At 35.9% G+C, this 119763-nt stretch overlaps 2 protein-coding genes across 5 annotated transcripts; one reads left to right on the top strand and one right to left on the bottom strand.

Moving 5' to 3' along the window:
* Positions 1-4832: 4832 nt before the first annotated feature.
* LOC119541989 (PARP1 binding protein) lies at positions 4833-88365 on the top strand. Of its 4 annotated transcripts, XM_037846432.1 has the most exons (10): positions 4833-4985; positions 17214-17447; positions 41148-41255; positions 52726-52896; positions 54004-54158; positions 71160-71343; positions 75745-75923; positions 77915-77996; positions 87348-87483; positions 87991-88365. In XM_037846432.1, exons 1-10 carry the CDS (start codon positions 4833-4835, stop codon positions 88326-88328), a joined length of 1740 nt encoding a protein of 579 aa, XP_037702360.1. In that variant the 3' UTR covers positions 88329-88365. The 4 variants fall into 4 exon arrangements, 2 of the variants coding, with proteins under 2 accessions (XP_037702360.1, XP_037702359.1); XR_005218393.1 differs by lacking the exons at positions 71160-71343; positions 75745-75923; positions 77915-77996; positions 87348-87483; positions 87991-88365 and having other exon boundaries at positions 41148-41268; positions 54004-54080; XR_005218394.1 differs by lacking the exons at positions 71160-71343; positions 75745-75923; positions 77915-77996; positions 87348-87483; positions 87991-88365 and having other exon boundaries at positions 41148-41268; positions 52827-52896; positions 54004-54025.
* A 226-nt stretch (positions 88366-88591) lies between these two features.
* PMCH (pro-melanin concentrating hormone) lies at positions 88592-89877 on the bottom strand. The gene is made up of 3 exons (XM_037846433.1): positions 89582-89877; positions 89027-89225; positions 88592-88743 (listed from the first exon to the last, which is right to left on the bottom strand). The coding sequence occupies exons 1-3, from the start codon at positions 89846-89848 to the stop codon at positions 88694-88696; spliced, it is 516 nt and encodes a 171-aa protein (XP_037702361.1). The 5' UTR covers positions 89849-89877; the 3' UTR covers positions 88592-88693.
* Between the last annotated feature and the right edge of the window lie 29886 nt (positions 89878-119763).

Genomic DNA, 119763 nt, shown 5'->3' with positions numbered 1-119763 from the left:
ATCTTCAAATTGCATCACTGGTTATGTCTATAATTTAAACTTTCATTTTGTAAATGGGGTATGCTCTTTTTCTTGATCATGCAAACCCAAGGTACCTAGTAAACATCTGGGATTCTGTTTATACCACACAAAAATAGAAGAAAAGGTTAACAGAAGGAGCCAGTAAATGGGATAAGAACAGTACAATACCCAAAAGAGATTATGGACATGTGAATATGTTGGAACTGGGAAAGAAAGAAGTAAAAAAAATCTGTTAGCAGGCATGTCTGTAAATTCAGAGAAATGAATTGGCTGTCTAATAGGCTTGGGTATATAAAACATTGGAACTACATCAAATTATTTTGAAAGACTTTTGCCTGCATCTGAGGCGCTTATGCAATATAATGATTTAAGAGCACAGTTTATGGAATTAAGCATCTTGGGTTTAGGTCTGCTTCAGCTATTTGCTAGCCAGTTACATAGCCAGTCGTCAGATGTACAATGAGGATAATCATAGTACCTGCACAATGCACCCACTTACCTCTTGTGAGAATTGCATGAGGGAATAAATATTAAACTTTTTTTTTGAGAATGCTGTTTTTTTTTTTTTTTTCCCATTAAATTCAGTTTTATTGAAATACATTCACACACCATACAATCATCCATGATATACAATCCACTGTCCACAGTATGATAACATAGTTATGCGTTCATCACCACAGTCTGTCTCTGAACATTTTCCTTACATCAGAAAGAACCAGAACAAGAATAAAAAATAAAAGTGAAAAAAACACCCAAATCATCCCCCCATCCCACCCCATTTGTCCTTTAGTTTTTATCCCCATTCCTCCACTCATCCATACACTAGATAAAGGGGGTGTGATCCACAAGGTCTTCACAATCACACTGTCACCCCTTGTAATCTACATTATTATATAATTGTCTTCAGGAGTCCAGACTGCTGGGTTGGAGTTTGGTAGTTTCAGGTATTTACTTCTAGCTATTCCAGTACATTAAAGCCTAAGAGGTGTTATCTATATAGTGCATAAGAATGTCCACCAGAGTGACCTCTCGACTCCGTTTGGAATCTCTCAGCCACTGAAACTATTTCGTCTCATTTTGCATCCCCCTTTTGGTCAAGAAGATACTCTCAGTCCCACGATGCCGGGTCCACATTCATCTCCGGGAGTCATACTCTGCGTTGCCAGGGAGATTTACAACCCTGGGAGTCGGGTCCCACGTAGGGGGGAGGGCAGCGAGTTCACCTGTCGAGATGGCTCAGTTAGAGAGAGAGAGTGCCACATCTGAGCAACAAAGAGGTACTCAGGGGGAGACTCTTAGGCACCATTACATACAACTTTAGACTTTCCTTTGTGGTAATGAGCTTCATAAGGGCAAGTCCCATGATCCAGGGCTCAGCACATCAAACCGCCAGTCCCAATGTTTATGACAACATACGCTAGGGGATCAGCATCTCAAAGTTTAGAGATAGGCCTTACAATTCAGGGATAGAGTTAACTGCTGTAAGAGCTTACAATCTAGGGACTATTACAATTATTGTGTCCACGTTAGGCTATGTTCTAAGATTCAATTCTGAGTTTACACATTGTAGTTAGTCCATATTAGTTAGGCATCATCCCTCTCACCATGTTTTCTCCAACACTTTTACTCCTATATATATATTTTCCTACAATTTTATAGAGTTATATTCACATACCATACATTTATCCACAGTGTACAATCAGTTGTTCATGGTATCATCATAAAGTTGTACATTTATCACCACAATCAGCATTTGAACATACTGATTACTACAAGAAAAATTGTTTTTTTTTTTTTTTTAGCAATAAGAAAAAATGATAAAAAGAAAAATAACATGTCATACAATACAATATACTACTAAGGACAGCAAATAACACCACTACCAAGAATCCCATATTACTCCCCTATATCCCCTTCTCATATACATTTAGCATTGGCGTATTGCCTTTGTTACATTTAATGGAGGTACATTACAATGTTACTGTTGACCATAGACTCCAGTTTGCTTTGATTATGTTTTTTCCTGAATACCATCCCTTTTTCAAATTTCTACATGGTTGACATTCATTTGCTTTCCCACATGAAAAAACATTTTTATATTTGTAAATTTAGTAACAGTCATTGGCCACTCCAGTTTTTGCCACATTATACAGTCCCAGTCTTTATCATCTATCTTTACCTCTGGTGTCATACATTCTCCTATCCCACCTCTTTCAGCTTTACTCACAGACATCTTTGTTCAGTGTACTTACAATACTGTGCTACCATCACACAGTATTATGCTATCTATTTCTGGATCTATGCAATCAATCCTAAACATTCTGTAGTCCTTCAGCATCAAATGGCTGATCTCTGCCCTCTTTCTATCTCCTGGTCGCCTGTGTTATCAGCTTTTAACTCCCAAAGTTTGTTCATTAATGTCTGTTCATATTAGTGAGACCATACAGAATCTGTCCTTTTGTTTCTGGCTAACTTCACTCAACATAATGTCCTCAAGGTTCATCCACATTATTACATGATCCATGTCTTTGTTCTGTCTTACAGCTGCATAATATTCCATCATGTGTATATACCACAGTTTGTTTATCCACTCGTCCTTTGATGGACATTTGGGCTGTTTCCATCTCTTGGCAATTGTGAATAATGCTGCAATAAACAATGGTTTACAAATGTCTGTTTGTGTCTTAAGTTTCAGTTCCTCTGAGTATATACCCAGCAATGGAATAGCTGGGTCATATGGCAAATCTATATTTAGCTTCCTGAGGAACCTCCATACTGTCTTCCAGAGTGGTTGCACCATTCTACATTCCCACCAACAATGAATAAGTGTGCCTCTTTCTCCACATCCTCTCCAGCACTTGTCATTTTCTGTTTTTTGGATAATGGCCATTCTGGTAGGTGTGAGATGATATCTCATTGTGGTTTTGATTTGCATTTCCTTAATAGCCAGTGAAGTTGAGGATTTTTTCATATGCTTTTGAGCCATTTGTATTTCCTCTTCAGAAAAATGTCTGTTCATGTCTTTTGCCCATTTTTTAATTGGATTGTTTGTCATTCTGTTATTGAGATGCAGGATTCCTTTATATATTTGGGATATTAAACCCTTATCTGATATGTGGTTTCCAAATATCATCTCCCATTGTGTAGGTTGCCTTTTGACTTTTCTGACAAAGTCCTTTGATGTACAAAAGTGTTTAATTTTGAGGAGATCCCATTTGTCTATTTGTTCTTTGGTTGCTCGTGCCTTGGGTGTGAGGTCTAAGAAACCACCTCCTTTCACAAGATGTTTAAGATATTGCCCTACATTTTCTTCTAAGAGTTTTATGGTCTTGGTGCTAATGTTTAGGTCTTTGATCCACTTTGAGTTAATTTTGGTATAAGGTGTGAGATGGACATCCTCTTTCATTCTTTTGGAAATGGATATCCAGTTCTCCAAACACCATTTATTGAACAGGCTGCTCTTTCCCAGTTGCTTCGGCTTCACTGCCTTATCAAAGATCAGTTGTCCATAGATGTGAGGGTCTACTTCTGAACACTCAATTCGATTCCATTGATCAGTATATCTGTCCTTATGCCAGTACCATGCTGTTTTGAGCACTGTAGCTTTGTAATATGCTTCAAAGTCAGGTAGTGTGAGACCTCCCACTTCACTCCTCTTTCTCAAGACATTTTTGGCTATTCGGGGCATCTTACCCTTCCAAATAAATTTAGTTATTGGTTTTTCTATTTCTGTAAAGTAAGTTGTTGGGATTTGAATTGGTATTGCATTGAATCTGTAAATCAGTTTAGGTAAAATTGCCATCTTAACTATATTTAGTCTTCCAATCCATGAACATGGTATGTTCTTCCATTTTTTCAGGTCTTGTTCAATTTCTTTTAGCAGTTTCTTATAGTTTTCTATGCAAAGGTCTTTTGTGTCCTCGGTTAAGTTTATTCCTAAATACTTGATTCTTTTGGTTGCTATTGTAAATGGGATTTTTTTCTTGATTTCCTCCTCTTGTTGCACATTACTTGTGTATAGGAACACTACAGATGTTTGCGTGTTGATCTTGTAGCCTGCTACTTTGCTGTATTCATTGACTAGTTCTAGTAGCTTTGCTGTATATTTTTCTGGATTTCCTACATATAGAATCATGTCATCTGCAAATAGTGAAAGTTTTACTTCTTCCTCTCCAATTTGGATGCAATATTAAACTTTTGAAAAGTTTCTGGCACCAAGTAACTTTTTGGTGATCTATTGCTGTGTAAAAAACTACCCCAAAACATAGTGGCTTAAAACAAGAACCATTTCATTTGCTCATGATTCTGTAGATCAGCACTTTGGACTGGGTTCAGCTAGGTAGTTCTTCTGCTTGTCTTGTCTGGGATCACTCATGTGGCAAGTTCATCTGGCAGGTTGACTGGAGCTAGATAGTCTAAGGTAGCATCACGTACATGTCTTTGAGTTGGTGTTGGTTGTCAGCTGGAGCTCCTCAGTTCTCTTCTACATGACCTCTCCATCAGACTAGTTTTCAATAGCTATATCTATGTATCATTATAAATTGGCAGAATTTGCATATCTGTTTTCTATGAATATTCAGACAAGGTTGGATTTTGTGATTTCAAATGATTTGGCTTAAGAAAATTAAATGAGAGGAAAATATGATTGGGCAGGAATTACATTATTCTGTTTTCTTAAATTTAAAAGCCATCTATGTAAATATGAAATGACCTCTCTATTTTTCTCTAACTCTGCTTCTTTACACATGTTAGATATTAATTTAAATTAAAACAAGGCACTTTAATTTTGTACTCTGTCCTACTTTAAGAGGATGGCTGTGCTTCATCAGAAGTCTGTCTTGGAAATGATTAAAGAGTTTAGAAGGAACTGGCACACTCTTTGTAACTCTGAGAGAACTACTGTATGTGGGGCAGACTCCATGCTCTTGACATTGCAACTTTCCATGGCAGAGAACAACAAACAGGTTAGTAAATTATGTTTTTGTTAATTTAATTTTTAATTAAGTTTTGGTTACTACCCATTTTAATAAGCTTAATTACAATAATTTCTTTGTAAATATGTCCTATGATAATATTAATTCACTATTTTCACAAATGCCTCTGCATATGTGTATGACTACAAAATCTTAACATTGTATTTGAGTCAATTTGTTTCAAAATTAAGGCCTTTGTAAGTACAATTTAACATGGAGCATGCACATCTGATGTAATGAAAAGTCTTAAGATAAACATGCAACTATTATGGTTATTATGGTTAAAAATTATTTTATAACTTCCTTTCTTCACTACAAGCAATTCTAGAAGGCACACATAAATGTTTATTTAAATTAACCACAAAGTATTTTATGATTTGTTTCATACTCTGTGGTATACATTAGTTGTTCCCAAGCTAGGTTGTTAATAAGAATCACTTGAGGCACTTTAAAAATACTGACTCCGTGCTCCATTCTTGGATTCTGATTCTTTTGGTCTGCACTGAGACCCTGGAAACTATCTTTTTTTTAATTTCCCCAAAATGATTTTTATGAAGGTAAAGGCATAGGGGTGTTCAGGTAAGAGAGAGATGAATGTAGGTTGGAGAGATAAGGAAAGGCTTCTTGGGTTTTAGATAATATACCTAAAGAAAGGGAACTTTGGATAGAAAAGGAAAAGTCGATTCAGAAAAGGTTCCAGGAGGATCAAAATGTTGATGGTTTGAAGATAGTAAAGAGACCAGTTTGACTAGAGAAAAGGATTTTTGAAGGGTAGAATTGGTTTCACTGGGCTTTGGGGGCTAGATTTGGAAATGACATTTTGATGAGTTATTTTAATCCTATATGTCAGTAGTTCCCAGACTTTGAGATTTTGTAGACTAGTAAAATTTCCAAAAAACGTTAGACATTGAGAGTTGACCATTTCAAATTTTGGCAAATGAGGCTATTGAGGAAAAAAAGATTTTCTATCCATTATAATCATCAGTTTGAAAAAAGGAATATTTTAACACCTAAATTAGGAAATACATAATCTTAAAAAAAATTATCCTACACATGAATAGTTGGCTGTTTTATATATTTAAAATAACATATTAAAATAAATTTTGAACATAGAAAAAAATTGATGAAATTTTATTTTATCTTATATGTAGTCAGTCATTCTTTCAGTAAGTATTTATTGAGTTTTTACTATGTGCTTGACATTATTCTCAGCATCAGAAATAAGCACTGAAGAAAATCTCTGCCATTACGGAGTTGATCTTCTAAAGGGGGCAGACAGATAACGCTCTAAGAAATAAGATATTTAGTGTTTTGGAATCTTAATAAGTACTACAGAGAAAAAACAGAGATGGAACTAAGGAGCGTATAGAAGTTGGGGTGGAGGGGGTTGCTGCAGTTTGAAGTAAGGTGATAAGGGAAGGCCTCAGCTAGAAGGTGCCATTTGAGCAAAGACTTAAAGAGGGGAAGGAACTAGCCATGGGGATTTTTTGTGGGAAGAGACTACTATGCAACAGGAACCACAGAAGCAAAGGCCCAGAGGTGAGAATATGCCTACATGTTCAAGAATCAGCAGAGGTCTATGCCAATTCATATAAATGTTAGTTTCCTCCCTTCTACGGATTTTTTTTTTTTTTTTGAGCTTCTATTATGTGCCAGGCATTGTGTTAAGTATTGGGATTAAAAGAATGAGGAAAGCTTATTGCCTAGTAAGTGAAATAGACATTACTTAGAGAATCATACAAATGTAAATTTATAGCTGTGAGAAGAAAAGATATAGGATGCTATGAGACCAGGGACTTGACTTGGTCAGAGAGATCAGGCTGAGTCCTAAAGTAAAGGGAGAGATTAACTAGGCAAAGCAGGGGGTGGAGGTGTGGGGATGGGGGGAATTGAGAGAGGCGGAACAGCATATGCAGAAGTCCTGGGGCAGGAGAATGCAGATAAGAGTTTGAGAAAATGCATATTCAGTTTTGTAGAAACAACATGTAAATGATATGCCCTCTGAATGCATCTCATTGAGAGGAACATGATATCATTTTTCCCCATAATCAGTGATACCAACCTTAATCAGTTGATTAAGGTTTATTGATTAAAGTCTGCCAAATTTCCTCACTATAAAAGTAACTTGATTCCCTTTGTAATTAAGTAATCTGTAGGGAGGTACTTTGAGACTGTGTAAATATTGTTTCCATATTAGGCATGATTCTTTGTATTGTGGCTGTAGCACTGAATGAAATACATGAAAATTCCTGCTCTTTCACAACTTTGTACCCACCACAATCTGCACACTTCTTGACAATCCTTCTGCCCCATTCTTCCAATACAAACAATTGACTTAGTTTCTAGGGCTGTCATAACAAAATACCACAAATTGGGTAACTTAAAATAACAGAAATATAGTGTCTCAAGTTCTGGAGGCCAGAAGTCCAAATCAAGATGTCGACAGGGCCACGCTTCCCCTAAAGTCTTTAGGGAAGAATCTGTTCCATGCCTCTAACCTGGCTTCTGGCAATGGCTTACTGGCAACCCATGGTATTCTCTGCCTCAGTTGACACATTGTGTTTTCCTTTCTCTGTCTATGTCCTTTGATAGGGACACTAGTCATACTGGATTAAGGGCCTACCCTACTCCAGTATGACCTCATTTTAACTTGCCTAATTCCATGTATGAGAACTCTATGTCCAAATAAGGTAACAGTGTGAGGTACTAGGGATTTGGATTTTAACATATCATTTTGGGGGATACAATCTGTTACAGTTATGTTATAATTTTGATTAGTGTTCAATGTTAATGCTATATGATCACTTAAATGCTATTGGCAGCATTTCTTGTATGACTGTTTTTTCCCCAAGTTAATTGTTTTATTTTTTTGTTTGCTTATATTTCTATATATTTTCGCTAATTGTATGCACAATCACTCCCAGTTATATAAATCTCTCTTCAGTATATTCAAGTGCAGTTAGATATTCTGTTTTTAATCTCTTTGAAGAAATCTTTTATGGACTCTTCTGACCTGCTTCAGTCTGGATTGAATGCTCTCTAGGTTGCTCTCATCTCTAGGCTTGCCCCCATCTCTCTTCATCATCATCATTCTGGGGATCCCCTATAATTCTTTCCTATGTTGTATTCTTTGTTACTTGGTCCCATGTTTTTCTCTTTCTTGATTTGTTCTCTTGGTTTGGGGGCTTCCTGAGAAAGAATGCAAGGGTAGTATTGTAGTTTGCCAGAGCTGCTATGACAGACATTACACAGAGTTGGCTTAAACAACAGGAATTTATTGTCTCAAGGTCTTTGGATGCTAGAAGTCCAAAATCAAGTTCTCAACAGGCCGTGCTTTCTCCTGGAGTCTCCAGCATTCTGATGTTGGCTCGTCACAATCCTTGGGGTTCCTTGGCTTGCATCTCTGCCTCGTTCCCTAGCTTCTGCTGATTTCTGGCTTCTACTTTTCATGCTCTGTTGTCTGTGTCTCAGCCTAGACTTCCTCTCCTTATAAGGACTCCAGCTATAGGGATTTAAGACATAACCTGATTCAATTTGGCCTCATCTAAATAGGATCTTTGGGGCTCTTAGTCACAAATGAGTCCACACCTTAACAAATAATAACATTTTCAAAAGTCATATATACCAATGAATTTACACCACAGGGCTGGGAGTTAGAACTTGAACATATCTTTTGTGGGACATGATTCAATTCCCTACAGCTGGCAAGTGTAGAGACCTTAATATTTGAAATGATCTGTATTCAATTATCATTCTTATATGATGGTGTTCCGGTCTGCTATTGTTGCCTGTTCTAGTTTGCTAATGCTGCCAGAATGCAAAACACCAAAAATGGATTGGCTTTTATAAAAGGGGGTTTATTTGGTTACAAAGTTACAGTCTTAAGGCTATAAAGCATCCAAGGTAATGCATCGACAATTGGTACCTTCACTGGAGGATGGCCAATGACGTTCAGAAAACCTCTGTTAGCTGGGAAGGCATATGGCTGGCATCTGCTCCAACTTCTTGTTTCAAAATGGCTTTCTCCCAGTATGTTCCTCTCTAGGCCACAGCTCCTCTTAGTTGCTCTTGGGGTGTTTATCCTCTCTTAGTTTCTCTGGAGAAAGAGTCTGCTTTCAACAGCCATCTTCAAACTGTCTCTCATCTGCAGCTTTTCTCTCAGCATTCTTTAAAGTGTCCCTCTTGGCTGTAGCAAGCCCTGGGCCTGTGTGGCTCTTTTTGAAGTACTCCAGTAAATCAATCAAGACCCACACTTAATGGGTGGGGCCACACCTCCATGGAAACTGTCCAATCAGAGTTATCACCTACAGTTGGATGGGTCAAATCTCCATGGAAACACTCAAATCAAAGAATTACAATCTAATCAACACTGATACATCTGCCCACACAATTACATCAAAGATAATGGCATTTTGGGGGACATAAGACATTCAAACCAGCACATTGCCTTTTGCAAAACACCAGAGGTGGATTGGCTTTTATAAAGGGGGTTTATTTGGTTACACAGTTACAATCTTAAGGCCATAAAGTGTCCAAGGTAAGACATCAGCAATAGGGTACCTTCACTGGAGAGAGGCCATTGGCATCTGGAATACCTCTATTAGCTGGGAAGGCACATGATGGTGTCTTTTTGCTCCCAGGTTGTGCTTCAAAATGGCGTTCTCCAAAATGTCTCTGTGTCAGCTTCTTGGGCAAACTCTGGGCTAGTACCTCCAAAGTGTCAGCAAAACTTTCAACAGCAGTCTTCAAAATGTCTCTGTATGTTGCAGCACAAGCTCCTTCTGTCTGAGCTCTTATATAGGGCTCTAGTAAACTAATCAAGGCCTACGCTGAATGGGTGGGGCCATACCTCCATGGAAATTATCTAATCAGAGTCATCACCTACAGTTAGGTGGGTCACAACTCCATGGAAGCAACCTAATCCAAACATTCCAACTTAATACTAATACGTCTGCCCCCACAAGATTGCATCAAAGAACATGGCTTTTTCTGGGGGACATAATATATACAAACCTGTACAGATGGCTTGGTTGGATTGTTTCTTGACTAATAAATTTTCCTCAGAATTTTGTCATTTTTGATCCTTTGTATGATTCTTTGTATGAAAAAATTGTTTTTTTCTTCTTGGATGTTTGTAGATTGTCTCCAGTTTTGTTGAGCACTCTGTGGAGCTCTTCAGTCAAGAAACTCTTTCTGTTCTTGGAAATTTTCTTGATTGATTTATTTTGTTTTAAATTTTCTTTTTTATAACTCTTTTTATTTCCCAGTGTAGCCTTTTTCTCATTTTTATTTTAGAATAATCAATTTTATTTTTAGAGAAGTTTTAGGTTTACAGAAAAATTGCACGGAAAGTACAGAGTTCTTATATACTTCCCATACACAGTTTCCCTTATTATTAACATCTTGCATTATTGTGATACATGTTATAATTGATAAGCCAATATGGATGCAATAAGCTATTGTAGCTTATTTATTCATAGCAGTAATTTATTTTATTTCCTTTTCTCTTGTTGTAATTCCTTTTAACGATTAAACTTCCTTTTATTGAAACTCTTAATTTTCTTGTTTTTTTTCTTTCATGTTTCCCAATCTTTTATCTTTTTTTCTACTTTCTACCTTTTTATTCTACTTCTTTCTTTATCTTCCAACCAATATTCAATAAGATATTCAATATTTAATAGTTTATTGAGGTTTTTACTATCTCATCTTTATTATTTCCAAGAGCTCTTTCTGTTTTTTCTCTCTGTTATTGGTGCATGGTCTTTTTTCCCTCATTTTTAAAAATTAGAGGAGTTGTAGGTTTACAAAAAAATCATGTAGAAAGTACAGAGTTTCCGTATTAATCCCCTGCCATCCTGTTATTAACATTTTGCATTAGGGTGGTACCTTTGTTACAACTGATAAAACAATATTATAATTATACTATTAACTATAGTCTATATTTTACATTATGGTTCACTCTTTGTGTTACACAGTCCTATGGGTTTTTTTTAGTTTTTATTTTTATTCTGGTAACATACATACAACCTAAAATTTCCCATTTTATCCACCTTCAAATATACAATTCAGTCGTGTTAATTATATTCACAATGTTGTGCCATTTCTCTTGCCTTTAAAAGAGTACTATTCTTGCTTTAAGATGGTAATATTTCCTCCCTCTTTTTGGAGAATATGAATATACTTTTTTTGTGTTTTTTTCCTCCTTGCAAAATCTGTTTGCTCCAAATTTCTTGTTTCTATTAATTTGGGAGGGAGGTTCTTTCTTCCTTTTAAAGATTTCCCTCATGATGATCCTTGTCCATCCACTTACATTTAAATGGAGAAGCAAAATGCTTATTGGAAACACTGTGTGTGGGAATGGGGCTTGTCAGCCTGATCTGGCTGGGCTACATGATTGGGGAACCTCTGATGTCTCTATTTTTAGGATATCCATTTTGGATAGATAAGTTCTACAGAGAAGAGTCTTTCTTCCTCTTGCTGGAATGGTGTTGGGTGCCTGATGGGAGTGTCTTAATTCATGATATAAACCATCATTAATTCTGTGGTTTTCATTAGAGTGCTCCTGTCCTCACTGAACTCTTCGGTGTAGAGACTCTCTTTTTTGCCCTCTCTAGGGAATAAACTTCCAATTTTCTATCAGTGTAGGTGACTGCTCTCCCCTGCCCCGGCAGAAATTAATCATTAGGCAAAAGTCTAATTGAAGATTTACCCAAAGAGGTTAAGCACAATACCAAAGCTGCTTAAAAAAATGCTTCACTGGTATCCTCCCCATCACCTTCTGCTGGGCAGATTTTTATTTCTAATGTGTATATTATGGGTGTTGGCCTTTAGGGGACAGGTGGTTGGGGAGAATCTCTGATCCAGCTTCCCACCTTTCTTGGGCTTAGCTTTGTCTCTTAAACCCTGTGCTCAGGAATCATAAAAGACAGTTTCCTGAGTACCAAGGAGTGGTAGATGCCCTCAGTTAAACACAGGTACCACCATGTCCTGAGCCCTCTGTATTGGCACTTTCTCCTTGGTTTTGACCTCTTGTAGTCTCTCTTTTCTGATGGACAGTGCAGTCATGCTCAAAGAAAGTTTTCATGTTTTCTCCTATGGTTTTAGCTATTCTGTGCCAGGAAGGATTTCTCTGCATATCTAGTCTGCCAAATTGCCCTGTTAGTGTGTCTATTTTTAAATTATAACAGATGGTATACATATCTTTTTCTGCATCTTGTTTTTCTCACCCAACATTGTTTTTAAGACCTCATAAAGTACTCGTAGACAGAAAAATTGTTCTAATTTATTCATTTTCATTTTAACACTTGTACATATTCCATTGGACCACTAATGCATTTTATTCATTGATGGACCTTTAGGTTGTTTGAAGATTTTTGCTCTCACAGACAGTTCTGCATTGAAATGTCTGTGCATTGAGGAAGAGGGTCTCTAGAGCCTGTATCTAGCTGATCATATAATAGATATATCTTTAGTTTGACTTGATACTTCCCTACTGCTCTTCAAAGTAACTGTTAGAATTTACATTTATGTCAAAAGTATATAAAAGTACAATTTTCTTTCTCTCTTTTTTCATATTAGATATCAAACCTTAATAGAAGAAAAGAAAAATGGTATTTCATTTTAATTTGTATTTTTTGATAACTAGAGTATTTCTGTACTTTTTAAATTATTTGACCATTTAGCTATCTTCTTTTAAAACCATCTGTTTTCAACCTTTGCTTATTTTACTATTGAGCTGTTTTTGTCTCTTATTCTTTGAAAGACTTCTATTTATATTTTAGATACTAACTCTTTGTTAACACTCTTTATTGATATCTTCTTCCATTGTGCTCTATTTTAACCCCTTTCCCTAGATAAGCTCTGCTCTTATATTGTTTCAGACTTCTTTACTGAGGCTCAGTCTGCTATGATCAAGTACTCAGTGGACATCTTTGCTCTGAGTTTTGAAAATAGAGCACTTCCTTTGCTTCCTCAACCTGCCTTCCTATTCATATTCTCAGTCTCGTTTGTACCATTGTTCACTCAGTCACCAAAGTATGTAGTCTTGAGACTAGATACTTGAGGGTCATCCTTGAGTCTCTTTTCTTTGCTCTCCCCATTGCAATTCATCACCAAATCCTGGCACTTTTCCTTCCTGATTAGTTTTAATCTGTCCTTTTGTAGTAGACTGAAGAAATAGTACCAAGTAATAGGTTCCAAGTATATTGTATAAATAGAAGAGGGTAGTCAAGGGCTTAACCTTGGGAACCATCCACAGGAAAATAAGGAGAGAGAAAAATTTCAGAAAGGTTTTTCAGATATGTAGCTTAATAGTGTGATAATTTCTTCACCTTTTGTTTAACAAATTTTTTTTTGGTGAGGATAAAAGTTGTAGGAAATAAGAGCTTGGTGCCTGATGTCTGCCATAAGTTGAGGCATTTATTAAGAATCAGTATTGTATAGTGATTAAGGGCAGAGGTTCTAGAATAGAGCAGACCATGTTCAAATCAATTCCTATTATTTATGTATTTATTTGAAATAAGTAAATAAATTTTATCCAAAAAACTAAAGTGAAATATACCCTGAGAAAAATATAGTTCTTATTGTAAAAATTTTGACATGTTGAAATATTCAATCCAAGTCATCTTTTCACCAGGTCTTATTTATGTAGCAGTCACTCAGAGTCTCATTTGCAGAAGTCTTTCTACTTGCTAATTCACTTAATTCACTGTGAAAGTTCAGATTCTGGGTGGGAAGGAAGAGGAGGGGTGAGTTGCAACTGAGCTTTTCACAGTTTGCATACGTGTGTGTATGTGCGCACATGTGACGGATATGGTGGGAGGCGGTTCAGTTTTACTTCCTCTCCCTGTGTACAGAGTTAACTCAGACATCCTTAACTGTGCTTAGACTTCCAAGTCACTCAGCAAAATGAGTGGCTACACATGTACCTGCAGGCACCGTCACAAAAAGCAGATAGTAATGAAAGGGTGGGATTGGTTATATTTATCTTTCACCTATTGTTTTCATCCTGTGTTTGAAGCTCTGTTTAGGTTTTTGATTCTCAGATGTTTGAGAACATGAGTCCTAAAATATGGTACTTACAACTGAATTTCATTACAATAAAATTTTTGAATACCTGAAAGTCATTTCTCTAATGGCATAATTGTTTTAACTGCTTAAGTGGGGGAAAAGAACTGGTTTATTAATAATTCTTGGGTATTAGGTATTTGTTTTCTGATGGGGAAAATTATTTAGTTTGTAACCTGTAACAACTCAGGCAATTTTTACTGCTAAAGATTAAACTTATTTTAGGTTCACTAAGGACTATGTCAACCGTTTTCCTTGTGTCTTCATTAGGTGGTAAATAATATTTTGGCCTTTTCTTTCTTCAGAATTGACTTTGTAGTTTAAATCTGTCTGGCAATTATGTCATATAGGATATTTTTCTCTTCAATGAAACAGATGAATGTATTAGTTTTATAACTTCATGGAAAGCAATCACAGTACCTGTGGTTGACTGTGACTGTTAGATTTCAAAATGACCTAAAAATGTCCTAACAAATAAGAGACAGTTTTAAAAATTGTATTACATTTCTTCACCCCCACTCTTCCAACAAACAATCATTTATTTTACTTTGAATAGGGAAAGAGAAAAGAAATTGATATTTATTACCTACCATTTTTCAGGTGCTATATAATCTGTACAGTCTCATTTAAAAATCAAGGAAACTAATTCAGAGGGATTTCATTATCTTACCCAAGGTCACATAGCCAGTTGATGCTCTTAAATGCACCTGCTATCTTTCCTTTAACCTAAACAACCAAAAAGTACAATTAATTAAAGATGTAAAGTATATTTAAAATTTTGTATTATTATTTAAAAACTTTGGTATAATATACAAAAATGTGTAATGCCTGCTTTTGACTTTTTATTCTTATTAAATACAATCCTTCTTATGTCCATCAGAGAATTATAGCATTGAACATTTTGACCTTCCTTCAAATATTAGCCAGATGGCATGTTTTCCTAGAAAACATTTTTTTATTTGACCACAGACTCTCTCAATCAGTTGTTACTTTTTTGAATAATAGAAAATGCTGTCATGGTGGGCACCTGATCATGAAAGCTGATATCTGGAGTGTATTTTTATTTGGATTTAAAATGTTTTTACAATCCCAGTATAAACATTGTTAATCTAGTCAAAACCTTTTCTCACAAGATCTAGAGCTTGCATAGTTTAACTAGTTATAATCAAACAGTGTGAGAATAAATTGTACATTTACATTAGGCAAAATCGTAATTTATGTTTAACATGAAGGATGTTATGCTAAAAATAGTTCCAGGGATTTTTGAGATAAAACAATTTAGTTCTGAAACTGTAAACAACTGGGCTTATTTAATTTAAATGCTGTTTGGAAATTTTATGGTGTGGAACCTTTGTGCGATTGAGAAATAAAGTATATAATTTTTGATGCAACACTGGGAAATTACAAATGTCTTACATTTGGGTTATGGTTGCAAGGTTTGAGTGTTACAGATTTTTTTCATTATTCATTGAACTAGTTCCATGAAACAGAATTAATTTTCATAATTGTGATGTAACGGGTCCATACCCTAAGGACAATGAGGATAATTTTCTTAGTTGCCTCCATATGGATGAGTCTTAAAGAGTTAAGTATTTTAAGGCAGTTAGGACACCTTGTTTTAAATTTGGATTATAAGTAGAACATGAAGCTGATTATTATGAAAGACATAAAGATGTAGATTTAAGAGAGCTATATAGATGAAAATATATTATTTGGCTGTCTTTGATTTCTTTCTTTTATTGTTTATTGGATAAACATGGATATTATACTTTAGTTCCAGTGAATTATAGTATAGTTCTACTTAAATATCCACCCATCTTTAAATGTAATTGATGGAAAGATCTTGTTGTCTGTAGAAACTACTAACATATTATATGAACTGAACTGTGGAAGAGAACAACATATTACATTTCACAAAACCACACATGGATACTTTAAAATATTTGTTACTTATGCGGCATTGGAAAGGAGTAGTTAGAATTTTTTACTGAATTAAGACTTGTATTTTTTCGAAGGTACAATTATTAATTTTGGGGATATTAATGTGGGAGCAGAATGCAGTCAATAGAAAAGCCTTCTATTGAAGAACAGACTTTAAAGAAAACTTTATAGATAAAATAATGGCAAACATGTTGGTAATATTAGTGAATATCTAAGCAACTTTATGTCACTGCAGCCAGATTGTCATCTCTTTTTATTTCTCCTGGGAAAAATAACAAGCCAGTCAAAAAAGAAAACAATTTTGCCTGATTATTAACATATAGAAAGAAACCTGACTATGACTTTTAGCATGTATTTTGTTACAGTTTAGTGTGTCCATGAGTTGGCAAGAATCAAAATTATTCTCTGGCCCAACGTTTTGCACTGATATTTTACTTTCCATAGAACAGTAATGATATGAAACGCAATTTTAAAAATTTTAACCCGTCTGACCATGTTTTAAAACTAACACTTGGAATAGTGTGACATATAATTCACTATGGCGTTGACAGTTTTAAATAAGAGATTAAAAACATATTATATAAATCAAATGTAATTAACAGTGATGATAGGTGGGTACTATTGTGGTAGAGAGGGAAAGTTTAGAAGGAAACTGTTAGAAGGAAAGCCAGAAGATGAAACATATGACTGTATAACATAAAACCATCTTGAGGGTGAAAATGTTCTAGAATTGATTGTGATGATAACGCACAACTCTGAATTTACTAGAAGACATTGTTCACTTTAGGTGTATGGTATGTAAATTTATCTCAATATAATGCTTAAAAAATATATATATATATATATACACACACACACATATATATAAGCTAAAAGAACAGAATCAAATGTTACCCCGGTCAATAGTGCCTACATACTGCCTTGGATAGAAAAAATTTAGTGAACTTCAGTAAATAGATAATGACTATATATTTGCCAGTTATGTCATAATGCAAACTTGACTTCATGTTTTATAAATCATCAAAACCCTTTTCCTTTATATCTGATTTCTATAATTATTCCTTAGCTTAACTTGGATCTTTTCTTTAAAATCTTTAAAGACTTTGTAGACTTTACAACAACAAAATTCAAATTGTACTTTCTATCTCAATTATGAGTTAAATACTGTAGTACCCAACTTTTACTTTTTCTTTTTATCATCATCTCTTTCAGCACAATGGAGAATTTACAGTTTTTCTCAGTGATGTGTTATTGACTTGGAAGTACTTTCTACATGAGAAATTGAACTTACCACTGGAAAATATGGAAGTGATTGACCATTATGAGGAAATCAGGAAGACCTATGATGATTTTTTGAAGAATAGTAATATGGTAGATCTGATTGATGTTTATCAAAAATATGGGGTTTTGACTTCTAGTTGTGAAAAGGATGACAATATATCCCCTGTAAGTATTTTTTTTTAAGATTTCTATTATACTAAATTTATTTTTATTGTAAACTACTGTATTGCCACTTATGGTAAATTGATAATGCCTTTGCTCCTACTAATAGTGGAAAATTTAGCTACCTGATTCCTAGTCATTACTTGAAAGAAATATTTTGGTGGCAAATTTTGTTGCACTTGTGTTATCATTATTTGGTTGAAATACAAGAATAGCTTATATTGCTAGATAAAATTTTTTAATCGTATTTTTTATTGTGGAACATAGCATATATACATAGAAGTGATAACTTTCCAAGTGCAGTTTTTTTTTTAATTAAATTCAGTTTTATTGAAATACATTCACACACCATACAATCATCCATGGTATACAATCCATTGTCCACAGTATGATAATGTAGTTGTGCGTTCATCACCACAATCTATCTCTGAACATTTTCCTTACATCAGAAAGAACCAGAACAAGAATAAAAAATAAAAGTGAAAAAAGAGCACCCAAATCATCCCCCCCATCCCACCCCATTTGTCCTTTAGTTTTTATCCCCATTCTTCCACTCATCCATACTCCAAGTGCAATTTAACAGGTATTTAGAGAGCAAATTTCAAAGAATGTTATGGGTTGCAGTTCCATAGTTTCAGTTACTTACTTATTGTGAATTATAACATACATGTAAAAAGGTAATAAATTTCAAAGTATGATTTAACATGTCATTATATAGGAAATTTCCCCAAACTGTTATGAGTTACAGAACCATAAGCTAGATAAAATTTTAACAAAGAAATGATTTGCAAATATCTGATTTCCTTTTGAACTATGTCAAGGATTGCTTTTCTATTTTACTTCCTTGTTTAATATACAGATATCTGTTCATTTGGCATTCATCGTATAAATCATTGCTGCAATTCTATCATTGAAAAATATTAATATTTTACTGTGATAGAGCTATTGTGTGTTTAATGGGTATAGTAGTGTACAAAATAATTGAGATAATAGACTTTATTAGACTATTCCTGTTTTACACAAACCTATGTTGCCTTATTTTTTTATGGGGTGCCAATTTAAAAACGAAATGAAGCTATATCCCCTGCAGTTTGTCTTTATTTACATTAGTAGAAGTAAACTGTTTAGAATATATTTGGATATATCTAGACTTTTTTTTAAAGTGTTGAAAGTATTTTCCTTTATCGTAACATTTAATGAGTGCCATAAAGTAGTAATTAAGTAATGGTAATAACTAAATAACTGTAGCTGGCATTAGGTGAAAATGTTTACTGTACCTTTTTTCTTTTAATTTTTTAAACAGATTTATTCACATACCATACAATCCATCCAAAGTGTACAATTAGTGACTCACAGTGTAATCACAGAGTTGTGCATTCAATTTTAGAACATTTTCATTGCTCCGAAAAAAATCCAAACAGACCCCATAACCCTTATACCCCCCTCATAGACACTAAGCACTGATGTCTTTATGTGAGGGAGAATAAATTGAACGTCAACATGGCAAGGTTTTGAAAATGGTTTGCTACAATTTATGAAATAATTTAAAAATATTAAAATATGACTGTTAACAATAGTCCATAGTTTGCATTAGGTTTATTTTTCCCATATACCACCCAATTATTAACACCTTGTGATAGTGACATACATTTGTTCTGATTCATGGAAGAGCATTTGTACTATTGACCATATTTATCGTCCACAACAGAGGTCACTGTGTTATACAGTCCCACATTTCATCATCTAGCTTTCCTTCTAGTGATGTACACGACCCTAAACTTCCGTCTTCAACCACAATTACATGTGCAAATTAGTGCTATTAATTGCACTCACAATAATATCATTTTCCTCACATTTACAATCCACCTTATTAAACATTCTTTACAAATTAAGTATCAGCTCCCCATTCTCTACCCTCATTATATATTCTGGTAACCTAAGCTCTGGGTATTAATTCCATGAGTTTGCTCATTACAATTAGTTAATATTAGTGAGATCATACAATATTTGTCCTTTTGTGTTTGGCTTATTTTGCTCAACACAGTGTCCTTAAAGTTCATCCATATTATCTGCATGCATCAGGACTTCATTTCTTCTTACAGCTGAATAATGTTCCATTGTACGTATACGCCACATTTTGTTTATCCATTCATTGGTTGATGGACATTGGGTTGTTTCCATCTTTTGACAATTGTAAATAATGCTACTATGAACATTGGTGTGCAGTGGCTGTACATGTTCCTGCTTTTAGTTCTTCTGAGTGTATACCCAGTAGTGGGATTAACAGATCATTAGGCAGTTCTATACTTAGCTTCCTGACAAACTGTCTTCAACAGCAGCTATACCATTCTACATTTCCACCAAAAGTGACTAAGTGTACCTCTTTTTCCACATCCTCTCCAACACTTGTAGTTTTCTGTTTAACTATAAACTCTAGTTTGGTTCATTGTATTTTCCCATATATCATCCATTTTCAAAACCTTGCCATGTTGATGTTCATTTATTCTCCCTCATGTAAAAACTTTCCTGTATTTCTACATTTAATCATCATCATTGCCCACTCTAGGTTTTGCTAAGTTATACAGTCTGTTTTTAATCCTCTATCTTTTCTTCTGGTATCATACATGCCTCTAGCCTTTCTTTTTCAACAGTATTCACACTCAGCTTGTTCATTATTCTTATAAAATTGTGCTACTATCAGATAATATTGTGCTATCCATTTCTGGATCTTCACAATCAATCCTATTGAACATTCTGTACTCCTTCAGCATCAAATGCCTAATCCCTACCTTCTTTCTACCTCCTGATAATCTGTATTCTTAACTTGAATTCTCAGAGTTTGCTCATTATAGTTAGTTCATATTAGTGAGACCATATAGTATTTGTCCTTTTGTTTCTGGCTGATTTTGCTCAACATAATGTTGACAGTTTTGCCAGATACAGAATTCTTGGCTGGTAACATTTTTCTCTTTCAGTATCTTAAATATATCATACTACTGCCTTTTTACCTCCATGGTTTCTGCTGAGAAATCCACATATAATTTTATAGAGCTTCTCTTGTATGTGATGGATCAGTTTTCTCTTGCTGCTTTCAGAATTCTCTCTTTGTCTTTTACATCTGACAATCTGATTAGTAAATGTCTTGGAGTAGGTCTATTACGATCTATTCTGTTTGGGGTACGCTATGCTTCTTGGACCTGTAATTTTATGCCTTTCCTAAGAGTTGGGAAATTTTCAGTGATTATTTTCTCCATCATTCTTTTTTGCCCCTTTTCACTTCTCCTTCTGGGACACCCATAACATGTATATTTGTGAGCTTCATGTTGTCATTCAACTTCCTGATAACCTGTTCATATTTTTCCATTCTTTTTCCTATCTGTTCTTCTGTGTGTAGGATTTCAGATATTGTGTCCTCTAGTTCACTAATCCTTTCTTCTGCCTCTTCCAATCTGCTGTTGTATGTTTCCATTGTGGTTTTCATCTCTTGCATTCCCATAAGTTCTGCCTTTTGTTTTTTCAAGCTGTCGTGTCCTTCTGTATGGCCACTTAGTGTCTTCTTTATATCCGTCACTTTTTTTTTGCCATATTTTCCTTCAACTCGTTGATCTGATTGAGAAGATTTGTTTGAACATCTTTAATTAGTTGCTTCCACTTCTGTTCTCAGTTAGAATGTTAGTTCATTCCTTTTACTGAGCCATATTTTTGTGCTTCCTGGTATGACTTGTGATTTTTTGCTGCTGTTTTGGCATCTGATTCCCTTGATTTGTTCACTCTGGGGGTTTTCTCTCTTTTAGCTAGGATTTCTTGTTGGCTGGCTTTGTTTTCTATGTTCTTTGGCATTCAGTTCAACTTATTTTAGACCTCAAGCATAGTTTCTGCTTAACTGGTCAGAATTTTTCAGCCCTTGTTTTTCTGGTTCTTGCCCTGCCTATATGAAGTTTTTTTGTTTTTTGTGTTTTTTTGTTTGTTTGTTTTGTTTGCATAAGGCATCCTCGGATAAGATCAATCCTGTTCTAGTTTGCTAATGCTGCCAGGATGCAAAACACCAGAAATGAATTGGCTTTTATAAAGGGGATTTATTTGGTTGCACAGTTACAGTCTTAAGATCTTAAAGTGTCCAAGGTAACACATCAGCAATTGGGTACCTTCACTGGAGGATGACCAGTGGTGTCTGGAAAACCTCTGTTAGCTGGGAAGGCACCTGGCTGGCATCTGCTCCAAAGTTCTGGTTTCAAAATGGCTTTCTCCCGGGATGTTCCTCTTTAGGCTGCAGTTCTTCAAAAATGTCATTCTCAGTTGCTCTTGGGGCATTTGTCCTCTCTTAGCTTCTCCGGAGCAAGAGTCTGCTCTCAATGGCCATCTTCAAACTGTCTCTCATCTGCAGCTACTTTCTCAGCTTCTGTGCATTTTTCAAAGTGTCCCTCTTGGCTGTAGCTCCTCTTCAAAATGTCACTCACAGCTGCACTGAGCTCCTTCGTTTTGCCAGCTCATTTATATGGCTCCAGTGATTTAATTATGCCCACTCTGAATGGGTGGGGTAACACCTCCATGGAAATTATCCAATCAGAGTCATCACCCACAGTTGGGTGGGACACATTTCCATGCAAACAACCTAATCCAAATGTTCCAACTTAATCCCCACTAGTATGTCTGCCCCACAGGATTGCATCAAAGAATATGGCTTCTTCTGGGGCCCTGCCCCCCTCCTTTCTTGGGAAGATACACCCTTCAGGGAATTATCTCCTTCACCTGACTAGTTACTTTGTCTCTTCAATATTCTTTAACTCTGCCATTGCCTCAGGCCATGCTGACAACTGAATAAGCCTACCCCTTTCTTTATGCTAAAAAGTAAGAAAAATTTCTTTTCAGAGCTGGTCCCCAGACCAGCTGGTTCACCAATCAAGAGCGGGAGTTGGTACCCAGCTCTATATGCTCCTTTTCTTGGGGCGCAGCCCTTTTCTAGTATTCTGCACTCAGCCAACTTCAAATGCCTCATGTTTTCTTTTCTTTTCTTTTTTTTTTCCTTCAGCCCTGCCTCCTCTCTGCTGGGGAGAGACCTCCAGTTTCCTTTTGTGCTTTCTCCGGGTTTATCTGTGTTCAGAGCTTATATTCAGCAGTCCAAATTTGTTAATTAATTCCACAGTTGTAGCTTGGTTGAGCTACCTTCCCTTGCTCCTAGTAGAGACTGCTGCTTTATCCCACAGGAAAGTGTCTCCAACCCAACCTGCAATGCTATGGGGGAGGGGCACCAGCCTTGAAACCTGGGAGACTTTACTTACAGTTCTGTGCTGTGATTTTGGCCCTTCCACCCATTACAGACTGTTGTATGATGTATGTCTGGTTACAGAAGTCCCCCAAGCAGTTGTTCCAGACAGTTCATGGCTATTTACTAGCTGTCTTAGAGGATGAATGAAATTCCACACCTCCCTATGCTGTCGTCCCATCTCCTTGGCTGTTGGAATTTTGATTGGGATTGAGTTGAATCTGTAAATCATTTTGGATAGAATTGACATCTTAATGATATTTAGTTTTCCAATCCATGAACACGGAGTGCCATTCCATTTATGTATATCTTATTTGATTTTTTTCAGCAATGTTTTATAGTTGTCTAACAAAGCTTTTGAAGGGGTTGGGTCATCTCAGCCCTAAGACCAAAGAACACACCAAGCAGAATTAGACATGGGTTTAATTAGGACTTACAGACAGGAGATGGTTCCATGGCAGTGGCCAACCAGGAAAAAATGCATTTAGCCTTCTGCAAAGAGCACAGGGTGCCAGGGGGTGGTTTATAAGGATTAGGACAAAGACATAACATAAGGTGTGGGAACAGAGTTTTGGTGGCATCTGATTACACAAGGGTGTGGAGAGTTGTTATCAACAGTGACCAGGGAATTGGAGTTTTAATGCCTTGTATATGATACCATTTGTTCAATCTTTCCTACCATGGGAGTTCTGATGGCCTTTAAAGTAGGCGGCTACGTGAAATAACTTACTTTCACTATGGAGGGATGGGTCCTGGGGCCTTGGTCCCTACAATAGTGTTCTGCATATAAGTCCTAGACATCCTTGGTTAAATTTATTCCTAGATATTTTAGCTGCTATTTTAAGGAATTTTTTTCTTGATTTCCTCCTCAAATTGCTCATTACTAGTGTATAGAAACACTACTGATTTTTGGGTGTTGATCTTGTATCCCACTACTGATTTTTGCATGTTGATCTTGTATCCTGCCACTTGGCTGAATTCATTTATTAGCTCTTTTCACTTCATTGTGGATTTGGGGCACTTTCTAAATATAGGATCATGTTGTCAGCAAGCAGTGAAAGTTTTACTTCTTCCTTTTCAATTCTTTTTCTTGCCTAATTGCTCTAGCTAGAACTTCTAGCACAATTTTAAATAACAACGGTGATAGTGGGCATCCTTGCCTTGTTCCCAATCTTAGAGGGAAAGCTTTCAGTCTTTCCCCATTGAGTATGATGTTAGCTATGGATTTTTCTTAAACTCCCTTTATCATGTTGAGGAAATTTCCTTCTATTCCTGTCTTTTGATGTGTTTTTATCAAGAAAGGATGTTGGATTTTCTCAGATGACTTTTCTGTGTCAACCGAGATGATCATGTGGTTCTCCCCTTCAATTTGTTAATATGGTTTGTTACATTAATTGATTTTCTTGTGTCAGACCACCCTTGCATACCAGGGATAAAACGCATTTGGTCATCATGTATAATTCTTTTAATGAGCTGTTGGATTTGATTTAAGTATTTTGTTTAGGCTTTTTGCATGTATATTCATTAGAGAAATTGGTCTATAATTTTCTTTTCTTTTCTTTCTTTCTTTTCTTGTTTTTTTTTTTTTTTTTTTTTTTTTTTGGTAGAATCTTTATCTGGCTTTGGTATTAGGGTGATGTTGGCTTCATAGAATGAGTTAGGTAGTGTTCTCTTTTCTTCAATTTCTTGAAAGAGTTTGAGCAATATGGATATTAATTCTTCTTTGAATGATTGGTAGAATTCACCTGTGAAACCATCTCATCCTGGACTTTTCTTTGTTGGGAGGATTTTCATGATGTATTCAGTCTCTTGTGATTGATGTGTTGAGGTCTTCTATTTCTTCTAGTGTCAATGTACTGTTCTTGTGTGTTTCTAGGAAATTGTCCATTTCATCTAATTGTCTAATTGTTGGCATTCAGTTGTTTATAGTATCTTTTTATGATGTTTTTTTATTTCGGTGGGGTCAGTAGTAATGTTCCTTGTCATTTCTGATTTTATTTATTTACATCTTCTCTCTCCCACTCCCTCTCCCTATCTCTGTCCCTTTCCCTCTCCCTCCTTCTCCCTCTCTCTCTGTCCCTCTCCCTCTCTCCCTCTCCCTCTCTCCCTCCCTCTTTCCCTCTCTCCCTCTTTTTTTGTCAGTCTAGCTTATGGTTTGTCAATTTTATTGATCTTAAAGAATCAACTTTTGATTTAGTTGATTTTATTGTTTTTTTTGTTGTTGCTGTTCTCAATTTCATTTATTGCTGTTCTAACATTTCTTATTTCTTTTCTTCTGCTTGCTTGGTATTAGTTTGCTGTACTTTTTCTCATTCCAGTAAGTGTGCAATTAGGTCTTTGTTTTTAGTGCCTTTTTTTTTTTAATGTAGGCACCTGGTGCTACAAGTTTTCCTTTCAGCACTACCATCCTTTCATCCCATAGATTTTGATATGTTATATTCTCATTTTTATTCATCTTGAAATGTTTACTAGTTTCTCTTACAATTTCTTCTTTGACCCACTGATTGTTTAAGTGTGTTAACTTCCATAAATTTGTGAATTTTCCTGTTCTCTTTTATTGATTTCCAGCTTCATTCCATTATGATCAGAGAAAGTGCTTTGTATAATTTCAATTGTTTTAAATTTTTTGAGCCCTGTTTTGTGACCCGTCATGTGGTCTATCCTGGAGAATGAAACATGAGCACTTGAGAAGAATGTGTATCCTGTTGTTTTGGGATGCAGTGTTCTGTATATGTGTGTTAGATCTAGTTCCTGTGTCATATTATTCAAATTCTCCATTTCTTTATTGATCCTCTCTCTAGGTGTTCTATCCATAGATCAGAGTGGTGTGTTGAAGTCTCCTCCTGTTATTGTAGAGACTTCTATTTCTTCCTTCAGTGTTGCCAGTGTTTGCCTCATATATATATATATATATATATATATATATATATATATTTTTTTTTTATAAATACATTTGTTCATTTATTTATTGCTGTTGAAAGGGAAATTTTCAAGGCTTGTTTACAATGGCACCCAACACTTTCAGGTATAAGGTCATATAAGAATAATTATTAATTATGTATTAAATTTCTTTGCCTCTTTGTTTCCTGGTTCCATCAAGTGATTTCTGTAAGAATCCACAAGTTGTTTTAATTGAGGTCATTTCTGGATGCTTCCCCATTGCATTTTTTTTTTAATTCAGTTTTATTGATATATATTCACAAACCATACAGTCATCCATGGTATACAATCAACTGTTCACAGTATGATCATATAGTTATGCGTTCATCACCACAATCTATTTCTGAACATTTTCCTTACATCAGAAAGAATCAGAATAAGAATAAAAAATAAAAGTGAAAAGAGAATACCCAAACCATCCCCCCCATCCCACCCTATTTGTCATTTAGTTTTTACTCCCATTTTTCTACTGATTTTTTTTCAATTTTTTAACTTTTGTTTATCAAAAAATTAAAAACAAACAGGCAAACAACAACCAAAAAAACCCCCACAACATTTCAAACAAAGCAATGGATTAAGGAAAACAAATAACCTAAAATAACTACTTTGCTTCCAATATGTTCCTACCATACCCCAAGAAAATTAATAAACCCTGTCCAAACAGAGGAGTAAGAAAAACAAATAATCTAAAATAACTACATTGCTTCCAACATGTTCCTACCATACCCCAAGAAAATTAAAAACCCCTAAGAAAACAAAGGAATAAGAGAAAAAAAAAAACCTAAAATAACTATTGCTTCCAACATGATCTTCCTATATCCAAGAAAGTTTACAAACCATAATCATTCCTGAGCATTCCCATAACATTGAGATGATTACCCTCCATAGTTTATCTGTTCTTATTAGATTATCATTCCCCCTCCACTAATTGGTATCTCTAGGTCCCCTACATTCTACAGTATAAAACATTGTACATTTTTCACAGAATTCACATTAGTGGTAACATACAATATCTCTCTTTTTGTGCCTGGCTTATTTTGCTCAGCATTATGTCTTTTTTTTTTTTTTTTTTAAACTTCATTTTATTGAGATATATTCATATACCACGCAGTCATACAAAACAAATCGTACTTTCGATTGTTCACAGTACCATTACATAGTTGTACATTCATCACCCAAATCAATCCCTGACACCTTCATTAGCACACACACAAGAATAACAAGAATAATTATTAGAGTGAAAAAGAGCAATTGAAGTAAAAAAGAACACTGGGTACCTTTGTCTGTTTCTTTCCTTCCCCTATTTTTCTACTCATCCATCCATAAACTAGACAAAGTGGAGTGTGGTCCTTATGGCTTTCCCAATCCCATTGTCACCCCTCATAAGCTACATTTTTATACAACTGTCTTCGAGATTCATGGGTTCTGGGTTGTAGTTTGATAGTTTCAGGTATCCACCACCACCTACCCCAATTCTTTAGAACCTAAGAAGGGTTGTCTAAAGTGTGCGTAAGAGTGCCCACCAGAGTGACCTCTCGGCTCCTTTTGGATTCTCTCTGCCACTGAAGCTTATTTCATTTCCTTTCACATCCCCCTTTTGGTCAAGAAGATGTTATCCGTCCCACGATGCCAGGTCTGCATTCCTCCCCGGGAGTCGTATTCCACGTTGCCAAGGAGATTCACTCCCCTGGGTGTCTGATCCCACGTAGGGGGGAGGGCAGTGATTTCACCTTTCAAGTTGGCTTAGCTAGAGAGACAGGGCCACATCTGAGCAACAAAGAGGCATTCGGGAGGAGGCTCTTAGGCACAACCATAGGGAGGCATAGCCTCTCCTTTGCAGCAACCGTCTTCCCAAGGGTAAAACCTGTGGTAGAGGGCTCAACCCATCAAACCACCAGTCCCCTATGCCTGTGGTCATGTTAGCAACCATGGAGGTGGGGTAGGCGAATACCCTGCATTCTCCACAGGCTCCTCAAGGGGGCACTGCATCTTTTTTTTTTTCCTTGTTTTTTTTTTTTTTTTAACTTTCCCTTCTTTTTTAAATCAACTGTATGAAAAAAAAGTTAAAAAGAAAACAAACATACAATAAAAGAACATTTTAAAGAGACCATAACAAGGGAGTAAGAAAAAGACAACTAACCTAAGATAACTGCTTAACTTCCAACATGTTCCTACTTTACCCCAAGAAAGTTACCTAATATAGCAACATTTCTGTGAACTTGCTCCCACTATATCCATCAGAAACCAACAGACCACAGTCATTCCTGGGCATCCCCAGAACATCAAACAGCCCATCTGTTCTTCTTGGATTATTGTTCCCCCTTCCTTAATTGCTCTCTATTGGTAGTTCCCATACATTCTACATTATAAGCCATTTGTTTTATATTTTTCAAAGTTCACATTAGTGGTAGCATATAATATTTCTCTTTTTGTGCCTGGCTTATTTCACTTAGCATTATGTCTTCAAGGTTCATCCATGTTGTCATATGTTTCACGAGATCGTTCCTTCTTACTGCCGCGTAGTATTCCATCGTGTGTATATACCACATTTTATTTATCCACTCATCTGTTGAAGGACATTTGGGTTGTTTCCATCTTTTGGCAATTGTGAATAATGCTGCTATGAATATTGGCGTGCAGATATCTGTTCGTGTCACTGCTTTCCGATCTTCCGGGTATATACCGAGAAGTGCAATCGCTGGGTCGAATGGTAACTCTATATCTAGTTTTCTAAGGAGCTGCCAGACTGACTTCCAGAGTGGCTGAACCATTATACAGTCCCACCAACAGTGAATAAGAGTTCCAATTTCTCCACATCCCCTCCAGCATTTGTAGTTTCCTGTTTGTTTAATGGCAGCTATTCTAACCGGTGTTAGATGGTATCTCATTGTGGTCTTAATTTGCATCTCTCCAATAGCTAGTGAAGCTGAACATTTTTTCATGTGTTTCTTGGCCATTTGTATTTCCTCTTCAGAGAACTGTCTTTTCATATCTTTGGCCCATTTTATAATTGGGCTGTCTGTACTATTGTCATTGAGTTGTAGGATTTCTTTATATATGCAAGATATCAGTCTTTTGTCAGATACATGGTTTCCAAAAATTTTTTCCCATTGAGTTGGCTGCCTCTTTACCTTTTTGAGAAATTCCTTTGAGGTGCAGAAACTTCTAAGCTTGAGGAGTTCCCATTTATCTATTTTCTCTTTTGTTGCTTGTGCTTTGGGTGTAAAGTCTAGGAAGTGGCCGCCTAATACAAGGTCTTGAAGATGTTTTCCTACATTATCTTCTAGGAGTTTTATGGTACTTTCTTTTATATTGAGATCTTTGGTCCATTTTAAGTTAATTTTTGTGTAGGGGGTGAGGTAGGGGTCCTCTTTCATTCTTTTGGATATGGATATCCAACTCTCCCAGCCCCATTTATTGAAAAGACCATGATGACTCAGTTCAGTGACTTTGGGGGCCTTATCAAAGATCAGTGGGCCATAGATCTGAGGGTCTATCTCTGAATTCTCAATTCGATTCCATTGATCTATATGTCTATCTTTGTGCCAGTACCATGCTGTTTTGGCAACTGTGGCTTTATAATAAGCTTCAAAGTCAGGGAGTGTAAGTCCTCCCACTTCGTTTTTCTTTTTTAGAGTGTCTTTAGCAATTCGAGGCATCTTCCCTTTCCAAATAAATTTGATCACTAGCTTTTCCAAGTCTGCAAAGTAGGTTGTTGGAATTTTGATTGGGATTGCATTGAATCTGTAGATGAGTTTGGGTAGAATTGACATCTTCATGACATTTAGTCTTCCTATCCATGAACATGGAAAATTTTTCCATCTTTTAAGGTCCCCTTCTATTTCTTTTAGTAGAGTTATGTAGTTTTCTTTGTATAGGTCTTTTACATCTTTGGTTAAGTTTTTTCCTAGGTACTTCATTTTTTTAGTTGCTATTGAAAATGGTATCTTTTTCTTGAGTGTCTCTTCAGTTTGTTCATTTCTAGCATATAGAAACATTACTGACTTATGTGCATTAACCTTGTATCCCGCTACTTTGCTAAATTTGTTTATTAGCTCTAGTAGCTGTATCGTCGATTTCTCAGGGTTTTCTAGATATAAGATCATATCATCTGCAAACAATGACAGTTTTACTTCTTCTTTTCCAATTTGGATGCCTTTTATTTCTTTGTCTTGCCGGATTGCCCTGGCTAGCACTTCCAGCACAATGTTGAATAACAGTGGTGACAGCGGGCATCCTTGTCTTGTTCCTGATCTTAGAGGGAAGGCTTTCAGTCTCTCTCCATTGAGTACTATGCTGGCTGTGGGTTTTTCATATATGCTCTTTATCATGTTGAGGAAGTTTCCTTCAATTCCTACCTTTTGAAGTGTTTTTATCAAAAAGGGATGTTGGATTTTGTCAAATGCTTTTTCAGCATCTATTGAGATGATCATTTGATTTTTCCCTTTTGACTTGTTAATGTGTTGTAATACATTGATTGATTTTCTTATGTTGAACCATCCTTGCATGCCTGGAATAAACCCCACTTGGTCATGGTGTATGATTTTTTTAATGTGTCTTTGGATTCGATTTGCAAGTATTTTGTTGAGGATTTTTGCATCTATATTCATTAGGGAGATTGGCTGGTAGTTTTCCTTTTTTGTGACATCTTTGCCTGGTTTTGGTATTAGATTGATGTTATCTTCATAAAATGAGTTAGGTAGTGTTCCATTTTCTTCAATGTTTTGAAAGAGTTTGAGTAAGATTGGTGTCAGTTCTTTCTGGAAAGTTTGGTAGAATTCCCCTGTGAAGCCATCTGGCCCTGGGCATTTATTTTTGGGAAGATTTTCGATGACTGATTGGATCTCTTTGCTTGTGATGGGTTGGTTGAGGTCTTCTATTTCTTCTCTGGTCAGTCTAGGTTGTTCATATGTTTCCAGGAAATTGTCCATTTCCTCTACATTATCCAGTTTGTTGCCATACAGTTGTTCATAGTATCCTCTTATAATTTTTTTAATTTTTCAGGATCTGCAGTTATGTCACCTTTTTCATTCATTATTTTTTTTATATGGGTCTTCTCTCTTTTTGATTTTGTCAGTCTAGCTAGGGGCTTGTCAATCTTGTTGATCTTCTCAAAGAACCAACTTTTGGTGATATTTATCCTCTCTATTGTTTTTTTGTTCTCTATGTCATTTATTTCTGCTTTAATCCTTGTTATTTCTTTTCTTTTACTTGGTTTAGGATTGGTTTGCTGTTCATTTTCTAGCTTCTTCAGTTGATCCATTAGTTCTTTGATTTTGGCTCTTTCTTCCTTTTTAATATATGCGTTTAGTGCTATAAATTTCCCCCTTAGCACTGCTTTTGCTGCATCCCATAGGTTTTGGTATGTTGTGTTCTCATTTTCATTCGTCTCTATATATTTAGCAATTTCTCTTGCTATTTCTTCTTTAACCCACTGATTGTTTAGCGGTGTGTTGTTTAACCTCCAGGTATTTGTGAATTTTCTAAGTCTCTGATGGTTATTGACTTCTAATTGTATTCCATTGTGGTCAGAGAATGTGCTTTGAATAATTTCAATCTTTTTAAATTTATTGAGGCTTGTTTTATGTCCCAGCATATGATCTATTCTGGAGAAAGTTCCATGAGCACTGGAAAAGTATGTGTATCCTGGTGATTTGGGATGTAATGTCCTGTATATGTCTGTTAAATCTAATTCATTTATCAGATTGTGTAGGTTTTCAATTTCCTTATTGGTCTTCTGTCTGGTTGATCTATCTATAGGAGAGAGTGATGTGTTGAAGTCTCCCACAATTATTGTGGAAACATCAATTGCTTCCTTTAGTTTTGCCAATGTTTCTCTCATGTATTTTGTGGCACCTTGGTTGGGTGCATAGACATTTACGATTGTTATTTCTTCTTGCTGAATTGCCCCTTTTATTAGTACGTAGTGGCCTTCTTCGTCTCTCAAAACATCCCTGCATTTGAAGTCTATTTTATCTGAGATTAATATTGCTACACCTGCTTTCTTTTGGCTGTAGCTTGCATGAAATATTTTTTTCCATCCTTTCACTTTCAGTTTCTTTGTGTCCCTGTGTCTAAGATGAGTCTCTTGTATGCAACATATTGATGGTTCATTTTTTTTGATCCATTCTGCGAATCTATATCTTTTAATTGGGGAGTTTAATCCATTTACATTCAACGTTATAACCGTGAAGGCATTTCTTGAATCAGCCATCTTATCCTTTGGTTTATGTTTGTCATATTTTTCCCCTCTGTCTATTAATATCCTTTATTGTACCCATACCGAATCTCTTTAGTACTGAACCTTTCTCCAAGTCTCTCTGTCCTTTCTTTGTTTCTCTGTCTGTAGGGCTCCCTTGAGTATCTCCAGTAGGGCAGGTCTCTTGTTAGCAAATTCTCTCAGCATTTGTTTGTCTGTGAAAAATTTAAGCTCTCCCTCAAATTTGAAGTAGAGCTTTGCTGGATAAAGTATTCTTGGCTGGAAATTTTTCTCACTCAGAATTTTAAATATATCGTGCCACTGCCTTCTTGCCTCCATGGTGGCTGCTGAGTAGTCACTACTTAGTCTTATGCTGTTTCCTTTGTATGTGGTGAATTGCTTTTCTCTTGCTGCTTTCAGAACTTGCTCCTTCTCTTCTGTGTTTGATAGTGTGATCAGTATATGTCTCGGAGTGGGTTTATTTGGATTTATTCTATTTGGAGTTCGCTGAGCATTCATGATTTGTGTATTTACGTTGTTTAGAAGATTTGGGAAGTTTTCCCCAGCAATTTCTTTGAATACTCTTCCTAGTCCTTTACCCTTTTCTTCCCCTTCTGGAACACCAATGAGTCTTATATTTGGACGTTTCATATTATCTATCATATCCCTGAGGTCCATTTCGATTTTTTCAATTTTTTTCCCCATTGTTTCTTTTATGCTTTCATTTTCCATTCTGTCATCTTCGAGGTCATTGATTCGTTGTTCAGCTTCTTCTAGTCTTGTACTCTGAGTGTCCAGAATCTTTTTAATTTGGTGAACAGTTTCTTTAATTTCCATAAGATCATCCATTTTTTTATTTAGTCTTGCAATGTCTTCTTTATGCTCTTCTAGGGTCTTCTTGATTTCCTTTATCTCCCGTACTATGGTCTCATTGTTCATCTTTAGTTCTTTGAGTAGCTGCTCTAGGTGCTGTGTCTCTTCTGATCTTTTGATTTGGGTGCTTGGGTTTGGGTTATCCATATCGTCTGTTTTTTTCATATGCTTTATAATTTTCTGTTGTTTTTGGCCTCGTGGCATTTGCTGAACTTGATAGGGTTCTTTTAGGATTTGTAGACCTATTGAAGTCCTTATCTCTAATTTATCAGATCTACAGCTTCGTGGAGTACACTTTCTCTAACTAACCAGCAGGTGGCGTCCACGAGCCACCTGTTCTCCACAAGCCAGTTCTCCCCTGCTTAGCCTTTTTGGTGAGTGGGGGAGTGAGTCTTGTGGGGTCCAATTGGTGTACCAAGCTTGCGTGTGTAGTTGGTGTTGCCTGCCCTGTATATGGGTTGTGTTTCTGGGCAGTCAGGGAGGGGGGGGTGGCTCTAACAATCAAATCTCCCTGGTGATCCTAGAGTTTTAAAGCTGCTGCAATAGTCTAATCCTTCAGTTCAGTCCTGCCACAGTTTGTCTCTGCCACTGACCCACAAGTCCTTGGTATTGGCGTATGGCTCCTGAGACTTGCAAGTGGGCCCCTCTTCCAGGCCGTGCACCCCGGGTCCTCTGTTGAGGGATGACTGTGCTATGTCACAGGTGAGTGCCGTCCCCCCAGGGCGGTTCTGGGCTGCTGGGCTGTGTAGGGAGGCTCCCAGTCTGCTGAAATGATGGCTGAATGGGGCTTTGTTAATTCACACTGCTCTACCTTCCCAACTCTGGGACAATCAGCTGAGGTTGTAGGGAAGGCTAATGTCCACGCCCAGTTTTGTGGTGTGTGCCTGTTATTTGAAGCACTTCCGTCACACTGGGTTGTCTGGGGCAGTTCTGGGCTATGGGGCTGGCGATGGGCAGGAGTGTTTCCTGTCCACCAGGATGATGGCTGTGAGCAGACACCCCCCTTTTCTTGGGAAGTTGTGGTGTTTAGTGAATTTTCTCAGCCACTGGATTATTGCGTTTTGTCTCAGAGCTCTCCTAGTTCTGCTCTTGACTTGACCTGCCCAAATAGCAAGTCTTTGAAGCTTTCTGTATTGGGCTTCTTAGAGTAATTGTTTTAGAAAAAGAAAAAGGATTAAGAAAAAAAAAAAGGGCCCTCCTCAGAGATCTAATGGGTTATTGAAATGCTAAGAGACAAAGCAACCAGGGCCATTAAGGAAAGGTCCACAGGGCAGAGAGATCAGCTTTTCTTCAGGATTTGCATATGCGCCTCAGGGCCCTTCCCCTTTCTATGTTCACCAGAACTCCAAAAATCCTCCGCTTTTATTTTGGAGTTTTTCGTGTTGTTTTTTTTCTATGCCTGTCTCCTCTCTGCTGGGCTGGCTGCTCTCAGATTCTCTGGTGTCTGGTCTCAGGCTATCTGTGTTTGGAGTTTGAGTCAGTAGAATGAGTTTCCGATAAGGGCTGCCGCTGCAGTTCTCCCTTCTCCTTCCCGGAGCTGACAGCCCCTCCTCCCCCGGGACTGAGCCTGGCAGGGAGGGGCGCGGGTCCCCTGGCCACAAAAACTTACAGATTTCGCTGATCTCAGCAGTTCCACGTTTTCATGAGTGTTGTATGAAGTATGCTCAAAGCAGATTGCTCTGTGGTGTCCAGTCCACGCAGTTCCTGGCTTTCTACCTACTTTCCTGGAGGAGTAACTAAAACATACAGCTCACCAGTCTGCCATCTTGCCCTGCCTCCCTCATATATTTTTTGGCATCTTGGTTAGGTACATAAATCTTTTTGATTGTTATTTTTTCTTGGTGAATTGTCCCATTTTTAAATATATAATGTCCTTCAATATCTCTTTTAACAGTTTTTCATTTAAAATATTTTGTCCAATATTATTATGGCTACCCCAGCTTTTTTCTAGTTACTGTTTGCTTGGAATATCTTTTCCCAACCTTTCACTTTCAGCCTATTTGTTTCTTTGTATCTAAGGTGTGTTTCTTGTAGAACAGCATATACATGGATCATATTTTTTTTTTTAATCCATTTGCCAGTTTCTGTCTTTTGATTAGGGAGTTTAATCCGTTAACATTCAATGTTATTACTTTAAAGGCACTACTTACTTCAACCATTTTATCCTTTGGTTTTCATATGTTATACCTTATTTTTGTCTCTCTTTTTACCCTTTCTGTTACCCTTACTGATTGTTTTCACTTCTACACTCTCCTCCAAGCCTCATTTTCCTTTCTTTTCCTTACAGCATGCAAACTTCTTTTAATATTTCTTGAAGGGTAGTTCCCTTGTTAACGAACTCTCTCAGTTTCTGTTTATGTGTGAATATTCTAAATTCTCTTTCATTTTAGAAGGACTGCTTTGATGGATAAAGATTTCTTCCTTTTTTTTTTGTATTTTTGTGTTTCAGTACCTTAAAATTTATCATACCATTACATTCATGCCGCCATGGTTTCCAATGAGAAATTGGCACTTCATCTTATTTAGTGTCCCTTGTATGTGACGGATCACTTTTTTCTTGCTGCTTTCATAATTCTTTTTCTTTTTAGCATTTATTCTGATTAGTATGTATCTTGGAGTATGTCTATTTGGGTTTATTGTTTGGAGTACATTGTGCCTCTTGGACATGGATATTTATGTCATCTCAAGAGTTGGGGGATTTCCAACCATTATTTCCTCAAATATTCTTTCTGCCCCTTTTCCCTTCTCTTCTCCTGCTGGGACACCCATCACATATGTGTTTGTGCAATTCAAGCTGTCACTCAGGTCTCTGAAACCATGCTCATTTTTTTTTCCATTCTTTTCTCTATCTGTTCTTTTGTTTGTTCTGTTTTGGGTGTCCTGTCTTGGTTGCTGATCCTGTATTCAGCCTTTTAAAATCTTCTGTTGTATCTCTCTAGTGTGTTTGTAATTTCATCTATTTTGCCTTTCATTCCCATAAGATCTGTTATTTTGCATGCTTTCAAATTCTTCTTTACTCTCACTCACTGTCTTCTTAATATCCTTTATCTTTTTAGGCATATTTTCCTTCATCTTCATGAATTGATTTAGGCAATTTGTTTGAATAGCTTTAAGTAGTTGTGCCAAATTCTTGCTCTCCTCTGACTTTTTAATTTGTTCCTTTGCTGGCCATGTCTTCCTGTTTCTTATTAAGGCTGGTCATTTTTTTGCTGAAGTCTAGGCATCTGAATATCTTGATGAGTTTACTCTGATAATCAGTTTTTCTCTCTTGCTTAGGGTTTTACTATTTGTTGGCTTTGTGTTAAGGCTCTTCTTTGACTTTTTTTTTCAACTTATTTTATGCCTTTAGAATTGCCCATGTTTAACTGATCAAAACAGGGCAAGGGCACACAAAGGGATGCAGACCAATTCCAGAGTTTCCTGGGACAGGAAAGATGCCAAAAAGCTGTACCACCCCCCCACCCCCCCACCCCCCGCTTTGGTTCCCTAAAGGTGCACTTGCCTAGCCTGCCCATCAGATAGTGCTCCTCAAGAAGCCTTTACCCACAGTCCTAGGAGGGAATGCATTCTTTTTTCAACCTCCAGTGGATGGTGTTGAAAACCCTGGACATGAGAATTTCTGTTCTGGGCTGGCTAAAACAGTGATTCTGAGCTAGGCCCAGCTGTCCAAACTTACTGATCAGAGGCCACTCTCAGTCCTTGGCTGTGCCACCCCTTTTCCCCAGGAAGAAGACCTCCATTTCCCTCTCTGTCCACAGCAGCCAGTCGCAGACTGTTCCCAAGGCTGCTTGCCTTGAGGGTATGGACACTTTCTGCCTGACCACTTGTTGCTTTTGGAAGAAGGGTGATCCCTGCTCCTCCATACTCCTCCATCTTCCTGAAAGTCTCCTACTATATCTTTTGAGATATTCAAATGCTTTGTAAATTTCTCCATCAGATACTTGGGAATAGTATTTTGGCTGCTTATAATCGAAACATCCACAATAGCTGTACTTTAAAGAAAATTGAAGTTTATTTCTTTCTTCTATAAAAAATGTCTACAGATACCCAGGACTGGTATAATAGCTCCATGAACTGTCAGAGATCCAGGCCTTTTCTGTCATTCTGTTCTACCATCTTCATTCTTCTCTACCCTCAAAATCATCTTTTAGTCCAAGATGGCTTTGGATTTCCAGATATTATTATTGGCCTTCCTTGCAGCAGGAAGTAGTAAGGGCAAACAACATTCTACTTCCCTTCCTTTGAAGTAGACATAGCCCTTTTGCTTCCATCTCATTGCCCAAAACTTAGCCATATAGTCACACCAACCTTCTAGGGAGGGAGGGGGATACATTCTTTATTATCCCCCTCCCAGAATAAAAACAAAAGCTGGCACACTTCTGGAAGAAAGGGGAGGAAGGAAGAAGGAGAAAAGGGACGATGGATATTGGCAGGCACCTTGTTGTCTCTGCCTCATTGGGCAACCTTTGCCCCATCATAACTTTCTCAAAACACACTTGTGTATACGTACACAGTGAAACATGCACACTCACATTTAGGGATAGATACTTGTGAGCAAAGATAGTTTCTTTTATTTCTCCCTAGCTACATTTCATTTGCTTGCCTAGTAGAGATGATTTTGACTATTTTCACATAGCCAATTTAGAAAGCCTAATTATTCAGATGTGGGAACAACGATGAAGATGTTCTGATAAGGTGGTGAGAATATAATCTAAATGAGGGCTTTATTTTCATCTTACTCTTTGTCCCTGTTTAAGAGCTTTACTAAGTGACCTCATTTAAGTGGATGAGTACACATAATGCAAAATAGGTAATTGCTTAAGTAGCATTATTTGAGGTAATTCTCTATGGAAGACTGTCTGAAGATATCAGCATGGTCCCTTTACAGAACATCAGGAATGAAATTGAAGCTGCTGAGATGGTAGCACATGAAGTGAAAGTTTTCCTGAAAGGCTTATCAACTAGATTTCTGACTCTTATATTTGCTTTAAGAAATTTCCATCGAGGTAAAAGCATATAGGAAAACACATCCCTATAGCTATTGCCCAAAAAATGAGCTAAGCATAACCCTAATTTATGCTGAAAGTGTCTTTAAAGATACATATCAGGATATTCCAAACATTTCTGAATATCATGATCTTGAATTTTCATGACCCTGATAAAGTTGTTTCTTTGCTTCTTATGTGTTGTAGCCTAAATAAGGCAGGAATTAAGAGGAATTGAGGTCAAGCTAGGACCAGGGAATTTTGGGAACATGGTAACTTGAACAATTCTTCCATTCCCTTTACTTCCTACTTTATAATTCCTCTCCTGAGGCACATAGATACTGGGTCCATGGGTATCTGGGAGCAAGTAATATCTTGATTCCAATGGGAGTGTGACTAGAGAGAATTGGTGCAGGGCTTGCTTTCTCAGGAACTAGGCAGTATCTGGAGAGCAGCATCACAGACCTGTGGTTAGGAGCTGAGATGGTAGATCCTGAGAAGAACTCAGCAGTTCTCACAGATCTGTGGTTCTTCTGGGAAGATAAACAAATGGCTGCACTGAGTGTGCCAGGATTCCCTGATCTTGAAGAAGCCAAATAGATGAATGAATGGGCTTACATTTTCCTGTTGGTGAGGCTTGGGAGAATACAAGAAGACTTTTTATTGGCCTAAGCCAAGAAAATGATGGGTAGTCTATCTGTTTCTACAATGCTGTTCCATAGGGGTAGGACTTATAGGACTGCCATTACTTTAGGTACCTCATTAGTCAGGCTGAGACTGTTCCAAAGAGCCAATGAAGAAAAACAGTAAACCATCTAAGGGGTCCCACCAACCAGAGAAAGATGAGTCATTCAACAACACACATACTGAAGAATACAGCTCCTAGAGAGGAATGACCACAGCTTGAATACAAAAACATAATATAAGTACTTAATACTTTCTAGATCTTAAAAAAAAAAAAAAAAGGAAGAGGAAAAGATTCCCCAATTCAACAGATCAGTAGTTGAATTGAGACCTAATTAGTATCCTGAACATCAACTGTAATAAATATTGAAAGCACAGAGAAAAAAATCTATAAAGATGAAAAAAAAAATTGTGAGGGAAGTTAAGAAACTTGGAGGTTAGATCCAGAAGACAACATATAAATGATGAGTCCCAAAAGGAGAAAAAGGAACAGATGGAGAAGAAACTACATATTAGAAGAATATTTCCCTTAGCTTACAAGAAACCTGAATCTGCTGCTTAAGAGTGTTTAGCAAGTTCCAGGCTGTACTGATGAGAAAAGACACATACTTAGGCACATCCTGGTAAAAATGCCTGAACTCTTAATGGTGAGGATAAATATTACAAGTTTCCTGGCAGAAAGAACAAGTTACTTAAAAAGAACAAAAAATTAAATAGCATGCCCAAACTCCTGAAAGAAGATAGTGACCTAACATCTCATCCTCAACTAATGTATCATTTATCAGTTGTGCAAAGGAAGGAATTGTGAGGATATTCAAATATTTGCAAATATTTAGGGAGTGTCATTCTCATATCCCATGTGAGGTATTTACTTTTCAAAAGACCCTAATAATTAAACAATTAAACAATAGATGAACTGGCATTAACAGTTATATAAAATGTAGTGAGTGATGAAAGTTGGAGAGTGTGTGTGTGTGTGTGTGTGTGTGTGTGTGTGTAGTTAAAATGCTAAAGATGGACTGCGAATGCGTAGGTGCTAAAATGGAAGGCTTATACTAAGGAAGATTCTAATATTAGTTTAGAATTAAAATAATTTTAATTAGTTTTAACTAATTGTAGTTTGTTAGAATAAGTAACAGACATTATCACTTTTTAATAATAATTGGGAAATACGGGTCTGATTTGAGTACAGAGAAAGGGATGGTAACCATTAAAGAAATGGAAAAGTATAGTAGACCATCCAAGTTAATAGGATGTAAATAGAATGAATAAAAACATGTCAAGTCAGTAAAGGTACAAATGAGTACAATGAATGGCATATCACAGCAAACATTGGGAGTTTTATGCTTGCCTTGGAAAGCTTTATGCTATTATTGTGCTGGTTGTCAAATATTTTAGTCTCAGAACCTCTTTACACTCTTAAAAATGATTCAGGACTACAAAGAAATGTTGTTTTTGGGTTATACCTATAAATATTTACAATATTGAAGTTAAAATTGGAAAATGTAGAACATTTTTCAATTATTTTAAAAATACTGATAATAAACTTACTAATAATATAAATAAAGTTTTATTAAATGCAAAAATTCCCCCCAAATAAAAGAAATGGTGAGAAGAGTGACATTATTTTTTCATTTTTTGCAAATATTTTTAGTGTGCTGTATAGTTGATTCTCATGTATGCTTGTGTTTTATATATTTTGATTGAAGTATATCAAGAAAATTTGGCTTCACATATATATGTAGATGGGAAAGGGAGGGCCTCCCTTGAAAGTCTTAGGGACTTCAGGGGTCTTTGGACCTTACTTTGAGACCTACTGATCTAGAACAATGTACTTTACATATATTAAATATGGAAATAGTTTGAGGACTACCTTTCTTCAAAATTTGTTAAATAGAAAATTCTTTTTTCAGTGGGCTTGAACTTTTAGACTGGAAAGTTTATGTATTATGAACTACAAAATCTTGGGCTTTCTAATATTTTCGGTTTCTCTAATGGTTAACTTCATGAGCTCTTCATTGGGCTTTGTTAATTCAGTTTGTAACTCCCATTCAAGGAATAAAGTGGAATAATCAAGAATAATGTGTATGCATGTATACGTGTGTGTGTGTATGTGCGTGCATATATAATCTGAGATTCCCTAGAATAAATGTAATACTATGGAGATGTTGAATAGTGGGGCAGGGTGAAAGCAGGTATCTTTTTATAAATTATCTTTTCATGGAAACTTTTTATTTTGTTTGAAATATGGTGCTGCTTAGAACATCAGATATATACATTCCCAAGTGAAACATTTATTGAGGATTATCTGCAGAGGTAGTGATATTTTACCATCACTTCTTCACTAGTTAAAACATTTTAAATAGCTGTAATTAATTTTCTTAAAATTACTTATTCTGGTCACATTCTGAGTCATTCACTTACAAAATGGATGATAAAAATCTCTGACTCACTGATTACTTAGGTAAGACTTTTCTTTGTCTTTTGTTATCTTCTTCCATAAAATACACGGTTTAGACTAAATTTCCAACGTCTTTTTTAACTCTATACTTGTAAAATTCTATATGTAAAGGTGCCATTGGAAACAGATTGAAACATTTTGTTATGAAGCTTAATTCCATGTAAACTTATTAAGTCCAACCACTTGTCTTGTAGTACACTGTGTACTGGAATATCAGTGGCACTAAATGGAGCTAGGTGCCAAATATTTTTTATCATTGGTATGGCATTTATTAGAAATACCCTGTATTATCCTACAGAGTCAACTACGGGATTTTCTGTCTGGCAGACAGTATGCAGTAAATGATGAAACTGATTTTTGTGTACCGACATCGCCAACAAGTAAACACAATGAGGATAATGGAAAGGTACTGACAAATTGTGAGTAAATTAAAGCAGGATACAATCCCCTTCACATCACTATATGAATTTGAGTATACGTTAGAGTTTATAATGGGTGTTTTTTTAAAAAATAAGTTTTCAATTTGTTTAAATAAACCTATATTAGTAAAGGGTAGTACATTGGAGATTGGCAAGAGTGATAATAAACAGGTTCTTCATGGTTTGGGACTAAGGTAACAAGCACTGAGCAGAAACAGGTATCACTCGAAGTACAGAAAAGTAATTTAAAGCCTGGGTTTCTGGAGTTCTTTGAATCTTTGTATGACGTAAACCTTATGCTTCCTGATTTAGATGGTTAGTTCTTGGGAGAATATGTACAGTTGAAAAATCTGTTATGTGCCTGTTAGTGCAATAGTATAACTGATGTATAAGGAGTTCTGATAATAAAGTTTGTTTTGTAAGCAAACCACAGAAAAGTAGTGTCAAGTACCAGTTTGGTCCAATATAATTATCTTCTGCTGAATACTGTAATTAAATGTAGTAATCCCACACCAACCATAGGAGTTATGTTTATGAACATTTCCATGGTTAACTAAACCCCTGTGGACAGGATCAAAGTTTAAGAAGAGTATTGGAAAAAGCATTAAAATTACATTCAACATGTTTTAAAACATGGTTTATAAAAGGTCTAGAATGTGGTCTACATAACTACAGCATAGACAAATGCTCTAGTATGTAACTCATTTCATGAATCACCACCTTCATTTTTCAGGAAATGTTGCTGAGGCAGATTCTCCTTAAGTCCCAAGTTAAAAAGATTACACTTAAAAATATATTTTATAAGTGCCTTCAAATAATCACCTTGTCCCGGTTTGCTAATGCTGCCATCATGCAAAATACCAGAAATGGATTGGCTTTTATAAAGAGGGTTTATTTGGTTACAAAGCTACAGCCTGAAGGTCATGAAAATGTCCAAATTAAGGCATCAACACAAGTATGCCTTCATTGAAGGAAGGCCAATGGTGTCTGGAAAACCTCTGTTAGCTGGGAAGGCACGTGACTGACATCCGCTGATCCTGAGTTGTGTTGCAGCTCCTCTCTTAGCTCCTGTGCTTTCTTTAAAATGTTGCTCTTGGGGTATTTTGTCCTCTCTTAGCTTCTCCAGAGCAAACACTGGGCTAGCATCCCCAAAGTATCAGCAAAAGTCTGCTTTCAGTGGCTGTCTCCAAAATGTCTCTCTGAGCTGCTCTAAGGTCCTTCTGTTTGTGAGCTCCTTTATTGGACTCCTGTGATTAAATCAAGACCCATCCTGAATGGACGGGGTCCATACCTCCATTGAAATAATGCAGTCAGATATTTCACCCACAGTTGATTGAGTCACATCTCCATGGAAACACTTAATCAAAGGATTCCAACCCAATTAACACTAATACATCTGTCCCCACAAGACTGATCAAAGAACATGGCATTTGGGAGGACATAATACATCCAAACTGGTACATAACCTGTATTATACCCATTCTCTAGATTTGATAATTTGCTTTATGTCTGCATCTACGGTTTTTTCTGTCCTATTGGAAAGTAAGTTGCTGACATCATGACACTTTATCCCTTCAACATACATTTCCTGAAAATAAGGACATAACAACAGCATAATTTTCATGTATAAGAATACCTAAACAGGCATTCCCTAATATCATTTGCTATCTTCCATAGTCACATCTCATCAAAAATAGTTTTGATGTCTTTTAGACTCTTTTATCCTAGAAAAATTCCTGAAATCTTTTTTATTTCTTGTTATTTTTCTAATTGATTCCTACTGGTATTTAACTTTTCCCTCTACTTCCTTTATTTCCAATAAACTAGAAATTATATCTAAATTGCTTAGATTGAGGTTAACATTTCATTAAAAAAAAAAACAAAACTTAATAATTGATGCTCAGTATTACATTTTGCATCTCATCAGGAGATACAAATTCTGGTTGTCCTGAATTGCCAGGTCTCTCCAGTATAAAGATGTACCAGTTTGTATATATTATATACCCCAAAGCTATGTTCTTTGATGTAATCTTGTGGGGGCAGACAATTAAGTTGGAACTTCTGTATTAGTTTCCATGAAGATGTGACCCACCCAACTGTAAGTGATAACTCTGTTTAGATAACTTCCATAAAGGTGTGGCCCCACCCATTCAGCATGGGTCTTGATTAATATATTAGAACACTATATAAGAAATCAGACAGAATGAGCTCACTGTTGCAGCCTAGAGAGGAATGTCCTAGGAGAAAGCCATTTTGAAACCAGAACTCCGGAGCAGACATCAACCACGTGACTTCCCAGCTAGCAGAGGTTTTTCCGGATGCCATTGGCCATCCTCCAGTGAAGGTACCCGATTGTTGATGCCTTACCTTGGACACTTTATGAACTTAAGACTGTAACTGTGTAACCAAATAAACCCCCTTTTATAAAAGCCAATCCATTTCTGGTATTTTCTATAATGGCAGCATTAGGAAACCGGAACAAAAGATGTAGTTTTCCCTTTGCTGTCAGCAAATATCTTTGGGGTGATACTTTGTTTAAATATCCTGTTTCCAAACATCCTTTCAGCTAGTGGTTTTTAACACGCATTGATGGTCCCTGCCTGAATCAATTATTTCTTCAGGGTTTGCAAAAGAGTGAGTTTCCAATTCTATCACATTTTTACATTAATTGGCTCATATTAACTGAGGATGCACTACAGTTCTCAAAAAATGTCAGGGTTACTACTTAATTCTTTCCCTTTAATTACCAACTTAGGAGTTGCTGTAATAATTATTTATAACAGGAGGCAAATTAGGTAGCGTTTCTCTTTCTCCTTTTTATTGCATGTTTATTTCTATGAACTCATGATTTTTATTTATTCAGTGTTTGAAAGTCACTTACAGTTGTTAATTGTTTTATCGAGCTTCCCTTCTATGTGATGGATCACTTTTCTCTTGTTGCTTTCAGAATTCTCTTTGTCTTTGAAATTTGATAATCTGATTCTTAAGTGTTTTGGAGTAGGTCTATTCGGATCTGTTCTGTTTGGGGTATGCTGCGCTTCTTGGATCTGTAATTTTATGTCTTTCGTAAAAGTTGGGAAATTTTTGGCGATTATTTCCTTAATTATTCTTTCTGCCCCTTTTCACTTCTCTTCTCCTGGGACACCAATAACATATATGTTCATTTGCTTCATGTTGTCATTCAGTTCCTTGAGACCCTGCTCCATTTTTTCCATTCTTTTCTCTGTTCTTTTGTGTTAGATTTCAGATGTGTGTCCTCTAATTCACTAATCCTCTTTTCTGCCTCTTCAAATCTGCTGTTGTAGGTCTTCATTGTGTTTTTCATCTCTTCTATTGTGCCTTTCATTCCCATAAGTTCTGACATTTTTTTTTGCAAGTTTCCGGGTTCTTCATGGTCACCCAGTGTCTTCTTTATATCCTTCATCTCTTTTGTCACATTTTCCTTCAACTCATTGATTTAATTTAGATTTGTTTGAATATTTTTAATTAGTTGTTTCAACTTTTGTAACTCATTTGAAGTTTTACTTTGTTCCTTTGACTGTGTCATATCTTCTTGTTTCCTAGTATGACTTGTGATCTTTTGCTGATGTCTACACATCTGCTTTTCTTGATTAGTTTATTCTTGGCGTCATTTTCTCTCTTTTTCCTAGGGTTCTTTTTTTTGGTTGGCTTTGTGCTCAAACTGTTCTTTGACATTTGGTTCAACTTATTCTAGACCTCTAGCATAGCTTCTGTTTAACTGATGAGAATTTTTTCAGCTCTTATTTTTCTGATTCTTTCCCTGAATATATGTAATGATTTTTGAGATTGACCATTGTTTTTTTGTTTGTTTGTTTTGTTTTGTTTTGTTTTGTTTGCAGTTGTTTCAACCTCCAGGAAAAAGCTTTCCTCCTGTGTTCCTTCTCAGGGAATGTTGACCTGCCGTTTGTTTTATTTTGTTTGCCTCTATATGTTTTCAACTCTTTTCATTACTTTTAGCAACTTTTACCTGGAAGGCTGACTCTGTGAGGAGAGTCCCCCCAAATAGGAATGACCTCAGTTTTTTCCATCAGGACAGTCCAGCCCTCACAAAGGGGGTGTAGATTAGTTCAGGGTTACCTGTGGATGAGACCCAGCAGGGTGCCAGTCTTTCTTGATTCTGTTCTTTTCCTGTTCTGCCCAGTGGATGATGCTTTTGTCAGTCTGCTGCTCCCCACAGGCCTAGTGTGTTACTGTGCCTTTATTCTCAGCAGATCCCATCCCTGCCAGGGTCATGGTTGAGACAGGCTGAAGGGAAGGCATGCTTAAACTGTTTCATTTTCCCAGCTTCAATGGTCTGAATTCTCTAAATAACTATCACCACCTGTGCTGGGCCTTGCTCCCCCATTTTTCTTGGGGATGAGCTGCTCTTCAGCCTCTTGTTCCCTGCAGGCTGGAAAAGTTACAGGAATCTCAAGCAGCCCCACTTCTGCCCTTAATGGAGCATATTTGAGACAGGCTGGGTTCTTCTTTTTGCAGGTTAAACCTGTTGCTGATCCTAGCCCCTGGGATCTAAATTCTCTGAGTGAGAGCTGCCACTGGCATTGGGCCATGCCCCTCCTTTTCTTGGGGAAGATATGCCCTTTATGGAACTGTCTCCTCCACCTGATTAGTTACTTTGTCTCTCATTCAATCCTACTTCTCCCCCTACTTGGGGGAGGGCTGAAAACCGAGGATGCCAGCTACTTTCTTTAAGGGGCTGCTTAAACAAAAAAAGAAGCTGTTTTAAGAGCTGATCCCCAGCCCCCATGGGTTCACCACTGAAGAACCAGAATTGGTACTATGTGACCCTTTTCTTGGGGCACAGCCCTTTTCCAGCAATCTGAGCTCAACCAACTCCAGACCTCTGTGTTTTTCATCAGTCATGCTTAATCCCTGTTGGGAGCGGGACTGAAACAGAACTCCCAGTTTCTTTCTTGTTTGTGTTATAGATTTATCTGTACTTGGAGCTGGTATTCAGCAGTCCAGATCCTTAATCAAATTTGCAATTGGAGCCTGGCAGACTCCCCTTCCCTTGCTCCTAGTAGAGAAGGCTTCAGTTTCCCACCAGGGAGTGACTCCAAGTCAGCCTGCCATGCCAGTTGAGGGAGGGGCACCAGCCTTTACAGCGTGGAAGGATTTACTTATAGCTCTTCTGCGATTCATCAGTCCCACTTTTCCACTCATTCCTGGCTGGTGTACAAAGTGTGTCTGGTCTCTGAATTCCCCCAAACAGTTTTTTCAGACAGTTCCTGGCTATTTACTAGCTGCTCTGGAGGACAGACTAAATCCTACACCTCCCTATACTGCTAACTTTCCCCCTATTTCTACAGTCATTAATTGTTGATGCTAAAATTGGGGGTGCCCCTTCAAGATGGCTTTTGTGACTTTTTTACATGCCCTATTAGACTTTTGAGTACTTCCTTCTTTTCTGTTACAAAAAAATATCCCAGGCCTACCTTTGAATGTTTCCTGTTCCAGACATGGTTCCTTTTAGTAGAGAATGATTTGTAACTATTTTCTCTTGCTTGAAATTAATTCTTACTTGCATTCTTCTGGGTTTTTTCCCCCTTCCCCAAATCTTGACAAAAGCTTACCAAATTGCCTTATCTTTTCTCAGAGTTACTTAAGGAGTACATTAATATGTCAAGAGGGTAGATCACTTACAGACCTCTTCTCTCTGATCTATCCTACATGCTTTCCATGGAGGATATTATAATGGTTATTGTGCCTTTTAAATAAGGGGAATAGGTGATTTGTATATAAAAAAGACTTATGCTTTTATAATTTTGACATATATATATATATTGGAAATTTATATAGAAACTGATGAATTTTCCTTATAAGCATATCGTTTCCTCATTTAAAAAACTCTATTTCCTCATTTAAAAAACACTGACACATTATATTAATTCTCTACTTTTTATCTTTTGCTTTCTTGGATTGTATTTGCTAAGAATTTTATCTACTAGTTAGCTGATTTATTCAATTTTCTGAGGATTGTTAAAGTGGTAGCCATTCTTTCTGCCATCCCTCTATTTCTTGCAGACTTCTAATTTTTCTCTTTGGAAAGTATTTTTGGAAAACAATTTCTATTGAAATTCTAAAGTGACTTTTTGGGCTGCAGTCTTGCAAAGATATATTTTGGTCACTAAATATGCTTACTAATGCAACACCAGAGTCTTGCAGAGTCTGTTTTTTTTTTTGTTTCCTTGCATTATTCTGTCTTATTTTAATTCATTTTATTTCATTTTATTTTTGGTAAGGTGCTAAATTATTGTTTCAGAAATTCTTAAGTAATTAATATAGGGAAAAATGGAATAAAGTTCCCAAAAGAAAATCATTAGTCAAGTAAAAAGCTCTACCAGTATATTAGTTTTTGTCCAATCTTTTTTTGTCATTATATGTAAGCATTTTTGTGTTAACAACGAAAGTAAAAATACTTGTATAAGTTGTTAACCTTCTCAATTTAGAAAACTGACTTCAAACTGAGGTTGAGTATTTTTATCTCGGTAATAATCCTGGGATAGGAAAAGAAACTTGGAATTGTCAGAAAGTTTAAATAAAATTGTCCAACTTCTAAACAAATCTTACAAATACTTTGTGGTATGGATAGAATCACTTTATTAAACAAATAGAGCAGTATCCTTGTTTTTGATATCTTTGTAAAAGCTTCAATCTTGTGGAGTTTTTCAATTTAGGCCCTTGCTTCTGGACATCGTAACTGTACTTTTGTGGACTGCTTTTCCAGAGAGCCTCTTTAAAACCTACTTGTAAATACTAGAGCAGGGAAACCATAACTGCCATGTTTTCTGACCATAATGATAGGGATAGTGTTCTAATTGTAGCCATGAGCTAAAAGAAACACTCTAGCTGTGAGGAATTCAAGATGTTTTTCCCTGATGTTTGCCGAGCATCACAGAAGGATAGAATTTGCCAGCCTTAAAAAGCAAGTTGTAGAAGTGAGAGTTAAGTCCTGGTTTTGTACCCAATAAGGATCTGGTAAATCCGTACTGGTAAATCCTTATTATTTTTGGACAACAGAAGGCCAGTGAAACAGAGATTATATCAATTAAATGTAGAAAAAGTAGAAACTACAGTTTCTGATTACAATGTGAACATCACTTTTCTCTGCTTTGATTTTTGGCAACTTGTGTTATTTTTCCCAAATTTCAAAGGGATGAAGAAGAAATTCATAGGTTTTAGACAGACGATTGCACTGTGAAGTTAAAATGGAAAACTTTTGTATTATAGATTCACATGAAGTATTGCTGTGATTTAGGTAAAATATAGATAAAATGCCATTTGAAATATAAATAGAAAACTCCATTATACCTTATTTTATAAAGTTTTTGGACATATCTTAAAGATGATTGTCATTTGGTTGCACATTTGAATACTTTTATTTTATAAGGCAATGCAGTTAAAAATAAGAGGACTTATTTGACCCCAGGTAAGTTTTTATTAGTAGTTTCAATTTTGAAATATTTTAGAGGACCAAATGCATGTATTAATTTCTCTTCTACTCATTGTTTAACAAAAATTGATCGAGAATTTACTAACAAAATAGATTGATTACCTACTGTAATGCCAGTCATTATTTTAGGCCCTTTGGGTGCATCATTTGCTCTCATAAGGTAGTGGAAGGATTAAGAAAACAAACAAAGAAGTGTCAGAAAATATTAAGATCCATGCAAAGAACTGTAATAAGGTTGACAGTAGACAGTTATAACAGGGTGATAAGAAAGAGAATGTATGCATGGCTACTTTTGGTTGGAAAATCAGGGAGCCTCTCTAAAAAAGTTAAATTTAGGTGATATATTTAATTTTTAAGAGAAAAAATTACATAGGGTTAATCTATAACTCTATTTCCTTTAAATAAATTTTGCTTCATTTATATCTCAAATCCATATTTAAGGTGACCTTTTCCTGTCCATTGGGGTTTTAAAAAAGTTGACCCAAACTGCCTCCCACATTGTGAGAATTGTTTTTCATATGAAAATTTAAATAATCCAGAAGTATATAGTCTTTGAATTTGCTTGTAAGATTTATATGAACTAGAGACTTGCTCAATAATTATCTAAGAGGATTCCTAATGATCTGTAATTTTTAATGCTACATTTTTATTTTTTTATGCTTCAAAATTTTATATGTGATTTGACAGAATATGAAGAATTTTAATTTCAATAAATTAGAAAATATTTTCTTAGAGTTTACAGGTGGTAGAGAACTGTGTCCTTAGCTAAAATACCAGTTACTGGAGTATTTATGAATATCATATTTGGAAAGTGAGTTGAGTTTAGAATTTGTGAGTCCATTTATGCAAGGGAGTAGGCAAAACGAGAGTTCAAATGAACAATCTGGGAGCAAAATCTAAGAATTGGAAGCAAACATGAATTCCAGAGCAGAAGTCAGGGTAGGAGTAGTTGAGATTAAGAACAGAGAACAGGAAGAGAATTCTATACAGAGAACTTAATTTTGATGAAATCTCATTTATCAATTTTTTTTTATGGGTCACTCTTTGTTTAATTCCAGGTCACAAAGATTTTCTTCTATGTTTTCTTCTAAATGCTTTACAGTTTTGTGTTTTACATTTAGATCTATGATCCATTTTACTTTAATTTTTTTGAAAAATGTAAGGTTTTGGTTCAGGTTTTTTTTTTCCCCCCATAAGATGACAAGTTGCTCTAACTCCAATTATTGAAAAGACTTTCTCCTTTGTTTCTTGAGCATCCTTGTCAAAAAATCAAATGGGTAATTATTGTGGGTCTATTTCTGGACCCTTTATTCTGTTTCATTGATTTGAGTGTTGATCCCTTCACCTATAGCACACTGTCTTGATTACCATTGCTCTACAGTAATTCCTCAAATCATTTCCTTTTTAAATTTTGTTTTGATGTCTTCTAGTTTGCATATTTTTTGATGAGAAGCTATTAATCTTATCACTGTTCCCCTGTATGTAATTGTCATTTTGCTCTGACTGCTTGTAAGATTTCTCTCTCATGTTTGACTGTCAGCAGTTTGACTATAATGTGTTAAGGGGTGATTTTCTTTGTACTTTTCCTACTTGGGTAGTCAGCTGGATCTGTAATTAATGTTTTCCAATGAGATGTTTTTGGCTATTATTTCATCAAGTAATTTTTTTTTTCTCCTTTCTCCTTTTCATGGATTCCTATTACATGTATGTTGGATCTCTTTAGATTGTACAGATCTCTTAGTTTGTTTTATTTTTTATTTTTTCTCCTTTGTTCTTCTGAGTTGATAATTTCTATTAATATATCTTTCAATTCACTGAATCCTTCTTCTGCTGTCTCCAACCTACGATTGAGCCAATCCAGCAAATTTAGCAATTTAGTTTCAATTGTTGTACTTTTTAATCTCTAGAATTTACTTTCTTTCTAGTTTCCATTTTTTTTCTGTTGAAATTTCCTCTGTTACTTCATTGATAACATATTGCTTTAATTCACTTAACACATTTTCTCTTAATTCACTTAACACATTTTCTCTTAATTCTTTGTACAAAGTTAAAATAGCTACCTTGACATTTTGTCTTCTATATCCAGTAATTGGGTTCACTTGATGACTGCTTTTTATCCTAAGGTTCACACTTTCCTTTTCCTTTGACTGTCTAGTAATTTTTTGGGTGAAATCTCAACATTTGTAGATAATATTTTGGGGTGATTCTGGATTCTGTTATATTCTCTGAGGAATATTAGAGTTTATTTCTCTGGGTTCAAATTGCATACTTTGTTTCCCTGCTGGTATACAGCTGCTGGTATCAGCTTCCTATTGCTACTATTTTTATCTTGGCTTTTGTAGGTGTCTGCTTTGCCTGCCGAATTTGGCAGTCAGCCAAGGATTTGAACAGAGGTGGAGCTCATTCCCTCTGTGATTTCCTTGCTTCTAGGAATTTTCTTGAATTTTCCAGCTGTGCTGCAATCTTCAGTTTCTATATTCTGACACTTCAAACCCGTCCGGCTTCAGCTTTCTGTTATGTGAGCTAAATACAGTTGTGTAATGTGCTAAGTTAGGTAGACCTTCAAACTCAGCTCTGGTTCCTTGTAGCTCCATCTTTCTAGAATAGATTTCTTTCTGAGCTCTGCTTGTGTTTTTGATGGGACCCTTGGGATCTCTCCCATGCTCATGTAGTTTAGCTGTCAGCCAGGATTTTGGGTTATTTATGATCTGAATTTTTGCTTGGATTTAAATTTCCTTTTAAATTTCCAGTTCTCAGTCCTAAACTAAACTTTAGACACCTCTGTTTTCCATAGTCATAGCTGTGGGATTTGGGCAGTGCCCTTGAGCCAGTAAACTACAAACCACAAATTCATAACCTTCTTGTAGCAGATATTTTAAAATTAAACTTTCCTCCACTTTTGTCTACCTTTTGGAATGTTTTCCATTGTCTTTAAATAATTTTTATAAAAATGTTATCTAATATTTTATATTTGTTATCTCAGGGGTCACTGATCACTTACTTTGCCCCTATTACTTTAAGTTGCATGATCTCAAATGACCACAAACTTGCAATTCTTATACTTTTAATTGCATGTTTTAAAAACTAAACTTTCATTCTGCTTCTGTCTGCCTTTTAGATGATTTCCAATGTCTTTACATGTTTGATTATTTTTTTAAAGTTTAATGTTTTATAGTTCCTATCTACATGGGTTCACATGATCATTTCTCTCTTATTAAGAGAAGTTGCAAGGACTTGAGTAGCTACAAAAAGCTAATTTTAAGAGGATTATTAAATGCCCTGGTTTATAATCTGATTGTGAACAAGTACAATGCCCATGTCAGGTTATACCTAAAATAATTCATCCTGTATTTGAACAATCGATAGCTTCCTTTAGCCAGTCAACATCAACTACTTGGTTATTGTTATTATTTGCTTAACATTTGGTTGGATCTTTTCACTTTAATTCTTAGTTATTTGGTTTTGTCAAAGTATCTAGTAAGTCTCAAAAAAATTTAACCATTTAAATTCAGGCCTTAGATCTGGCCTTATAAAGGACATAGGTGTAGGACTAAAATATAGCCAGTTGGCTCATGTCTTAAGCTTCAGGGGGCTTTATTATTAGCTATTAGTTAGCGGCACATGTATACAGGGGAACGAGATGAAACATCACAAATGTAAACTTTGGAGTGTATCTTTTATATCATTTTCTAAGAACCATTTTTCTAACAGTTATAGTAGTTGTTATTTACTCATAATTTCTCTTGGCAGTAAGTTGCTTCATGAGCAAAGATATGTTGATTTTCCACCTTGAGCTTTCTGTTTGTATGGTCATTCTCTGTTCTCAAAGAACAGAGTAAGATATTGTCATATATATATATTTATTACACATATAATAGGTATTTATTACACATATAATTTATTACACATATAAAAAAGAGGTTATTTATGGATTTAGAACAACTTCAACCTAGAAGAAAATAACTTAATATTTTACTGTACAGGTGCGGTTACTAGCAAAGAAAATTATCTATTCATATTTAAATCTGCTAGTGAATTCAAAGAATGACCTGGCTTTGGCTCGTATTCTCAATATCCCTGATAGAGGACTTGGAAGAAAAGCCTTCACAGACTTGAAACATGCTGCTCGAGAGAAACAGATGTCTATCTTTTTGGTATGGACATGTTTCATTTGTAAGATTATTTTAAGATTCTTTTTGAATAGAAGATCCATGTACCTCGACATGGAGTTCTTGTAACTATGCTGAAACAACTTTTAAATTGTTAATTTATGCTCTACCTCTATATTTGAAATCCATGGTATTTTTATTTTCTGGTATATCCTTCGAATTTGGCAAGGGAGTATCTCTGAAATGCAGTGTTTCCCTAAATGTATTCTGTAGAGTACTAGCCTTGTTAAATGCCCTTGAATAAATGTTTCCAAGGGCAAATAATTTGGAAATAGTATTTACCCCTCTTGGATATTCATAATGCCTATTCATATATCAAAAACTCTGAGAAGTCTTGCCATAAAGAAATCTGTTTATGTTGTTATTTAATTCATTGCTTCCTAGGTTCTTTGACCCTAAAACCTTCCTCCAAATTATTGACTTTTCTTAGAATTTGCCTTTTTTAGAATGTGCTTTGGAAAATACTACTTTAGAACTTTACATCTTTGATATATAGCCATCACATATGTATTTATGTCAATGTGAAGATGAGTCATTTGAACTACATATGATCAAATAATCCTAGGATGTGATAGCTTGACGGGATTTAGGGATTATCTAGGCTAAATCTTTATTTACAAATGAAGAAGGTAAGATTTGGAAAGGTTGAATTAATTGTCCAACCAATTCATTTATTTAACACAACAGATCAGTTGAAACTGAAAATCCATGTAACAATTCCAATTACCAATAGTCTGTACAGGAATATATTCATAAAAATAATTCTTTTTAGTCAATTATATATTCTTATGAATAGATTCTTCTGCCCTTAAGTTAGCATCCTAACTCAGCTCCTTAGACTCTACCTGCAGTTGAGTTCATTGCCACCAACCTTACTAGCCTGAGTTCTGCATGGCCCGTTTCTCTAGTTATTTGCTTTTGAATCAATGTGACATGAGTCATAAAAAGTGCTTGTCTTTCTTTTTATAACAATTGTTTCACTTTAACTATTTGCCCTAAATTTATATACATGTATCTGGCTTCATAAAGTAAATTGTAGTTTTAACTTATTTAACCATTAAACATCACTAAATCATTCACTTTAATTCCTAGGTGGCCACATCATTCATTCGCACAATAGAGCTTGGAGGAAAAGGATATGCACCATCACCATCTGATCCTTTAAGGGCACATATAAAGGGACTGTCTAATTTTATTAATTTTGTTGACAAATTAGATGAGATTCTTGGAGAAATACCAAATCCAAGGTAATGACTTTTCTTAAATTACATGTATGTTATTAATCTATCTTTAAAACTTCACAGAATCAAGGGTAGTATTACAGTTTGCTAAATCTGCCAAAATGCAATGTACCAAAAAATGGATTGGCTTTTCCAATGGGGGTTTATTAGTTCACAAATTTATAGTTCTAAGGTCATAAAAATGTCCCAATTAAGGCATCAAGAGTAAGATACCTTCTCTGAGAAAAGGCTGATGGCATCTCAGGTTCTTCTGTCACATGGGAAGGCACATGTCTGGATTCTGACTCTATGAGTTTGCTTATTCTAATAGTCTCAAATCAGTGAGATCATATTTATTTTATATTGTATTGGAGGTAAGAGTATTTTCTTATCTGATAGACTCTTGTTTGTAATACGGGTGTTTTGGATGGTGAATAATTTTTAGATAAAATTTTTGGGAGGGCAAAAGTGGTTTGTTTATACTAGCAAAAATGGCAAATTACTATCAATGTGGACAGTATGCCATAGCATACTGCTAGTAAAAATAGCTGACAGTTATTGAACACTTCTTATACGTCATTGTACTAAGCTCTTTTCATAAATTATCATTTAATCATCATGATGACCTTGTATGATAGATGCCATTATCTACCCAATCTACAATGAAGAAACTGAAGCATTGGGGTAAATAACTTGCCCTAGGTCACATTGTTATTAAGTATCAGAGCAGGAATCTGAACCCAGTTCTAACTGCAGCCCATTCTCTTAATCACTGTATCTCATTCCGTGAAACTTCTCCCCATTCTAAGAGTCCAAGGGTTTTTTTCTTCCACAATTATATTTTGAATCTCATCTTTCTACATTCTTATGTGGATATCTATTATAACAAAGTAAATTTGGAAGAAGGTTTTCCATATGACTTATAGATAATATCAGTTACATCTTTTGAAATTCTATATAATCTATTGGCTGACCGTTTCTTCTGAGATAGCAGATGACTAATTTTTAAAGACATTTTATTTTTAGGAAAGCCATTTATATTACAATTAAAAAGTCCTCAGAAAAAATCGACTTTAGAAATTTTTGTGTTTTTTATATTTACCTCCATTTAAATGAAATTTTTTTCCTGCTTTATTTGATATTTCAATTTTAGAAATAACCTATTAACTTCCTACCACAAAAGATGAGGATTTCTAACCCACTCACCAGCCTCCCAACATTCCTTCCCTCCTCCTTCCCCTTTTCTTCTTCCAATTTTCTAGTACAAGTACACTACAATTTTGGATTGTCATGTTTTTAGATTTTACATTATTATGGTTCTATACATATTATCTGCGGCCAATCTATATGACATACTCTGATTATACTTCCTTTATTGTATAACTTTTTGCATTTCCTAGAGTTAATAATTATCTACTTTTTTCTTTTACTTTCCTTCCTGTATATTTATCACCAATTTTTGTCAACCTTTCCAATGAAACTGTAAAATTTTAGTATGCTTAAACATGTTGTCTCTCAGTTCTCTATTTTGCCTTTGAAGACATTCCTTGTGCAGAGTCCTCTATCTGCTTCATTCAGTCTGCACTTTTGCTTGCTAGGCCTGTTTCAGAGCAGTAATTGTGAAGCTTCATCAATGCATTGTAAATTTTCTTTGCCTCTGCCTTGTTTTCTGGATCTCATGACTTTCTCTTTTCTTGATAAACCCATTAGTTTGCTCAAATAATTTTCTGAGGAAAAGTAAGTGGTTGGCCAATATCTTTATTCTATTCTCACATTTAATTGTATGATGATCTTATGTCATGTTCCATTTATCTCTCTAAGGTTTTTAGTTATATTTAATTTTTAAAGTATTTTTATCCACTTCCTGGATGAGCATTGTTTATCTAAGTTGAATGTTTTTCTGTTTGTTTGTTTGTATATTTGTTTTGTCTTCTTCCTGCTGGAGGTGTTCCTAAAATGTATGATGATCCTGGACTGTCCATTCATGTTTAAGATTAAGGCCCTGTAAAGCTGATTAGCAGTTCTGTATAGTAGGCTTCATTATAGCATGATCTGCAGGCCAGTTGGCTCTTTTGTTGGGGACTCTCCAAATGTCAGCCACTGTAGAGCTTTTCTTTGGGACTTGTCAGTTTTTCCACGGAGGCATCGTTTAATCTCTTTCTGAAAGCTGTGCGTCTGTCTAGCAATACTCAGGTATTTGAAGTAGGGCAGGTTTATGCTGGGTCTCACAGCTCAGTATGTAGACTTTTTTCAGTCCCTCTGTTTTTAGTCCCTTGCCACTCTCTTTCCTCTTCTATGCCTAGTGCACCTGGATCTGGAGTGTCTTTGCCTTAGTTTCTTCAGAGGAATCCTGCTGTCCATGCTGAGGTTGGAGAAGTGCACTAGGCTGGCTCCTCAGAGTAGGAGAGGGATTCAGGGGTCTTAGGGTTCTTTATATAGACTATCAACTAGCCCTTCTGTTTTCAACCCCACCTTTGCCATAGCCTTCAGCATTGCCTTCAATTCTTGAGAATTTCTGAAGTTGCTTCTTACTGTTTTCCCTCTTAGAAGTTACTTAGGTTTTAGCTTTATCACTTTTGGATAGTCAGTTACCACTTGCTAATTTAGTTTTCTTTTTTCTATACTTTCATGGTATGTCTTTACTATCATTGGCTATTGTCTCCTCTCTGATTCTCTTTCTTTATGAATTTAAAATTCTTCTAATTTTGTCATTTTAATGGGGTTTGGGAAGGGAGTAGAGATAAATGCATATATATTCAATCCAATGTAATTTATTATAATTACGTTTCCTTTGGAGAAGCTTCTGGTTGGGGTAAGTTATCAACAGGGTAGAAGTATATTTGTTTTAGATGCATACCCTAATATTTACTTAAAGTCTTTGACTCAGCAGCCAGTTATTTGCATGTCTTTTCTGGTCATAACTAGAAGATAATTAGATTCTCTTCCAATAAGTTTCTAAATAGTCCACCTAAGCAATCTTTATCTTCTTCTTTACACTTTTCTGATTTTTTTTTGGCAATAAACATTTATTTATTTCATAATTTAAAAAAGTAAAGTTATTAAAAACAAATATCCTATTTAAGCAATAAATTATAAGGGTATTTAAAGACAATTGACCCATTGTGTGGGAGCCAGGGAGAAAGGTGTCAGGATGGTTAGCAGAATGGATGTTACATTTGAACTTAATCTTACAGGATGAATTTGAAGGAGTTAGCCAGCCATGGAATTTGGGAATGTGATGGGGCCCAGATGGGGAGAAGGAAGGATATTTTCTGCATTGAGAGCATTATAGATGACCTATTGGGACATTGCTCCATTGGTTATTCATTTTGTCTTATAATTTCAAAGTTCTCCCTCTATTAGTACTTTAGCCACAGGCTATAAATATATAAGAAAAAAAACAAGAACAAAATCTTCTCTGTTTCTTCCAATCTGCTTTCTTGTTACAGTTCAAATTCTTAAAAAAAAAAAAAAAAAATTCCTTCTAAATGTGTTTTGGTGAAATCTAAACCTCTTCTTTCCTGAGTTTCAGAGATATATCTTCAACTGCCTATAGGCTTTTGCCCCATAGGCAATTCAAAGTTAACATGTCACAGATGAAATCTTCATCCTTACTTGCAAACCTGCTTTTCCCCCTTAATTGCCTAGCTTAATGAAGACTTTCTCCCTCTAGCTACCCACGTAGAAATCTGGGACATATCCTAGACTTCTGTTTCTCCCTTTTTTAAAAACAATCCCTCTGGTCCCCAAGAGCCATCAATTCTCTTTGATAGTCTTCCTCCTCATCTCCATTCTTATAGCTACTATCTTATCTCCAGTCTTCATACTGTTTGTATTTAGACTTGCATCCTTGCCTGGACTATTTCAGTTGTCTCTGAGTTGTTCATTTTGCCTCCAGTCTTGTGCTGGCCCATTCTCTTGTCCTTACTGCTGCCAGACAATATAGCAAACATTGCTCCCATGGTTAAAACCTTTCAGTGATTCCATATTGGGTTCAGGAACAAATTCCAGATACTTTAGTAGTATATACCAAATTCTATATGATCTAACTTTTGCCTGTCTCTCACTCTGGCCACTTCATCTTAAACCTTAGAAAGTAGAGATAAAAATATATTTAACTCTTGTGTCTGAGAGTAAGTTTGTACTACTTGTCATAATAGGGTGATGTGGCGGGGAATTATAAAAATCTTAGAGTCCAAGGAAGGATGATGAATAAACAGATAGGGAAGAAATAAAAAAAAATAATTGATTCTTACACCCGCTTCCCCATACCTAAGCTTTGCATCAGGCCATCTTAGCTTTAACTTGGCTGCATTTCCACAGTTTGCCAGCAGATGCCACCATAAAATGCATACTATACTTTCACCTGGAAAATATCTTAAATTAGAAGTTTCAGGGTAAATAAATTTGTTAGTTTCTGGTTGTTTATAAGTTTGAAATTATATATTTCAAGTTTATTAAGCAATATATTTTTAAAGGCAGCACACCAACATTTTATTTATTGGATTAAATATCATGCATTTATAGAATGTATCTGGTTGAAATAATCTCAGTGTTAAAAACATACTTATTTAAAAATTTTCAGAAGCATTTCTTTTAACTTTTGAGTTTGAAATACCTTCAAGCTAATAGGACAGTAACAAAAATATTACACTGCACACAGAGAACGAACTCCAACAAACCTTTACCCCACCAGATAGTCAGACCCACCAATTTTAACATTTTGACACATTTGCTCTCTCTCCCTCCCTCCCTTTCTTCTTTCCTTCCATTCCTTTTCTGAACACTTGAGTATAGGTTGTATACATCATGCTCCTTGAACATTTGCTACTTCCATGTACATTTCCTAAAAGCAAAGATATTCACTTATGTCACTACATTAAGTGCAGTTATCAAGTTCAAGAAATTTAGCATTGTTATAAGCTTAAGTCTGTATTCCAATTTTTTCATAAGTCTCCATAATGACCTTTTGAGCCTTTTCTCCTCCTTGGTAGATTCCATCCAGGATCATTTATTGCCTCTAATTTCCTTCCTTTCCTTCTTCCTTCCTTCCTCCCTCCCTTCCTCCCTCCCTTCCTTCCTTCCTCCCTTCTTTTCTCATATATACAACATAAACTTACCCATCTCAACTACTCGAAAGCATATCATTCAATGGGATTAACTACATTCATAATATTGTAGTACTTCACCAACTTCCATTACTAAAACTTTCCCATCTCCTCAAACAAACCCTATGTCCATTATTTGTTAACTCTCCATTCCCCTTGTCCCCCTGTCCTGGCAATTTGTATTCTAATTTCTGTTTCCATGAGCTTGCGTATTTTCTAAATTTTTGTGGTTACCATGGGGCCTACATTTAACATACTAAATGTATAACAATTTTGCTTGCTTTGGTACCAACTTAACTTCAGTAGTATACACAAACTATGTTCCTCTACTCCTTCATCTCCTCCCCACCTTTACGTAGTTCTTGTCACAAGTTATATGTTTATACGTTTGAGTCCAAAACATGGATTTATCATTACATTTTATGCATTTGCCTTTTAGATCCTGTAGGAAGTAAAAAGTGGAGTTACAAACCAAAAATCCACTGGTACTGGCCTATAGATTTACCCATGTCATTACTTTATTTCTTCATGTGGCTTTGATCTTTTGTCTATTGTCTTTTCAACCTGCAGAGCTCTCTTTAGCATCTCTTGTAGGACCAATCTAGTGATGATGAAATCCCTCAGCTTTTCTTTACCTAGGAATGTCTTAATCTTTCCCTCATTTTTGAAACACAGTTTTGCCAGATATAGAATTCTTAGTTGGCATTTTTTTTTTGCTCTCGGCACTTCAGCTGTATTATCCTATTGCCTTGCCACCATGGTTTACAATGAGACATCAACACTTAATCTTACTGAGACATCCTTGTGCGTGACACTTTGATTCTCTCTTGGGGCTTTCAGAATTTTCTTTTTATCTGGGTTTTCGACAGTTTGATTATAATATGCCTCAACATGGGCTTATTTGAGTTCAGAGTTCATTGAGCATCTTGGATGTGTATATTCATGTTCTTTAATTAAATTTGGGAAGTTTTCAGCCTTTGTATCTTTGAATATTCTCTCTGCCCCTTTCTTTCCTTCTTCTACTTCTGGGACTCTCACAATGAATATATTGGTATACTTCATGATGTCCCACAGGTTCCTCAGGCTCTGCTCACTTTTCTTCATTCTCTCTTCTTTTTGCTTATCAGACCGAATTATTTCAATTATGGCATCTGCAAGTTCACTGATTCTTCTGCCAGAACCAATCTGCTGTTGAACCCCTCTAGGCGCTTTTTAATTTCTGTTACTATGGTTTTCAGCTCTCTTTGGTTCTTTTTCATAATTTTCATCTCTCTATTGATATTTTCTTTGTGTTCCTCTGTCATTTTCCTGATTTCCTTTCATTCTTTGTCCATATTTTCCTTTAGCTCTTTGAACATATTTAGGACCATTTTTAAAGTCTTTGTCTGGCTTGTCCCAGGTATGGTCCACCTCATTAATGGTTCCTTATGATTTAATGTTTTCCTTTGCCTGGGCCATCACTTCCTCTTTGTATAACAGAGCTTTCCTTGAATTCCAGAAGCTAACCAAAAAAAAAAATAAATAAATAAAGAGAAAAAGAGTACACCTTTCCCAGTCTTTATAGATTGACCTGTGCAGGTGCTCTTCTTTAGGCTTATCCATACAAGGAGTTTAGATTATAGCCTCAGGCCAAAGTGAACCAGGCATCCCTGATGCTTTCTGCACATCTTGTCTTGGTCATGCACATGTGATCCTAGGAATTCCCCTGTACCCAGATATAAATCTCTTCCCTAGGAAGCAGTTTCTGTACTGTTACTACAGCCAGCACTCCCTTACCTCAGGTAGCACAACTTGACTGCTCGCCCACAGTGTTCTGTAGGAGAGCTCTGTGAGCCTCCTTCTTTGTAGGGCAAGTTCTGGGATGGTGAGTCCCTCATGGCACCACCAAGCAGATTAGGCCAGAAATATGAGTTCTCATTATGTGCAGGAGAGTTACTCTGTTCCCTCTGCTACCAGGACCAGGGATCTGCACTGAGGGTGTGGCTCTGCACAAAGCAGGTGATGTGTCAGAGAGGGGCCAGCCAGGGCATCAGGATATCCTACTTCTTTTAAAAAGCCTTTTTCTTGATTCAGTACTTGCCTCGTTACTGTGGTCCTTTAACTGTTTTCTAGAGTTTTGAGAAAGATATTTCTGTCAGTTCTTGCTGGTTATTCAAAGCTTTTGTGGGGGGGATGGAGCTTCAGAAGCAATTTTGATATATTTTATATGGAACCTTTAACCATATTAAATTTTTAAAGGTAAAATTTATTTTAGGCAATAGTTATGAAATTCTTGAGGAACATAGGGAAAAGCCAGACACTTTATTTAATAAAGATAGTCAATAATTACATTAAAGCACTATCAGTCATTTCTCTGAATTATTGCTTATTGTTTTCTTTCCGTTACTTTGTTTTGATACAACCTTGAGAATTTAGTTGTTTTTTCCTCAGTCCTCTTATTCTTCTCTTTCTGCCCCAGGACTATAATATTAGGCATTTAGGAATCAAAAGCTATAATTTGCCTCTTTCTCACTGTTGCAGTTTGCTAAAGCTGCTGTTATGCAAAATACCAGAAATGGATTGGCTTTTATAAAGGGGATTTATTAACTTACAAATGTACAATTCTAAGGCCATGAAAGTGTCCAAACTAAGGCATCAACAAGAGGATACCTTCACTGAAGAATGGCTGATAGCATCTGCAACACCTTTGTCAGCTGGGAAAGCACATAGCTGGCATCTGCTGGTCCTTTGCTCCTGGGTTGTGTTTCAACATGGCTTTCTCCAAAATGTCTCTAGACTCCTCTCTCTCAGCTTCTGTGAGTCCTTGCTTCTTTCTCCCAGGGCATTTCTCTCCAAGTGTCTGGGAGTCGTCTCTTGGCTTCTCTGGGTCAAACTCTGGCCTTCACCCAAAGTGATGTTTGGGCATCTCCAAACATCCTGCTGTCTACATCTCCAAGCATCTCCAAGTGTCAGTGTCTATGTCAACTCTTGAGCTCTCTTAAGTACTCCAGTGAACTAATCAAGACCCACCTGGAATGGGCAGGGCCACACCTCCATGGAAATAATTTAATCAAAGGTTATCACCCACAGTTAGATGAGTCACATCTCCATGGAAACACTCAATCAAAAGATTCCACCCTAATCAAAAGACTAATAATCTGCCCCCACAAGATTGCATTAAAGAATGGCTTTTCTGGAGAACATAATATGTCTAAACTGGTACACTCACCAAACACTCCTATTAATTTTTTTTTTCCTTTTTTTTTTTTAATTGAGATTGTTCACATACCATGCAATTATTCAAAGATCCAAACTATACAATCAATTCCCATGGTACCATCATACAGCTGTGCATCTATCACCACAATTAATTTTTTTTTCAATTTTTAGACCATGTTCATCACTCCAGAAAAGAAATAAAGACCAAAAAAAAAAAAAAAAAGGAAACTCAAATCCTCCCATACTCCTAACCACCCCTCCTCCATCATTGATCCATAGTTTTGATATACTGCATTTGTTACTGTTGATGAAAGAATGTTAAAATACTACTAACTGTGGTATATAGTTTGCAATAGGTATATTTTTTTCCTATATGCCCCTCTATTATTAACTTCTGGTTATGGTGTCATACATTTTTTCTAGTTCATGAGAGGGATTTCTAATATTTGTACAGTTAATCACAGACATTGTCCACCACAAAATTCATTGTTTTATACATTCCCATCTTTTAACCTCCAGCTTTCCTTCTGGTGACATATGTAACTCTGAGCTTACGCTTTCCATCACCTTCACATACCATTAATCACTGTTAGTTATTCTCACAGTGTGCTACCATCACCTCTGTCCATTTCCAAACATTTAAGTTCACCCTAGTTGAACATTCTGCTCATAATAAGCAATCGCTCCCCATTCTTTAGCCTTGTTCTATGTCCTGGTAACTTATATTTCATGTCTATGAGTTTACATGTTATAATTAGTTCATATCAGTGAGACCCTGCAATATTTGTCCTTATGTGTCTGTCTTATTTCACTCGATATAGTGCCCTCAAGTTTTCTTCATCAACCCATTTTTTTAAGACGGTTTTGTTCACACACCATACATTCCGTTCTAAGTAAACAATCTTTGGTTCCCTGTATAGTCACGTATTTATGTATTCAGCATCATCACCACTATCTATATATGGACATCTCCATTTCTTCTACAAAGAAGAAGGAAGAGTCAAAAAAAGGTAGGGGGACAAAAGAAAAAGAAATGAGAGAGAGAGAGGAAAACATGACAGCTAGAAAGCAACAAAAGGAAAGATAGCATTAAACTAGAGTAGAATAAAGAATCAGACAACATCACCAATGCCAGGAGTCCCACACCCTTCCCCTATGTCCCCCTCCCCCCATATGCATTTAGCTTTGTTATATTGCCTTTGTTATATTAAAGGAAGCATAATACAATGTTTCTGTTAACTATAGTCTCTAATTTGCATGACTGTATTTTCCCCCCAATCCCATCCCATTTTTAACACCTTGCAATGTTGACATTCTTTTGTTCTACCTCATGTAAAAACATATTTGTACCTTTTACAACAATCGTTGAGCAACCTAGGTTTCACTGAGTTATACAGTCCCAGTCTTTTATCTTTCCTCTTTCGTTCTGGTGTCCCACATGGTCCTAACCTTGCCCTTTCAACCATGCTCACAGTCATCTTTGTTCAGTGTACTTACATTACTGTGCTACTATCTCCCCAAATTGTTTTCCAGACCTCTCACTCCTGTCTTTTTCTTTCTGTCTGCAGTGCTTCCTTTAGTGTTTCCTGTAGAGCCTTTAAAGAGTTTCAAGTAGGGACGTGTTGTAGTTCACAATGAAAGAATGTATTAAAAAAAAAAAAGAAAGACAATTATTCATTTTGTATCCCCAGTGCCTGGCACAAATGCCCTGGAGTCCTCTGAATTAAAAGTTTGAGAGTCTCTGTGCTCTAGGAGCAAGAGTTTGAATTCTGCCACTTTGTAGCCAAGCAGATATCAGACTAGCTAATGGTTGGCTCTGGAGTGAATCTACAGCACGGCATAGATTAGTCACAGCACTGGTGTTTGGATATTTTGCCAGGGGTCAAAATCTTGACTTTTGTAAGTATCAGAAATAAAAGTCTTACAATTTTTTTTCTAAATACAATTCAGGCATTGAATTACATCATTTTTAAAAATTAGTATATTTGTTCCTGAAGAAGAAATGAGGAAAGTGGGGAAAGGTGACTTTTTCCTGTATCTTTGGAAGCATTTTCTTTTCTGTTCTTATAATTGGTATTAAGACACTCTTTCATAATTTTATTATGCTTTTGAATCTTTTCCTATATCCTTTTCCATTAGAGATTAATTCCCAGGAAAAATATAGAGTGTACTTGCCTATATCCCGTCCAATTCATTTCTGTACTTTTAATTTGAAATTAAGAAAAACCTAGATGAAAAAGAAAGTGGCTGTATGTGTAAAACAAATCCTAAAGTCTGCTCAAACTTCTGATTACAGAAGTATGGAAGACTAAGTCCTCTGATCAATTCTTTCATTGAAAATAATTAAAAATGCCAGATAACATGTATTTTTAAATGCTTGTTAAATGCATTGATAAACAGGCATGTGTAAGGAAAATACAGGCCAAAAACTAGGTGAAGCAGGAAAGCCAGGGAAGTAGGTTGAGAAGAGAAGCCAGCTTTGGATTTGGGGGCATTTGCTAAACTTGGTGAATTGAAGGTTCTGTTTTTATAGCATCTAACGTCTCAGGGGACAGAGGTCAAAGCTCAGGGACTGCCTGAAATGGGAGTCTAGTAGGAAATACATACCCACCTCCAAGGGCTACCCCTTCAGTGTCAAGATGAACTAAAATTAAGGCATTTACTTTAATCTCATAAAGGATTTTGATAAAAAAAAATCTACTTAATGGTGAAATGTTTTTGCATTTTGTTTACATTTAAGAACAAGAGTTCCTGCTACCATCATTTCTTTTCAGCTTGTATTGGTTGTCCAATTCTGTGTAGCAAGGCAAGAAAAAGCATCAGAGGAATAACAATTGGGAAGGAAGAAATGAAACTCATTATTTGATGATAATATGGTTGTGTATCTAGAAAACTCCAAGAATCTAAAGATAAATTATTGAAATTAACAGTAGAGTTTGAAATGAACAGTAGAGTTTAACAGTGTAGCTAGACAGACAGCCAATAAACAAAATGCAGTTGTATTTCTGCACCAGCACCAAATGGCAAACTTTTAAAAATACATAAAGTCTAATAAAAGCCCTACTAGCTTCTTCCCCCTTGGCGGGGTCAATCTGAATGTGAAAGTCTCTGGTTGCCCTCTCCCAACTTGCTGCTAGCCCAAGGCTTTTTATCTTGATCACAGTTCTACTTAAGATATTTGTCCTCAGGAAAGCCCCATTTTTCCTGCTTTCCTGTCACTCATAGCTTCCAACTCTTACGTGTTCCTTTTGTGGGAGAAGTTGGGTGGTAGTTGGAGATTTTCTCGTTTCTACCTAGCTCAGTGATATGTTCCCACCTAAGTATCTAGTTTGCCATAATATTGGTACCTCCTAAGTACTTTTGTATTGCAAATAATGGTAATATGATTAATAGTTAAATATATTTGTCTTACTATTAAAAACTTCAGATTGTTGTACGTGATATTGGTCATTCATTCAGTAAACATTCAGCAGTCATCTCTTCTGTGTGCCAAGTGTAAGCTTGTAATATGAAGGTTAATAAAATAGGCTTCCTTCCTCAAGTAGCTCATTTTTTTTCATAAAATGTTTCCCAAACTTGCCTAATCATAAGAATTGCCTGTGTTACTTTAAAAATCAAGCAAATATCCATTGCCCATCTCTGGAGATTGTGATTCAGTAGGCTAGGATCTGGAGTTGCTGTTTTAAATAAATGTTGAATATGATTCTGATGATCAGGCAAATTAGGGAGACACTAGTCTAAAACACTATCATATATCTTTGCAATTTTCTTCCAACATTCTTTCTCTATTTGGCCCAGCCATTTAAATGTGAACAGTTGTATTTCCAGTGCTTATTAGGAAACCTACCAATAAGGCAGTGAGGATGAAAAGAATAATCCATTTCTTTTATGCCACTTCAACAGTAGTTCAAACTCTAGCATACAAAACACAGATTACTGGGCCCAACTGAGCAATCTGAGTTTCTAATTCAGTAAGTCTGGTATGGAGCCTAAGAATTTATTTGCATTCTGGAGAGTTCCTAGGTGGTGCTACTGATGGTGTTGGTCTGGGGACTATGCTTTCAGAACCATTGCATTGCAGTATCAAAACTGACTGAAGGAACTTTGGGATTCAATCACAACAATCAGTTCATATGCCACTTTTTTAGGAATGCTGTAACCATCAGTGCTCTTGATTTCAAACATAAGCAGAAATTAGATTTATTGGAGGATAATTGATGGGAAGACTTCAGAATGAACCTTGGAAAATTGGCAGGAGCTAAGAGAACCTAGATAGGAGAGAATTCTACCAGGGTGATACCACAGTAACAATATGGTTAGGATATAATAGCTGGCAGAGGTTCACTGGACACTAACTACTTTTACTGTATTCACCACTTCACTGCTGTTGTTTTACATAATCTCTGCCTAGATGTCTTTTCTTTATTCTCTCAAGATTCAAAGTCCCAGCTGGGAGTTTCTGATTGGCCAAGCCTTGTTATATGCTTTGTTTCCATATGTCCCAGTTGTCAGGGATCAGTATATTTGGCCCTAATAAATTTGGGAGGTAATTTGGATGCCAAGTAGCCAAAAATAAAGTACTGAGTGCTATAATTTTTAAATCATAAAATAAGGCTTATCTATAATAATCATCCTATGAACTTGGAATTTGTAATGAGTAATTAAAACATTTTTAATATAGAAAATCAGTTATAGTGTTGTGCAATTTGTTTTTATTCATCGAAATTCATGTACTCCCTCTCCTAGGACTGACAACACAGTTTTGCCATTACCAGTTTACTTGTCTGTTTCCCGTGTTTATAAGATTCTTACCTCAGCATCTATTTAATAAATACTCAGTAGGTTAAATATCAATGAAGGAAAGAAGTGGTCCATCTACTGGGTAGTAAAAATATACTTCATTTCATTGTCAAAATGAATATTACGATATTTATTTTCTTATTAGTAAGGAAGAAAATTATACAGTAGCAAAAAATATATGGGGATTATTTTAAATTAATAGATTGAGTCAAATTTTAGTCAATAAGTTATGGCATATTTACAGATCATTAGTTGTCAGTTAATTACATTCTTTGTATTTCAAAAATATTATAGAATAAAATCTCATCAACTGAAAAGCTATTAATTTAGAATTTATGCTCTTCTTAAAACACGTCCCTACTTGAAACTCTTTAAAGGCTGTACATTGCTTTTATGTTAAAAACCAAATCTTAACCTGGCCTAAGAGACACTATATGCTCTGGCCTCTGACTTTTTCTCCAGTCTCATCTTGCATCATTCATTTATTTGTTAATCCTTTCAACAAATATTTACTGAGTAGTTACTATGTGACTTCACATCTAAGAACTGGGGATATAATGCTTTGACTTTATATTCTCCAGGGGTTGGGGGAAGATGGATAATAAATTAATATAAGTGAATAAAGGAATGGAATGTGCTGGGGGTTAGGGTGTGGAAAAGAATGTTATTTAATATAGAATTGTAAGGGAAGGCCTCATTGATAAGGTAATGTTTGAGAAGAGATTTGAACAAAGTGAAGAGAATGAGACAATCAGATATCTAGTTGTTCCAGGCAGTGGGAACAGCAGCAACAAATGTCTTGAGGTAGTCTTGAGGTAGGAGCATTCTTGGTGTGCTTCACCAACAAGGAGTCAAGGTGGCTTGAATGGAGTAGGATGAACTGAAGGAGAGTGATACAACAGAAAGCCAAGGGATGGGGGGCGGTGAGCAGAATATGGAAAAACTTATGGTTACGTTAGAATAAGCAGAAGTGAAGCTAGCATAGGGTTTTGGGGAGACCAGAGATGTGTTGCCTTGAGTTTTAAAGATCACTCTGGCAGATTTGTAGAGGATAATAGGGAGTTAGAAAGTAGAAGCAGGGAGACAGACCATTTAGATTATGGGGCTTGATCTAATAGACAGTGGCAGAGGTGCCAAGTGTATTTGCTAATGGGCTGACTGTTGGACATCAGAGAAAGAAAGGAGTCAAGCATGACTCCAAGGATTTTGTCCAGAGCAGCTGGTAGAATGAAGTTGCCGTTTATTGAAATGGGGAAAAACAGTGGGAAAAATTAGAACTTCGGTTTGAGACACATTAAGTAAGATGCCTATTAATTTTCAAAGTAGAGATTTTATGTAGGGGGTAGTATACATGAGTCTGGAATTCAGGATAGCAGTTGGAACTGTAGTTATAAATTTGGGAACTGTCTATGGAGAGGTAGAAATTATAGCCACACTGCTGGATGATATCACCAAGGGAGTGTACATGGAAAAGAAAAGAGATACTCCACTGTTTATAAATTGAGAAGATGAGAAGGAACCAGCACAGAGACTGAAGAGCTATGATAATTCGGGTATGAAGAGAACAAGCAAAAATGGTGCCCGTATCCCCTCATGTGTCTCTGATCCAGCCATATTAACTTTCTTTCTGTTTTGTATATACCAAAGTACAGGGTCTCTGTGCTTCTGTGCTCTCTGCCTGAAATGGCATTCTCCTCCCTCTTTGGACACAACCTTCATATCTCACATTAAGTGCAAATTCTTCAGGCATGTTTTCTTGACTCTTTGACTAGGTGGGGTTTCATTGTGCTTTTCTGTAGCATTCACATAATGTAAATATTTATTGTTATACTTTAGGATTTTTGTTCCCCCTCCAGAAAAGGTAGTGTATGCCTAAGGCCTTGTGTACCACTGTGTTTTATTTTCCTAGGCTGCTTAAACAAATACCATAAATTGGGTTTGCTTAAACAATGGGAATTTATTCACTCACGATTCTGAGGCTGGGAAAATGACCAAATCACGGCATCATCAAGGTGATGCTTTCTTCCTGAAGACTGGTTGCCACGATTCTTTTCTCCTTTGTCATGTGGCAAAGCATGTAACGGCGTCTACTGGTTTCTCCCTTCTCTTCTGGGTTTTGTTGATTTCAGCTTCTTGCCTCCGTGGCTTTCTCTGTCTTTGTCTGAATTTCTTTCTCTTATGAAAGACTCCGGTTTAGGATTAACACCCTTCCTGATTGAGGTGGGACACACCTTAACTGAAGTAACTTCATCAAAATGTCCTACCAACAGTAGGTTTATACCCACAGGAATGGAGTACATTTAAGAACATGTTTCGCTGAGGTACATACAGCTCAGACCACCACACACTGTATCACCAATACACTATACACAAGTATAGTATACATAGTTGGTATACAATAAAGAGAGTGGTCAGAAAACTTTAATGGATAAATAATAAGGCATATCTGACATTTGCTCTTTATTAGCAAGTTCTTTCTGAATAAGTGGAAGAACTTTTAGGGGGGAATATTTAAAATGTTAACGAATAAAATTTTACAACTCTATAAAAGCTATAGATTAAATCCTTATTGAATAAATTAATATTCAGTAAAGTAAAATTTCTAACATACTATAATATCTCTTAATTATTTGTATGTAAAATTAGGTCAAAATCCATTAATAAGTACATATTACCAAGTACAAAACTTTTTGCATTTTTAATTTATTTTTGCCTTATCTTAAAAAGAATTTACCAAAAATACAATATAGGATCACAGAATCCTTGATGACCTTGAAGATCATCTAATAAAGATAATAATTGTAAACACTTAATGGTAACTGTGCTAGCTAGTATTCTAATTGTTTTACTTATATACACTCATTTCTTCCTTATACCAATCCTATGAGAGTAACTATGCTATTGTTACTCTTTTACAGATGTAGAAACTGTGTCACAGAGAGGTTAAATAGCTTGCCTGAAGTGGGAAGTTGCAGAGCTGCAGCTGGTCTTCAGGCAGTCTGATTCCAGAGTCCATCCTCTTCACACCATCTTCTCACTTGGCATTGTGTAGTCTTTCCTGGGATACCTCAAGGGATGGAGATCTCATGACTTCAAAAGGGCCCTATTCTGTTGTTGGATACCTCTTTGCTTCCTTGTAATGGACTAAACTTCCTCCTGTAATCCTTCTCACATTGGTCCTGGCTTGGTCATCTAGAGCAGGAGCGTCAATCCAAATTCTTTCAGGTTTAGGCTGAGTATAGAGAAGTATGATTTCAGGTGTTTTTAAAAAACTTGTCTGTTGACAATATTTGGCCCAGTTTCTGGTTTGCTTTAGATCGCTACTGACTAGATTAGTTTCCTCTTCCATATAATAACCCTTCATATATTAGAATGTAATATCATGTGTCCTTCTAATTTTTTTTTTCACCTCCCCTACTCCCTAGCCAGGAACACTATATGTTCTTGGACAAGCTATTTAATCTCTTTGAGACTCTTTGAGACTCTTTGATTTCGAGGTAATAATACCGACGGTTGGATTAGTTTTAAAATTAAAATAATGTAAGTATTTCAGCTTTTAATGAGAGGTAGCTGTTTTTGTTATTTTAGTTGTAACTAAGGGAACATATTTTAAGTGTATTGCTTGAATAAAACTATATCTGAATCTGTTCTCATTTTCATATGTAGCTAACTCATTTCCCTTCAGCTTTTCAAATCAAGAAGTAACTCAGCTTGTTGAAATGACTTACTTTAAGAAAAATTTTTAAATTTTGTTTCTAATGGTTTTCATCTTTTTTCTTAAATGTGCTACTGTTTGATTTATAAGGTCAAAGCTATATTCTTTGAAAAGTGTTGATTATCTCTGAGAATCATGTTTTCAACCTTATAAGCATATTGTCATTTCTAATATTATTATATAGGATGATCTTATTTCTATTTTCAGCATTGCAGGAAGTCGGATACTCTCATTGATAAAGATGCAGCTGATTAAAGGCCAGAACAGCAGGGATCCTTTCTATAAAGCAGTAGAAGAAGTTGCTCAGGATTTGGATTTGAGGATTAAAAATATTATCTATTCTCAACAAGGAGTTGTAGCTGTTAGCACCACTGACATCAGTCCTGCACGGGTAATGAGGTTTTTATTTTTCATTATCCTTCTATACAAAACATTATCTCCTCTATTTATTGTATAAATGGTTTAGTATTGCTACTTAAGTCATAGAATGTGTTTCCTGTGTTTTAAGATGTTAAAATTTTAAGTTTCTCAATAGGATTACGTAAGATTCTGTTTGACCTTGGGTAAATCATAACATCTTTGTATTTATTAAAGTAGGGTACTGGATAATCTTCAATATCCCTTTCAACACTAAAAATTTATAATTCTTAAGGTGCTTTGTGGTTGTTTTCATTTCTTGACTGTTAAAACAAATACCATACAGTGAGTTGGCTTAAATAATTTATTGGCTTATGGTTTTGAGGCTAGGAGAAGTCCAAAGTCGAGGCATCAGCAAGCAGTGCTTTCTCCCTGAAGACTGTGGCATTCCAGGGCTGGCTGCTGGCAAGACTTGCTCCTTGGCTTTTCTATCACATGGCAGAGCACACTAATGATGTCTTCTCCTTTCTCTTCTGGATTCTATTGACTACCAGCTTCTTGCTGCTCCCTGTGGCTTTCTGTCTGTGGCCTTCTCTATAAAGCCCCCAGCAGTAGGATTAAGACTCATCCTGATTCAGTTGGGGCACAGCTTAACTGAAATAATGTCAAAAGATCCTATTTACAATAGGTCAACCTCACAGGGTTGGATATGGAACATGTTTTCTGGGGTACTCCAAGCTACTACAGTGATATTTTTCAATAATTTCTGTTATAAAGAAATTATTTTCATTTTTAATAATAAATAATTTATTTTATAGTTTTAAATTATAATTTTCTAATTTTAATTTCTATTAATAAATCAGTTATTTTCCCATTTAGTCAGATATAAAATAGGGTGTGTTTTCTCTGATTCTGACCTCAAGAGGCACTCTGTAAGATAGCAACTGTTTTGTTAGAAATTATTTCCATTCAGCAGTTTACTTTTCTTCCATAGGACTTTTCCATCTCTAGTCTCTTATTTTCTACTTCCATCCCAGCTTACTGCATACCTTAGGAATTTTCCCCACACCTGTCAATTTTTTAACTATATATTTTGAGAACATTTAACTGTTCTCAAAATTATTGATTTTTTACAAAATTAATCATATTTAACAGATACTAATTACAGTTTCTGGGAGAACTTGACTATCATGTTTTTAGCTCTCAATTTGGTGTATGTATTATATTTTATTTATTGTGGTTTAGTATTGAAAAAACAAAAGTTCGTTTTTATTAGGTGTGATGTGAGAGCCAGTGTATGAAGAAAGACTTTTGTTTAATTTCTATTTATTATTTATTTACTGATTGATTTCACAGCCCTCGAGGACCGTTTTTAGCTATTTTTCTATAATATTGCATGTTTTTAGATTTACTTTGAACATGGGGCATGGTGGGGATTCTGGATGTTGCACCATGTACTTCATTTTTGTTAACCGCTCTCGTGACTAGCTTGACCCAGATGACAGCCAGGTTATTCCTTAAAGAATATAGATCAGGATTGTACAACTTCAGGTAATTGAGACACCAATCTTTTCCGTTTCCCTTCACAAGGAATGAAGGTACAAACAGCCCCATTCTTAATTTATGTTTTTAATCAAATCAGAAATCTTTAAAATTTCAAACTGTATACAGAAAAATACAGTCAGATAATACTCAATGATGTTGGTATTAAACAATATAGAATTTTCTAGCACTAATGAACAATGTATGTTAACTGATTTATGATAGGCAATTCATTATAATTCTATTGTAGCTGTACATTACAGTCCACCTGGTAGTCTGTGTCTGTTGAGTGGGGAAAGTAAGCCAAGAGCATGTTGATGAAAGCCAAGGAAACTGGCACAACTACAATGATTATCCCAAAAGGTCACAATATCCAACAACTCTATGAGTTGTGCTTGACTGGGGATGGCGTTGGGGAGGTGTAAGGGGGAGAGACTGCAGGGAGCATGAGGAAACTTCTGGGGGTATCGAATATGTTCGTTGCCTTGATTGTCGTGATGGTTTCACAGACACACACATTAAGTCAAAACTTAACAAATTGCATGCTTCTTATATGCAGTTTAATGTATGTTAATTATACCTCAATAAATCTAGTTAAAAGGGGATGTTGGTTAGTGCAGTCCTGTAGTGTGTGAGTTAGGCTCTAGCGTTAACCCCATTTACCAGTCAGTTTAACTGAAGCACAGAGAGGTTCAGCAGCTTACTCAGAGCTGTACAGCACAAACAGTTAGTAAGTTTATCAGATCCAGCCAGAAGTACCTTCTTTTGTGCTTATATATTTTTATATTTAATATTATGTTAAATATTATATTATCATCTATTTATTTATAATTGTATATGAAAGATAATTGAGGCTACATTTAATCAAATATTTGGGGAACAATACTATCACATACATGGTGGTCAAAGTTCCAGGACACTTCCCAGACAGTGGGCAGATTCCAGCCCTATTCTACCCAACATTGTGGAAACAAGACTTGCAAGAATTAGATGGTTTACCAGTGTGTCAGCAAGCTGGTGTCCAGCTTTTAAGAGATTTACAGGATACTAATTGTTCTTGGCTATTTACTAGTTGCTCTAGAGCACTAACTAAATTCCACACCTCTCTGTGCCACCATCTTGCCCCCCCTTCTCCTTTATGGTGACTTTTGATGGACAGAAGTTTTAAATTTTTATGAAGATAAAATGAATTTTAAAACAAAAAAAAATAGTTTGCATTTTCTAGAATTTGATGTAAATGAAATCTAACATGTAGTGTTTTTTTTGTTTTTTTTTTTTTGTTCTGACTTCTTTCACTCAGTATAATTATTTTAAGATTCCTCCATGGTAACTGCCTACTTTTTAAAACCTTTTTTGGTTATAGAACATGTTCCTGGTTTGAGCATTCATCTGGTTTTTTTGTTCATTCATTCATTCAACAGATGTTTGTTGAGAGCCTACTGTGTACCAGGTACTGGGCAGCGTACTGATTGTCCTGTTTCTCTGACTGTTCCTCTTCTTTTCTCTGCACACCTCCTAAATATTGGTGTTCTCCCCCCTTCACACTTACTTCTTAGGTATTATTTTTCTCCTGGGTCCTCATCAGTGCTAAATAACTTTTTTTTGGGAAACCTTATAGACCCCCATGTAGTACTCTCATGCTATTGAATAGATATCTCTTTTATCTCTTACTAAGCTCTAGACTGGAATATCCAGCTTACTACTAGAGATTTCTAGTTGATTGTTTCAGAGATGCCTCAAATATAAAATGTTCCTGTATTTCCTTCCTTTCCTCCCACCCCTACCCCTCACAAATATGGTCTTCCTCTTGTGTTCTCTTATTCCTCTGTCTAATCGTTAAGTCTTTCCAATTCTCCTTTCTTAACCTCCTTTTTCTTTATCTTCACTGCCACTAGCATAGTTCATACCTTCTTAATGTCTACCTAGACTATTATAGTCCTATAATTTGTGGCCCTGTCTCCAGATTTGATAACACTCTTTCCTGGAATATATTTTACATATTGCCATCAGTGATTTTTCTAAAATCTAAATAAGATCACTTTACTGTTTTGCTGAATAAAGCAAGAGATTTTAATGCTGTAACAGACTGAATAAAATCTTAATTTCTTTGCTTTTCCAGGTTCATCTCATACAACTCTATTTTTTCCCGTTTTTCAGCCATACCATGTTACTTGGTCCCTGATAGTACCATGTTCTCTCCTACTTCTATTTGTCTCCTCCTTTGTGAAACCTTCCTTAAGCCCAGGTTGAATCAAACACTCCCTTTTGTGTGCTGCCACTGCACTGTCTACTCTATTAGAAATAGCATTAGCATTCTATAATGCAGTTATTTGGTTACTTATTTATTTTATCAATAGACTGTGGTTTCCTTAAAGACAATGGTATTCACCCTTGTAGGCTTAGCTTCAAACTCAGTGCTTGGAACATAGTATGTCATAATTAATGATTACTGTATGAAGGGATGTTAACATATTTCTTTTAATTTTTGCATTTTATTAGAACTTTACAATCATCTGTAGGGTTGGTATTCAGATTGTCAGAACCCCATCCCTCTTTTCATAAGTGAGACAGACTACACAGAGAGGTTAAGTCATGAGGCTAAGGTCACATAGCTAGATAGTGGCAGAAATTTTCTGACTGAAAGTCAGAGCTTAATGTCTTCCTTTAATGATATTCTTTTCTGTATTCTTTTGTGCATCTAGAAATTAATAAGATTGATTATAATATGGTTTAAGGGAAAGATAGTTACATTGCCTACAGCCACTTCTCATAGCTGAGTTTAATTACGTCAGTGGTAGAGGAGAAAGAACAATGGCACATGAAATGGAAAAGTGTGTCTCATTCACCTAGCTGGGTTGATTTACTTAAAGTTATTATTATTATTTTGTTCTAGCCAAAATCATATGCCATAAACCATGGTACTGCATACTGTGGTAGAGATACTGTAAAAACTTTACTAGTTCTTTTGGATGAAGAAGCAGCCAATGTTCCCACCCAAAACAAAGCAGAACTTTTGTATGATGATGAAAATACAGTTCATGATAGTGGAACTTCTATTCTTAAACTTTTCAGGTAAGTAAAGGCTAGCTATATATAAATGTCTGTAAAGGAAAAATTTTAAAAACATCTTTGATCATGAAAAAAATATATGCCGATGGTAGGAAACTTGGAAACTACATAAAAATATGGAGAAAGAAAACAAAATTAAAGGGAGATTGAACATTTGAATGTGAAGAGGTTATATATAGAAAGGTAATATTTCATGAAACTATGGCAGATATTTTTTGTTTTAGTTTTTTATTTTTTAGTCTTGATTTTTGCTCTTATTTGCTTTGCTATGTCCAAGAACTTTGCTAATGCTTTCACATATATTATCTGAGGCTTCACAACAACCCCTTTTAATAATTTCCCTACTTTATAAGTGAGGAATTGGAGAATTGAGTGAAATCTTAAATAATTTTCCCTGGAAAGCTAAGTGAGCAAGTAGCGTGGATTCTGCAAAGCCTAGGGGCTATACTCCAAGGACTCTACTATTCTACCTGAGAATGAGAGAGAGCATGTATACCAAACTGACACTGGAATTGATATTTTCTTGTTCTTTCTCACATTACAAAGAAAAATATTTACTGAGTTAGCTGGTGCTGGTATTGTGTGCAAGACATGGATGCTCTCCAGTTTTAACAACAATTAGATCATTCATTAAGTAGGCTGATATTTTTAATTAGATGAACATTAATTTGTAGAAACATTAAAAATTTAGAACATTTAAAATTATATTTATTGTGGAGAATTTTTACAAAGTCATCCTACTGTTCGATCTAATCTAAAATTGTTCATATCCACCCACAATTGTCTCAAATACTCTCTCCTGTGCCTCACAGCCCTTCCTCTTCTTTTTAAAGAGAAACCTTACAATGATCAATCATTTGGTGTTGTCATCTCATTCCTTTAAATCTCGTCTTCTTCACCAGCTTTCTGTGGTTATTCTTTTATATCTGGGCATAATGTAATTCCTTTACACTCTGTCTCAGAAATGCCCAACTATTTTCCTAACAATGAAAATTTCTGTTATCGATGTATATTTACTTATACCCTGTGCTGGAGCCCCAGAAAACAGTATAATGAAAATAAACTTTTTCTCCTTTTACCTTTTTATTTAACGAAGTTTGCTTTTAGGTAGAAATCAAAATGATTTTTAATTTTTTCTCAGGTTGAATTCTACATAGAGAAAGTTTATTTTCTGTTTATAGAATTCTTTTTACACAAAACTAATTCCCAAATCCATTTCTAAAAGCAATATTTCTGTATTTAATCATGTGGCCAAGCACATTTAAATTGTTTGTAGTTTGGATTCTATATTAGCATTTCCAGTTGTCATTATGCAAATAAGTGCCAGTGCAAGGTAAAGTAAATTTTTAATGGTCCTGCACTGATATGGTAAAATTAAGTTCAGTGTGGTATATGAATACAAGTCAATTTAAGGTTGTCTACTCTTTCTTAGGAAAGACCATCCTTTATTCTTATAAATTATCTTTTGAATCACTGGGGTTCTGGTCTGGCTCTGGCTTTATTAAGCCAAAAAGGAAATTATTGGTTGGACTGGCCCTAAAACTCCAGTGTCTCCTTCGCCATTATGCCTTCTCTGACCCCCATATTTGAAAACTATGTTTTCCTCTTTTGAATTCCTATTATATTTTACTTACATCCCTGCAATGGCACTTGACATTTTCTGCTTTGAGTTTTAGTTACATGCATGTCTTCTTTCTTTTACTTAGACTTCATAGTACCTGAATCCAGAGTCAATGTACAAATCAGCTTTCTATCCTTCACAGTCTCTTGTAAAGTGCCTTACAAATAGTAGGAGCTCAAGAAATATTTAATGACTGAATTAATTAATCAAATTATTATTATTTAGGATTTTCAGAATAGGAATACAGGCAACTAGATTCAAGTGTCCTTTCTCCTATAACTGTGCTTTTTGGATACGGGAAGAAGGGGTAAATTTAAAGTCTACTTTGATTTATAAGTTTTTGCTTTTTTTTTTTTTTTTTTTTTTGACAAAGGTCTCCCACACAAGTAAAACATCCATCAGTCAAACCCCTAAGAGAACGCATCCAAAAGTCAATGCAAGAGAGAAAAAGTAAGGTACGATTTAACATACTGTCATGAACATAATAAAAATTGTTTTATTTTTAGAGGAAATAAATATGTTATGTTGAGCTGGATATTGTAAATATACATTGTACATGGAACAATATGAATGAAATAGAATATGAAAGAAATGGAAAATGAGTAATGACTGTTGACAAACAGAAATTTTCTTTTTATACACTCTTGACTAATCTGTCTCTGGCATATTCAATCCACTGGATCTTAAAAGAAAAAAAAAAAAAAAAAAGACTAAGTACCTGCTCTGTAAGTGTTCAATAAATATCTTTGTAATGAATGAAGGAGAAAAATAAAGAAAACATAGCTTTCTCATTTACATTTCTGATATTTTAAATTGAGTCTTGAGAAACTATGTAATTTAAAATTTGTCCCTGCTTGAAGACATAATGACAGAATAGAATTACTTGTAGATTGACAGGGGGAGAATATTTCATATTTTTAATTGACTAGAGTTGTTCTTTATATTTTCATTTAGTTTGAACTAAGCTTTCCTGTCCTCATTAAAAATGTCTGTGCCTATAAGTAGTCAATAATGTGTTTATGTGAGTTTTTTTAAATGTAATTTTATTGAAATATATTCACATACCACACAGTCATCCAAACTGTACAACAGTTGTTCACAGTTTTATCATATAGTTGTGCATTCATCACCACAATCAATTTTTGAATATTTTCATTACTCCAAAAAATATAGATAAAAATAAAAATAAAAGTAAAAAGTACACCCAAAACATTCCATACCTCCCTCCTCCATGTTATTCATTTACTTTTTGTCCCCGTTTTTCTACTCATTTGTCCATACCCTGGGTAAAGGGAGTGTGAGCCATAAGGTTTTCACAATCATACTGTCACACCATATAAGCTATACAGTTACAAGAATTGAGGATACTGGATTGCAGTTCAACAGTTTCAGATATTTCCTTCTAACTATTCTAATAAACTAAAAACTAAAAAGGGATATCTGTATAACACATAAGAGTTACCTCCAGAATGAACTCTCTACTCCATTTGAAATCTTTCAGCCACTGAAACTTTATTTTGTTTCAATTCTCTTCCCCCTTTTGGTCCAGAAGGCTTTCCCAAATCCATGATGCAGGGTCCAGGCTCATCCCTGGGAGTCATGTTCCACATTGCCAAGGAAATTTATACCTCTGAGAGTCATGTCCCATGTAGTGGGGAGGGCAGTGAGTTTAGCTGCCGAGTTGGCTTAGAGAGAGACATCACATCTGAGCTACAAGAGAGGCCCTCTGGGGGTGACTCTTAGGCACAATTATGAGTAGGCCTAGCCTCTCTTTGCAGTAACAAGCTTCATAAGGGCAAGCCCCAAGATCGAGGGCTCAGCCTACTAAGCTGGTAGTCTCCCATGCTTGTGAGAATATCAAGAATTCCCCAGCTGGGGAAGTTTAATATTTCCACATTTTCCCCCAGTCCCTCAATGGGGCTTTGCAGATACTTTTTATTCTCTGCCCAAATTACTCTTGGTTGCATCAGGGCTTCATGCTAACGTGTACAAATCAACAAGGTCTCACTCCCTAGTCAAGTTTCCATGTAATTATGGCATTTGAGTAAACTGACTATAAATATATAGTGTGCTACAGAAAATATAGATGTTGCACCATATAACCATCTCTTCCTTTGGTCCCACACAGAAGCTAAAGTTTTAAAACACAGTTGATATCATCCTCTACCCTTTAGTCTGATCTACCCCAATGTCAACCCAAGTCCATTTCATTCATATCTCCAGTGGAAGTCTGATCTCCTTTTCAGCCTTTTTAAAAGTTGATTCATGGGGCAATACCCAATACTCACAGCTGCTGAACTCAGGCTCAGAGTCCCAGGTGCCATACAGACACCGGAAGCTCCAGGAACTGACCACATCACACACAACCAGCTCAGAATGTCAAAATTTTGAAGTAACTGTTACAACTCATGAGTAATGTGACTTCTATAAGAGCTGACAATGTAGGAGCCTTTACATAAGCCTTCCCCTTATAACCCATGCTCTCAGATTCAATTCTCAGAGTTTATACTATTTAGTCCGTATTAGTGTGGCATTATAATGTTTATCTTTTCATTTCTGGCTAATTTCCCTCAACCTGCTGTCCTCATGGTCCAGTCACATCATTGCATACCTCACAGTTTCATTCCTTCTTGCTGCTCCCTCATGCAAAACAATTCTTATATTTGTACATTTACTCACACTCATTGACCACTTTAGGTTTCACTAAGTTATACAGTCCCAGTCTTTATCTTCTATCTTTCTTTCTGGTGGATGAGCAGTCTCTTATTAGCTCTTCCTTGGGATTATTTCCCAGTTTGGGGTATGAGCTGAGAATTGGTATTGGCCCAGGCAAAGGAACTCTACTAGGTACAGGGAACCACTAAAGCTTTTGAGTATCTTGGGAAGCTAGCAACAATTTGGAAACTTCAGGAGCCATGAACACACACTATTTTTACCTAATGTACATTTGCTGTGTTTTCGAGCTATGTGGGAGGCTCAATACAGTAGACTAAAATCACTTGTCACCTAATGGTAGAAGATGAGGCTCTTTGAGGAGTGGGGCCTATCTTGAATACATGGCTGGTCTCCTTTTTAAGATATTTGCCACATTTGGAAGTGAGATGGAGGGGGTGAGGGAAAGAGCAAAGCATAAACATCTGATTGGAATACTGAACCCCTTATAAACTTTTGGGGCAGAGATGTTAGAGATCCACACTGCTCTCAGTTGAAGGTTTGGGAAGGACATGCCCAAAAAAGAGTTAAGAACAAGAAATGAAATGTGGACCCTGAAAACTACTACCCAGGCCTGATTCAGGTCAGTCCCTGTTTGCATTAGGGTTACGTTTTAGTTTCTGCTTCTTTGGCTATTCAAGCAAATACCATGAAATGGATTGGGTTAAACAATGGGAATTTATTAGCTCACAGTTTTGAGGTTAGAAAGAAAGTTCAAATCAAGGCATCATCAAGGTGATGCTTTCTGTCTGAAGACTATGACATTCTGGGGTTGGCTGCTGGTGATCCTTGGTCTTTAACTTGTCACATGGAAAGGCACATGGCAGTATCTCCTTGTCTCGCTCTTCTCTTCCCAGTTCCATTGATGTTCAGCTTCTGGTTGTTCCCTCTATTTCTTTCTCTCTCATGTCTGAATTTTATTCTGCTTATAAAGGACTCCAGTGTAGGATTAAGACCCATCCTGATTGAGATGGGCCACAGCTTAACTGAACTAACTCATTAAAAAGTCCTACTTACAATGGGTTCGCCTATAAGAATGGATTGAGTTTAACATATTTTTCTGTGGGGACACACAGCTCCCAACACCACAGTTTATCAGCCCTTCACCTTGTCTGCCTGAAAGAAAAGGGACCCCTTACTGGTGGAAGATATTATCTGGAGACTCTATAGTTCCTTTATATACCATGTCCAGCATTAAATAGAATATATAAGACATGAAAAGAGACAGGGAGAGTTTTCCTTTAATCCGAAGGAAAAACAATAGAAGCTGATTTATAAATGATCCAGATATTGGATTAGCTGATGAGGAATTAAAAAATGTTTTTTAAAAATATGTTAAGAAAATTAGAGGAAAAGGTTGACAAATAGATGAAAAATTAGAGAATTCCTATAAAGAATTAAAATCTATAAAAAAAGAACCAAATTCCAGAACTGTAAAAATACTTTCTAAAATTAAGAACTCATTAGATGAGTTTAACAGCAAACCAGACATAGCATTAGATAGGATAGTGGACTTAAACACAAGTCATTAGAAAAATCTCCAAACTGAAGCAAAGAGAAAAATGGAAAAGCAAAAGAAAAGAGCAGGACACAGAGAAAAAGTTTAGCATATGCCTAACTGTAGTCCCAGAAGGAGAGGAAAGAATAGGGTAGAAACAGTGTTTGAAGAGATAATGATTGTAATTTTTTCCAAAGCTCAGTTCAACCTTAACTACTAAGGTTCTTAGTGGTTAGAAGACAAGAGCAACAGGTGCACATTTGTTCCAATTATATGGAGCCAGGAAACGTTTTATTCCAACAATCCTTTGAGAATCCATCTGCAATTCACAAATGCGCTACAGAATGCAGATTGTAAAGATTCTACACTGTACATCTTTCTCTACCTCAAAGCTTTTTCCTAAAGGTGATTTAGCTATTCTTTGCAAGTCTATTTCTCTCATTTCTATATCATGTGGTTTCCTTGCTCTCTATTGAAGCGAGTAAAATCTGTTGTCTCAATCTTTTTCTGCCCCTAAACTTTATGGTTTCTATTCTCTCATAGCTTCTGCTTGCATATACCTGTTATTGTCTGTTATAATTTTACTTCATTAATTAATTGACTCCACATATATTAAGTGCCTCCTGGATACTGGGCTCTGTTCTAGGCACCAGATATACATCTGTGAACAAAGCAGACAAACACCCATGCTCCCATCAACAAATTTTCCCCAAATATTTGTGGGGCCAGGGTATGAGAATAAAATGGAGATCCCTGGCCTGCCTTACTTCCCCCCACTCCCATTTCTACCCTGTTCTATTCAGTACTGGAGGGACACTTCACCAAAGGGTAATTATATCCCCTACTCCCATCCCAACCCCTACCCACAACAGCCCTTGAGGCTAGAAGAAGAGGCCAGTGCCCAGGGCAGTTTGAATAGGGAATTCTCAGATCCCAGGTACCTGCAGTGGGATCTAAAAGCAGGGGCATAGTCTCCTGGTGGGCATGTCTGAAGCCCTGTGGGCCACAGTGGGCCACCAATTGCTAAGCTCTAAGGGTTTTACTTTTCGTGTAGCTTACAGCTTAGTTGGGAAAGAGAGAAACAATACATAGAACAAAAGTGAATTATATATGGGAAGGTTATCAGTGCTATGGTACGAAATAAAACTGGCGAGAGGGATAAGGAGAATATATTCCTTGTGATCAAATAAGATGGTCAGTGGAGGTTTTCTTGAGAAGGTGACGTTAAGCAAAGACTTTAAGAGTGAGCAGCATTTTTCATTAGGCTGAAAAAGGAATGTTTGCATTAGACTGAACTAAAATTGAACTCCTTTTGGCTGAAGTGTTGGGGTTGGGGTTTTTCCTACCTACTAAGTGTCAAATATTCTACTAGACATTTTACATTCCTCATCCCAGTCAATCATTGCTCAACTCTAGAAGGCATCATTTTCCAGATCACATAGCTAGTATGTGGTATTCAAGTGACAGACTTCAAAGTTTTTGCTACTTCCAAAGAGTAAATGAAGGTACAATAAGTAATTATAATTAGGAGTCATAAAAAGATAATGCTACAACTTAGATGAAAATATTATCTTCCTACTATTTAGCAAACTAAATAGAATTTCACTGATGAAGAAATGGGTCAGTTGATATATTTACAAATTCGTATATTGGTGAGGGTAACAAATCTCTGTTCTTTTGAAAATGATGTTAAGAATGAAAAGATAAATTTAGAATATTTATTTTTAGTTATTTATTTTTAGTTATGTATTTAATAGGTTGAAAATTTCCTTTTTCAAACTCCTTATATTTATTGGTTATAATGGGGGCTTAGAATCTTCATTTTCTTTTCAGTACATCTAACTCACAGCATCTGCGACTTTTCAATATTTTGACTTATTTGTCCTAATTTAACTGGAATCAGGCTTTCCTGTATGAAGTACTATTTTCCTCAAACTGGGAACCTACTAATAATTTTAATTTAAAAAGAGTTTGTGGCAGAAGGAGTGTTCCAATTCTTGGCAAGTTTTAAGTTCATTGCAGTTTTACTGTGGATGGAAATCCTTCCAAGGAGGGGGAGTGGGGAATCACTGTACAAAGGAAAAATTTCAATCTGTTTTTCTCATGTGACTTGAACATAAAATGATTTTAACTGCCATGTATGAATTTGGACATATTCTTAGTTGTTTAGTACTTCAAAAGCACTTTCAAGAGGGAATTGTTTTGCTCATTTGTGATTCCAAATCAAATACACAGAGATTTGGAAGATTTGCAACAGGAAGTAATCTCATTTCTATGTAGCCACTAATCTTGTGCAGAAAGATTCAACTTCTATGAACAAAGGAAAAGCAATCTCTTTTAGGTTAAAAATACAAGCCAATATAGCTTGCATTATTTTCATAACTAAAGTGATTGTATGTTCATCATTTTTTGAGCTGCATTCCTAGGGTCATTTTAGAGTTGGCCGGGTCCTGAAGATCTAATTCAACAGATCCCTTACTGTAGGAATATGCTTTTCATACATTTGTTTGTTATAATAACTAGCATCTGCATAGAACTTTAGAGTTTTTATAGCCCTTTTTTTTTACTTCATTTAATCCTGACAACTTTGTGAGATATATATTATTCCTGTTTATGTAAGGACAAACGAGAGGTTCAGTGGTTTATCCTAGATCTTCTAGTTAATAAGTGATAAGAACAGTATTAGAAGTCATGTCTTTTGATTGCAAATCTGGTTGTTTTCCCCATCACATCTTCTTGTTTTTCTGTGCTAGTTTCTCAGCTGAATATCCTACTCTTGGCTCCAGTCAAGTTCTTGACCAATTAAAACTTCTGGGTCTTTTTCATATGCTGCATTAAGTCAGGTGCTCTTCATCCTGTAAATCTGGTAATTGATATTTTTGAACTTAGAGAACTTTTTAAAATTCCTATTCATTTTCATCTTATTTTCTATTTGTGATGCTAGCCTTTTGAGGTCTTTTCAGTCTTGATTCTGTTATCCAATTTATTTTTTTTTTCCTTCCAGTTGTGTGTCAACAGCAAATTTTATTAGCAGAATATCAGATTGTAGAAGCCACCCTGGTAATTTCTGGTATACTGTGTGCCTATCACATAGTTGGAACTTAATAAGAGGTAATTGATAAAAAAGAGATTTTTGTACAGGGCAGGAAAAAGAAAACCCATACATAATCCTTTATAAAAAGAAAAATACCCATAATAAAACTGTTCTCAGTTATTTCTTTTGAACATAAGTATTTCATGACCACCATAGAACACTTGTGGTGCTTTCTTTTGTTTTGATATGTTTATAAATAATATTTTCATGGTAAATTAAGTGATTATTTTCTTTTCACATCTGAACTAGTTCTCAGTATTTTAAGAATGCATTGTCTTGTAACTAGTTTTCTGAAATTGGCCAGGAATCACCAAGGACTCTAGAATTTCTTACAGGGAGCTCTAAAATGAGGAAATCTAGTTGGAAGGAGGGCTGTGGGATTTATTTTATGACTGCATTAACATAGCAAATAAAGGTTTTTATTTAGATTATATATTTAAAATTAATAAAAACGGTTTTCTAAAAAATTTTTATTCGTACGAAACATGAGATAGAGAAAACATCAGATATTTTTATTTAGTGTGTTCTTTGGGTGGTGATGAATTTTTTTCAGGGGGGGAGGGCTAAAGCCTCTCCAAGCTACCTGTAGGTGCCATCATTATGAGGGTACTTGGGAGTGATCCTGGCCAACCACTTAGCATCTGCTTCCTGCATGGTCTAGCATACTCTTTATAACTGTTTATAAGCAATAACTTCATATCACTTTATAAGCAATAACTAGTGAAATGAAAGAAACTTTGTGTAAAAAAGGAAATGTCAACAGTTAATAATGGTCTTGCAGATGGAAATAAAAGTTTATGGATAATGTTACTACAGTAGTGTGATATAATGTCAGACAGTTTATTTTATTAATAAAATTTATTTTAAAAGCTTTATCAATTGCTTTGATTCTATATTGATAGAATTAATAAGGTCTATGAAGGACTACTTAAAACCTTCACTTATATTTTAGGGCATCTTATAGTGGAAACTATATAATAGGAGCTGAGTTCAAGAGGATTTGGGAAGGTATTGCATCATATCAACAGTGTCCTATATTTTACTTTTTTAAAAACAATTTTCTGATCTTGCATGTTTTCATGTTTTTCTTTTCAATTTTCCTGCATTTTTTGTGCTTAAATGATAGATAAAAATGAATTCCAAATGTCTAATACTTTGACTAAAGTATTCATTTTTCATTCAAAAAAATTCATGAAACATTTTTTTAGTGATCTCACAAATGGAAGTACTCACAGACTCCATTAGTCAGAAAAATATAAAATTTGTCATCTTGAGAAAACTTGCTTCTATTAGGCAACTGGATAGGAGACTCTTGTTCTCATTGCTTCTAAACTTTCATCAATAGACTTCAGTGCCATTATCTTTGCAAATATCCAAGTGAGTTAAATATCCAGTGATTTCTTTTTGAGAACTCTACTGGTGCTGTTTTGGTCTTCATGAACTGTGTCAATAAATACATAAGATAGTTCTACCTCAGAGTGTTAAACTTTTGAATGTTGAAGTTTTCTTATTTATTTAAAGTTTAAACTTGTCTATTTCTGAAAGGGATTTGAGATAATTTCTAATTATCTGGGGGAAATCTGAATTACAACGGAATTGTATTATGTGTTGACTGTAATTGTTGAACTTTTCTTTTTCTGTGTAGATTATCTTCTTCTGATATTAATTTCTATCCCTCAAACAGGAATTTATGTTTGTAGAATAGATTTCTGAAACTACTTTCTTGACATCCTTTTCAATGGTTAAGAATTACATTTAGTTTTCTAATTTTCTCCTCTATGTGGACAATTGTTCTCATATTTGATGTTTGAAGAGAGATGCTAGAGTGTATTTTGTATTTTGAACCGTTAAATCATGTAGTCAAAGCTTCCTAATGTGATATATTTGAATCCTCTTTCTTATTTTCCTAAACATTCAAGTTTTTAAATGCCTTTGAGTTAACATTTATTATACCTTTCATTGCTTGTTTTCTGTTTTTATTTCACTCTCTTTTATTTCTCTTTTTCTTCTTAATGTTTCTTCCTTCTCCACTTTCTCTAATTTCTTGAATTGCTGTTTTTTTTCCCAAAAGAGTTGTGGTGTGTATAATTCTTAGGATGAAGAGCTATGCATTCTAAGATGTATAATATATATAAGAATGATTGTGTATATCAAATGCATTATTTTATCACTTATAATAAAATTCACTTTCCAAAGCAGCCAAGACACACACAAGAATATACAACAAAGGACTCTGAGACCTTAAAATGAAGTTTTTCATAGCTTTCAGAAAAAGTGTCAAAAATATGCAAAAAAATGGTATTACTGAAAAGAATAAAAATGATTTTGGTATCAACAATTCAGTTTACAAATTATGAAGCATCTAGGTTAAAAATTCCCAATGAATGATGGAATTTTTAAGGGTAACTTTCATGATGCCTTGATTATTACAGAGTATGTATCTGTGTAGATAAAAAATAAATCAAAATAAAGAATTGACTATTTTCTGTTTTCTCTTTCCAGATGAAGCAAACCTTAATAAGATCCCAGTTTGCTTGTACTTATAAAGATGACTGCATGATAAGCAAGGATAAATGGAATAGCGATAATTCTGCATCAAAGCCTTTATTTGTTCCTCACATAGAAAATGGCCTTTCTGGTAATTGACCTTATTTGAGCAATTAAAAAACAATTTAATTTTAGTTTACTAATTGGTTTTAACTGAGTAAAATTAGATGGTTTTTGTTTTTGTTTTTGTTTTTTCTCAAAGTATTATGAAATGTAAAGGTTTATATTTTTAAAGATCTGGGGGTTTATTTAAAAAGTTGATTAAGTACAAACTTATAACTAGAGATGGAACACAGTTTGATTTTACTAAATATATTTAAGAAATCATTTTTATTATTTGTTTAAGGGTTAAATGTCATGCATTCAAACAAAACAAATATTTGTTTGTATGGATAAGAGGTGGTACAGTAAAGTGAAAAGAAAGAAATATGATGGTAATGTGGCTGTATTTGATAATGTAATTTAAAGCATTCTTTTATTGTAAATCAAACATTTTTAAATATACTTTAGCCAGTTTTAAAGTTTATTATAAAATTCTCTCAGGTAATATACTAAATATATAATTTTTCTCTCTCCTTTTCTTCTTGCATAACACAAGGTATAAATTCATCTGTTGGAACAACAGCAGTTGGAACAAGTTCTGAAAATGTTCATCCGGATAGAAGTAAAAATGAAAAAATATTGGGAAAATCAAGAAGTCAGAAAGGGAATAAGAGCCCAAAAAGGAAACAGTTGGATTTGGATGGTGAAAATATTATCTCTGATAATGGAAATGAACTGCCTCAACATAAAAATGCTAAAATACTTGAGGCACCAGACAAATCACAGAATAAACTGAATGGCAAACTAGCTAGAGTAGAAAAAGGCAACAAATGTACTTCCAAGGACAAAGTGCTTGCTGGTCAGACAAAGTTAACTCAGTATTTTAGACTATGAATTTGCCTTTTATTGCTTTAGATTTATTTATATCTAAAACCTTTCACCAAAGACATACCTTTAATTTTAGAAGATCAAGGTATAAATTATCCTAATATTTTATTATTTTGTTCAGGAGTGTGTGAATGTAAGGTTAGTATGTTGAGTATTGTTCAAAAATACTAGTAAGTCATAATTATGCAGAATTTTCACAAAGTTTAATGCACAAAGAAAGCATATCATGTAGGTTACTGATATATCTTAATATTTTTTAAAACAGGCATTTAAAATTATACACAAGTCACAATAACATTAGGGGCTTTTTCCCCCATTGGCAATTAAACGATTTTGTTTTCTTCTGAAAAGATGGTATGGACCAAGAAGTATCAGACTTGCCAGCAAGGTCGGTAGACTCTTCCCAGCATACACCTGAGCACTGAAAGAAAAAAAAGTTTAAATTGTTTAATGGACTATTATTGTCATGCAAAATGTGTTAGAAATAAAAGAATGAATCTAGTAAAACTAAGTCTGTGTAAATCAAAATTACAGTAACTTATTAAATTCTTTTTACCCCACATTTGTGGGGGGCTCATTTGTATTGACTATAATGCAACTAAAGTCTTATTTGATTTTCTTATGATTGGATCCAAATATACTTAAGCTCAGAGTTCTATTATGGTGTTAAGATATAAGAATTGAATTTTTAAAAGACTACTCACTGTCAAAATCTCTCCTTCCTATAGGAAATTTAGCTGAGTTTTCTTCATCCCCAATTTCTCTCTTTTCCTGTATTGATTCAGTATTTTGAACGCCATTATCAGCTGGAAAAGCTACAGATCCTTTCAGTGCAAGATAAGGTTTGATAGCCAGATTCAGTGGCAGATCATGATTTAAGGAATTATATTTGGAGCCTGTGTTCTGCAAAGAAAATATTGATTTGTATTTTTGTTGTCTTATTGGGAATGGAACTGTAATACAATTGAATAATATGCTTATTGCAGCAATTCAAAGATGCTCTACACTGCTTTTGACTCTTTAAAAATACCTTACATACAAGTTTATTGGGGGACAATTTTGTTTGGATGAGATTTCTCCAGGATGGTAAAACAACCTGGTCTGTATAAAATGTCATCAATTATTCTAATGCATTTTATATAACTTTTTGTACATATTTCTGTTTATAAAAATAAGAGTATCAATTTTAAATTTCAAAGGATTTCTAAAAATCATTTAAATTTCCATTGAAATAAAGAACAAGTCACATTACCACTTACCTTTGAATTTCTGTTTTCCTCATTGTTCATGAAACTGCTCTCATCACTTTTGTATTGTTCCAGGGAAGGAGCAATGACTGATTTTTCTGCAGTATCTTCCTTCTGAAAGGCTTTCCCCAGCCTAAATGTATTAAATACCATGTCATCTTCTAAATTTCCTATGGACTTTGATGCTGCAAGTAAAACACCCTGAGAAAACAAAGAAAAAGTTAGTATTAATATGTATGATGAGAGACTCATTTTTGCCATAATGTTTGGTATATGCATAAAATCAAACAAGGATGTGTAAAATGAAGAAAAATTTCTCAGTCAACATGCTTCATAAATGATTCCTACCTTTATATATTTCCCAGCTTGAATAGAAAGCACTTCAAAGCCTTATACTTTCATCATTTTATAAATGACTCATCAGATGAGGCTAGCCTTTTGTATAGCTGCTAATGCTTACATTGTTTGGTTTTAGTGGCATATTGTTTATTCTTGAGTGTGAATTTTCTCAGAATCTGATTAAGATCCTTGGTAGAATGCTTTTTGTTGAATAGATTAGTCTTTTGAAAATGGGTTGTTATTAAGAAAGACCACAGGACATCAGGCACTCTATATCCTCTTATTGTTTCCTTCTGTGTATTTTCTGATGAAGATATTAAAATTCAAGTGATTTCACTCAAGGATGATAAAGATAAAAGTTTTATTTACTTTTAATCCTGATTAAGTTGAAATAATCTTCAAAATGGATTTCCTTTCATAAATGATCGTTATAGTTTTGGTGATTAAAGTACATGTGCCTGCCAGTGTGAACAAAATGGCATTCATACTGCGTGTAAAACTGAACTTTCAGGTGTGGATATTTTATTCTTGCGTTTACAAAATGATAATACTGACATTTATTAGTGAATTTAACAATTAATAAATAACAAGAATATTTATGTGCTCCATAAGTATTAGTTTTGGATGACAAGTATATGTCGTATGATTTTTAATTAAAAAATTCGGTTAATTTCTAATTTTGACCCCAAGGAATAAGTGAATGTATTCTTGTATATTGCTTCTGGTACATATGTGCAAGAGTTTTTCTAGGGTGTACTCCTGGGTATGGAATTGCTAGGTCATGGTCATGTTCAGCTTTGCTAATGCCAAAATGTTTTCCAAAATAGTCATAACCAATTTATGTTCCCACCAGCAGGCGATGAGAAGTCCCATTGTTCCGCATCCTCCCAATGCTTGGGTATCTGATTGTCCTTTTAATTTGTATTTCCCTAATTACCAAAGAGATTGAGTTCTTTCCATAGTTTTATGAGGTATTTATCTTTCTTCTTACATAAAATGCCTTTGTTTTGGTCTTTGTCCATTTTTCTATTGTGTTGTCTTTTCCTTATTGATTCATGAGGGTTCTTTATACATTTTGGGTATTCATTCTTTTTCAGTCATGTGTGTTGCAAATATTTTTTTCTCAGTTTTGTGACTTGTCTTTTCACCCCCTTTATAGTGAAATATGTCTTTTGATGAACCTAACTGCTTAATTTTAATGTTTGAATTTATTCATCTTGTTTCTTTATGGTTAGTACATTGTATATGTTATATTTTTGAAATCCTTCCCAACTCTGAGGTCATAAACTTATTTCCGTATATTTACTTCTAAAGGTTTAAATGTTTTGATTTTCACATTTTAAATTCTTAATCCATCTGGAATTTTGTATGATGTAAAATAGAGATGCAATTTTACTTTTTCCCAATGTCCTTACCCCCTTTCTTGAATATTGAGGGTCTATTTCTAACCTTTCTATTCCACATTGGCTTATTTTTTTATCTTTGTGCCAAATCTGCATAATTATTATAACCTTAAATAATTCTTCTTTGGTCTTTTGATAACATTTTATTGATTTCTTCATAAAGGTCTTAAATACCTTTTGTTGAAAGAATTATGTTCTTCATAGTTTAATTACAAGTAAGTTCTTTACAATTTTCTGTTAACACATACAGTATCTTCTTTAAAATTACCTTTTGAACATTATCACTGGTATGTACACATGTGGTTGGCATTAAAACATACTTTCTGAACTCTTTAATTCTAATAGTTTATGAACATATAGATTCTTTAGGGCTTTCCATGGAGACAGTTATATCAACTTAAAATAATGGCATTTTCTTTCTTTCTTGCATGTCCTATACTTGTTAACTTGTGTGTCTGCATGTTTGAGTGTGCAGACATAGTGGCGACAATCAGTAGATGTTAGAAATGGAGATAGCAGACATCTCTACCATGTTCCTGATTTTACAGGGAATCCTTTTAATATTTCTCCATAGAGTATGATTTTTTTAATGTAGGTTTTTTATGGCCATTCTTTATAAAATACAGGATATTATCTACTACATTTGGCCTACTGAGAGAGTTTGTCATGAATCTTTGTTGAATCTTACTGAATGCTTTTTCTGTATTTTTGGAGATGATCATATCATCTTTGTCTTCCAATCTTTAATTTCATAATTAGATTGACATGTTTTTCTAATGGTAAGATAATCATGTATTCCTGAAACAAACAAACGTTTTTTTGTGTATTATTGGATTCAATTTGGTAATATTTTATATAATACATTTTGCATTTATTATCATGAGTGACATTAGTCTGTAATTTCCTTTTTTTGTATTACCCTTGTCTGATTTTGGCAGCATGGCTGTACTAGCCTCATAAAATGAATTGGGGTACAAGACTTATCCTTTGTTTTTCTTTTCTCTCCTGTAAAACTTGGGATTGATATTTTCTTGGTGGGAATTTTAAATTAATGAGTCAATTTATTATGTGGCTATGGGAACATTCAACTTCTCTATTTCTGTTTTGGTTTTTTTTTTCTTTTTGTTCTTCAGAAATTTATGCTATTGTAGAATCTGTCCATTTTGCTATTTACAAATTTTATATTATAAAGTTATTCATCACATTTTCTTCTAAGTTTTTTTTTATCATGCTCCATCTGTTGTATTTTATTCTAATTATATTTATTTGTGATTTCTTTCTCTCTCTAACTCTTCTTGCTCTCTATCTCTACAACCCTTTCTTTTTTTATCAGGTTTCCTAGATATTTATTAGTTTTGTTAGAACTTACTCTTGTCTTTGATAGTCTTTATTATGTTGTTTTGTTTATGTTTCATTAATTTCTGCTTTTGATTATTCTTTACTTTTTTGATGTTTGTTACTTTTCTAACTTCTTAAATTGGAGTAATAACTCATTAATATTCAGAATTAAAAAAAAAAAGCATTTAAGGCTACACATTTCCCTTTAGCATTTTTGCAAAGTCCTACAGTTTTGATATGTAGAATTTTCAACACTGTTTAGTTTTAAGTTTTTGTAATTTTCATTATTATTTCTTCTTTGACTCATGACTTAGGTATTTTTAACATTCCAAATGTATGGGTATTTAATTTTAGGGAGGGATGGTACCAAGTTCTAACCAAATTGGGTCATTGCTGAAAGCTTGGTCTATAAATTATAGACCATTTGAAATTTGTATTAGATTGAATGATATGAAATTGACTGTTTTCAACCTTTTTTTACCTATAAGCATTAATTCCATAAGGCTCAACATAGAGAAACTTGTTTTATATCCTACAATATTTTCTCTTTGTGTAAAAGTTCTATTCTTGAAAAGACTGTGTGTACATTGTTGTTTATGGCAGGGTACTATATGTGCCATAATATGAAAAAAGATAATTGTGTTCAAATTGTATATGCCTTATTGATTTTATTTGTCTGATGGACTATCAATTAACTGAAAGATAGTTGCACATATCTCACTATTAAAATTGATTTATCTAATCCTGTTTGTGGCTCTGCACTCTACTTATTTGAGCCTCTATTATTAGGACATTGAAATTGCAAAATTTTCCTTATAAACCAAACCATATGTCATGATGAAGTGACTCTCTAGCTTTAATAATGGAGCTGGTCTGCTCCTACTTCCTAGGTCCTATTTCCTAGATCTGGGCTGGGAAAGATTTACTTGGGAAACTCTTCTCTGGCTTGTCCTCCCTTCCAGAATTTGCCCTCTAGGCAAAGGAACTTAAGACAGTGAAAGCAGTGTAAAAAATTATTGATGCAGATGGCCAGAGGCAAAGGCTTACTGCTTTAAACACCCAAGAGAGCTTTAATAATGTGTTTGCGTTAGAATCAATTTTTTTTTGATAAACATAACTACCTCAGCTTTCTTTTTATTAGAATTTCATAATTTTGCTATCACCTTTCCTGTATCTTCATGTTTTAGATATATTTATCATAAATATTATATAGCTGAATTTGGAATTTTCAGATCATCTGACAGTCTTTTTCTTTTACATGGAGGGTTTAGTGCATTTATACTTATTGTAATTACAGAATTAGTGTGATTCATTACTACTACTCTTATTTTGTGCTTTCAGTTTGTTCCAATATGTCTTTTTTCTCCTTTCTTGCCTTCTGCTTTAAATTTAATTGATTTTTTGTTCTTTTAGAGATTATCCTAGACATTTTAATATATTCTAGGTCTCAGTGGATTTCATGTTTGAAATCATACATAACCTCTGATCTCAGTGGAATTAAACTAGAAATCAATAACAGAAGATAGCTAAATAATTCATAAATGTTTAGAAATTAAACATTACACATTTTGAATAATGCATTGATCAAGAAAGCAATCTTTGTGCTGTGTAGAGCAATACATTGTGCTGTAGAGAATACTGCAAGGTAGACAGTGTCATGAGATGAGACTGGAGAGATAGGTGGGACTGGCTCATGTGAGCTATGTTAAAATACGTGGACTTTAAAACAAAGAAATCTGGGGTAGTTATACTAATATCAGATAAAATAGACTTTAAGACAAAAACAGTTACAAGGGACAACAGTTTTCATCATATTCTGACAAAGGAGACAATTCAAAAAAAAGATGTAACAATTATAAATATATATTCACCTAATAGCAGAGCCCCAAAATATATGAAGCAAATACTGACATATTTGAAGAGAGAAATTGCCAGTTCTACACTAATAACAGGAGACTTTAATACATCACTTCCAATAATGGTTAGAACATCTTGTCAGAAGATTAGTAAGGAAATAGAAAACTTGAACAATACTCTAAACCAACTAAACCTAACAGACATATACAGAACACTTCAAACAACAAAAACAGAGTAACATATTTTTCTTGAGTACACATGGATCATTCTCCAGGATAGACCATATGTTAGATCTCAAAACAATTCTCAATAAATTCTAAAACTTTGAAATCATACAATATATATTCTCTGACCACAATGGAATGACACTGGAAATGAATAATAGAGGGAGAATTGGAAAATTCACAAATATGTGGAAGTGAAATGACATGCTCTTAAATAACCATTGGGTTAAAGAGAAAATCGCAAGTGAAACTAGGAAATACCTTCAGGAGAATGTAAAGGAAAATACAACATACCAAAACTTGCTGGATGCAGTGAAGGCAGTGGTGAGAGGGAAATTTGAATCACTAAAAAAAAAAAGAAGGAGAAAGACTTCAGATCAGAGACCTAACCTTAAAATTGGAAGTAACAGAAAAAGAAGAGCAAACCAACCCAAAGTGAAGAGAAGAAAGGAAATAACAAAGATTAGAGCAGAGATAAATGAAATAGAAAAGAAACAAACAAAAACAATAAAGAGAATCAACAAAACCAAAAGTTGGCTATTGAAAGGACTATTAAAATTGGCAATCTTTACTTAGACTGACAAAGAACAAAAGAGAGAAGATACAAATAACAAAAGTGAGAAATGAAAAAGAGGACATTACTACTGACCTCACTGAGATTAAAAAAAAAAAAAAAAAGGCTAGAGGATACTATGAACAACTCTATGCCAACAAATTAAGATATCTAGATGAAATGGACAAATGCTTTGAAAACACAGAAACTATCTGCATTGACCAAAAAGAAATAGAAGATTTCTACAAACTAATTAGTAAAGAGATTGAATCAGTAATCAAAAACCTCCCAACAAAGAAAAGCCCAGGACCAGATAGAAGGCTTCACAGGGAATTCTACCAAACATTCTAAGAAGACTTAATTCCAGTTCTGCTCAAACACTTTCAAAACTTGAAGAGGAGGGAACGCTCCCTAACTCATTCTACAAGGCCAATATCACCCTCAATCCAAAACTATATGAAGATACCACAAGAAAACTACAAACCAGTATCTCTTATGAGTACAGATGCAAAAATCCTCAACAATATACTAGCAAACCAAATCCAAATGCATGTTAAAAGAATTATATACACCATGATCAAGTGGGATTTATCCCTGGTATGTAAGATTGGTTCCACACAAGGAAATTAGTTAATGTAATACACCACATAAACAGAAAGAAAGGGAAAAAAACACATGGTCATTTCAATTGATGCAGAAAAAGCATTTGACAAAATACAACAACCTTTCTTTATAAAAACATTTAGAAAAAAAAAAAAAAACATTTAGAACACTATGTATAAAAGGAAACTTCCTCAACATGATAAAGGGTAATATATGAAAAGACCACAGCTAACATGCCAGGCAATTTGGTAAGAAAAAGAAATAAAAGGCATCTAAATTGGAAAGGAAGAAGTAAAAGTTTCCCTATTTGCAGATGACATGATCCTATATACAGAAAATCCTGAAAAATCCACAACAAAGCTCCTAGTGGTGGGGTACAAGATCAACACCCCCAAATTAGTAGTTTTTATATACACAATGAACAATTGGAAGAAGAAATCAAGAAAAATTTCATTCACAATAGCAACTAAAAGAATCAAATATCTAGGAATAAATCTAACCAAGTATGTAAAGGACTTCTACACAGAAAACTAAACAACATTGCTAAAAGAAATCAAAGAAGACTTAAATAAATCGAAGGACATTCCATGTTCATGGATTGGAAGAATAAATATCATTAAGCTGTCTGTTCACCCATAGCAATTTATAGAATCAGTGCAGTCCCAATCAAAATTGCAATGGTCTTTGCAGAAACAGAAAAGCCAATCATCAAATTTATGTGGAAGTGTATGGGGCCCTGAATAGCTAAAGCCATTTTGAAAAAGAGGAATGAAGTTAGAGACTCATACTTCCCAATCTTAAAACTCATTACAAAGATGCTGTGTTCAAAACAGCATGGTACTAGCACAAAGACAGACATATAGACCAATGGATTTGAATCGAGAGCTCAGAAATCAACCCTCATATTTATGGTCAGTTTATTTTTGAGAAGGGGAAAAAGACCACTCAATTTGGAAGGAGTGGTCTCTTCAACAAATGGTGCTGGAAAAAGTGGATCCCCATTTACAAAAATTGAAGGATGGCCCCTACTTCACACTATATGCAAAAAATCAACTCAAAATGGATCAAAGACCCAAACCTAAGAACTACAATTACATGACCTTGTGTTAGGCAATAGTTTCTTAGAGTTTACACCCAAAGCACAAGCAACAAAAGAAAAATAGATAAATGGGACCTCATCAAATTTTAAACTTTTGTGTTGTAAAGGACTTTATCATGAAAGTAAAATGACAACCTACACAATGGAAGAAAATATTTTGATACCACATATCTGATCAAAGGTTTAATATTCAGAATATATAAGGAAATCCTTCGACATAACAACAAAAAGGCAAGCAACCCAATTAAAAAATAAGCCAAAGCTTGAATAGGTACCTTTCTCCAAAGGAGACGTACAAATGGCCAGAAAGCATATGAAATGCAAATCAAAACTACAGTGAGATACCATTTCACACCCGTTAGAATGGCTTCTATTTAAAACATGGAAAAGAACAAGTCTTGGAGGCAATGGAAAGAAATAGGAACACTCATTCATTGCCAGGGACATTGTAAAATGGTGCAGCTCATGTGGAAGATAGTTTGGTGGTTCTTTACGTAAGTATGGAACTACCCTATGACCTGGCAATCCCACTACTGGGTATATACCCAAAAGAATTGAAAGCAGGGACTAGAACAGACATTTTCACACCAATGTTCATAGTGTATTATTCACAATTGCCAAAAGATGGGAACATCAGAAATGTCCATCAACTGATGAATGCATAAATAAAATGCACCTTTTCAGCACCTAAAAAGAAATGAAGTCCTGATACATGTGACAAGATGGATGCCCCTTGAAGACACTATGTTGAGCGAATAATGCAGCACAAAGGACAAATATAGCATAGTCTCACTGATTTGAAATAATTAGAATAAGCAAATTCATAGAGTCAGAATCTAGAATATAGGTTACCTGGGGGATGGGAGGAGGATAGAGAATGGGAAATTAAGGCTTAAAATGTACAGAGTTCCTATTTGGAGTGATGGTAATGTTTTTTTAATTAATGGTGGCAATGGTAGGTAGCACAACCTTGTGAACATAATTAATAGCACTGAAATATATATTTGAATGTGATTTAAGGGTAAATTTAGACTGCAAATATGGTAACAGAGTAAAAAATTTTTTAAAAGTCCATGAAACTACATTACACAAACATTGAACCCTAAGTTAAACCATGGACTATAGTTAATAGTACAATTATTAAAATGTGCTACCATCAATTTTAATAAATGTTCCACGCCAGTGCAAGATGGTAAAAAAAGGATGGTATATGAGGATCCATTATTATATACACGATTCTCTGTAGACCCACAACTTCTCTAAAAGAATAAAAAATATTTGGCCTTTATTCTAAAAATAAGGGAGAATTATATGATCAAATTTGTATTCTACAAGTCCTGTTTGATACAGAATGGAGAATTAATGGCATGAGGAACACAGAGGTGTAGGGAAGACGTAGAGCGAGACCACAGGTAAACAATTAGGAGGCTATGGAAGTAATTTTGGTATGAGATGATGGAGGCCCAGAGTAAGCTAATTCACAGCAGTGACTAAGATTGATTCTAGAGATATTGAGGAGGTAGGATTAGCAGTATTTGCAAATTAACTGGTTAATTGTCAGGGGAATGGGAAAGGGAGATAGTAAGTGTGACTTCCAGGTTTCTATCTTGGCAAGTGTGTCCTGGTGATTCCATATATTGACTTAGTTATTCTGGAGAAGCAATTTGGGTGAGTAGATGATAAATTCAATTTAGGGTTTGTTGATTTTGAGACATCTGCAGGGACCCACAAATGGGGTTGTCTAGTAGGCAGATTGCTGTACTGCTTTGAATTTCAGAGGAGGATCTGAGATGGACCTATATATTTAGGAGCTATTGGGGACATAGATTATAATTGAAGTCACAATAGTGGCTACTTCTGCCTGAGGAATGTTTAGAATGAGAAGGAAAGAAAGCCTAAGACAAACCTTTAAGGACCACAAACATTTTGGGGATGGATAGAGGAATAGAAAACTAAGATAAAGTGTCTAGAGAGGCAAGAAGGAGCGTAGCATATTAATATGTTTCAGAAGTGAAGGGGGCAAAATAAGATTTTTTTTTTTGAGGAAGTAGTAAATAGTTTCAGATATTGCCAAAATGTCAAATGAGATAAGGACAAAGAGTTTCAATTGTATTTAGAGACAAAGAGGCTATTGTTAATTGAGAAGAGCATCTTAAGTGGGGGGAATTGGGGGCTGAGCCAGATTTTATGGTTTGAGAAGTGAAAACTGAGGAAGTAGAGACAACATTTTTAAGAAGTTTAACTGAGGGAATGGGTGTTTGAGGTTGTGGTAGTTTTTGTTTATTGTAAAATGAGAGAATCCCGAATATGTTAAAATATTGATGGGAATGATCTAATGGAGAGGGAGAGGATGAAGCTCTGGAAATCAGGAAATAATGAGAGAACATATTAAATTAGTGGGGGAAAAAACCTCTAGAGAGCACAGGTGGAAGGATTTGGCTTAGATGGAAGGAGAGACACTTCTTCCATCAAAATGGAGTAAGGGGGAAAAGATGCATACAAATATAACTAGTGCTTAGGTTTCCTCTGATATCTTCTATATTGTCTTTGAAGTAAAAAGGAAAGATCATCTGCTGAGAATGAAGAGATAAAAATTCTGAAATTTACTATTATGGATCATGAAGAATGGGAGAGAGATGAATAGAGAAACCTGGGGCTCAGCAGGCTGAGCCTCCATTAAGGACTGGTAGCCATGCATTTAGGGTGTTACAGGTTGAATTATGTTCCCAGAAAGATATGTTCAAGTCCTAACCCCCAGGATCACAAATATAACCCTGTTTGGAAATAGGGTCTTTTAAGATTTGATTTGTTAAGGTGTCAAACTGCTTTAGGGTGGGCCCTACTCTGCTATGATAGACACTAGAGGGGAAAATGCCATGTGACAATGGAGGCAGAGATTGAAGTGTTGCAGCTGCAAGCCAAGAAACACCAAGGATTGTCAGCAAACCACCTGACTCTAGGAAGAGGCAAGAAGGATTCTCCCCTACCAGTGTCACAGGCAGCATAGCTCTGCTGACATCTTAGTATTGGACTTATTTATTGTCTCCAGAAATGTCAAAAAATACATTTCTGTTTTAAGCCACCTAATTTATGGTACTTTTGTTACAACAACCCTAGGAAACAAAGACGGTGACGGAATCTTCATGAAAGTATGATTCTGTCCAACAGTGCTCAATAATCTGGACCAGGTGCAGAAATGTTTTGCCAGGTAGGAGCAATGGAAGTGCTGGGCAAAGTAGTTAAGGGTAGTGGTAGAAGTCATAGTCAGTGAAATCTAAACTGGAGAGGTAAGGAAAGAAGATTACAGAGTCTTGAGTAGGTGAAAGTAGAGGTCTGTGGATTTAAGGGGAGAATAGGAGTTGTTTTGAGAGTTGAAAGAGAAGGAGATTGTGATCAGAGAGCAGAATACCTAGATTTCAGTTTTAGTGATGCCAAAATCCAAGATATGGCCATGGGAGTGGGTGTCTGGGAAGTGTAGATAAAAGACCACAGTGTTGGATGGGAATCAAGAGTTTGGTTTTGGATATGTTAAATTTGAGATGTCTAATAGACATTCAAATAGAGATGACATTAGATATGAATTTGGGATTTAGGGAAACAGTCAGGGGTAGAGATACAACTTTGAGAACCATACCAGATACGAGACCAGATTGGTTATCTTAGAGCATCCCAACATTTGAGATGAGGAAGAAGATAATCCAAAAGGAGACTGAGAAGAAGTAGACTGTGAAGTAGCAGTGTGGTGTCACAGAAATAGAGGGAAGAGAGGGTTTCAAGAAGGAAGGAAGGAGTGATCAGCTGTGCCAAATGCTGCTGGATAAGTGTGTCAGTCAGCGTTCTTCAAGAAAGAAATTTTATTTTAAGGTATTGGCTTACAAGATTGTGGGGACTGGCATGTCAAAAATCTGTAAAGCAGAGCAGCAGGGTGGAAAGTCAGGCAGGATTTTATGCTGCAGCCTTGAGGCAGAATTTCTTCTTCCCTGAGAAACTTAGTTTTTTTGCCCTCATGGCCTTCAGCTGACTGGATGAGGCTCAGCTACATTATTAAGGGTGATCTTTACTTTAAATTAAATGATTGTAGATGTTAAGTGCATCTGCAGCAAGAAATACAGATTAGTGTTTGATTAAATAAAATAACTGGGTTCCATAATTTAGCCAAGTTGACAAATATGACTATCACAGCAAGTAAGATGAAAACTGAAAATTGGTCTTTGATTTAGCAATGTGGAAGTCATTGGTCAACTTGATAAAGCAATTTCAATGAAATTGGTAGAGATGGAACCCTGATAGGAGAGAATTCTGGAAAGAATGGAAAGAGAGTAAGTGGAGACAATGAGAATAAACAATATGCCAATGAATTACGCAGAAGGAATGCAGAGACATTGGGCCATGGATGGAGGAGGGTAGGGCATCAAAGGAAGATTTTTTTAAAAGACAGCAGATACTATGGCATGATATATGTGTGATGATGATGAAGAGAAGTGACATTGCTGAATGTTGTAGAACTTGAGTAGCAGGTGGTTTTCATGCTATTGATAGTATGGAGTAAAAAGAACATTCATCAGTCTCCCTGGCAATGTGGAATATGACTCCCGGGGAGAAATCTAGACCCCTGCATCATGGGATGGAGAACATCCTCTTGACCAAAAGGGAGATGTGAAAGGAAATGAAATAAGCTTCAGTGACAGAGAGATTCCAAAAGGAGCTGAGAGGTCACTCTGGGAGGCACTCTTACACACAATATAGACAGCCCTTTTTAGGTTCTAATGAATTGGAATAGCCAGCAGTAAATACCTGAAACTATCAAACTACAGCCCAGAACCCTTGAATCTTGAAGACGATTGTATAAAAATGTACCTTAAGAGGAGTGACAATGTGATTGGGAAAGCCATATGGGCCATACTCCCCTTTGTCCAGTGTATGGATGGATGAGTAGAAAAATGGGGGCAAAAAAAAAAAAGGCACCCAGTGTTCTTTTTTAATTGTTTTTTTTTCTCACTTTAATTTTTATTCTTATTATTTTCGTGTGTGTGGTAATGAAAATATTCAAAAATTAATTTTGGTGATGAATGCACAACTATACAATGGTACTCTGAACAACTGAATGTATGCTTTGTATGACTGAATGATATGTGAATATATCTCAAAATTGAATTAAAAAAAAAAAACATTCATCCCACTTCCCAATCCTTATGTACATGTAGTAGTAAAATCAGTGACGTGCTGAAGATAGTAAGGGAGGTTGTTAGGCAGTACATGTAATACAAAGATTAGAGAGGGAGGAGAAGGGAAACAGAGCTCTTGGAGATAAAGGCGTGGAGGAGACAGATATTAAAGGGTCTTACATCCGGATGGAGAGCAAGGGCAAGAGGCTTGTGGCATGAGGGATTTGGCTGGCAAGAGAATTAGTCCTAGCACTCCCTTAGAAGGGAGTTATGTTTGTGTGTGCTGTATTGTGTTTCTCTTTTTGTACATGGTGGTGTGTTATATAGTTGGCAGGGAGGGTTAGCTGCTGGTGAATGTTTAGGCCACTCATAATTCAGCAGGGGACTTGAGATTATACTTCTGAGAGAATCTGAAACTAGTTGATGAGTAGACTCCAGTCCTGGGAGGAATCGACTTGAATCTGTCTTTAATTTGAGGGCTCAGAGGAGAGATTCAAGGCTTCTGACACACAGGCTTGTAGAAGTGTTTGTAGACTCTACAAGGATATGGGGTCTACCTGAGAGTTGTAGGAGGCAGTAGAGCTCTTCCATTTTGTACCAACAATGGCAGTGGTGTAGGGTATCCTCTCACCATGCTCAATGTGGGCTGGTGGGAATGGCGGGGTAGGCGGAATGGGGAGAGTTGGTGATGCTCTAATGAAGTCCAGTGTATACGAGACTGGGTGGTAGGAACATTGATATCTTCAAGCTAATGCAGCTAATACAACTGCTAAACATGTGTACATAGATTTAAATATATTGCTAAAATATGTTTTTGAATTATGGACCTGACTTACATATGGTTTCCTTTCTTGATATATTGTATACAGATATGAATTCATCTCTGTGTGTGAAATCTAGTGGACTGGCTGCTTGCCAGCATCATTGTTGGACATTATGTTGCTATTTATCAATGCCATGAAAGCAGAATTAATAAAGCTGTTTAAGGAGCCAAATGTATAAAGTTTTAGTGTATTGTACATCACTAACTTTTAGCTCTTTAGACTAAAAATTTGAGTCTTAAAGCCTTATTGACACAAATCAACATAAAAGTAACTTCAAGTTACATGAACATGCTTGATACGCTCATGGCCAAATTTTTTCTGTTGCCTTGGAAAGACAATTCTTGGATATAGTTTTGATTCTTAGCAATTTTGAAGTCATCTGATAGCATGCTTCCGGAATGACGAACTGATGATAGCTTTCAATTTTGGTTTCCAACAAGGAATGTTATATTGCATGCATTGACGCATAATTTCAGGTTTCTTCACCATTATGGTAAATATTGCATTTAGTCTTCATTGTCGCGTATGTTAGGAATCTTATGTTTGTACTCTCATGGCTGTATTCAGTCCTCAGACATTCCTGATTATCACATTGAGAACTCTAGACTCTCAAAGCATTTTGAAATGCAGTAGTTTCGACATATGTAGAATGAATATGTGATTCATTTGTTCTACTTCATTTTCTTCTGTTTGTAATAGAGATTGGATCAGATGGAAGTGCCTTGATGTGGGTATACATGCCAGTCTTTTCATTTTGTGTATGTGCAGTGCTCTTTCCTACTATCGTAACTTTGTTCATGATATTCCCTGTTCTTAAAGGTCCCTCATCTTGAAATTCCATACATTTAAATCTAAAATATCTTTCAAGACCCTTCTCTTTGCAACTTTCTCTGAGTATCATAGCCAGATCCTCTTTTCAGAACTCAATAGTATTTGTAATATGTTGCCACCCTATTTAGAAAATAATTGGTTTCTTACATTCATTGGTTGATTAAATCCCTACATATCTGTGGAAGCTTGCCTTGATGACTTCAATTCTCAATCATTGCCTGTGTTCATTCCATGTGATTTTGCACCCTTCATTGTGGGAAGGGTGACCTGCCTATCCTTAACTCTGGCCTTAATCATGTGACTTGTTTTAGATAATGAGATGTTATTATATATCATGTAAGCAGAGGCTTGAAATGGCCTTGCACATTGGAGATTCCCTCTTGAGCCTCTGCCATCACCGTGAGAGCATTCCCCTACTAACCTGCTGGAGAAAAAGCCACATTGAGCAGAGCCATATTGCCTCCATCACTATAGCTCAGACTGTCCTCGATCGGCAGACCTCTCTTCAATCCCCAGACATTAGAGCAAGTCCATTCAAAGTCAGCAGAGCTACCTGCTGACTTCTAGCTGACCCCAGAAGTATAAGCTAAACATTTGTTGCTGTATGCCTCTGAAGTTGTGTGTTTGTTACACAGCATTATTGTGGCCATGCATAACTGATACAATGTCCTACATGCTTGGTGTATGCCTTGCTTGCTAACTTTCCTCTTCTGTTACTTTGCAGCCATATTGGTCTTCCTGTTTCTCCAATATGCTGAGATCCTCTCTGGCTCAAGACCTTTGCCCTGCTGTTTCCTCTATTAGGAACATCTAACTTGTTATTTGCATGGGTATGTGCCACTCATAAGGTTCAGCTCAAATGTTAAAGTTTCTGAGAGCTCCCTTAATTTCACTAGCTAAAGAAGCCCCATTTCCAGACATTTCCTATTCCATTTAACTCTTTATTTTCTTCACTGTGCTTATCACTTTGTAAACTTATCTTATTGGTTTACATGCTTCTTGTCCATCTCACCCCTGTCCTTCAGGGCAGGACTGTTGTTTTGTTTACTCTTCTATTTCCAGTATCAAGAACGAGTCTGACACATAGTGGACTTTCAACGTGAGATAAAATTATGAATTTTTGGCTAAATCAAGAAAATGGACAGCAGAAAATATTATGATAGGTTCTATGAGTTTGGATATGATCAGTTCTAGTATGTAAGAGGGAGAATAGCATTGGTTAAGAGCTTGGCTTTGGAGCCAGAGTGCCTGGGTTTGAATCTCAGCTCTATCATTTACTGTGTGCACATGCTACTTAACCTCTTTCCTTATTTCTTCTCTTGCAAAATGGAGATAACAATAGTACCTACCTCAGAAGGTAGCTGTAAGGATTGATAGGTAAGCACTCAGAATAGTTCCTGGGACATAGTAAATGCTCAGTAAAATATCATCAGCTCTTACACTTGTAAAGCAACACTTACTGAACATTTCATGGGTACCAGGCTTTTTCCAAAGCACGTTTCATGCCTTAGCAAATTTAATCCTCATAACAGTCCTATGAGGTAGAAACCAAGTCACTTGCTCAAGGTCACACTCTAGGAAGTGGTGGAGATGATATTCAAACCCAGGCACTCTGTCTCAGAGTCTGTGCTTTTAATCACGCCCATGTCTTGCCTCTCTGTAATTGTTGCTGCCGTTATTTTAAAGTAATTGCTGTGAGATTTCCATTGATTATTAACATTTCAAGGAAAACTAGAGGTTCCTAGGTGACATGTGAATCACAGAGTAGAAATTATCAATTTTTATAACCTTGTTTTAGGGTGGTATCCTTTTGGAAATAAAATCATTTTTTCATCAAGGCCTTTTTGTGACACATTATGAATTGACTGGGGAAAATTGTGGAGGCACCCTATCTTAAGAAATTTAAGTTTATAGAACTAGTTAGCCAACCTCTTCCTGTCTCTCTCATCTTGCCCAATTCGGAATATACTTGATGTACATCAGAAGTACCTGCTTATTAACTGTTGTTGTTACAAGTGTCCAGTGGATCAACTCTTAGCAAGTTTATATACTACTTAATTAAATAATTGAATTAAGGAAAATACTTTGTAAGATTTAGTAGTACCTGCTTCTCATAATTAGAATATAAATTAGAACATAAGCTTATTGAAGGCAAGGAATTTTGCTTGTTTTGTTCCATCCACCCTCCCTTCTCCAACAATCTCTTTCAATGTAGCATCCAGAATGGATTTTTGAAAACACAAGTCAGATCATTTAACTTGTCTATTCAAAACCTCTAAAAGTTTCCCATTATACTTATGATTACATTTAAGATCCTTATAGTGGTCTCCAAACCTCTCCTTGGTCTGGTACTCCCTCTGCCTTTCTGATCTCTTCTACCACTCCTATACTTGCTTACTCGGTATCTTAGTTTCCTAGGGTTGCCATAACAAAGTACTAAGAACTGTGTGGCTTGTTGAAACAACAGGAATTTGTTGTCTCACAGTTTTGGAGGCCGGAAGTCCAAAATCAAGGTGTTGGCAGGGCCGTACTTCCTTCGAAGTCAGTAGGAAAGAATCCATTCTATGTCTCTTCTAGCTTCTGGTGATGGCTTGCTGGCAATCCTTGCATTTTCTCATGGCATTCTCTCCTCTCTCTGTCTGTCCATCTGTGTCCAAATTTCCTCCTCTTATAAGGATACCAGTGATACTGGATTAGGGCATACCCTAATCCAATTTGTCTTCATCTTAACTAATCACTTCTTCAAAGATCCTTTTTCCAGATGGGATCACATTCATGAGATCCTATCTAGAATTAGGACTTGAAAATATCTTTTGGGGAGGACACAGTTCAATCCATAACACTCAGCTCCAGGGATTTTTATCAGTTTGTTCCTTGCTGTATCCCTAGTGCTTTGAACAGTATTTGGCAAATAGTTAGCAATTAGTAAATGTATATTGAATAATTGAATGTTCTATAATGGGAGAGTCCAGTTGATCATCTAGCACTGCTTGGGCTGGTATTTTTCTCTGCTTATCTAGCACTATTGTGGACATAGTATTTCTGTGGGTTAATTTGTATTTTAAATGTTTGTTTCAGAATCCTAATTTTTAATATTGTGTACCTCAAAGGCTGTTAGCTCTCTATATAGCTAAAGATGGCTAAATTCTCTTCTACCCTTTCTTTAGTTATAACTGGAAAGAGTGAAATTCCCATGCAAGCAACCTGTTGATTATTTTTCTGGATTTCTTTTGGTTGTGTATTTTTGGGGGTGCTGGTAATGGGAGGGGGGAGAACACTTTAATGGCAAAGCATAAATTAGGATTTCCTATTCTCTGCTTCAAACTCAAGAAATTCTTAACTGAATTTTTAATAAAAACCGACTTAGGCTACATAGAAGATGAGAATAGAGTAGTGTACTGTAGTTACACTAGCCACCTTCAAGTGCTCAGTTTTTACACATGGCAAGTGGTTATTCTTTGGACAGGGCAGATACAGACTATTTCCATTTTGCAGAAAGTTCTATTGGGCAGTGCTGCTCTAGACAGTGGCAACTGAAGATTATGCTAGGAAGTAAGATGATTATTTTATGCTTTATCTCCCCAGTGAGGAAATGTACAAAATTGTGTCTTGTAATTCTTTTATATCTTTATTTATTCAATGAACATTTTATTGTGTATCTAATAATAAATGCCAGGCACTGTGCCTGAGGATTCAGTGGTGAGCAAGATAGCCTTAGGCCCTTCTCTTCAGACCTTATATTCTAGTGGGGGAGATAGTTATTAAATAGCATACAAATAACTAATTTGCATAGTGCCACTTTTAGATATTTAAATGTCTGTTGATTTACTAGTATGTCTACTCTTCACCAGCTTCTTATATCCTAACAAGTAATAGGCATAAAAAACTTCATAGTAATTTATAGTCGAGGTCAACAGACATCATCAAAAATTTCAGGGCCATCAATAAATTTAGTAATGTTCAGGCTGTTTTTTATATTTTTATTTCTGACATAGAGCAAAGATTATGTCAGTTAAACTGCCCTGTGGTTAAAGCCACAGTTTTTCTGAGTACACAGTTGCCATCTTGAGCAGTAGCTGCTCCAAAAGAATCCCAGCCAAGGTCTTGTCAATGATGGAAAGAAATTATGTGCCCTGGTAGATGCGAAAAATTATATTTTTCTCGATGGCAGTGATTGTGTCTTTGAAATCCTCCATATGTTGTGATATGTGCACATATGAATGTTCCCTAGGAGGCAGAGATCATGCTGTCAAATTCATTCAAACAGTACCTACCTCTGTATACTGTATAATTTGCAGTTATAGATGCCTAATAAAATTTTTTGATGCTGCTGTTATTGTTATTGATGTTGCTGATAAAATTCCATAGAAAGTTGCAGAAGATAAGCCATGAAGACCAGTAATTTGCCATTATTTACTATTTTGATTTAGTTTCTCCCTTCAAATCATCAAGTCTTACTTACACTGTTAAGTTTTACCAATTCTTCCCTAGTTTGGAAGAGGGTATAAAGTGTAATTTCCACCTCTAAAAATTACTTTCTTTTTGTTGTTTTCTGAATCTTTCTCTGGACTTCTCTAAAATGGTGTATCTGTGTGCTTCTGTGCTGTATAATGATACAGTTGATGTGCATAATATTCAGTTAATAATTGACCAAGAATAGCAGAGAACCACAATAGATGTTTACATAAATTAAGGGATTTAGTTTCTTTTGTAAAAAGGAGTTTCGGAATTATCAGTTCAGGGCCAGAGTGGTGGCTCCACAATGTCACCAGAGGTTAGGCTCCGTTTAGCTTTTTTCTTGGTCATACTTAGTCCTGACTTCCATCCCCAAGGTCATCATGGTGATTGCTACATCTCCACTCATCTCATTTGTATTTCTGGCAAAAGGCACATGCCAGCTAAAGTAATGTCTCCCTCTAGAGTAGTTTTCTGAAAGCCCCATAAGGTGATTTCTTCCTACCTCTCACCCAATCACTCCTTGTTGTGAGGGAAACCAGGAAGTATTTTTTAGCTAGCTCCAATTGGCACCCCCAAATGGTACTGAAGTTCTAATACTAAGGAAAACTTAGGGGTATGGTTATTGTGTTGATAGCTTACAGTCTTGCCCACTGCCTAGGAACTAATATTGTTGGTAAGCAGTGGGCAGGTGGAAAATCTCTGCTGCTTCAAGAGGGAGCCTGCTGTGAAATTGCTGATGAGTCAGCTTTCATGAATGTGACTTAAATGTGGCTATACGGAAAGCTAGGAAAATGCAGCTCCTACCTTTTTTTTCCTTTTTTGGAAATAGATATTTATTATATGAGAAAATAGACCTCATCAAAGAGCCAGGAAAGGAAGCATTCTGTAATAAATGCTGTGGAGGCAAGTGGAAAGTAACCTGGGAAACCACTACAGCAATCCATATGGATTAAAAAGTTATTAAAAAACACATGAAAACCACATAAAAAAAATAAACTACAGAAAAACAAGTTGAAAACAATTTAGAGTATTTATCCCAAATGTAGAGGATTCTTTCTAAGGGCCAGAGGCAGTGAAGATAAAGCGAAAGTTCAACAAATTTGACTAGTTGGAAAATTAAATTTCTGGACAATACAAAATTCTAGATCGGGGCAAGTATCTGCCCCAAACAAGACACTGGGATTTACACAGGTAAGTGGGCAGAACGCATGCTCCCTGGTGAGAAGGTTAGTAGTGGCACACGTGCTGCCCAACCAGGAGAGAACATATTCAAACAGAGGCACGACTCACAAGGCTGTGGGAGCGCTGGTGCCGTGGTGTTGACACTGACTGTGCTGGTTTGGATGTATTATGTCCTGCCAAAAGCCATATTCTTTGATGCAGTTTTGTGGGGGCAGATGTATTAGTTTTGATTGGATTGGATAATTTCCATGGAGGTGTTACCCCGCCCATTCAGGGTGTGTGTTAATTGGATCACTGGAGTCATATAAATGAGTTCACAGACAGAAGGATCTGAGAGCAACTGAGAGTGATATTTTGAAGAGCAGCTGCAGCTAAGAGAGGACAAAACACCCCAAGAGCAACATTTTGGAGAACACCATTTTGAAACGCAACCTGGGAGCAAGCAGACGCCAGCCACATGCCATCCCAGCTAACAGAGGTTTTCCAGATGCCAGTGGCCTTTCTCCAGTGAAGGTACCCTTTGTTGGTGCCTTACTTTGGACACTTTATGGCCTTAAGACTGTAACTTTGTAACAAATAAACTCCCTTTTTAAAAGCCAATCCATTTCTGGTGTTTTGCAAAATGGTAGCATTAGCAAACTGGAACACCCACTGGTGGGCTCTGCTGGCCCCTGGCGCGAGAATGGCTGGGCCTGAGGAGCCTTAGACCATGGAAGGGACAGCCCCAAGCTCTGACCCTGGTTCAACCATCTTTGCCTCTGAAGTTCCTGCCTGGGTTCCAGGGGTATGTAGGTCTAGGGGAGCACACTCCATTCCCTGAACAAGAGGCTGGTGTTTCTGAAGAGCAAACCAGAAGTGGGGACAGCAAGCTCCAGCACTGTCTCTCCTCAGCGCATCCTACACACATGGCAAGGTCCCTGCTGCTGGCATTGGGCTCTGAACCCACCCTGCCCCGCACCCCACCCCTCAGCTGCCCTGCAGACCTTGTAGACAACCCAGTGATCCCCGTCCTGGTTAAGTTAATGAAGGGTTTTCATAAATTTTTTATCACAGCTAGTGAAATATTTTCTGTGACCTCAAAGTATCATTCAGCGAGGAAATAACGATCAGGCACATAGTACGCACCCAATAGATCTTACTGAAATGAATCAGAGTGGCCTATATTTCTTTAGCAAAAGTCCATTATGCAGTTTTGTTATTAATCCAGGATGTTACATTAGTGTGAATGATTAATGCCATTTGATGTAGCATGTCATCATGCACCCTAGAATAATTTCTTTATAATTGTTTCCTCACTTTAAAACATGGCAGCAACATTTACTAAGTATCCATTTTAATAGAGCAATTCATATTTGACCAATAAAGATAAATACAAGTATCCAACACTTGGTGGTGTTGAGTTTTTGTTTTTTGTTTCTCTTTTATTGTAAAATAACACACAGATACAGAGAGAAAAAAAAAAAACACAACCCACACAACTGTGTAGCATAATAATTTACTATAAGGTAAAAATAAGCACCACCCAGGTCAAGAAGTAGAACTTTTCTAGCCACCCAAAGCCCTTCTGTGTGCCCAGTCTCAGTTTCATCCCCCCTCACCACCACCCCCAATAGTAACTACTATTTAGGCATTATAGTAATTAGTTATTTGCATTTCTATATCATTGCTTTAATTCATTTTATTGATATATATTTACATACCATGCAGTCATACAAAAGAAATCGTACATTCAATTGTTCACAGTACAATCATAGTTGTTCATTCATCACCAAAATCAATCACTGACACCTTCATTACCACACACACAAAAATAACAAGAAGAATAATTAAAGTGAAAAAAAACAATTAAAGTAGAAACACTGGGTGCCTTTGTTTGTTTGTTTGTTTGTTTCCTTCCACCATTTTTCTACTCATCCATCCATAAACTACACAAAGGGGAGTGTGGTCCATATGGCTTCCCCAATCACATTGTCACCCCTCATAAGCTGCATTTTTATACAATTGTCTTCAAGATTCATGGGCTCTGGGTTGTAGTTTGACAGTTTCAGGTATTTATCGCCAGCTACCCCAATTCATTAGAGCCTAAAAAGGGTTGTCTATATTGTGTGTAAGAGTGCCCACCAGACTGGACCTCTCGGCTCCTTTTGGAATCTCTCTGCCACTGAAGCATTTCATTTCTTTTCACTTCCCCTTTTTGGTCAAGAAGATGTTCTCCATCCCATGATGCTGGGTCTAGATTCCTCTCTGGAAGTCATATTCCACGTCACCAGGGAGATTCACTCCCCTGGGTGTCAGATGCCACGTAGGGGGGAAGGCAGTGATTTCACCTGCCAAGTTGGCTTAGCTAGACAGAGAGGGCCACATTTGAGCAACAAAGAGGCATTTGGGAGGAGGCTCTTAGGCACAGTTATCGGGAGGCTTAGCCTCTCTGTTCCAGCAACAGTCTTCCCAAGGGCAAGTCCTGTGGTAGAGGGCTCAACCCATCAAACCACCAGTCCCCTATGTGAGCACATTAGCAACCATCAAGGTGGGGAAACCCAATACTCGCATTCTCCACCAGCTCCTCAAGAGGGCTCTGCATAATTTTTTCCTTTTTTTTTTTAATAAACTTTTTTTAAATCAACTATATAAAAAAAATTACAAAAACATACAATAAAAAAACATTTCAAACAGACCATAACAAGGGACTAAGAAAACGACAACTAACCTAAGATAACTACTTTACTTCCAACATGTTCCTACTCTACCCCAAGAAAGTAACCTAATATAGCAACATTTCTGTGAACTTGTTCCTACTATACTCTTCAGAAATTAACAGACCATAGTCATTCCTGGGCATCCCCAAAATGTTAAATTTACCCACGATAGCTTATCTGTTCTTATTGGATTATCTTTCCCCCCTTCCTTAATTGCTCTCTATCCCTAGTTCCCCTACAATCTACATTATAAACCATTTGTTCTACATTTTTCAATGTTCACATTAGTGGTAGCATATAATATTTCTCTTTTTGTGCCTGGCTTATTTTGCTCAGCATTATATCTTCAAGGTTCATCCAAGTTGTCCTATGTTTCACGACATCATTCCTTCTTATAGCCGCGTAGTATTCCATCATGTGTATATACCACATTTTATTCATCCACTCATCTGTTGAAGGACATTTGGGTTGTTTCCATCTCTTGGCAATTGTGAATAATGCTGCTATGAACATTGGCATGCAGATATCTGTTCGTGTCACTGCTTTCAGATCTTCCGGGTATATACCGAGAAGTGCAATCACTGGATCGAAGGGTAACTCTATGTCAACTTTTCTAAGGAACTGCCAGACTGACTTCCAGAGTGGCTGAACCATTATACAGTCCCACCAACAATGAAAACGAGTTCCAATTTCTCCACATCCTCTCCAGCGTTTGTAGTTTCCTGTTTGTTTAATGGCAGCCATTCTAATTGGTGTGAGATGGTATCTCATTGTGGTCTTAATTTGCATCTCTCTAATAGCTAGTGAAGCTGAACATTTTTTCATGTGTTTCTTGGCCATTTGTATTTCCTCTTCAGAGAGCTATCTTTTCAAATCTTTTGCCCATTTTATAATTGGGCTGTCTGTACTATCGTCATTGAGTTGTAGGATTTCTTTATATATGCAAGATATCAGTCTTTTGTCAGATACATGCTTTCCAAAAATTTTTTCCCATTGAGTTGGCTGCCTCTTTACCTTTTTGAGAAATTCCTTTGAGGTGCAGAAACTTCTAAGCTTGAGGAGTTCCCATTTATCTATTTTTGTTGTTGTTGTTGCTTCTACTTTGGGTGTAAAGTCTAGGAAGTGGCCGCCTAATACAAGGTCTTGAAGATGTTAACCTACATTATCTTCTAGGAGTTTTATGATACTGTCTTTTATATTGAGATCTTTGATCCACTTTGAGTTAATTTTTGTGTAGGGTGTCAGGTAGGGGTCCTCTTTCATTCTCGTGGATATGGATATCCAACTCTTCCAGCCCCATTTGTTGAAAAGACTGTTATGACCCAGTTCAGTGACTTTGGGGGCCTTATCAAAGATCAGTCAGCCATAGATCTGGGGGTCTATCTCTGAATTCTCAATTCATTTCCATAGATCAATATGTTTATCTTTGTGCCAGTACCATGATGTTTTGACAACTGTGACTTTATAATAAGCTTCAAAGTCAGGGAGTGTAAGTCCTCCCACTTCGTTTCTCTTTTTTAGAGTGTCTTTAGCAATTCGAGGCATCTTCCCTTTCCAAATAAATTTGATTACTAGCTTTTCCAAGTCTGCAAAGTAGGTTTTTGGAATTTTGATTGGGATTGCATTGAATCTATACATGAGTTTGGGTAGAATTGACATCTTAATGACATTTAGCCTTCCTATCCATGTACATGGAATATTTTTCCATCTTTTAAGATTCCCTTCTATTTCTTTTACTAGAGTTATGCAGTTTTCTTTGTATAGGTCTTTTACATCTTTGGTTAAGTTTATTAATATGTACTTGATTTTTTTAGTTGCTATTGAAAATAGTGTCTTTTTCTTGAGTGTCTTTTCAGTTTGTTCATTTCTAGCACATAGAAACATTACTGACTTATGTGCATTAATCTTGTATCCCGCTACTTTGCTAAATTTGTTTATTAGCTCTAGTAGCTGTATCATCAATTTCTCAGGGTTTTCCAGGTATAAGATCATATCATCTGCAAACAATGACAGTTTTACTTCTTCCTTTCCAATTTGGATGCCTTTTATTTCTTTGTCTTGCCGGATTGCCCTGTCTAGCACTTCCAGCACAATGTTGAATAATAGTGGTGATCGCGGGCAACCTTGTCTTGTTCCTGATCTTAGACGGAAGGGTTGCAGTCTCTCACCATTGAGTACTATGCTGGTTGTGGGTTTTTCATATATGCTCTTTATCATGTTGAGGAAGTTTCCTTCAATTCCTACCTTTTGAAGTGTTTTTATCAAAAAGGGATGTTGGATTTTGTCAAATGCTTTTTCAGCATCTATTGAGATGATCATTTGATTTTTCCCTTTTGATTTGTTAATGTGTTGTAATACATTGATTTTCTTATATTGAACCAACCTTGCATACCTGGAATGAACCTCACTTGGTCATGGTGTATGATTTTTTTAATGTGTCTTTGGATTTGATTTTCAAGTATTTTGTTGAGAATTTTTGCATCTATATTCATTAGGGAGATAGGCCTGTAGTTTTCCTTTTTTGTAGCATCTTTACTTGGTTTTGGTATTAGATTGATGTTAGCTTCATAAAATGAGTTAGATAGTGTTTTATTTTCTTTGATGTTTTGAAAGAGTTTAAGTAAGATTGGTGTCAGTTCTTTTTGGAAAGTTTGGTAGAATTCCCCTGTGAAGTCGTCTGGCCCTGGGCATTTATTTGTGGGAAGCTTTTTGATGACTGATTGGATCTCTTTGCTTGTAATTGGTTGGTTGAGGTCTTCTGTTTCTTCTCTGGTCAGTCTAGGTTGTTCATATGTTTCCAGGAAATTGTCCATTTCCTCTACATTACCCAGTTTGTTGGCATACAGTTGTTCATAGTATCCTCTTATAATTTTTTTTTAATTTTTTGGGGATCTGCAGTAATGTCACCTTTCTCATTCATTATTTTGTTTATATGGGTCTTCTCTCTTTTTGATTTTGTGAGTCTAGCTAGGGGCTTGTCAATCTTGTTGATCTTCTCAAAGAACCAACTTTTGGCGTTATTTATCCTCTCTATTGTTATTTTGTTCTCTATGTCATTTATTTTTGCTTTAATCCTTGTTATTTCTTTTCTTCTACTTGGTTTAGGATTGGTTTGCTGTTCATTTTCTAGCTTCTTCAGTTGATCCATTAGTTCTTTGATTTAAGCTCTTTCTTCCTTTTTAATATATGCGTTTAGTGCTTTAAATTTCCCCCTCAGTACCGCTTTTGCTGCGTCCCATAGGTTTTGGTATGTTGTGTTCTCATTTTCGTTCATCTCTATATATTTAACAATTTCTCTTGCTATTTCTTCTTTAACCCACTGATTGTTTAGCAGCGTGTTGTTTAACCTCCAGGTATTTGTGAATTTTCTAAATCTCTGATGGTTATTGACTTGTTATTGTATTCCACTGTGGTCAGAGAATGTGCTTTGAATAATTTCAACTTTTTTAAAATTTATTGAGGCTTGTTTTATGTCCCAGTATATAATCTATTCTGGAGAAAGTTCCGTGAGCACTAGAGAAGAATGTGTATCCTGGTGATTTGGGATGTAATGTTCTCTATACGTCTGTTAAATCCAGTTCATTTATCAGATTGTTTAGGTTTTCAGTTTCCTTATTGGTCTTCTGTCTGGTTGATCTATCTATAGGAGAGAGTGATGTGTTGAAGTCTCCCACAATTATTGTGGAAACATCAATTGCTTCCTTCAGTTTTGCCAGTGTTTCTCTCATGTATTTTGTCACACCTTGATTGGGTGCATAAACATTTACGATTTTTATTTCTTCTTGTTCACTTGCCCCTTTTATTAGTATGTTATGGCCTTCTTTGTCTCTCATAACATCCTTGCATTTAAAGTCTATTTTAACTGATATTAATTTGCTACTCCTGCTTTCTTTTGGTTGTAGCTTCCATGAAATATTTTTTCCATCCTTTCACTTTCAATTTCTTTGTGTCCCTGTGTCTAAGATGAGTCTCTTGTATGCAACATATTGATGGTTCATTTCTTTTTATCCATTCTGTGAATCTATATCTTTTAAGTGGGGAGTTTAATCCATTTACATTCAACGTTATAATTGTGAAGGCATTTCTTGAATCAACCATCTTATCCATTGGTTTATGTTTGTCATATGTATTTTTTCCCTCTCTCTATTAATGTCCTTTAACATACCCGTACTGAATCTCTTTAGTACTGAACCTTTTTCCATGTCTCTCTCTCCTTTCTTTGTTTCTCTGTTGGTAGGGCTCCCTGTAGTATCTCCAGTAGGGCAGGTCTCTTGTTAGCAAATTCTCTCAGCATTTGTTTGTCTGTGAAACATTTAAGCTGTCCCTCAAATTTGAAGGAGAGCTTTGCTGGGTAAAGAATTCTTGGTTAGCAATTTTTGTCTCTCAGAATTTTAAATATGTCATGCCACTGCCTTCTTGCCTCCATTGTGGCTGCTGAGTAGTCACTACTTAGTCTTATGCTGTTTCCTTTGTATGTGGTGAATTGCTTTTCTCTTGCTGCTTTCAGAACTTGCTATTTCTCTTCTGTATTTGACAGTGTGATCCGAATATGTCTCAGAGTGGTTTTATTTGAATTTATTCTATTTGGAGTTAGCTGGGCATTTATGATTTGTCTTTTTATGGTGTTTAGAACGTTTGGGAAGTTTTCCCCAACAATTTCTTTGAATACTCTTTCTAGACCTTTACCCTTCTCTTCCCCTTCTGGAAAACCAATGAGTCTTTTATTTGTACTTTTTATATTATCTATCATATCCCTGAGGTCCATTTTGATTTTTTCAATTTTTTCCCCATTATTTTTTTTTCTTTCATTTTCCATTCTGTCATCTTCCACATCACTGATTCATTGTTCAACTTCCTCTAGTCTCGTGCTATGAGTATCCAGAATCTTTTTAATTTGGTCAACAGTTTATTTAATTTCCATAAGATCTTCTATTTTTTTATTTACTCTTACAATTTCTTCTTTATGCTCTTCTAGGGTCTTCTTCATGTCCTTTATATCCTGTGCCATGCTCTTCTTCATGTCCTTTATATCCTGTGCCATGGTCTCATTGTTCGTCTTTAGTTCTTTGATTAATTGCTCCAAGTACTGTGTCTCCTCTGATCTTTTGAGTTGGTGCTTGGGCTTGGGTTATCCATATCGTCTGTTTTTTTCATATGCTTTAAAATGTTCTGTTGTTTTTGGCTTCTTGGCATTTGCTTAACTTGATAGGGTTCTTTTTGGATTTGTAGACTGATTAAAACCCTTATCTCTTGTTGTTCAGATTTACAGCTTCATGGAGTACACTTTCTCTAACTAACCAGCAGGTGGCATCTGTGAGCCACCTATTCCCTTCAAGCCAGTTGTCCCCCACTTTGTCTTTGTGGTGAGTGGTGGTGTGAGTCTTGAGAGGTCCAATTGGTATACCAAGGTTGCGTGTGTAGCTGGTGTTGCCTGCCCTGTATATGGGGTATGTGTCTGGGTGGTCAGGGAGTGGGGGGGCTCTAACCATCAATTCTCCCTGGTGTTCCTGGAGATTTAAAGCTGCTGCAATAGTCTAATCCTTCAGTTCAGTCCTGCCACAGTTTGTCTCTGCTGCTGACCCACAAGTCCTTGTATTGGCATATGGCCCCTGAGACTTGCGAGTGGGTCCCTCTTCCAGGCCGTGCACCCCCAGGTCCTCTGTTGAAGGATGGCTGTACTATGTCACAGGTGAGTGCTGTCCCCCGCAGGGCAGTTCTGGGCTGCAGGGCTGTGTAGGGAGGTTCCCAGTCTGCTAAATGGATGGCTGAATGGGGTGTGTTAATTCACACTGCTCTGCCTTCCCAACTCTGGGACAACCAGTTGAGGGTGCAGGGAAGGCTAATTTTCATGCCCGATTTTGTGGTGTGTGTGTGTGTGTGTGATATTGGAAGCACTTCCTGTCACACTGGGTTGTCTGGGGAAGCTCTGGGCTGTGAGGCTAGTGATGGGCAGGAGTGTTCCCTGTCCACCAGGAAGATGGCTGTGAGAGGACACCCCCCTTTTCTTGGGTAGTTGTGGTGTTTAGTGAATTTTCTCAACCACTGTAATTATTGCCTTGTGTCTCAGAGCTCTCTTAGTTCTGCTCTTGTCTTGACTTGCCCAAATTGCAAGTCTTTGAGGCTTTCTGTATTGGGCTTCTTAGAGTAATTGTTTTAGAAAAAGAGAAAGAGATAACCAAAAAAAAAAAAAAAAAAAAAAAAAAGGAAAGGCCCACCTTGCAGATCTAATGGGTTATTGAAATGCTAAGAGACAAGGCAATTAGGGCCATTAAGGAATGGTCCAGGGGGCCATTGCAATCTTCTGGATCTGCATAAGAGCCTGACTCTGCCTGAGCTCTGCCCTTCCCCATTCTATGTTCACCAGAACTCCAAAAAGCCTCTGCTTTTATTTTTGGGTTTTTCTTGCTGTTTTTGCTATCCCTATTTCCTCTCCACTGGCTGGCTTCTCCCGGGTTCTCTGTGTCTGGTCTCAGTGTATCTATAATTGAAGTTTGGATCAGTAGAATGAGTTTCCGATAAGAGCCGCAACTGCAGTTCTCCCTTCTTGTTCCCAGAGCTGACGGCCCCTCCTCCCATGGAACTGAGCCTGGCAGGGAGGGGCACGGATCCCCTGGCCAAGAATCCTTATAGATTTCACTGACCTCAGCAGCTCCACATGATCATGAGTGTTGTATGAAGTATGCCCAAAGTCAAATTGCTCTGTGGTGCCCCGTCCATGCAGTTCCTGGCTTTCTACCTACTACCCTGGAGGAGTAACTAAAATGTACACCTCACTACTCTGTCATCTTGCCCCACCTCTATATAGTTTTAAAAGCTTTTATAATGAAAAAAAAAACTATAATTAGAGAAGCTGTAGGTTTACAGAAAAATCATGCATAAAATACAGAGTTCCCACATACTACCCTATTAACACCTGGCATTAGTGTGATATATTTGTTGCAATTGATAAAAGAAATTTTTATATTTGTACTATTATGTATAGCCATGGTTTACATTAGGGTTCACTGTGTTGCACAGTCCTTTGGGTATTTGTTTTTTTTTTTGGTTATATTAACATGTACACAACTTAAAAGTTCCCTTTTTAACCACATTCAAATATGGTATTTGGTGCTATTGATTACATTCACAGTGTTGTGCTATCATTACTACCATCCATTACTAAAACTTTTTCATCAACCCAAACAGAAATTCTCTAACAAGTAAACATTAACTCCCTATTCCCTACCACAACTCTGGCTCCTGGTAACTTATATTCTAGTTTCTAACTATGACTTTGCTTATTCTAATTATTTCATATAAGTGATATCATACAATATCTGTCCTTTTGTGTCTGGCTTATTTCACTCAACATGATGTCCGCAAGGTTTCTCCATTTGTCACATTTATTAGAACTTCATTCCTTTTTATGGCTGAATAATATTCCATTGTATATGTACACCTTTTTTTTTTAATCCATTCATTGGCTGATGGACAACTGGGTTTCTTCCAACTTCTGGAAATTGTGAAAAATGCTGCTGTGAACATGGTGTGAAAATATCTGTTCTTGTACCTTCTTTGTACTCTTTTGGGTATTTACCTAGAAGAGGGATTGCTGAATCATATGGTAATTCTATAGTTAACTG

The sequence above is a fragment of the Choloepus didactylus genome, chromosome 8 (assembly GCF_015220235.1).
Source record: "Choloepus didactylus isolate mChoDid1 chromosome 8, mChoDid1.pri, whole genome shotgun sequence".
NCBI lineage: Eukaryota > Metazoa > Chordata > Mammalia > Pilosa > Megalonychidae > Choloepus > Choloepus didactylus.
This window is presented reverse-complemented; position numbering and strand designations above follow the sequence as displayed.

Coding starts and splice junctions, on each gene's coding strand:
- LOC119541989 (XM_037846432.1), top strand. CDS start 4,833: ATGGCTGTGCTTCATCAGAAGTCTGTCTTGGAAATGATTAAAGAGTTT. Junction 71,344..75,744: donor CTGACATCAGTCCTGCACGG/GTAATGAGGTTT, acceptor ATTTTGTTCTAG/CCAAAATCATATGCCATAAA. Junction 87,484..87,990: donor CATAGAAAATGGCCTTTCTG/GTAATTGACCTT, acceptor GCATAACACAAG/GTATAAATTCATCTGTTGGA.
- PMCH (XM_037846433.1), bottom strand. CDS start 89,848: ATGCATATACCAAACATTATGGCAAAAATGAGTCTCTCATCATACATA. Junction 89,226..89,581: donor AGGAAAACAGAAATTCAAAG/GTAAGTGGTAAT, acceptor TTTTCTTTGCAG/AACACAGGCTCCAAATATAA. Junction 88,744..89,026: donor AGGAAGGAGAGATTTTGACA/GTGAGTAGTCTT, acceptor TTTTTCTTTCAG/TGCTCAGGTGTATGCTGGGA.